The sequence below is a fragment of the Euprymna scolopes genome, chromosome 13 (assembly GCF_053919585.1).
Source record: "Euprymna scolopes isolate OS-2025 chromosome 13, ASM5391958v1, whole genome shotgun sequence".
In the NCBI taxonomy this organism is placed as follows: Eukaryota; Metazoa; Mollusca; class Cephalopoda; order Sepiida; family Sepiolidae; genus Euprymna; species Euprymna scolopes.
The window spans coordinates 50657691-50801869 of record NC_136494.1 but is presented as its reverse complement, the minus strand read 5'-3'; the positions used below and the strand labels follow the sequence as shown (position 1 = coordinate 50801869).

General features: G+C 29.7%; 1 protein-coding gene across 1 annotated transcript; it reads left to right on the top strand.

Moving 5' to 3' along the window:
- Nucleotides 1–49477: 49477 nt before the first annotated feature.
- Nucleotides 49478–143866, top strand: LOC145292253 (uncharacterized). Its single transcript, XM_080138574.1, has 4 exons — nt 49478–49544; nt 49959–50167; nt 127555–127770; nt 143561–143866. Exons 1-4 carry the CDS (start codon nt 49478–49480, stop codon nt 143864–143866), a joined length of 798 nt encoding a protein of 265 aa, XP_079994700.1.
- The last annotated feature ends 313 nt before the right edge of the window (nt 143867–144179 follow it).

Below are 144179 nucleotides of genomic sequence, written 5' to 3'. Positions count from 1 at the left end.
GATAATTGCTCAAAACTTAAAAGTATAATAAAATATTGATAGAAATCCACTTAATAAATGTCACTGTGACATTTATTTTGTTATCGTTCTAACTTAAGCGCTGGCCTTTACTTGTGTTTCAAACTAAATAAACGCTTTTAAATAAGTTAAAATACCAAAAACTTATCCGAGTAGGCAGAATAGTAACTTATCTTGCCTTTAATAACATCTATTTGTTTCTTGATCGACTTTCCGGTTTGTTGTCTATACTAATAAATGCCCGACTTATTTTCAGAACTAACCATTAAGATAAAATCATTTTCATTAATTCTAACGGTTCGCTTACTTCTTCTATAAAGAAATTTTAATTTGACTTTTCAGGAGACGGCAGTGACTGCCAGCACCAAATTGGGAGACATACTTTCTGAGCTTTCCCAGAAGAAACCAGTGGCCTTAGGATTACAAAAAACAATTAATAGTAAGGTTTCACAAGTATTTTATTTTTATTTCATTAGTAAAACTTATCATTTCATTCGTAACATTTCAGTTTATTATTTGATTGGCAACATTTATGTCAATATAATGAAAGACTCGTTGTCTCACGATCAAGTCTCCAAAGCGCATGCATAATTTAAAATAACATGTTAATTAGTGCCTTCTCCTTGATATAGTATTTTAAAAATTAAAATTTAATTAAATGTTTTCCATTGAAAATTCGGAGGGGAAGTAAAACATCTCGTCCATACCTCATGTTTTCAATTGACTTGAGGTCGTTTATGATAAAATGGAACTGTTTTCAAAATCGTGCAGAAAGTATCAATCTTGTTTGCGTTTAATTGCTTGTCCTGAATTATTTCAGAATGCACACAAGTTTATAATGACTTTAAACAAGATATCTGGAGTCATGTCGAGTTGGGAAACAAATGAAAATAATTATTTGAGAGAGGAGTGACGTATCTGTTGGTATTTTTTATCCACATTTAACGATTTAAGAGTAAATTAATAAATTATCGGTTATAAAAAAAAAAACTATTAAAATAAATCTCGAGACGTCTTTTGACCAATACATTATCAAGAGAAAACATCGGCGAATACGATTAAAAACAGATTTTTTTTTTCTTTTTTAGTAAACGTGGGGGTGGGGAAATGGAAAAAATGGACACAAAAAAATGTCGCCAATATTAGGGTATTAAAAATAAAAATGCATAATATGCACATAATGTAGGTAGATAATTCATATATATATATATATATATATATATATATATATATATATATATATATATATATATATATATATATATATATATATATATATATATAAATTGTCGGACAATTATCCTCTTTCAGATAAATTCAACGCGAAACTACAGCCCAAAGAAAAAGAAATAAAAGGATGAAATAAAATGGAGGGGGTGTAAAGAATAAAATAGAAAGGTTTGTTTTAAAATGAAGAAGAGATTTTATTTGCAATAAGGTTGCAAATTTTTCTCTTTGCATGCATTAAAATACAAAAACAAAGAACGCCAGGTAACAAAATATAATAATAAAAAAAACAAACAAACAAAAAACGTTGGTTCTTATAATGAAAAAGGTCAACGAACGAATACAGTACTGAAAAATTCAAATAGGAGTATTTCCTCATCGCTCTCTCAAATACTATAAATTTTAAGGAAAGTACTCACAAAATTGATGGCAAACAGCACATGTGCCTTTGTTCTAAATTTAAAGTCTTTGAAAATTATTCCCTTCAAAATACGTGCATACCAGAGCCGCATAAATAAAGTTTGCAGAAGTTCGCCTCTTTGCATCCGGGTATTCTTTTGCCGGATTATACTCCTTTGAAGAAGAGGCTCGGGAAATTTCTCATCTCCGCTGGGCAATGAATCCACGTCCAATCTCCTCATCGCGGGAATCCAAAAGAGGCCGATTTTCGCGCTGAGACCAGTGACGTCATTATCAGGGAGCTAGCATCGGCCTTTTATCCAAATTAAAGGGAGTTTCGTATAAACCCAAAATATACGAAACTAAGTTCAATAAAGGGTACAAAATACAGAAAATCAATTATAAGAACCAGACTAAAAATATAATAAATTATTAACGAGTTTACATTTTTTAAAAATATTTAAGGAACGCGTGAATAAAAAAACATGGTACTTTAAGAAAGTGTTTACAATACTATTCAGCAACTCCCGTCAGAAAATAAAAGTATTTAAAGCAATATAAGCGAAATTATGGCAGAAGATAGGAATATCTGTTAATTTCAGTGTGTCAAATTATTAACGAGGTGAAGAAAAAAACACAATATACCGATAACTTGTTTATTAAAATAATTTTCAAACATTAAATGAACTAGGAAAAATCCTTAGGGCACAATAACTACATAGCAATTTCTACGTTGACATAATTAGTAGGGGATATGCGATCTTTTTTATGAATGACTTAAGTTAGTCCACAGAATTAGTCAAATTTGTGTTTTCGTCAACAGTTATTCCTTGCGATACCTCTTGGAGAGCATCGTACAACTCGCGGTACCTCTTGAAGAGCATCCCACAACTCATCTTTGCTGTTAAATTGTCGTCCATTTGCATAGAGACGTCGCTTAATGATACTCCAAAGGTTCTCAATTGGGTTCAAATCTGGTGCTCGCAAGCCACTCTATCTTCAGAGAACCCCAGTTGTCGGTTGCGTGACACTGCTGTCCCAACTTTCACTTTCTGGTTACCACTTGACGCGTCTTCTCTCCACTCCAAAACGAACTTCTGCAACTTTAGCTTTTCTCTCCCCGAATCCGACTTTTCTCTTCTACAAATACAACTTCTCTGCTCGCAATCTAACTTCAGAATGACCTCCTTCCCCAAATCACTCCTCTTTTATCTCCAATCAGGAGCATCTCATTTGCATACCTCATGGTCACCCTGTAGGCATATAAAGAAACAGGGCAACCATTTTTGTTTCTTTCTTCTTCATTATGAACACGAGGTAAGCCACACAAAAACGCGGTTGGTCGTTCTTGTTTCTTTTTTCTTCACTTACACCACACGCCCCCCTGATCTTCGAGATCAATAGGATACTTCGTAATCCTCCATCCAAGCAGGCCGCCTCCTCTCACGTCGAGGCCTCTGGGGGACAACTTCTCGGGGATAACGTTTTCAGGTTCACTACAACGCGGGCCTAAGTCAGGTCGAGCAGCATCATTTGCTACTCGGTGGCCCTCGATTTCCCCTTCTTCACTGCCCTCACTGCATACCGGCAATGTCACACGACGCAGGTCTAAGATATGCCGGGGAACGCCATTCACCATCACATTGTTCTTCGACTGCAATCCTGTTACGACCCCTCTTTTCCAACGAGTGGTACACTGTGCATTGGGGGGTTTCACCCACACCTCTTCACCTACTTTGATAGTGGCTTCTTCACTCTCAATTCCTGCTGTTTTGTTGCACGGATGCTGCCACTTATATGTGAAAACGGCCCTATGAGGCACAGTTGTCTCATCTTGTTTGGTCTTCGGCGAGATGTTATACCAAAACACCGCCTCTATGGGTGATACGTTGCTTTTTTCCGCAGCGGCTTTAATGGTGCGATGATTCCTCTCCACTATTCCGTTGCCACTCGGCCGATACGCTGCTCTGAAAAATTGCCTTACTCCCCACTTATCGCACACCCCTTTAAAGGCTTCTGATCGGAAAGCGGGGCTATTGTCCATTAAGAGTTCCTCAACCGGCCCTCTCTCCAAAAATAATTCCTCGATGACCCCTCCGATCGCCTATGCAGCTTCTGCCCTGATCTCTCTCCAGATGGCAAACCTTCCCGGTCCACAGTCGACCATCGACAGATACAATTTGTGGCGATAGTGTGTCACATCAATGGCCAATCGCTTCCAGTCCTCCGCAACGTGTAGCTCTCCTGCTTCGTGTCTGGACGGTCCAGGGTCAATTGATTGGCACTCTCGACAGTTGTCCACCACCTCCCTAACCTCCTCCTCGGTGGTCTCCGGGTAAACCTCTCTGGCTAGGAATAACGTTCGTTCTCGACCAAAGTGGTGAATTTCGTGTGACTCTTTGACTTCTTCTCCTGCACAGCATACCGAGGAGACCTCCTTTCCCTCCTGCAGCCAGGCCTTCTTCACACGTGTCATCGAATCCGCCTTTTTTTTTTCTGACGGGACCAACACAACAGATACTCTCAACTGGAATTCCGCTATCAGGTCGGTGAGCGCTCCGAGTCTGCGCTTGATCAGCATTTCCGCAGCACCCCTGGTCTTAACTCTCTTATCGCCAGTTACTGCCAACCGAATCCACGACGCTACCGTTGCCGAATCGGTTTTGACTTCAATTATTTTCAATCCCCATTTCAAGGCCAGATTGATTCCTTTTATAGCGGCATCTAGTTCTGCTACGTTGATATGGGAGAAGTCGTTGTTTTTTCTTAGCCACGCCGCATCCTCCACAGTTACACCTCCTATCTCTAGTACGACGCCCAACGCCAGGTTACTGGCATCGCACCAAACCACACCCGCGTCTTCGCCGCTGACATACCATTTCCCTTTCACTGGGTCCTCATTCCTCACTCTTGCAATGACTTCTTGCAGCATGTTCGTGACCTCCTTCGCCACACGGCCTTCCCAGTCATCAGTGCCTGTTTGTCGTTTAAGAAAGCTGCATGCTATCCTTAGCCAGCCAGCGATAGGATAGTGCCCGACCAGCCTCCCGCAGACTGAGAAGAGTTCTCGCCTCGTCAGCTCAGATCCGACTTTGGGTATTGCATTCCCTCGTTCGAAGACAAGGCTTTCTTTTCCATCTCGCCTTAGTTTCAACCCCAGCACCGCTCCTCCATCTAGGGCCTCCGCCGGTTTTGCAGTTAACCCATACTTCTCGACATGGCTTCTTACTTTCTCTGCTGTCATCTCTGCCTCCTCCACCAGGATGTCGTCAATGTACGAACTAGTGACCTCCTCCACTGTACAGTCTTTGCTCAGCACTGTCTTCAGCACGGCAGTCATAATTTTGGGGGCTGAACTCAGCCCAAAGCCTAACCTCGTCAGACAATACACCCGCCCCTTGTACCGGACCAGTTGGTACTGCCAGAGTTTTTCATCTACATGGATCTGCAGATATGCCGATTTCAGATCGACAATCTTAGTGGTCCGCCCCATTCTTCTCCATTTCCTCATGACTTCCTCACATACGTCGATCCCCGTTCCAGTGTGGCAGGCTACGTGTCTGTTCAATTCCCTAAAATCCAGCACGGGCCTAATCTTGTTTTTGGTAGGCTGAACAACCGCCAGTAGTGGCAACACTCCTTTTTCTTCCCCTGTCCACGGTTTCAGAATTCCTTCTTTTATCCACCTCTCCACTTCTTCCTCGAATCCTTTTCTTATTTCTCCTCGCAGGGTGTTTTCGTAGCAGCCCACCTTATTCTGTAGTTCTGGGGGCCCGGAGATCCATTTCCATTCCACCGTCCACCTCACGCCATCAAACTTCGCCAGGAAATCTTTGTCCTCAATGCAGCAAACCTCCGGTTTTGGGGTTCTGACGGTTCTATCACCTTCCACTCCTGCCATCCCCACTGCGCCGAGACGTCCAAACGTCACTTGGCCCCCTCTTAACGTAGCGCCCCCCAGTCGGTTAATTGCACTCATACCTATAATCACGTCGACACCACCGACCAGATGATTCAACACTAGGGCTTGCAGTCCAATGGGCACCCCTTGCACCATTACTTCCGCTGTCGTCTCTCCTAGGCATTTCACATCCCTGCCATCCACGGTCCTAATAATCCTGGTTCCGCTCCATGACCTCGTGACATTCCTCGCTAACAACGTTGTAGTGCAGCCTGTGTCGACAAGGGCTATGGCTCTCTTCCCATTGACTACCACCGGTAACCGAGGCAATGTTTCATCATGCGCCATTTCCACACAGAAGGGGTAACCACTGCCGCAATAGCTCCCCTTCACTCGTTTCCCTGGTCCCGTGCAGCAACACAATAGCGGCTAATATGCCCCACTTGTCCACATCGGTAGCACGTGATCCCCGATCTCGGCTCTTTGCAGTCCTTGATCAGATGAGGACCCTGGCACCGGAAACACTTGATGGCAGGTCTCCCCTCCTGTCGCCTCGCCGGCTGCCTCTCATTCAAGTGAGGCCTCATGCACATATTTCCACTCACAGCTGCAGCCACGATTGGGCTTTTAATATTTTTCACTAGGACTCTGGCGTGGACCAAGAGATCGTCCACTTCCATAGAATGGATCCCCGTGATTCTCTGCATGTTCGCAGAGATTTCCTCTGGGAAGCCGTTCACTAGGTACAGCTTTACCGTCATCTTCAGGCTCCTCCCCATGTAACCAGCCAACCCTGCCAGTCTCCTGATCTCTGCCGCAAAGACGTCAACGGACTCGCCGGTCCACCTCAAACTTGACAGCTTGCCAAGTGCTTCAAATGGGCCCTCAGCGAAGGCCAATTTCAGCCTTTGCTCCACTAAGGCAAGGTCTTCCTTTTCATCTCGCATCTGCTGGTAAATCGTGAGGGCTTCCCCCTCTAAGTATAGTGGCAGCAGGGTGACCACATCTTCTATCTTTTGCAGCTTCGCCACATTTTTAATTTCTCCAGCCACTTAATCAGGTCACCCTCTCCAGTAAAGGGTCTCAACATCTGAGTGCTCAGTCCCCACTCAGCCATGTTAATTTGCTTGATGCGCCGAAATAGCTTGTCGGTTGCGTGACACTGCTGTCCCAACTTTCACTTTCTGGTTACCACTTGACGCGTCTTCTCTCCACTCCAAAACGAACTTCTGCAACTTTAGCTTTTCTCTCCCCGAATCCGACTTTTCTCTTCTACAAATACAACTTCTCTGCTCGCAATCTAACTTCAGAATGACCTCCTTCCCCAAATCACTCCTCTTTTATCTCCAATCAGGAGCATCTCATTTGCATACCTCGTGGTCACCCTGTAAGCATATAAAGAAACAGGGCAACCATTTTTGTTTCTTTCTTCTTCATTATGAACACGAGGTAAGCCACACAAAAACGCGGTCGGTCGTTCTTGTTTCTTTTTTCTTCATTTACACCACACCAGTTGTTGCAAATACTCTTTGCTTTTTTATTTTTTTGCTGCATGCGAGAGAGTATTATCCTGCATAAAAATAATGGTTCTTCTGAACGTCAACCTTTGCTTCTTCAACCATGGTTCAAAGTGCCCCTTTCAGAAAAGCTATGTAAGAATATGACGTCATTTTACGTCTTCTGGGACTCTTCATGGGCCAACTAAAGTACCTTCGATAATCCTAGACCAAATCATTATCTCACCACCACCTTATTGGCGCCTTAAACGCTGATGACGATGTCGTCCATCTAGGACCCATCCCTTGCTCCAGCCATCTGGGCTATCAAGAGTGACATTCACTTCATCCATGAACAAAACTTTGGAAAAATCCGTTTTCATATTGTCCTCTGCCCATTTCAATCTGTTTTGTATGTGATGTCGCTTTTATGGAGGCTTTGTCACAGGCTTAACAGACTGTACCACTTCTTTCAGAAGACGACATTGAGTACTTTTTGAGACATTCTTCAATCCGGCTTGGTCAAAGACTTCTCAACTTGTCTGCCCAGGGTTCTTAACAGCTTCACGTTTAATTTGGAGTAAGGAACGGCGTGAAACAACTCTAGATTTACCTTTATCAGCTATCTTACGTACCTTTGTAGGGTCCTTGACAAAGTTTTTCACAGTTTGATGGTATCTTCCTATCAATTTCGATATTACGAGGATAGTTTTACCTTTTGCTAGCTGTTCTGTAATAGTACTCTTTTCAAAATTAATCAAACCACCTTTACGACGCATTTTATTGACGAAACAAACTGCCTTGTTAATAATTTGACACACGTCAAATACCATGGATTCAACAATTACGATGGCAAGTTGTTTACATTGCGCGGAACTACAAAAATTTCACAGTATGCGCAGCTCAGCATTGCCAATGTTTCTGAAGCTTTTGATACGAAACTACTGGTAAGTTTCTGACACGGGTAAAAAAATGTTATCTCCTTAATAATTTGACATGCAGTGTATATATATATATATATATATATATATATATATATATATATATATATATATATATATACAAGCGAGATAAGACACTGATAGAATTAAGATGAAAAATCCTGATAGATATTACTTAAAGTAATACTTTCAAGGAGATCTTAGCCAAAAAGGAAAAGCTCAATATTTAAGAATAGAGCAATATATAAGTTTCGTGGTTTAATTTTAAATTCTGAAAAAACAACATATAGAGACATATATTCGATTTAAGAATTTATTGTTTGACAAAGGAATATATAGAAAGGGTTATTTTAATTTCCTTAATTCATGGATTTTCAGCAATGGCTCATATCATCAGAGGAAATGAAATGCAGTTAGCAAAATGTTCAGCTGCGAATGGACGCTATGTTGCTTTTTAGCACAATTATTGAAAATAGTTTTTTGAGTGGTTGTGGATTATTATATGGAGAAAATTATACGAAAAGAGAAGTTGATACAACCTGGATAGACCATTAGCAGAAGGAGTCCAATGTCATTCGGGGTTAATAATCCGGGTGGACAGAAAATAGGCACATGGGAGAAAGTGATATTCCCATATAGCGAAAGCGTACTGCTCCTTCTTGATATTTCAAAAAGTATACCGGGCAGCCTTATTCGTTGTTGCGTTGATTGTGTGTTATTTGCTGCGGTCCAAATGCTTTCTCAGTGTTGACAAAGTATATTCGAAATTGGGTGGATATACCATTCCATTGTAATTATCACCATGAGTAATAAAATTTGAGCATTGAATTAAATGTGCAATGGACCTCGGAATCAATAGTGTAGTTATCAAAATACCAAAGATGGTAAAATAATCCTGGTGATGAAATTCGGAAGAGTACGTTGGAACTGCTTGCTTGAAGTATGAGTCTATTAGAAAGATAGTTCTTATCTTGTTTATATTGGATGAAGGAAGCTTTTTAGATGAGCGAAAGAGGAAGTAGGGTGAAGTAGAGAGGGTAAAGAGAGAGGGGGAGGGTTAAAGTTGGGCGAGCATACAGGTTCTTAATGGAGTATTTTCGGCGGGGGAAGGGGTAATTACGTTTTAGTATTCTTTAAAAGGGTGGACCTTTTGATTTTAAGTTCAAGTGGGAAATGGATATTCTTGTGATTTTCAATGTAGGGTGTGCGTAATAGGGGATGGGTGTGCTGTTTTTGCTATGGTGATGGCTGAGCTGATGAGGTGGAGATAGAGACGCTTCATGGTCTGAAAATATGGAATGTTTGGAGGGTTACTTAAATAAGTGAGTTTAAGGTTGGCTTATTTTAATTTTGAGTGTATATTTTAAAGGTGACTTGGTAAGTTGAGATAAGTCAGTTAAAGACGTTTGTTGTCGTAGTTTGATCTAGTTTAAATGTTTGTTTAAATTTTATTTAAAATACATATATATCTGTTTGGAGGCAATCTATGGATGAGTTTGTTTAGTTGTTCGTTGAGTTGGAATTGATGTTTGAGTGAGTGCTTTATATACTGTGGTTAATTATATATTTTTCATTAGATATTTTTTATAAAGGGGAGAATTGATTTAAATGTGGGGCTGGGTATGTGGTCGCCCAGGAGTGTTTAATTTTGACTATTTATATATTGATTACTTATATATCCACCTATCAAACCTAAACATAAGTGCAAATATAAGCACAAATATACCCACAGATATTCATACATACGTACACATACACATACAGACATACACACATACATACAGATAGCATACACTTACGTACAAACACTGATGCATACCATGCTTACATAAATACATACCTATATATATATATATATATATATATATATATATATATATATATATACACATCGCTATACTAATGTATATGTGCACTCAATTACATATGTATATATATCATAATGCAAACTCGCATATTAGAGAAGGGAATTACTTATACAGCCGGGTGAATATGAATCCACATGTACTCAGTGTACAACTGCGCTCATAAGCACGGCCGAACATCATATAATCAAGTACAAGGATGCAATTCATACTCCTAACAGCAAATATACAACTACATAAGTCTTATGTCTAGGAAGGGATAAAGGTGCGCACACTGATACATAACATACGAATACAGAGAGCGTGCACGTAAGTTTAAAGATATATATACATCCACAAATGATCTGGTTTATCCAGTGATTCTATTTTAGAGAAGTGTGTACTCACCAATTGCCAACGACATTTTATGGTCTAGGGAGATATAGATAGTTAGAGTGTACCAATATATGGCTAAAGTGTGTAACTCTGTTAAATATCCATGCTCACACGCACATACATATATATATATATATATATATATATATATATACATATACACACACACACATATATATATATACATACATATACATATATATATGTACACACACACACATAAACAATCATACATACGCGCATATATGCATACAACACTCACGCGTGCATATATACATATATACACACTACAGCACATAATTCTATGTATATAGACTCAAAATAAAACGAACGTCTACAAGCTCACACATATATGTACATACTCATATATAAGGAAATGAAGTTAATGGAGACAAGAACAAGCGCATATATATACATACATGCACATATACACTTATATATACATATACACACATACCCACATATATACACATATATATACAGCCAAGTATTTATAGACACGTACAAACATACACTTACTCAAACATGCATATGCATAAGAAACACATAGATATACGTAAATATTAACATTGCTACAGCGCATACAACATCGACCCTCTCATGCGTGCATACATATACACTCATACAAGCGTTAATCCATGCTTATACATATAGGGGCAACATGCCAAAACTAGTTCAGGTATGGTGACTTAAGTGGTTTTGAAGTGGTTATACTTGAATTTTTTCCTGTGCTTGCATAACGAAATAAGTTCATTTTTGGTGTTTATCGTGGCTTTAGGATATGTTATTATTGCAACTGCTTCTGAAGTGCAAAGGTTGCAGAATTTGGATTTAGCGGTGTATGAATTGGATTTTTTCAATAAATCCCATTTTAGCGAGTACGGAATATTCCTATGTTGGAGGTCTTTAATCAGAGTTGTTAGGGAGGTGCCTCTATTGCTATTTAGATTTTCATAATTAAAGGAGCTTATATGGTTGGAAATTCTTAGTTTAATTAGATTTGTCGTTGCGCCAATATACATGTAGGATTTTACATTAGCATTAATGGTGTTTAAGCTGTCGGAGTGTCTACTATTTTCAGTGATTTTGCTGAAAAGCAACATAGCGTCCATTCGCAGCTGAACTCTTTGTTAACTGCATTTCATTTCCTCTGATGATATGTGCCATTGTTGAAAACCCATGGATTAAGGAAATTAAAATAACCCCTTCTATATATTCCTTTTTCAAACAATAAATTCTTAAATCTATATATGTCTCTATATGTTGTTTTTTCAGAATTTAAAATTGAACCACGAAACTTATATATTGCTCTATTCTTAAATATTGAGCTTTTCCTTTTTGGCTAGGATCTCCTTGAAAGTATTAATTTAAGTAATATCTATCAGGATTTTTCATCTGAATTCTATCAGTATCTTATCTCGCTTATCAAGAAGCTCCCTTTCCCTGGTTGAGCTTTTCTATCATTACCAAAAATGTTTGACAAGGAATATATACCTCTCTCCGATAAAAATATCCCCATTCCCTCTAATTCATCTTTCATCCACAAGCCTACACAGGCTATCAATAAATTCCTCATTAATATTAGATGAAAGGATTACCATTTTGATATGCGCTCCAACAAACAGTATAAAATCAAAACACAAATCTCACACCCAGAATACTGTAGAAATGACCTCCCAATTAATTCTAATAGAGAACTAAAACAAATTGAAAGAACCGGCGCCAATTTCTATGGACTAAAAACAAACTTTAACCCCCACTTAGAAGAGTTCGAAAAACTTATGCTGAACTTAGTTAAGAAGATTAAATTTAAAAAGCAGAAGCACCCAATTAATGCCACCACAAGTAAAATAAACAAATTCACACAGAAAGTTAAGAAAAACCCAAACTTATTTGTACCCACAGATAAAACAAAAAACCACTATAAGATGGATTACCCCACATATAAGAAGCTTATGTACAAAGAATTGAATAAATCATATAAAACTGTTCATAAAAATGAATTAGGCATGATAAATATAGATGCCCTGAACATACTCAAACAAATGAACCTCCACAACTTCACCGAAATCGTTACCCCAGGAACCCCAAGATTTACAATGAAGGACCATAAAGAAAATTTCCAGGACAACCCCTCGTTAAGATTAATCTGCCCCTCTAGCTCTGATTTAGGATTAGTTAGTAAGAAAATCTTAGACAGAATTATACTGCTGATAAAAGAGAAAATAAAACTCCCCCTCTGACAATGAGAAAAAAAGACTTAACTTTATAACTTTCGATATGTGTAATTATTACCAATCTATATCCCTAATACTTCTTAATAAAACCCTAATTTTCGCTAAGAACACAATTCCAATATAACAGATCTAGAAAGGAAACTTACATCCTGGCTAGACGTTCTCTGATTGAATTTGACGAAAATTACTGGACCAGGAAAGATACCCCATCTAATTTTGACATTTTAATGGGTCGACCGACTCCACACAAGTTACTGATTAAGTCGGTCACTACCTGTTAAGGGAGCTCAGCTTAGAATTCAAAAACTTGCAGGGAGGCCTATATAGAGATGATGCCCTTTTCATCATAAAAGACAGGCCCAGACAATACAATAATACCGTTAAGAAATTGCATGAATTCTTTAGAAACTATGGTCTTTCTATTGAAGTAGATCCCAATAAGAAAACATCTAATTTCTAACCCTAAATCTAACTTCGGAAATCTACTCCCCTTACCAAAAGCCTAATATGAACCTTTTCTATGTGCATAAACAATCGAATCATCCCAGATCTATTATCAACTCTATTGTACCATCCATCTCAAAAAGAATATCAAGCCTATCAGCCGATAAGAAAACATACACAATTCAGGATATACGGATAAGATAGAATACATAGGTAACAAATTAGAAAACAACAAAAATAAATCAATAATTACGCATAACATGACCCAAAAGAAAAATAATAACCTGAAACAAAAATGTAGTAGGCAAAAAAAATAAATGTTCTGTCAGCAACAATACAACTTCAAAATAGTCAATATCGCCCACCTCCAGAAGAGAGGGAATTCCTGTCCGTGATAACCGTAGTAAAAGAAGACACACTCCAATTGCCAGAAACACCCACACACACAATTTGCAGGACACTGCCGACTCGTCTCTAGCCTCCTGCTTTTATAGTGGCCGGGAATTATCCATTTGCATAATCACATGAGAAAGAAATGTGATTTTCCGAGAGTTGCATGGGGTAAACGCTAATAAAAACCCCCGGACGCCATCTTGGAATTCTCTTTTCCCCCCAACCGGTGACACAACAGACGTACCCGAGGTAAGCTCTTTTTCCCCTCATTTTAGTTATTGCTACTTCTGCTACACTCCCCCCTGATCTCATGATCACAAACGGGGCAGGGGGGCAGTCGTCTCTGTCTGGTACTTCTCCGAAGAACCGGAGGCAGCACTTCCTCCCTGCCATCCTCCTCATCGCCATTATTGCCACCAGTCTGCTCCATAGGCAGTGTTTCACAATCAGGGCAGGGGGGCAGTATTTGTCTCTGTCGGGTACTCCTTCGTAAAGGCAAGACGGGTGGTCCTTCCTCCGCTTCTTCAGTATGTACATTATATGGCTCAAAATCCTCTTCGTCGTCCTGCATCATACTCTCTGTCTTTTCAGAAGACATCATACTGTCTGAGTCTCCCTCTTCCTCCGATGTAACAACATAATGGCGAGGGCGCAAATCCTTCACGTGACGAGGCACACCGTCCACCAAAATCGACTGAGGGCTGATCACCTTGGTCACCTCACCCTTGCCGAACCTCGTGGTACATCGATTTTGCGGTCTTTTGACCCATACGCGATCTCCAACCTGGTAAAAGCTGTTCTTGTGACCTGGGGACGCAGTTGCGAGATTGGTCTCCTTTACTCGAACTTCGTATTGATAAATCCTGTTGGCAGGCGCAGTGGAGGGAGATGTGTCGTCTCTTGGTGTGATGTTATACCAGTAGACATCCTCCTGTATGGGACAACACATTCTAGCCGCTATTCGTTTCACTGTACGGTGACATCGCTCCGCTATGCCATTCCCGGCTGGAGCGTATGCACAACGGAATCGCAAGTGAACTCCCCATTTACATGCAAATGCTTGGAACATATTGCTGCAGAAAGCTGTGTCATTGTCTAAAAGGAGTTCATGCGGCGCGCCACGCTCGAGGAACACTGCCTCCAACTGATGAATCACGCTTGCCGAGTCCTGCCTTGCCAATTTCCTCCAAATGGAGAAACGCGATGGACCACAGTCTGTTAAAGTTAAAAAATGGAAGGTGCCATAATGCGTGATATCCATTCCAATTCTCTGCCAATTCTCGTTAACTTCCAGCTTTCCCTTTTCCCACCTGACTGGCGCTGGGTCAATGGACTGACATTCCTCGCATTTCTGTATGACCGTTCTGACAGTTGCTTTTGTCGTGGTTGGACATCTTCTCCTGACAAAGTAGGTAGTGCGTCGCACCCCCGGATGTCCACTATCTTTGTGAATAGCCATGATTTGACTCTCATCCAGCTCGTCTGTGTGGACCGCGCCTATCACTGGGTCAAGACCGTTTTTCTTTTTCATTGCCTCAAACCACCGCTGTGGCACTCGTGTCAGTCGGTCAGCAATGTTTCGTGCTGATGGAACCAGCGTCACATCCACTGTCAGCCCGTACTCTTTCACGAGCTCCTTAAGACTGATTAATCGCCTCCTAATAAGCATCTTGCTTGCTGCTTTGGTGCGTACTCGCGCCTTTTCAGTTAGCGTGTCCGAGACCCAATGGTATACGCAAACAGAATCTGTCTTTATGTGTAGCACCTTGCTCTGCCACTGGAGAGCCAAATTGATGCCTTTCAATACGGCATCCAGTTCAGCCAATTTGATATGTTGAGAGTCATCTTCAGGTCGCAGCCAACATGCATCTTCCAACACAGTTTCACACATCTCCAAGGCTGCTCCAACTGCTAGGGAGCTAGCATCGACCCATACATTCAGCTCTTTGCCGTCCACACACCAATTTCCCTGTGCCGGATCGTTCTGCTGCGCAGATTTTAAGGTTTCGAACATCATACGATGTAGTACGGCGTCCCTTGCTTCATCATCCCAGCCCTTCGTTACCGAACTTACTCTCCTTCTGAGTATTCCGCAAGCCACACGAAGCCAACCGCACACCGGAAAGTGCCCGACAAGTCGACCACACAGGGAAAAGATTGTTCGTCGCGTAACAATACTGGGAGCCTCCGGAATTGCATTTCCTCGCTTCCACCGCAGTTCATTGCGTTCCATCCTGACTGCCAATCCCAGCACCCGTGCACCGTCCTTCAACTGCTCCGGGTTCTTGCACTCCAACCCGAACTGCGCGAGGTGTTCTCTCACACGGGTCATGGGCACCACGTCTTCATTGACAAAAATGTCATCAATGTAAGCAGATGCTGCGCGGCTTATAACTTCTTCCTGAGATAGTACTTCGCTGACAATTGCTCTCATTATCAAGGGAGCCACATTCAAACCAAACCCCAGATGGGTCAGACAGTATTTTTTCCCATCGATTTCCACAGTCTGATATGGCCATAGTGTCTCATAGACCCGGACTTGTAGGTATGCTCTTCTGAGGTTCAGAGACACGTTAGCACCTTTTTGTCTCCACTCACGCAGCTTAGCCGCACAAACATCTGCGTTGGCCGTAAATGCGTCTATGTAATGATTTAGCTCCCGGTAGTCCATCACCGGGCGCACTTTGGCTTTGTTTTGCTGTATCACAGCCATCAGGGGAATTAGACCTTTGGGGGGTCCCAATTTATCCTCTGGGTATAGCACAAGCCAACCATTATCTATCCAGGTGTGGAGCTCCTGTGTGTATGCTTCACGAATTTCTGCTGGCACTGGGTACTCTGACACTCGATTATGCAGCCTTTCAGGGGGGTGGTCCAAAGACCATTTCCACGATGCGGTCCACGTTCGGTTTTGATGGTCAAAGGTAGCAGTGAAATCTGGTTCATCGATAGAAATGGCTGCGCATTTAATACTTTTCCTGGTGCCCAGCCGCACTGATCCTGTAGGCTTGACAACAACACCTCCTAGAGCTTTTATGGCGTCGATCCCTAGAAGCAAGTAAAATCCCAGTGGCTTGCCATGCACCACCAACACATCGACTCTGGCAGACACACCTTCATCAGTGGATATAGAGACTGTTCCAACACCGCAGCACGCATGGGACATTCCACCAATTGTGTTGACATTTACGTTTGTTTTTCTCCAAGACCGGCACCAGTCTGCATGTAAAATTGTCCTGGAGCATCCTATATCAATAAGCGCCAAACATCTCGTCCCGTCAACATGGATGCTTATCACCGGGAGCGTCGTGTTCACATCTTGGTTGGGAAGGAGACTGGCGCTTATGCGTCCTCCCCTTGCTCATTTCCCGAGCAGTTCCGAGCCCAGTGTCCACTCTCACCGCAACGGTAACACCATGTTCCACGTTTTCGACAATCCCTTGCAAGGTGGCCTTTAACATTGCATTTGAAACAGGTCACGTTAACAGGATTATTCTGGGCCCTGTTGTTGGGTGAGCGTGTGGCCCCAACCACATCCTGATTTTGTTCGCCAGTCGTCGTCAAAATTCTCGCTCTCAACATTAGCTCCCCCATGGTCAGGGCTTTGATGTTCGGCACCTGTTGAAGAGCAATTGAGACGGTGTCAGGGAATCCAGTGACAAAAATTAATTTTGTGAGTCTCTCTAAGCTTTCTCCTGTGAATCCGGCCAATCCAACCAACTGCCTGATTTTGTTGGCGTACACATCCACACGTTCACCAGCCCATCTAACCATAGTTATTTTTCTATATGCTGCAAACGTGTCATCAGTAAATGCCTCCTTTAATCGAGCCTCAATCTGGTCTATTTTCTTTTGATCGTCCTCCTCCATTTCCATGTAGAGGGCCAGCGCATCGCCTTCCAGGTATAAAGGTAGCAGACTCGCTACGTCATCCACCTGCTGAAGTTGTGCGACAAGTCTCACTTTTTTCAGCCACGCTACAACGTCTCCCTCGCCAGAGAACGGCTTGATAATATCACTGCTTATCCGCACCTTCGCCATATTCGGGCCGAAATAGCTTGAAACAAAAATGTAGTAGGCAAAAAAAATAAATGTTCTGTCAGCAACAATACAACTTCAAAATAGTCAATATCGCCCACCTCCAGAAGAGAGGGAATTCCTGTCCGTGATAACCGTGGTAAAAGAAGACACACTCCAATCGCCAGAAACACCCACACACACAATTTGCAGGACACTGCCGACTCGTCTCTAGCCTCCTGCTTTTATAGTGGCCGGGAATTATCCATTTGCATAATCACATGAGAAAGAAACGTGATTTTCCGAGAGTTGCATGGGGTAAACGCTAATAAAAACCCCCGGACGCCATCTTGGAATTCTCTTTTCCCCCCAACCGGTGACACAACAGACGTACCCGAGGTAAGCTCTTTTTCCCCTCATTTTCATTATTGCTACTTCTGCTACATAACCCCATCCGTAACTCCTCGAACAAGCATAATCCTAATCCAGAGCACACAATGTCTAAGACTAAATCCAATAACAAACAAAACAAAAAGAATAACAATAAATTAAGGGGAAAAAATTCAACGTAAAAACTAATATATCTAAGGAATTTTTTAAAATAATTGAACAATTTTTTCAACCCCATAGATCCAGCACTATATTAAATAAAAATTCCATAAAAAATCTCTTACTCCACTATGCTTAACATAGCACAAACGATAATAACATCAAACAACTCTAAAATAAGAAAAGCCCAGGCACTAACTCCAACTATGCCAATCCCATAAATAAGACATATGATAACATCCAAGTCACTCAGGAACCCCATTCTGAAAACGATTCCGACCTAATCATCCCGTCCCCCTCTATAAGTTCATCCCACACCCATAATAGAAACTCCGACAGCTTAAACACCATTAATGCTAATGTAAAATCCTACATGTATATTGGCGCAACGGCAAATCTAATTAAACTAAGAATTTCCAACCATATAAGCTCCTTTAATAATGAAACCCCAAATAGTAATAGAGGCACCTCCCTAACAACTCTGATTAAAGACCTCCAAAATCACTTACCTAAAGAAAATGCTATGAAATGGGTAGTTCCATTCTTCATTGTTAAGAATTTATCCATATTTATATTTTAAATTCCATGCATTTTTTAAATAAAAGGATTTTTTAAAGCGAGGGTCCTAGAAAATCGCATTTTTGTAACGTGTTTTGTGCGAAGCGTTAAATAGCTGCTGCTAAAATGAAATTTATGAAGTATGGTTTCATCCAAGGGCATAAATGATGTCTGTTTTTTTATTGCGTGTGTTAACCAAAATTAGTATTTTTCATCCTCCATAGTTAAAAAAGAAACGCACATTCACTTATAAGTTTTTCCTCTAGAACAAAAAATCCGCTTCATCGATTTTTTAAAAAATTCTTTTAATGAAATACACGAGTTTCTGATTGATATATTTTAATACTTCTTCATCGACTAATTTTTTTTTTAAATATCTAAAAAAAGAAAACATTCAATGAAATAGAAAAATTTGCCGTCAGCGTCTGGTATTTATTTGACGATGTAAGCATAACATGAGCTTTCATTTAAAAGAAAATCAACGTGATTTTTTTTAAGTGTTTACACTTTGGACTTTACAAGCAAATTTCCAAAAAAAACTATTCTTTTTTTGTTTTAAATTAGAATGTTTTCATATTGATCTTTTATCTTCAATTTGTGATATATAAAACTTTGACACATAAATTAATTATTAAAATTTTAATAAACATTTCAAAATGGGGGTGTGAATTAGAAAAAAAAACGTTTGTCTAAAATATTATATTTGATTAATTGGAAAGAGCATAAAATTTCACATTGACCCTGAAAATATCGTAAAAATTGAACCAATAGAAAAATTTTGATAGATTTTTAAATTTAAAAAATTTAAAAATATTTAACTCGTAAAATTCTATTGATTTTATTACGTAAAAAAAATGGCTGCATGAAGGCACGCCGGCATTTTGTAAACATTTTGTAAACACTGCTTTTAAAAAATAAAAATAATATTTCTATTATCTTTTAAACACCCTTAATAGTTTATTTTGGAAGTATATTCCATATAGAAAATAAACAACTCGCTTTAAAAAAAGAAATTACGAGGTTTTTTTTATATTTTATTCGCAGTGTTCTGTTAGGGGTGTCAAAAATTCCTCCAAATTTCTGATACACCTAGAGGTTCTATTCTTTTTTCTTCTTCTTTTTTTAATATTTTAAGCAGATTTGTCACTCAGCTACCAGATTTGGTGCTTCTGCACTTTATTACCGAAATTGGAGACGCCATTTTTTTCACGCACTTGCTATCCAAATCTAGGGGAGACATCATTATATGGCCGAACGATTGCTTCCGGAAAGGGAAAGAATAAATTTACTTAAGTTAACATTTATTACTCCCGGAAACGTTAAATTAAATGTTTTTGTTATATTTTAATTTTAAACATGTTTTTTTTTTTTTTGCAAACATATTTAAGTTTTTTTTTCAACCATATTTACGTTTTTTTTTGTTTTTGCAAACATATTTAAGCTTTATTTTTCCAAACATTTACGTTTTGTTGCTTGTTTATTTTCAAACATTTACGTTTTTTTTTTTGTTTATAGGGTTTTTTTTTTGCAAGCATAAACTAAATGTTTTTGCTATATTTTTCTTTTAAATATATTTATGGGTACAACTGTTTTTCCGCGAGTATTTTTTACGCTCTTATGATAACAAAAATTCAACGTATATTCTTTTATCTTTTTTTATGGACCCCCCTTTTTTTTTCTTAATTTTTCTGCACTTATTTTACCTTTTCTGCGAGTATATATATATATATATATATATATATATATATATATATATATATATATATATATATATATATGCGCGTGTTCAAAGAAAGAGCCCACACAAAATAAAACCGTAAATATGTTTGAAAAAATAAAACTTAAATATGTTTGAAAAAATAAAACTTAAATGTGTTTGCAAAAACAAAAAAACAAAAACGTAAATATGTTTGAAAAAAAAATACTTAAATATGTTTGCAAAAAAAAAAAACGTTTAAAATTAAAATATAGCAAAAACATTTATTTTTATTTCAAGGGTGGCATTATATACATTTTCTGCTTCCATAACTGGGTGGACAGACAGTAAAGCCACCTATAGTCAAACAGAGGAAATAGGATCTCTCTTTCTTCCAGATTACCGGGCTTTTAGCGATTTCAAACTAACAAATTTAACCAAAATACAAAAAATTCAACAATTAAATAATTTTGCTCAGCTTCTAATACAAATCCTAGTAAATCAATCCTTCTTATTAGAACACTCAAGAGAAGGACAAAACCAAATTATTACCAGTATGTTAGGAAGAGGTTCTATTTTTTTTTTTTTTTTTTTTTTTACAATATTTTAAGCAGATTTGACACTCAGTTACCAGATTTTTATGGGTTGCTCGTTAACTTACGATAAAACTTGCGAAGTATGCGCTGGTTTACGATTGTTGTAAAAATGTAATGGAAATTTAAATTTCGCTCCGTTTTAACCTTTTCTTTTTACTTGTGCTTCTCCCAAGCAAATATAATCAAAAGAATAACATTCAACAATTGTACTTTATATATATAAAACACGAAATATTAAAAAAAAAAAATTAACGAAAAAAGTCAGTTTGGTATATAAAAGTTCCGTTTAGTGATGTCACGTGATGGCGCGCGGTGTTAAATAATTGTCCCCAAATAAAAAAGTGGGCCATCCGTACAAAGAAAACCACCTATTTATTTATAGAAAAATTAAGTATAATGTTATAATTAAAATGAGATGTATAAAAACACGCATGGGTACAGTAAACATATACTAAAATGCCGAAGCAATCATTCCAGTGGTTATTTAGACTACTAATTATTAGGGCTGTGACAAGCATATTCTTTTACAAAAGAATATTCTTTGCATATATTTCGTTAGAGAATATTCTTTTAACAAAAAGCATATTCTTTTTTTTAAAGAATATTCCTTTAACAAAAAGCCTATTCTCTTAAAAAAAAGAATATGCAAAATATTTATGGAATAAGTTGTGCCGAAAATATGTTGAAATAAATATTTGCATACGAGTCTTAATTTTACGAAGTTTTCGTTTTTATATAAATTAAATTAAACATGGTAAAACCTTCGTAATTGTGAATTTACAATAACCTTTGGTTCCTAATGAGAGCTATTCTATTAGAGGATTATATTAGGGACGAAATATCCGCGTATCCTTTTTGCCCTAGGTCTCCAGGGCCGATATATCGGCCCCATAGTGTCCAAAGGATTGTAACTACAATTTGTATCGAAAAAATAGCCAGGTTTAAATATGGTCCAGTAATCTCCTACGATTGGAACGAGTTTTTTTTTTTTTTCATTATAAGGCTATTTTAGCGGACAACCAAAGAAACTTTAATTTTGATAATTTAAAGACTAATTTAATTATAAAATGCAATAAATAAAATATTTAAGTTCCATAGAGTGTTCAATAGTTCACAGTATATAAACAGTATATACATTAATGAGTAGGGCAATGTCAAGAATATTCTTTAATAAAAAACAATTCTTTACATATATTGGGTTAGAGAATAATCTTTTGATAAAAAGCATATTCCTTAAAAAAAAAGAATATGCTTTTTAAAAAAGAATATGCAAAATATTTATGGAATAAGTTTTGTTTTGCCAAAAATATACTGAAAGAAAATATTTGGATAAGAGTTTTTAATTTATTCATTTTTTTTAGATGAATTAAACGTGGTATAACCCTAACAGATGTGAATTTACATAAAAAAGGGTCTAAAATTTGGTCTGTTGAAAAAGAGTGATATTATAGGCATATATATAAATATGTACAGACATCTCGTCCTTGTAGATACTCAAAACGTGTTAGTACCCAGGACGAATTTACAAGATCTAAAAAAACTAAACAAAAAATGCCGAAAATAATTAGCACTCCTGCTGAACGGATGGCAAGATATGCCGATGAATTTGAAGATTACCAGTTAACTGGCAATTGCTTAACCTGCAAATACTGCAATATCCAGGTAGGAACAAACTTTAATACATAAAATTTGCAATATAGTTGACTAATAGATTGGCGTTGTTATAGTATTTTTGTTTTTGAAATTCTATAACGGTAAATCTAGCTGTATTAAACTTTGATTGAACGTTGAAATTTACAATTTATTTTATCTACTTTTTACGTTAATTAATAAATGTTAATCGGCTTCAAATAACTTTTTCCACCCTTCCTTTAAATGTATATATTACCATTAAATAATTGATTTTTATTTTTACAGATCAAAAGTTGTAAAAAATCTCTAATAAAGCAGCATTTAAAAACGAACGCATGTCTGGCAAAAAGACCTACACGGCAACGTTAGGCGAAGTTCCTACTGCAGCAACTGATTTAGTAACCAGTACGAATAATTTGTTCAACGCTGACTTATGCAAAGCGTTGATTGCAGCGGATATTCCGTTTCATAAACTGAGCAATAATGTGTTCAAAGACTTTCTTCATAGGTACACACATAGAAATATTCCAAATCAGACTACAATAAGAAAATATTACGTTAGTGAAGTGTACGAAGCAAAGGTAAAGTCACTCAGAGAAAAAGCTGCTGGAATGAAACTGTGGGTCTCGATTGATGAAACCACTGATGTAGAGCAGCCAGCGTTTTATTGCTTGCTTTGTGTTTGGCATTCTTGGGGTAGAAGAGGAACGCAGCAAGTGCTATTTGGGAAATATTGCATGTCTGCCAAAAGTTAATCATTCTACAATTGCTGCTTTTTTTAACGATTCGTTGAAGTTTTTGTGGCCGCGGCAAGTCCTTTATAATAATGTGCTCCTTGTAACCACTGATGCAGCTGCATATATGTCCAAAGCTATGAATGCTCTTCAGGTTTTATACCCGAAAATGGTGCACGTTACTTGTTTGGCCCATGGCTTGCACAGGGTTGCGGAATTAGTCAGGCAGGCGCACCCAAAAGTAAACAAACTGATTTCAACTGTAAAAAGTATATTTTTAAAAGCACCCAATCGGATCGAAAAGTTCAAGGAACTAGCCCCAGGAGTGCCCCTTCCACCGAGTCCCATTGTAACAAGATGGGGTACGTGGTTAGATGCAGCGCATTATTACGCCAAACATTTGCCCGAAATTACTCCTGTCATAATGTCTCTAGATTCAACAGAGGCCCAAAGTATATTGGAGTCCAAAAAACTGCTGGATGAGGAATCACTGCCATTTGATCTCGGCTTTATCGCCAACAGTTTTTCCATTTTAACAAAAAATATTGCAAAGTTGGAGACTAAAGGGCTGAGTCTTTCAAAATCTATTGAATTAATTAGAGAGGTCGAAATGACACTTGAGATGGATTACTCCCAATTTCGTAAAAAGCTGAAGAATGTCATTTCAAAGAACAAAGGTTTTGCTACTTTAAAACGTCTCGATGCACTTATTAGTGGGAAGGCTTTTGAAAATGAAGGAAATTTGGATGACATAGATCATTTAAAAGTTTTAAGTGCCGAAGAAATGGCCAGCTTGAAATATGCTCCAGTAGTCTCATGCGACGTGGAACGAGTTTTTTCCCAGTATAAGACCGTTTTAGCAGACAACCGCAGAAGTTTCAATTTTGAGAACTTAAAAACGCATTTAATTGTAAAATGCAATGAATAAAATATTTGTTTAAGCTTGATAGTGTTTAATTGTTAGAAGTATTTATAGCATAAAAATAAACGTTTTTTCTATATATTTTCTTGCGTTTTCGGCATTAACTGAAGCTTTTACAAAATCATCAATAGAATTTATAAAAAAAACAAATAATTAACCCTTTCGACCCTAACATTGCAAAATTACCTACTACTCAAATATACCCGTTCTATTAAAATACTATAGTAAGGCCGAAATATCTGTAGGTCTTCTTTTACCTTAAATCCCCATGGCCGATATATCGGCCCATTGGAATCGAAAGGGTTAATATTGTTGCAAACGTAAATCTAAGGTACCTAGCATAAATATATTCGCTTGAAGTACAGTGAAAATATGCGATTTATAAAAATAAATATACGGTAGCCAAAGAGAATATTTCGTCTCAAAGCAGCATATTCTTTTTTAAAAGAATATTCCTATGCAAAAAAAGCATATTCTTTTTAAAAAAGAATATTCCCGTGTAAAAAAAGCATATTCTTTTTAAAACAGAATATTCCCGTGTAAAAAAAGCATATTCTCGAGCATATTCTTAAAGAATATTCCCGGCATATAAAAAGAATATAGAGCATATTTGAAAGAGAATATTGTCACAGCCCTACTAATTATGAACGAACCAAGAGTTACATTATATATATATATATATATATATATATATATATATATATATATATATATATATATATATATATATATATATATATCCAAACAGTCGTGCGAGATGGATGAGCGGTAAGGCGTTTAGGCTCGTTACTGTGGGGGGGGGGTCCGATTTCGAATTTCGCTAGATTCAGCCACTCTGATTCGTCGTAAACGACGAAGCATGTGTCAGTGGTATATTTAAAAAAAAAAAACAATAATATATATGCTGCTCCCCATGTGGGGGTACCAAATTGGTTAAAGGGAAAATTATTCCCAACTCGAATTTAGGTAAAAATGCACTGACGTAAATAATTGAATTCATTCAAAACGTATCGCAAAAACAAAAACAAACAATCTCTCTCTCTCTCTCTCTCTCTCTCTCTCTCTATATATATATATATATATATATATATATATATATATATATATATATATTGTTATGATTTAATTTGTTGTTAAGAGTTATCCCCCTTGGGATTGACATTCATAATAAAAGCGCCCTCTGTTTCATTTTCCCGCTCGATCCTTTCAAGAGCGTACGTGTATTTTACAGTTAATAAAACCTTTCTAAAAGGCAATTCTTTACTTACTGATACTATTCACTTCAATTTTATTAACTGTAAAAAAAAAAAAAAAAATAATAATAATAATGGATCGAATCTTACGTCCCGACAGATTCGAGGTGGAACCTACATGCCCTAATTCCGAAAAATCCTATAGGCATTGGAAATTAACCCTCCAGAATTATATCCGCTCACATAATAACGGATTAATCGAAAACACTTCAGATAATTTCTTTGCCTTGATCAATTGTATTTCAGCCTCTGTTTTCGATTTAATAAGCGATAAAACCGACTACGATAGTGCATTAAGAACATTGGACGCCGCTTATTTAAAACCTGAAAATATTGTTTATAATAGATATCGATTGATGACGACGAAGCAACAAACAACACAAAATATAGATGCTTTCATACTACAATTGGAAATGCTTGCCAAAACATGTAACTTCGAAGCGGTTTCTGCTGAAGAAAACAAAAATCAATACATTCGGGAAGCTTTCATCGGCGGAATTTCTTCTTCGTCCATCCGACAACGACTGTTAGAAAAACCCATCCCGACTTTACAAGACACATATGCCACGGCCAGATCTCTTGAACAAGCAGAAAAGCATTCGATAAGCTACGCAAATAACTTTACTGTAGCAGCTACAAATAATCCTTCGGGCTACAATCGTATAGCTGTGACTAAAGAAAATATGCATCCAAAAGGGGTTTGTTTTTTCTGTGGAAAATCACGTCATCCTCGATATTTATGTCCTGCACGAAACGCCGAATGTAAAAAATGCAAAAAAAATGGTCATTGGGCTAAAGTGTGTAAATCTTCTATTTCTAACACTCATACTGCTGTTCTTTATGACGACTCTGACTACCCCTCACCTTCTCTATCCTGACTAGGAACTAACTCCAAAGATGTCACATTCACTCAATGCCAAATTAACGGGCACTTCGTGAACGCTATGGTGGACTCCGGCAGTGTAAAAACATTCATTAATGAAAATACTGCTAAAAAACTTAAACTCTTCACAATACCTAAAAACAAAACTATAGCTCTGGCTGCTTCCGATCAACATGCTAAAATAACTGGCGAAGCTGTCGTGGATTTAATACTGAAAGATAAAACCCATTCTGGAATAACAATTGAAATCATTGAAAACCTTTTCATTGATTTAATAATCGGAAAAGATATTTTAAAAAAATATAAAAAAAGTAACACTTAAATTCGACGGTCCTAGAGACAAACTTATAATTGGAGCTATAAACACGAATAATTTTTTTCCTACCATAAACGTTCCACCCCCTCCTCTCTTTTCCAATCTTTCTCCTCATACTACTCCTATTGCGACAAAATCCCGACGTTACACTTTTGCCGCCAACAAATTCATAAAAGAAGAGACTGCTAGAATGTTGAAAGAAGGCATAATTGAACCTTCGATATCTCCGTGGCGAGCGCAGGTTCTTGTAACTTCGAATGAGAATCATAAGAAAAGAATGGTAGTCGACTACAGCGATACCATCAATAGATTCACGGAACTAGACGCTTACCCAATGCCTAATATCAATAAGATGGTAGACGACATCGCTCAATATAACATCTTCTCTACTCTCGACCTAAAATCTGCTTATCACCAAATACCTATAAATCATGCTGATCGTAAATTCACTGCGTTTGAAGTAAGTGGCAAACTTTTTCAATTTACTCGTCTTCCTTTTGGCGTCACCAATGGAGTAAGTGCTTTCCAGAGGAGCATAGACTATATTATAGAAAAAGAAAATCTAACCGATACCTTTGTGTATGTTGATAACGTAACTATATGTGGGAAAAATCAAGAAGAACACGATTACAATCTTCAAAAATTCTACAAAATTGCTAAACAATATAACATCACTTTAAATGAAAATAAAAGCATAATTTCTTCTAGTTCTATTACTCTACTCGGCTACACCATAGAAAATAATCAAATAGCTCCCGATTATCAAAGACTAAAACCATTACTCGAAATGCCACCTCCGCTGAATCTTAAATCTCAAAAAAGAATAGTTGGAATGTTTTCCTATTACTGCAAATTCATTAAAAAGTTTTCTGATAAAATTTTATTACTAAATCAAAACAAAGAATTTCCACTACCTCCATCTGTATTAAAATCTTTTCAAGCATTGAAAAATGATCTAAAAGACGCCACTTTAATAACGGTAGATCCAAATAAAGAATTTGAAGTAGAAACGGACGCTAGTAACTATTGCATTGCTGCAACACTAAATCAAGAAGGTCGTCCTATTGCATTTTTTTTCAAGAACTCTCAATACTAACGAAATTAAGCACCATGCAGTAGAAAAAGAGGCAGCCGCTATTGTAGAAGCTCTCCGTAAGTGGCGACACTTTCTACTCGGCAGGCACTTTAAAGTCATCACAGATCAGAAGAGCATCAGCTTCATATTCGACAATAAAAGAAAATCTAAAATTAAGAATGACAAAATATGTTTGGCGTATAGAATTATCCCAATACAATTTCACTATAGTTTATCGACCTGGACCTGAAAATATTGCTGCTGACACATTCTCTCGCATCTCTGCTCTTACTAACAATCTACAAGATCTTCGTGATTTACATAAACAATTATGTCATCCTGGTGTTTCAAGATTAAGCCATTTTATAAGAACGAGGAACCTCCCTTTTACTTTGGATCAAATTAAGAATATTACTGACTCTTGCTCATCCTGTCAATTACTGAAACCCAAATTCGCCAATACCAATGGAGGGACTCTCATTCAAGCCATATTACCTTTTCAACGATTAAATCTTGATTTTAAAGGCCCTCTACCTACTTCTATACATGGCAACAAATATCTACTTACTCTAATTGATGAGTATTCCCGTTTTCCTTTCGCTTTTCCTTGCAGAGATATGACAAGCAAAACCATTATCCACTGTCTAAACAAACTCTTTTCAATTTTTGGTTTGCCTGACATGATACATACTGACCGTGCTTCTGATTTCTTAGCAAGAGAAATAAAGGATTTTTTACACAAAAAAGGAATTGCTACTTCTAAAACAAGTAGGTATCATCCTGAAGGTAATGGACAGATTGAAAAACTCAACGGTACCTTATGGAAGGCCATTCAAACAACATTACATTCTAATCAAATGAAACTACCTTATTGGGAAGACATACTACCGGACGCACTTCATTCAATTAGATCATTACTTTGTACTGCCACTAATATGACTCCCCATGATAGACTATTCAAATATAGTCGTAAATCTGCTTCCGGAATTTCAATTCCCTCTTGGGTTAAACCAGGCCCAATATATATTAGAAACCACACTAAAACAAGTAAACATGACCCTCCTGTAACGCCTGCCACCCTAATAGATGTCAACCCCCACTACGCTTATGTTCAACTACCTTCTGGTACTGAAACCACTGTCAACGTTCGAGACTTAGCTCCAAACTCATCAAATGAAGAAAACTCTAATAATAATCCTACTACTTCAGAGACTTTATTTGAACCTTCTACTAATGAAAACATTGGTCATGAGGAAGACAAAAATCAATCGTCTGATCTTGAAGAAAATCAGATTTCACTAAAAAATAATACTGAAAATCAGCATTCCTGCCAATCTGTGCGGAGGTCGTCCCGAGTTCGACAATTCCCTAGTAAATATAAGGATTTTGTGACTAAATACTGAAAAAACTGCAGTTTGGGTTCATATGTTATTTGTAAATAAAATGATTCTTATGTGATTGTAAAAAAAAAAAAAAAAAAAAAAAAAAAAAAATTTGTCTATAATTAATTACCCCTTACTTGAATACTTTAGGACGGGGAAAATGTTATGATTTAATTTGTTGTTAAGAGTTATCCCCCTTGGGATTGACATTCATAATAAAAGCGCCCTCTGTTTCATTTTCCCGCTCGATCCTTTCAAGAGCGTACGTGTATTTTACAGTTAATAAAACCTTTCTAAAAGGCAATTCTTTACTTACTGATACTATTCACTTCATATATATATTCCATAACGTAAGAATTAGATGCATTAAGTCTAATTATATCAATAATTTCCAGATTTAGAAATCTAGATTCGAGATCTTGACACTAAAACTATCAAAATAGGCTGTAAAGTATAATCTTGTGTATTTTTATTTAAAATTAGCAGGACCTGGTAACCAGCGTTGCACAGTTAAAGCCCCCCCCTCGCACAAAAGTAAACTACGATTGTTGTTAGTGGCCACTGCCGTCCCCGAACAATTGCGGATACTTGCGGTCGTGGCCAAAGTGTAATAATCTGGCTTCCAAGGAAAGAATTTCAAGAAAAGAAAATCAGTTAAGGTAATGCATAAATTAGTATGAATTAATAAAATTATGGAAAATCGTCCATTCGAATAACAATGGAAAGTAAAAACAGAAGTTTTAGATTCTCACTGCATATGAACTGTTTAGTGTGATCGAAATGAGTGGTAGCAGTCCTAGCTATTTCCGTTTGTTTTTCAAGTCTTCCTCTTCTTTTAAACTCTTCCGCCAATCGTATCAAATTAAATTAAATTATGTCGTCTTATTTTAACGTGTAAGAAAAACAATTACGACTTTGTTCACTATCCTTATTTTTTAACATGACAATTCATGTTAATAACGACATTTGGAACAGACATCCCAAATTCCACATGTTAAGAACGGCCTTCGGAATAGACACCACCAACCTCCCCATCTTAAGAATGACGTTTGGTATAGATACCCCCAACATCCCCACATGGAGAACGGCTGCTGGAGTAGACAATTGCCTTTTTTAGGAGAGGAGGAATAATTCTCCAAAATTTAACAATGATAATCGTTGTCAGCCATACCCACCCTCAAATGCTATGAAAAAAAAATGGGGGTTGCAGTGTTGATAAGAGAGAAGTAGAATTGTTTATCGCGGGTGCATACAAACCTGACAACCAGTGATCTCTAAAAGTACTTGTCTCCGCAAAGTTATAATCGGATTTTCTTAATCAGCATAGTCGCAACCCCATAATAGTCGTCATTCTAAAGAAAATTCTGGAGGTGGACCCAATCTAAAAATTAACCCCTCCCCTTAAAAAAAAGGGTTGTTTTTTTTCACAATCCAGTGTACCACCTGTGGGAGAACTGTATTTTCCCCACATGCTAAAGGGACCTAGTGTCTATCTCTGTCATCTGCCATTAAATAACTCTCCTCCTTCTTCTTCTTCTTCTTCTTCTTCTTCTTCTTCTTATTATTATTATTATTATTGATGTTTGGCAATATTTAACTATGAAAATTATGCGAAATCGATTTTCATTTTGGCAAAACCTCCAAAATATACTTTCGAAAAATAATTACCACACACACACACACACACACACACACACACACACACACACACACACACACACACACACTGTTATATTTTAAAACAAAAATCTTCTAAAAAAACTTGTTTATTTTGGATGAAGGCATTTAACAGATTCTACTTGTTACAAAACTATTCTAGTGTTACGTTGTTAATGAGATACAACATTCAAATTCAAAACTAAAAGGTCACTTGTACAATTTAAACTGAGAAAAAAACCTCTCGGCTGATGAGGCAAAAAACAAAAGTAGAAAAATGTTATAGAATAATAAAAAAAATGAGTGCATCCAAAAAAGTAACCGTTTTGGCAAGTGTCAAAGGCTAGATAAGTTTCTACTACCTACGTGGATTAGTTTTGCATTGCAGTTTATTTAACTGTTTTTATGTGGTTGAAAAAAAAACAATAACTGTTATTTTGTTTCTAATGGAAACATGGAACCCTTCTCTAAGGAAATATAAAGAATTATTTAATTTCGGATAATAAATGAAGTTAAATAGTTGACTTATTTTGATTGTTGCATTCTCAGTTTTTGGTGTTGTTTTTAAAAGTAAATTATTCTGTCATAATTTTCATTTTTCACTGCTTTTTTCATTCCTAACAGAAGAAACTTTTTTTTTTTTGCTAATAAGTAGTAATGCCAGTAAACTAAGTTTGTTTATCTGACGGAGAGCTCTTCATCGTAGTGGTGTACTAGGTGTGTCAGAATTTGGGGGGAATTTTTAATATCCCTCTAGGGTTATAATCAGGATTCGGTTCTGGGGTTCGGGAAGGAGTGAGTCACTCTCTCAACAACAGCACGTTTCTGCCCTTCTTTTCCAATCGACCACACCTGGCCTCTCGCCACCAATGTCACACTGCACAATCCGAACGTCAGCAATACAAAATTCTTTTCAAGAGAAGATGTTCACGGCTCTCTTCTCTCTACTGCCCCAGAGAATTTTTCCCTGCTTTTATATCCTCCTATCTAGGAAAAAAAAAAGGAAGAGATAGAAAAAAAAATAGCTTCTCCCATCATGCTCTGCCTTCTCAAGATGCCCTTCGCGTATACAAATGCATTAGCCATCCTTTCCTTCTTCTTTCCCAAAGAGCGATGCAGATTTTTATTTTCTTTTCCCCGGACCATCCAGACATGAAGCAGAAGAGTTACACATTGCAGAGGACTGGAAGCGATTGGCGATTGATGTGACCCATCATCGCCATAAACTGTATCTGTTGATAGTCGACTGTGGACCGGGGAAGTTTGCCATATAGAGAGAGATCAGGGCAGAAGCTGCATAGGCGATCGGAGGGGTCATCGAAGAAATATTTTTGGAGAGAGGGCCGGTTGAGGAACTGTTAATGGACAATGGCCCTGCTTTCCGATCAGAAGCCTTTAAAGAGGTGTATGATAAGTGGGGAGTAAGGCAATTTTTCAGGGCAGTGTATCGGCCGAGTGGCAATGGGATAGTGGAGAGGAATCATTGCACCATCAAGGCTGCATCGAGAAAAAGGAGTGCTACCATTACTGGCGGTTGTTCAACCCAAAAGAATAAAGTTAGACCGGTACTGGATTTCAGAGAATTAAACAGATACGTAGCGTGCCCCACTGGAAAGGGGATTGATGTATGCAAAGAGGTGATGAGGAAATGGAGGAGGATGAAGCAGGCCACTAAGATTGTCGACCTAATGTCGGCTTATCTCCAGATCCATGTAGATGAAAAACTCTGGAAACATCAATTGGTCCGGTACAAGGGGAAGTTGTATTGCCTGACGAGATTAGGCTTTGGGCTGAGCTCAGCCCAAAAAATTATGACTGCCGTGCTGAAGACGGTGCTGAGTAAAGACTGTACAGTGGACAAGGCCACTAGTTCGTACATTGACGACATTCTCATGGAGGATGCAGAGGTGACAGTGGAGAAAGTGAGAGGCCATGTCGCAAGGTATGGGTTGACTGCAAAACCGGCGGAGTCCCTGGATGAAGGAGCGATGTTGGGGTTGAAACTATGCCGAAATAGCTTCTATAATCAGGATTCGGGTCTGGAGTTCGGGAAGGAGTGAGTCACTCTCTCGACAACAGCACGTTTCTGCCCTCTTCTTTTCCAAAGAGCGATGCAGATACACCTGGTACGTTTCTTTTTTTTTTTCTTCTTTTCTAACCATATACCCTACGTCCTTTTATTAGTTTTAGTGGCCCCCGTACTGGGTGGCCAAAAACTAGCTCAAATGGGCTGAACTCTAGCGATTCTTGTACTGCTTCACGTGCCGCAAACAACACGAAGGGAATACCTTTGTCCCACTCGTCATCATGTTCTACACAATATGCTTTTAGCATAGTTTTGAGTGTGGCGTGAAAGCGTTCCAGCGCTCCCTGGGACTGCGGGTGATATGCGCTGGATCTGACGTGCGTGACTCCCAGTTGTGCCGCCGTCTGCCTGAAGATCTTTGATATGAAATTAGACCCTTGGTCGGTCTGGATTGTTTTTGGTAATCCCACCTTTGTAAAGAAAGTTATCAGGGTGTTTACTATATTTTTCGCCGATATATTCCGCAATGGGATCGCTTCAGGGAATCTAGTGGACGCACATATTATAGTCATTATATATTTATGGCCGGCTTTAGTTTTAGGCAATGGTCCCACACAGTCGAAAATCACTCGACCAAAAGGTTCCTCCACTGCTGGTATTGGTTGGAGTGGCGCCAGAGGAATCTTCTGGTTGGGTTTTCCTGTCACTTGGCAAATCTTGCATGTTCAACAGAACATTTTCACATCCCCCATGATTCCTGGCAAATAGAAGTGTCTCGTGAGCTTTTCGTGCATCTTAGTGACACGCAGGTGACCCGCCAATGGTATCTCGTGTGCAACTTTTAGCACTCCCTCCTGGTACGCTTTCAGCACCAGCACTTGCTTGTGCACGCTCCGGTCTATCCCCCCCCCATCACACTTGGAGGATTCCACCTTCTCATTGATACACCGGTATTGAGGAAGTATTGTCCTGCCCTGCCGTCGGATTCTTCATTTCCGATCCGCCCAAACAGGGGTTTCAAATCAACATCGTTTCATTGTTCCTTAATTAGTTCCTGTCGCAGTATTAATAGATTGGATCGCAGCCCTATCTCTTCTTTTGTTTGGCCCTTCCTTTCTGGTGACCTAGTAGTAGACTTCTCCCTCTCTTTCTTCTTCCCCCTCGTCGTTACAATTGCTGATGCCTTATCTTCTGATGCCTTGAGTTCCCCCATGGATTCAGGCTTCATTTGGTTCGAGGGTTTGATTTGGCTTTTGGCAATGTCGTTACCTACTATCATCGCCACGCCGATCATAGGTAAGCTACTAATGACTCCCACGATGATCTCGCCTGATATCCAATCTGATTCTAGGTAAATTTTAACTAGAGGAATTTTCATAGGCTTATCTTCTATGCCTCTAATAGTGACTGTCCTATTGGAGGTTGTTTTTATTCATATATACATGGTTTCTTAGCACTAAGAATTGGGATGTGCCCGTGTCTCTTAAGATATTGATGGGCCTTCTCTGGCTCTTTTCGTTTCGGGAAATGTATCCTCTCGATGTGAAGGGTTTATACGCCGCTTCTACATTTGCGTGTACCATCAACTGTGGTTTAGCTGTGGGATTTCGAATTTGTTCCAGGCCTCGCCTCGCCCAACAGTTTGCAGCTATGTGACCCAGCTTCTTACAGTTGAAGCATGTGATAGGTCTGGCCTCCTGTTTGAATGGCGGTTGTTTGGCTGAGAATGCCGGACTCCCCCTAAGCGCTTGTGGACCGCTTCGTTTTTCATGGAGTGGATAGGCCTCTCTACTATGTGGATGTATAGGCTTATGTCATTACCCTTGTGGGTGATGACATACTCGTCCACTAATTTAGACATGTCGAGTACTGTCACTACCTCTTTCTCGGCCAGATGTAGCCTCATGTCTTCGGGGACGCAGTTTAGAAATTCTTCTATTAATAGGAGCTGTTTCAATTTTTCAAAATCTCCCTCCACACATTTAGAGCTACACCAACGGTTGATGAGTGCTTCTTTTCGATTTGAAAACTCTATATAGGCCTGGCCTTCACTCACCCTTAACCCACTGAATTTTTGCTGGTATGCTCTTGGGACTAGTTCATATGCCTTTAAAATCGCCGCCTTGACGGTTTCATAATCTGCGCAGTCCTCTGCTGGGAGCGCTGCGTATGACCTTTGTGCTTTCCCATAGAGCGTTGTTTGTAGTAGTATGGTCCAGCATTCCTTTGGCCATCCCATATTAAGAGCTGTCCTTTCAAAGTGGGCGAAGTACTCATCCACTTCAGTTTCTACGAATTTAGGGATCAGCCTTACGTGTTTCGTCACGTCGAAGCTATTCAGTCTATTCTTGTTTGTTTGGTGCCTTATGGTTAGCTCACTCATCCGCGTTTCTTGTTCAATCCTGGATTTCTCTATCTCCATCCTAGCTAATATTTTTGCCTTCTCTAATTCTACTTCGGCTGGAGTCATAGTTGCCATTTCTGCTGGCAATTCCTCCAGCGTTTCCTGCTGAAACACCCCACTATGCTCCGTGATAATTCTAACTAGTGTAGTTTTTCTCATCGCCCCCTTTACTTCTAAATCTAACCTTTTCCCTACTTTTAACTCGTCTTTCTTGAGTTTACTAAGGCTATCCGAGGATGGCTCTTTTAGAAAACTTTCTATGCCCGCCATCTTGCCTTGTGAATCGTTCAGGGATTTTTTTTTTTTATGAGCCAATGAAAAATCCAACGGCGAGCCCCTGATTTATGTTACGGACCGGTATGAAGCTGAGTCGGGGTGGATGTCCCCTGGTAAGAATCTTATGACTCTAGGTCAGGGCCGGCTTCACCCTACGTTGTCCGTAACACAATATAAAAATAAAAATAAAATAATGACAAGTAAAGTGTCGTCCACGATTTGTGACCTATTTGACACGTTGTCTGAGGTTCTCATTAGCACATTTTGTTCCGAACGATTCAAGCTCAAAGCAAGAATGACACAACGCTAAAATCTTAAAACACGAATTTTATTCAACATCCTTAAATTTAATATCACACCGCAATAGGTTGGGGTGAGGTTGAATGATAAAAAAGAACATCATAAAAGAAGGAAAAGAAAACAAGGTGACAAACAAAAAAAAAAATAATATAAGAGAAAATGTATATACTATTTCCATTATGGTATGACAGTTCGGCCAAGGACAAGGAGCGGGGATATCGGGATGGGGAAATCATAACTTTATCCAATTGGACTTTCGTGTTTCATAATGTCTCCGCAAAGTTCATCATTCGCGAGATTTTTCCTGTTTGGTTCTTTCTTGGATGGGGACGCCCGTCGACATGACAATATTTTTGCTCGTTGCAACCCTCTTTTTATTTATCTTTAATGTCTTCGCCGTAAACTTTCCATGATGTCCATTCTCGTTCGAAAGAATAAAACTCCTGTTTATTTTAGGGAAATCTGTTTACGTTTATTCCTAAGTATCACCGGCTCATAGCAGATTTTGTTATTTTTTTTTTTGATTCATTATTCGCTCAAACGTAAATAAAAAAACAACCGATCCATTTGACAACGTTCACTGCTCTCCACAGTCTCTTTTTCTTTTCTATTATTTTTTTCTTGTGTCTCAATATTTTTATACGAACGCTATCCTTTATCATCGTTAAAAAGAACGCTCAGTTCAAAACTGCTTTCTCTACTCGTCCGCGTCGACTTTCACTTTTTCTTTTTCTCCCTTTCCTCAGCTTCGCTGATAGTGGGCTCTCTCGCGCATTGCATTTTCAGAGGGAGCGAGGGGTGTGTGTGTACGCCTCGAACGCTAGTGCGTTATTTGTTTGTTATTATTATTTATTTATTTTTTTTATTGAATTTAAATTCACGCTCGCCGAAGGCAAGGGGGGTGCATGCTTTCATATTTATTTGAATTTAAATTCACCGTTCGCCGTAGGCGTTCCCTAAGAGATAAAAAAATATTTCTTATTCCGTTATGATTATTTCCCAATATATCAACCGATATCAACTAGCCTCTCTACCAGTATAACACCATTGAATAGTATTTTCATAGGTAAGTGACATTTTGGAATTTATATATACATATATTTTATCGAAGTAAGTTAAAATGTGTTGATTTTCTTTAAATCTTTTTTAAAGAAACCCGATTTATAAAACAAATATTGCATAATTTGCTATTAGACCTGTTTTTTTTTTTTTTTTAATTTGGTATTTTCTCCTTTAAGTGAAAAAAAAATTAGGGTTTGAATTACAGTTTTCAAGTAGTTGTAAGTTTTGAAAGATGGGAGGTCGAATTATTCAATTTTTTTATCACGCATTTTTAATGGCATTTTCTGCCACTGTTAGTACTGTACACATGTGTAAGTAAACATACCTACTGTAAGCCAACAATCAAAGAAAAGTCGGACACTCGAAAACAAAATGAAACGAACTTTATTTTTCTTATTATCAGAAAAAGATGTATTTCAAAGCCATGAATTAACTATTAACAAACGAATAAAATTGCTTTGTTCACAAAAAATAAACAAAAAGCCTTTAAACTGTCGAATATAAAGTTAAATTCTCATTTAATAAACAGATTGAAAGTTTTGGGAGCTTTTTATTCCTTAGCTTGCGGGTTAAGATCATATAATTTTTGTTACCAATATTGTCGTGTTATTTATTTCTTTAATTTTCATTGAATTTTATTAAAGTAAGCATGTAAAAAAAGAATTAATAAATGTATTTCATTTGAGTAAGAAAGATAGCGAATTAGTAATATGTTCCTACTAAAATAATAACAGGGGAAATACATCTTTTCTGGTAATAAAAAAAGATCGTTTTATTTTGTTTTAGAGTTTAAGTTTGATAGACGCGGACAAGTTTTAGTTGTGATATGGCCAGGGTATTCCGATATCGACATTTATCCTCCCCCCCAAAGTGTAACAAACATTACTATAATAAACGAAGTAATATATTTAGGAAGAAAAAATAAATATTGATTTATTTTAGGCTAAAACGATTGCAGGTTTTTTTTTTTTTTTTTACACAGTGGTCACTTATCAAGGCCCGGAAGCCACCCAGGGATAAGGGTTATTGCAAGAACGTACATTACGTTAGTGTGGAGATTTGATGAAGTGTTTACTTAAGGGGGCGGTTCATTAGGAATTTGTTAACGTTGGACTTGAAGACATCCAAGTTGTAGTCAGGTGGGAAGCAGGCAGACGGAACAGAGTTCCACAGGCGTGCAGTTCTAAGAAAGAAGCTTTGTTCATGGAATCCGCATTTTGATTTAGGCACAGATAAAGAGTGGGAGAAATTTTTCACAGTGGATTCAGCTAGACGGGTGTTTTTCGTGAAAGATTGGCGAGGGGGGACCAGAGATTGAAGTTCAGACGAGCACCTGCCATGGAAATAACGATAAAACAAGGATAGGCTCGCAACGTCTCTTCTGTGGGGGAGAGGTTGCAGGGTAGAGAAAAGGGCATCCCCCACTAAGCCACAAAGTCTATTTTGTACTCTGTCAAGGCAGGATAGGCTGTTTTTAGCAGCTCCTGCCCAGATATGGCAGCAGTATTCCATCCTTGGACGTTTGACAAATTGTAGAGACAATGGCCATGTTTGGTAAGGTCTAGCGTGTTCGTTTATCTAATTGTGAATAAGCGAATTTACAACTCGCAGCCAGTGAGAATTACGGGAATTGAATGAGGGAGAAATTATTATTTGTTGTTAACGGGGAAAGGAAAAGTAATATTTTGTATATGAGTTTATGAGCCAGTTACAAAGGTAGACAGGGCGGTATATGTATCATCATAATCATCATCATCATCATGACGGGCTCCTTGCCCGGACCTATGTGACTCTTCCTCACCAAAGTTTCCTGTCTTCGATCAGTTGCCTCATATCTTCAGGTTCACAATTGGCGTCGTGTGCTATTTGTTGGACGTACGTGGATCTAGGTCGTCCTCTGCTTGCGCGTCCATGTCGTGGAGTCCATAGCAATACATCACTCACCAATTCATGCTTGCTTCTCAGACAATGACCAGCAAATCGTAGGCGTCTTTCTCTGATGGTATTTGATATGGCAGGTAGATTGTCATAAAGTTGCCGCTTCGTGGGATGATTTTGTCAAGATATATTTAATATTGTTCTTAACATACGGATGTATGTGCCACCTAGTTTTCTTTCCAATCTTTTGGTGAGTGTCCAGGTTGTAGCACCGTAAACAAGGACAGACTCTACCACTGCCCTGAAGAACTACCTTTTCAGTTTGTCAGCCAGTCTCGAAGTCCATACTGAATGTAGCCCATCCAATGCGGTCTATGCTTTTGAGATGTGAATTCCGATATCTCTCTCTGTGGAAACTATGTTGCTGCCCAGATACGTAAATTCAACGACTTCTTTCAGTGTTGATCCATCCAAATCCCTGATCTCTCCCTTCACATTGAAAGTCATAAACTTTGTCTTATCCGCATTTATGTGAAGACCAATGTCATTTGCAGACTTTTCTAGCTTACGTAACGATGTTTGTGCATCAGCAGTGTTGTTCACGAACAAAGCAATATCGTCTGTGTAATCTGCATCAGTTATGTGTGCTGATTGATGACGTCTGTTTCTGGATTCATTTAGGGTGAAGCCTAGCATGTTGTGTATATCAACAAAGGTACAAAGTACAAAGTCAAGACAGACAATGAAAAGAAAAGGGGCAAGAATATCTCCTTGTAGAACCCCAGTGCGGATGTCGAAAAATTCAGTGTCCCCATCTGGGGACCTGACCATTGCTCGAGTGTGCTCATATAGAATCCTGATAGCATTAATGACTTCATTTGGAATGCCATATGCCTTTACTATGCTGGCCATTTTTCCTCTATGTACAGAATCGAATGCTTTGGATAAATCTACAAAGATCATGACTGCCTCAATGTTTTTTGCTTTGACTCCTTCAATCAGTCTCCTAGCAGTAAGTATTTGACTAGTAGTAGAGCGATTCTTTCTAAATCCATTTTGGTTCTTCCTGAGCACTTTTTCGATCTTTGGTTGGATACGGTTAAGAAGCATGGCATTGTAGATTTTTGCTGCAATTGGAGTGAGTGTTATTCCTCTATAGTTGCTTGGTATGCTTAGGTCACCCTTCTTGGGGAAGGGAAGTATGCATCCTTCCCTCCATATATTAATTTTTTGATTATATACAGAATTGCATGAATTAAGAAGTATGTCATTAAAACCACCTGTCTTCCATACTTCAGGAGGTATGTTATCTAAGCCTGCAGCTTTACGATTCTTGGTCTTTTTTAGTACATTTAGAAGTTCCTCCATTGTAAAATCACCCTTCTCAATATCGAGTTCCTGTACAACAATCGGCTGAATTGGTTGATCTGTTACTTCTGGTTTGTTTCCGAGTAGCTTTTCAAAATGTGCTTTCCATTTCGAACATGAATTTTTCGGAGTGTTTGCCTTTAACATAGCTTTGGCAGGTCGTTTGCGCCCAGATATCTCATTTACTACTTGCCAAGCCAGATAGGATTGTCTGTTATCTGCTGCATTCTGGATTCGATCTATTTGTTCCTGAACATACTTCTGTTGTTCTGATAGGTACATCATACTAAGCTCTTGAAGCGCCTGCTTCCTTAATTTTGTATTCTGTAGAATGGGGTATTTATGTTGCTTTTTGATTATGTTTTTTAACTTTTCTCGTTTTAATATTATTTTATCATTTTCCCACAGTACTTTTCGCTTTATCTTGGGCTTGAGGTATACACTTCTTTGCTGCTTCTTGGTGCGATCTAACGAAGTTTTCATAGGTGGTATTAGTAGTTGGTTCCTGCTCTTGTGCTTGTAAAGCATCAAATCTGTTTCGCAGTTCGAAGATGAATCTCTGTTTGATCTGATTGTCATGTGACAACGTTGACCAGTTCTAGGGCTGTCTAGACGATTTTTTAGTTTTGTTCGCTCGTAGGCTTAACTTCAACTTAGAGGTTACAATCCTATGATCAGTAGACACCCCATAGAAACTGCTATAAGCTTCACAGTTATGACAGCTATTGATCCACTTCTTATTCATAAAGTTCCAGTTGTGCCTTGTCTCTATTTGGGGATTGTTGGGTCCAGAGCTTACCGGGTCTTTACTGAAAACAGGTATTCATGCATTGTAGGTTGTTTTCAAGGAGAAAAGTTAATTGATACTCTCCATTTCGGTTTGTTCCATCATGGAAAGAGAACTTATGCTTGTTGTCTTCCCGTCCTATATGTGCATTCATGTCACCTCCGATAACCAATAACTTATGTTTGGGGATTAAGCGCACTATTGCTGACAGTTCATCGTAGAAATTCTTGTCACTGACGTTGTTAGGGCTGTAGCAACAAACAACAGTAGTAGCAAGATTACAACTGAAGGTAGCAAGAATTATCCTTGGTGTTATCTTCTCAGCACTTTTCAATGATTTCAATGCTCGAGGGCTAAGCAGAAGTCCTACTCCCCAAATGGTACTATTTGTCGAATTTTTCCATGCTGACGCTGATACTGTTACCAATTTCATGGTACTTTATGTCCATGTTGTTGTGGAAGAGACGGTGCTCTTGAATACACACAATATGTATAATGTGTATAATAGTTAGTGGAGACTGGTGGCGGTATGACAACTTTAGATTCAGAGGGAAAAGTAGTAACTACCTCCTCTATAGATGTTGGCGATCCTGGTGATGTTTCTCTTAGGATGTAATCTAGGCTTTTATTATAACGAATAAATGTGTATAAAACGGCGTTCTAAAGTTACATAAAATATTGGATAATAGTTTACACATAATCAAGATGGTTGATAATAGTTTAGACATAATAAATTTGTATGTGGCTTTTGGTATTGCAGCCTTACTGTAATTTGGTCCAAAGGGGAATTTCTGCAATCGTTTTATTATATATAAGTAGAAGTAGATAACTAAAAACAAAAACAAATTACATTTGGAGATGATAGGATTAATATCATATGAAATACATTGTTGCTGTATTTTTTTTTGTTTTTATTTTAATCAAAAATATTTTCATTTCATATATTTTCTAGTTATGCATTTTATAACTAGTGAATTAAAAGAAAAGTCTAATATGATTACGACATGCACACTGAAACACATAAATAAATTAATAATAAAGCTATGTCTTTCTTCCTTTTGCTGTTTTTCACATTTACAAAGTAAAGTTCTTTCGTATATCTTTTATGATTTCATAACCAAACGTTTTCAATTTCAGATATAAAGGATAAGGAGGCAGTTAATGTCATGGTTGAATTTCCAACCATGCTGCATTATCTTGCTTCTCGAAACCTGACATCGTCTGACTTGTTTGAGTTTTGAGTTTTTTATAAGGCACGCCCACTCTTAGTGTGAGTCGGGTTAGGGTTAGGGTTATAAGGCACGCCCACTCTTAGTGTGAGTCAATTAGAGATGTCCTCTTTTTCGCACATCATATATTTTGGTTGAAATTATTGTTTTGGGAACATCCTGCATTATATGGCTTTTAACAATAAATAGATTGTAGATGATTGCAGATCATTGATTCTTAGTAAAATAAACTTATCAACTCTTGTTAAAGTGTCGAGGATGAAGATGTTCACTTTCATTTGTTTGATGTCTTTTTTTTATTGTTTTATTCATTTGTTTGATGTCTTTTTATATTTTTAATTTATTTTTTATTCATTTGTTTGATGTCTTTTTTATATTTTTTTTATTTATTTCTTTATTCATTTGTTTGATGTCTTTTTTATATTTTTTATTTATTTTTTTATTCATTTGTTTGATGTCTTTTTTATATTTTTTTTATTTATTTCTTTATTCATTTGTTTGATGTCTTTTTTATATTTTTTATTTATTTCTTTATTCATTTGTTTGATGTCTTTTTTATATTTTTTATTTATTTTTTATTCATTTGTTTCATGTCTTTTTTATATTTTTTATTTATTTTTTATTCATGTGTTTGATGTCTTTTTTATATTTTTTATTTTTTTTATTCATTTGTTTGATGTCTTTTTTATATTTTTTTATTTCTTTATTCATTTGTTTGATGTCTTTTTTATATTTTTTATTTATTTTTTATTCATTTGTTTGATGTCTTTTTTATATTTTTTATTTATTTCTTTATTCATTTGTTTGATGTCTTTTTTATATTTTTTTATTTATTTCTTTATTCATTTGTTTGATGTCTTTTTTATATTTTTTATTTATTTTTTTATTCATTTGTTTGATGTCTTTTTTATATTTTTTATTTATTTCTTTATTCATTTGTTTGATGTCTTTTTTATATTTTTTATTTATTTCTTTATTCATTTGATTGATGTCTTTTTTATATTTTTTATTTATTTTTTTATTCATTTGTTTGATGTCTTTTTTATATTTTTATTTATTTCTTTATTCATTTGTTTGATGTCTTTTTTATATTTTTTATTTATTTTTTTATTCATTTGTTTGATGTCTTTTTTATATTTTTTATTTATTTCTTTATTCATTTGTTTGATGTCTTTTTTATATTTTTTATTTATTTCTTTATTCATTTGTTTGATGTCTTTTTTATATTTTTTATTTATTTCTTTATTCATTTGTTTGATGTCTTTTTATATTTTTTATTTATTTCTTTATTCATTTGTTTGATGTTTTTTTTATATTTTTTATTTATTTCTTTATTCATTTGTTTGATGTCTTTTTATATTTTTTATTTATTTCTTTATTCATTTGATTGATGTTTTTTTATATTTTTTTATTTATTTTTTATTCATTTGTTTGATGTCTTTTTATATTTTTTATTTCTTTTTCTATTCATTTGTTTGATGTCTTTTTATATTTTTTATTTATTTTTTTATTCATTTGTTTGATGTCTTTTTATATTTTTTATTTATTTTTTTATTCATTTGTTTGATGTCTTTTTTATATTTTTTATTTATTTCTTTATTCATTTGTTTGATGTTTTTTTTATATTTTTTTATTTATTTTTTATTCATTTGTTTGATGTCTTTTTTATATTTTTTATTTATTTCTTTATTCATTTGATTGATGTCTTTTTATATTTTTTTATTTATTTTTTATTCATTTGTTTGATGTCTTTTTTATATTTTTTATTTATTTCTTTATTCATTTGTTTGATGTTTTTTTTATATTTTTTATTTATTTCTTTATTCATTTGTTTGATGTCTTTTTTATATTTTTTTATTTATTTTTTATTCATTTGTTTGATGTCTTTTTTATATTTTTTATTTATTTCTTTATTCATTTGTTTGATGTCTTTTTTATATTTTTTATTTATTTCTTTATTCATTTGTTTGATGTCTTTTTTATATTTTTTTATTTATTTTTTATTCATTTGTTTGATGTCTTTTTATATTTTTTATTTATTTCTTTATTCATTTGATTGATGTCTTTTTATATTTTTTTATTTATTTTTTATTCATTTGTTTGATGTCTTTTTTATATTTTTTATTTATTTCTTTATTCATTTGTTTGATGTCTTTTTTATATTTTTTATTTATTTCTTTATTCATTTGTTTGATGTTTTTTTTATATTTTTTTATTTATTTTTTATTCATTTGTTTGATGTCTTTTTTATATTTTTTATTTATTTCTTTATTCATTTGATTGATGTCTTTTTATATTTTTTTATTTATTTTTTCTTCATTTGTTTGATGTCTTTTTTATATTTTTTATTTATTTCTTTATTCATTTGTTTGATGTCTTTTTTATATTTTTTATTTATTTCTTTATTCATTTGTTTGATGTTTTTTTATATTTTTTTATTTATTTTTTATTCATTTGTTTGATGTCTTTTTTATATTTTTTATTTATTTTTTATTCATTTGATTGATGTCTTTTTATATTTTTTATTTATTTCTTTATTCATTTGTTTGATGTCTTTTTATATTTTTTATTTATTTCTTTATTCATTTGTTTGATGTTTTTTTTATATTTTTTATTTATTGTTTATTCATTTGTTTGATGTCTTTTTATATTTTTTATTTATTTCTTTATTCATTTGTTTGATGTTTTTTATATTTTTTTATTTATTTTTTATTCATTTGTTTGATGTCTTTTTTATATTTTTTATTTATTTCTTTATTCATTTGATTGATGTCTTTTTATATTTTTTATTTCTTTTTCTATTCATTTGTTTGATGTCTTTTTATATTTTTTATTTATTTTTTTATTCATTTGTTTGATGTCTTTTTATATTTTTTATTTATTTTTTTATTCATTTGTTTGGTGTCTTTTTTATATTTTTTATTTATTTCTTTATTCATTTGATTGATGTTTTTTTTATATTTTTTATTTATTTTTTATTCATTTGATTGATGTCTTTTTATATTTTTTATTTATTTCTTTATTCATTTGTTTGATGTTTTTTTTATATTTTTTTATTTATTTTTTATTCATTTGATTGATGTCTTTTTTATATTTTTTATTTATTTTTCTATTCATTTGTTTGATGTCTTTTTATATTTTTTATTTATTTTTTTATTCATTTGTTTGATGTCTTTTTATATTTTTTATTTATTTGTTTATCCATTTGTTTGATGTCTTTTTTATATTTTTCATTTATTTTTTTATTCATTTGTTTGATGTCTTTTTTATTACGTTCACTATTTCTTTAAACCTTACATCATATACTTCAGTAAAATTTGTTAGCAATTAATTTACTTTCAAAATGTTCATCACCCAATTAAGTCAACTTTTCGTACGGGACACTAGTTTACTTATTGTTGGAGACGCCCCTCCCTGGGATTAATGGACTATTTCATGACGTCATTTTTTCTGGTGACGTCACTTCCGGTAACGAATACCGGTGCCCGTGAGTCAGAGATTAGTACGCAGCCAAGGAGGTTGTGTGCAACCCGACTTGCCTGTAATATATATGTTTGTTTCTAAAAGTCCTGTGTTCCTTTCGTTTTATTACCATTTAACACCATAACAACTAGCGACGTACGGATTCGACTTTCACACGGGTTAACTCCACAAAAAAGGAAAAAAAGGAAATCAATTTGACTTAAAAAGAACTTCGGCTGGCAATTACTTTCTAAAAACAAAATTCTAAAAATAACAACAGCTATTGTTAAAAATGTTCGATAGAACGGAACACAAGAACGACAGCTTTGCCTTTTCCCAAACTGCAATATGGAACGCTATAGAAACGTTCAGCTACCAACTGGAGTTGGATGGGACGTTTGACGCTTTCTAGCGGAGATATGGGGATCTATTCACCGTGGACTGTCAAGAGTGGAGCAACGCTAAAAAAGTTCGCCTACTTTTGGGGAAATTAAAGACCACAGAACATAGCAAGTTTGTGGATTATATTCTCCCCAGGAAGACGAGTGAATTGGAATGCTCCGAAGTGGTCAAACTTTTATCCGAACTGTTCAGCCTGAATACTATGCTCTTTCATAAAAGATGGAAGTGCTTTAACATTCAAAAAAGTGACGGCGACGATTACTTGACCTTCGCGTTCGTGATAAATAAACACTGTTATGATTTCCATCCGTCTGACTTATCGGTAGATGACTTCAAGTGTTTAATTTTTGCGCAGGGTCTAGTCTCATCAAAAACGCTGAGATTAGATGATGTGTTCTCTCTAGACTTGAGAGCGAACAGGACCTCACCCTCCAGAATTGGCTGAGGATTGTCAACAGGTAGTCTGCATAAGGAACAACTCGAGATATGTCGAGGAGTCAGGCACGACATTCATTAGAAGGATGACCTTCAGACCAGAAAATACTCGCCCCGAAAAAGCAAAGATGGAAGTAAGAAAACTTAGGCTATACCTAATAAGTACCACCCGGTCACAAGATCCGGATCCCCTACAAGCCCGTGCTATAGCTGTGGTGGGAAACATTGGTCGAGTTAATGTTTTCACAAAGATAAGTACTGCAACAAATGTGACAGGAAGGGCTACAAAGCGATCCAGTGCAGGAAGAACAAGGACAAGAACAGCGTCTGACAGACTAGATCCGACTTGGATTCAGGTAAGAACCGGCGCAAATATGTCACAATTAACATCGCAAATAAAACTGGGCATCTATAATTGGATTTCGGATCAGACCTGTCTATCATTAACCTAAAGACGTGGAAAAGGCTAAGGAAGCCAACCATGCAGAAGACGAACAAATCAGCTCGAGCTATGACAGGCAATAAAGTGGAATTTTAGGAAGAAAATCTGAAATCTGAAAACCTCTTTGGTACTGACTGGATGGAGTGATTCGAATTGTGGGACCAACCTATGAATAAATTCTATCATAGGGTAGAAGACTCGTCTACAGAGGCGCAACAACTGAAGGACGAGTTAAAAAAGGAATTTCCAGAAGTATTCTCACCAGGACTAGGAAAATGTACAAAGGCTATAGCAAGATTCGAACTAAAAGAAAACACTCTGCCTGTTTTTAAGAAGAAGCGAAAGTATGCAGCAATGATTGGGCAGCCCCTACCATATATGTGACCAAGAAAACAAACCAGATTCGTGTATATGCAGATTTCTCCACAGGTCTGAACGCAGCCCTCTTTGAGGGCTGCTTACCACTATCCACTCCCCACACCAGAGGAGATATTCAACAAATTAAACGGTGGTAAAGTATTTTCTAAGGTGGATTTGAGCAACGCATATTTGCAGATCCCTATTGAGGCAGAATGTTCAAAACTCCTCTGTATAAATACACACAGGGGACTCTACAAGTTTGAATGGTTAGCTTTCGGAGTCAAGGTCGCACCTGCGATTTTCCAGCAGATCATGGACACCATGCTGGGTGGCCTTGATTTCGCTTACGCCTACTTGGATGATATTGTCATAGCCAGTAAATCCACAGATGAGCACCGAAAACACATATATGAAGTTTTTGAAAGAATTCAAAGTTTCGGTTTGAAAACAAAAGAAGCAAAATGTGACTTCCTGATGAAGGAAATACATTACTTAGGTCACATTATTGATGAAGATGGTAGACACCCGATCCTGAGAGGGCAGAAGTCATAAATAACATGCCTGCTCCCAATAACGTGCAAGCACTACAAAGCTTTCTGGGCCTGGCTAATTTCTACCAAGTCTTCATCAAGAATATGCATGATTTGCGTGCCCCACTAAATGAACTGCTTAAGAAAGAGAAAGCCTGGAACTGGACACTAGAATGCCAGAAGGCGTTTGAGAAGATCAAAGAGATGTTAACTTCAGATTATTTTTTTTTTTGACACACTATGATCCAAGGTTGAGAATAATAGTAGTGTGTGACACAAGCTCATTTAGTGTGGGAGCTTGCATGCTTCATATAATGCCTGTCAGTACCAGGAAATCGATCGATTGCACATGCATCAAGAACGCTACTAACGGCCAAGACAGTACTCTCAAATTGAAAAAGAAGCCTTGAGTATTATATTCGCTGTGACAAAATTTCCTAGGTATTTACACGGCAGAAAATTTACATTGCAGACGGATCATAAGCCGTTGCTCATGATTTTTAGTTCCAAAAAAGACTTACTGACATATACGGCTAATAGACTGTTGAGAGGGGGTACATTATTACTGAATTATGATTTTACCCTGGAGTACTTGTCTTCAAAATAAATTAACCATGCAGATAGTTTATTTAGGCTGATACCATTGAAAAGGGATCCGTTTGAATATTCCATCATTGCCACTCTTTGGACGGGTGGGGAAATAAAAACGATAATGGTTAACACAATCAGAGAACTCCCAGTGTCTTTACCAGAGATTAAAAGGGAAGCCGACAAGGATGACTTCATCTGTGACATAAAAAATAAGATCGCCATAAAGAAGTATTTTCGTTTTGCGATGAGGTTTTACTGTATGGCAGAAGAGTAGTAATTCCCAAATGTCTCCAAAAACGAATTCTATGGGATTTTCACACAGAACATCCTGAGAAAAATCGTATGAAGAGTTTGATGAGGAGTTATGTCTACTGGCCAAAAATTGAGAAGTCAATGAGAGGATAGATTCGTGCACAGACTGTGCCCTTGTCGCTAAATCACCACCTACTACGGTTAAACCTTGGCCGAAGACTGACCAGCCATGGTCTAGGGTGCACATCGATTTTTCGGGTCCGCTCGAGGACACTTATTACTTAATCGTAGTCGATAGTTACACCAAGTGGCTTGAGGTGCAGAAGATCAATAACTGGAACAACTGTAAATTTCTTACATGAACTGTTCGCCCGTTTCAGTGTAGTCGATTGCATCATAAGTGATAATGGAACCCAGTTTACGTCTGCTGAGTTCAAAAGTTTTGTGATACATTCCAAATTAATCATATTAACACTCCCCAATACCATATAGGTCGAATGGGCAAGCAGAACGCTATGTGGACACTCTTAAAAGAGCACTGAAGAAGGCTCAAAGGACCCCAACAGATGAAGCACTTCAACTATTTCTACACGTGTATAGGATTACACCCAACCCGAACACACCAACAGCAGGCTCACATGCAGAAACGATGTTTGCATGGAAAGTGAGACCCGTTTTTGACAAGCTCTTACCCAAGCAGTTAAGGCCACTAGTGACCACTTGTGTACCCAGTAAACATTTCATGTCAGGTGAAAGAATGTTTTTCAAAAGTTATAAAAACAACACATCATTCTGGGAGGTGGGTACAATTACTAAGAGAGTCAGTGACATGGTATATATCTTCCAAGGACCCACATACATCACCAGAACCAACTAAAAAGGTGTCGGTCAGTTGAAACCAGCGACAGTCCACCATTGGAAGATGAGCTGATAGAAACTTTTGATCTTGAACCTCCTCAACCAACACCTGAACTATGGTGGTCATTCCGTAAAAGAAATTTTATCGTGCCATTGATGGTAAACCCTAAAAGGAAGAGGTACTGACAGCTTTTACGAACAAAAAGCTTGGTGTTGGAGACGCCCCTCTATAAGATTAATGGACTATCTCATGACGTCACTTCCTCTAGTGACTTCACTTCTGGTAACGAGTACCAGTGCCCGGGAGTCAGAGATTGGTATGCGGTCAAGGAGGTCGTGCGCAAACGCCCAACAATTGAGGAATGGTATTGCTCAACCCGCCTTGCCTGTAATATATGTGAATACCTGTTTGTTTCTAAAAGTCCTGTGTTCCTTTTGTTTTATTACCATCTAACACCATAACACTTATTATCTTGGATAAACAATCGCACATGGAGACCTCTCTATACGTCCCTTTAAAAGTCACTTCATTGCCAACACATAGTACCCTTTGCATCTACAACAACAATTGATTTGGCTAGTGGATATTTTTTTATCATAGTTCCATTGAATTGAAGTAAGCAATGAAAACTCGTTTGAAAAGAATGTACATATTTTTATCGTATTCTTATTGAATAACAGACTTTTGAAACTGTTAATGTTGTCTTCCTTTTTAAACGTTTTCTCTGAAGGTGTGACACAACTGGTTGGTACATTATTCGATCAACTTACACCTGATGAACCCCCACCGGCTGAACCCATGACTTTGGACGGAATGCGGAAGAAGCTAGAACAGGAATATCCTGATCCTGATTCACCGATAAGTATTGAAGAGAGGGCTTTTCTTGCACTAAAGAATTATCAACGTGAACAAATAAAGGCAAAGAAACAACTGCAGATTGTAAGTTTCAAACATTAAATACTTGCCATGCGTTTCACATGAGTTCAGCAAAATATAAACTTTGTTAATTTAAAAAATTATTATGCAAAATTTTTTTAATGTAGAATAGGAAGACAAAGTCTCATTGGAAAATGTTAAAAACAACTTTATTGATTATCTTCATTATGTAAGAACGGAAACTGGAATAGTGTTAATAATACAAGTCCATGAGTATGGACAGAGACAAAAGGATGGATTCTCCTTGACGAAGTCGAATCCAGGTCCAAAGGCCTGAAGGAGTTCTGTTGCGCCTAAAGAGAGAAATTTGGGGATTAGTCTGAACCCTTTCAAATGTTGTTAGTACCGTGTACTGTGCCTTTAACTTTTTTATTAACTCTGTCACGTGGTCAACTCACCTCAGGCATGGACTGATTGGACAAGCCTGAAGGGAAGTTGAATGCTTGCACTAATCAGCACTGAGCTTATAAACCAAAGGCTTGAATCTAGTAAACCGACAACTGCTGCCCGTAACCGCAGCTACTACAGCCCTTAATTTGTCAGTATTTAATTTGTTGGATGTTATTATGCTGCATTTGACATATGATAAAATAGAAATATTTGTGTAGCAAATTTGCAATTAATTTTAGGCAATCAATTTCACAAAGTCAAAATGCAAATGTATCAATTTTCAGCTAAATACAAATCAATCACTGACAAAAAAAAATTAAATTGGTAACATTTTTACTATCTCATTCGGAGGACTTTGCCGCCTAAAAAATTCAAATTCTACTATTTTGGGGTGATTACATTCAAACAGCCTTTAACATATCTGCAAAGAAGAAATAAGAAAAATAATAAATATTTAAGATTTTGAGAAGAGGATCGTAAATTGAACGTAAAGTGAGCACCCACTTCTTGCCCACTTAGTAGGAAACGAGACATGTAATCGATTGGAGTTTCCAATTTAGGTGGGAAGGTCTTTTTAAAATTTATTTATTTTATTTTAATTTTTTTTCTTTTTTATATAAAATTGGTGAAGTTGTCTTTTTTATTACAAATTGTAGATTGTAGGATATGCATTTTTACTTTTTTCTTTGAAAAATTTAAAAATTTTAAACACTGTTTAGTTATTCTGTAATTTACAAGTTAACTAAAATAATGATGTTATAATTTACAAGCTACTTCTTAACACGTGCACCGAGGGGATTTGGTAACTATTCTAACAATTTCATAATACCATAAAAATAAAATTTAATTTTTGTTCACAACTTTTGGAAGGAAATTTGCTCTATCTGCACAATGCACATACTTCTTATAGTTTTTTCGTTTTTTTCAGCGGATTATTATCAATTGGACATTGATTACTTATAATCAAATAGGATTATTATCAATTGGACATTAATTACTTATTATCAAATAGGATTATTACCAATTGGACATTAATTACTTATTATCAAATAGGATTATTATCAATTGGACATTAATTACGTATTATCAAATAGGATTATTATCAATTGGACATTAATTACTTATTATCAAATAAGATTATTATCAATTGGATATTAATTACTTATTATCAAATAGGATTATTATCAATTGGACATTGATTACTTATTATCAAATAGAATTATTATCAATTGGATATTAATTACTTATTATCAAATAGGATTATTATCAATTGGATATTACTTACTTATTATCATACTGGAAATCAATTACTTATTATCAAATAGGATTATTATCAATTGGACATTGATTAGTTATAATCAAATAGAATTATTATCAATTGGATATTAATTACTTATTATCAAATAGGATTATTATCAATTGGATATTGCTTACTTATTATCAAATAGGATTATTATCAATTGGATATTACTTACTTATTATCATATTGGAAATCAATTACTTATTATCAAATAGGATTATTATCAATTGGACATTGATTAGTTATTATCAAATAGAATTATTATCAATTGGATATTAATTACTTATTATCAAAAAGGATTATTATCAATTGGACATTAATTACTTATTATCAAATAGGATTATTATCAATTGGACATTAATTACTTATTATCAAATAAGATTATTATCAATTGGATGTTAATTACTTATTATCAAATAGGATTATTATCAATTGGACATTGATTACTTATTATCAAATAGGATTATTATCAATTGGATATTGATTACTTATTATCAAATAGGATTATTATCAATTGGACATTGATTACTTATTATCAAATAGGATTATTATAAATTGGACATTGATTACTTATTATAAAATAGGATTATTATCAATTGGATATTGATTACTTATTATCAAATAGGATGATTATCAATTGGATATTAATTACTTATTATCAAACAGGATTGTAATCAATTGGACATTGATTACTTATTATCAAATAGAATTATTATCAATTGGACATTGATTACTTATTATCTAATAGAATTATTATCAATTGGACATTGATTACTTATTATCAAATAGAATTATTATCAATTGGACATTGATTACTTATTATCTAATAGAATTATTATCAATTGGATATTAATTTCTTATTATCAAATAGGATTATTATCAATTGGACATTGATTACTTATTATCAAATAGAATTATTATCAATTGGACATTAATTACTTATTATCAAATAGGATTATTATCAATTGGACATTAATTACTTATTATCAAATAAGATTATTATCAATTGGATGTTAATTACTTATTATCAAATAGGATTATTATCAATTGGACATTGATTACTTATTATCAAATAGGATTATTATCAATTGGATATTGATTACTTATTATCAAATAGGATTATTATCGATTGGACATTAATTACTTATTATCAAATAGGATTATTATCAATTTGACATTAATTACTTATTATCAAATAGGATTATTATAAATTAGATATTGATTACTTATTATCAAATAGGATTATTATCAATTGGACATTAATTATATATTATCAAATAGGATTATTATCAATTGGATATTGATTACTTATTATCAAATATAAATTATTATCAATTGGACATTAATTAATATTATCAAATAGGATTATTATCAATTGGATATTAATTACTTATTATCAAATAGGATTATTATCAATTGGACATTAATTACTTATTATCAAATAGGATTATTATCAATTGGACATTAATTACTTATTATCAAATAGGATTATTATCAATTAGACATTAATTACGTATTATCAAATAGGATTATTATCAATTGGACATTAATTACTTATTATCAAATAAGATTATTATCAATTGGATATTAATTACTTATTATCAAATAGGATTATTATCAATTGGACATTGATTACTTATTATCAAATAGAATTATTATCAATTGGATATAAATTACTTATTATCTAATAGGATTATTATCAATTGGATATTACTTACTTATTATCATATTGGAAATCAATTACTTATTATCAAATAGGATTATTATCAATTGGACATTGATTAGTTATTATCAAATAGAATTATTATCAATTGGATATTAATTACTTATTATCAAATAAGATTATTATCAATTGGACATTAATTACTTATTATCAAATAGGATTATTATCAATTGGACATTAATTACTTATTATCAAATAGGATTATTATCAATTGGACATTAATTACTTATCAAATAGGATTATTATCAATTGGACATTAATTACTTATTATCAAATAAGATTATTATCAATTGGACATTGATTAGTTATTATCAAATAGGATTATTATCGATTGGACATTAATTACTTATTATCAAATAGGATTATTATCAATTGGACATTGATTACTTATTATCAAATAGGATTATTATCAATTGGATATTGATTACTTATTATCAAATAGGATTATTATCGATTGGACATTAATTACTTATTATCAAATAGGATTATTATCAATTGGACATTAATTACTAATTATCAAATAGGATTATTATCAATTGGATATTGATTACTTATTATCAAATAGGATTATTATCAATTGGATATTAATTTCTTATTATCAAATAGGATTATTATCAATTGGACATTGATTACTTATTATCAAATAGAATTATTATCAATTGGACATTAATTACTTATTATCAAATAGGATTATTATCAATTGGACATTAATTACTTATTATCAAATAAGATTATTATCAATTGGATGTTAATTACTTATTATCAAATAGGATTATTATCAATTGGAAATTGATTACTTATTATCAAATAGGATTATTATCAATTGGATATTGATTACTTATTATCAAATAGGATTATTATCGATTGGACATTAATTACTTATTATCAAATAGGATTATTATCGATTGGACATTAATTACTTATTATCAAATAGGATTATTATCAATTGGATATTGATTACTTATTATCAAATAGGATTATTATCAATTGGACATTAATTACTTATTATCAAATAGGATTATTATCAATTGGATATTGATTACTTATTATCAAATAGGATTATTATCGATTGGACATTAATTACTTATTATCAAATAGGATTATTATCGATTGGACATTAATTACTTATTATCAAATAGGATTATTATCAATTTGACATTAATTACTTATTATCAAATAGGATTATTATCAATTGGATATTGATTACTTATTATCAAATAGGATTATTATCAATTGGACATTAATTACTTATTATCAAATAGGATTATTATCAATTGGATATTGATTACTTATTATCAAATATAAATTATTATCAATTGGACATTAATTACTTATTATCAAATAATATTATTATCAATTGGATATTAATTACTTATTATCAAATAGGATTATTATCAATTGGACATTAATTACTTATTATCAAATAGGATTATTATCAATTGGACATTAATTACTTATTATCAAATAGGATTATTATCAATTGGACATTAATTACGTATTATCAAATAGGATTATTATCAATTGGACATTAATTACTTATTATCAAATAAGATTATTATCAATTGGACATTAATTACGTATTATCAAATAGGATTATTATCAATTGGACATTGATTACTTATTATCAAATAGAATTATTATCAATTGGATATTAATTACTTATTATCAAATAGAATTATTATCAATTGTATATTAATTACTTATTATCAAATAGGATTATTATCAATTGGATATTACTTACTTATTATCATATTGGAAATCAATTACTTATTATCAAATAGGATTATTATCAATTGGACATTGATTAGTTATTATCAAATAGAATTATTATCAATTGGACATTAATTACTTATTATCAAATAGGATTATTATCAATTGGATATAAATTACTTATTATCAAATAAGATTATTATCAATTGGATATTGATTACTTATTATCAAATAGGATTATTATCAATTGGATATTAATTACTTATTATCAAATAGGATTATTATCAATTGGACATTAATTACTTATTATCAAATAGGATTATTATCAATTGGACATTAATTACTTATTATCAAATAGGATTATTATCAATTGGACATTAATTACTTATCAAATAGGATTATTATCAATTGGACATTAATTACTTATTATCAAATAGGATTATTATCAATTGGACATTGATTAGTTATTATCAAATAGGATTAGTATCGATTGGACATTAATTACTTATTATCAAATAGGATTATTATCAATTGGACATTGATTACTTATTATCAAATAGGATTATTATCAATTGGATATTGATTATTATTATCAAATAGGATTATTATCGATTGGACATTAATTACTTATTATCAAATAGGATTATTATCAATTGGACATTGATTACTTATTATCAAATAGGATTATTATCATTTGGATATTGATTACTTATTATCAAATAGGATTATTATCGATTGGACATTAATTACTTATTATAAAATAGGATTATTATCAATTGGACATTGATTACTTATTATCAAATAGGATTATTATCAATTGGATATTGATTACTCATTATCAAATAGGATTATTATCGATTGGACATTAATTACTTATTATCAAATAGGATTATTATCAATTGACATTAATCACCTAATATCAAATAGGATTATTATCAATTGGACATTAATTACTTATCAAATAGGATTATTATCAATTGGACATTAATTACTTATTATCAAATAGGATTATTATCAATTGGACATTAATTACGTATTATCAAATAGGATTATTATCAATTGGACATTAATTACTTATTATCAAACAAGATTATTATCAATTGGATATTAATTACTTATTATCAAATAGGATTATTATCAATTGGACATTGATTACTTATTATCAAATAGAATTATTATCAATTGGATATTAATTACTTATTATCAAATAGGATTATTATCAATTGGATATTACTTACTTATTATCATATTGGAAATCAATTACTTATTATAAAATAGGATTATTATCAATTGGACATTGATTAGTTATTATCAAATAGAATTATTATCAATTGGATATTAATTACTTATTATCAAATAGGATTATTATCAATTGGACATTAATTACTTATTATCAAATAAGATTATTATCAATTGGACATTAATTACTTATTATCAAATAGGATTATTATCAATTGGACATTAATTACTTATCAAATAGGATTATTATCAATTGGACATTAATTACTTATTATCAAATAGGATTATTATCAATTGGACATTGATTACTTATTATCAAATAGGATTATTATCGATTGGACATTAATTACTTATTATCAAATAGGATTATTATCAATTGGACATTGATTACTTATTATCAAATAGGATTATTATCAATTGGATATTGATTACTTATTATCAAATAGGATTATTATCGATTGGACATTAATTACTTATTATCAAATAGGATTATTATCAATTGGACATTGATTACTTATTATCAAATAGGATTATTATCAATTGGATATTGATTACTTATTATCAAATAGGATTATTATCGATTGGACATTAATTACTTATTATCAAATAGGATTATTATCAATAGGACATTGATTACTTATTATCAAATAGGATTATTATCAATTGGATATTGATTACTTATTATCAAATAGGATTATTATCGATTGGACATTAATTACTTATTATCAAATAGGATTACTATCAATTGGACATTGATTACTTATTATACAATAGGATTATTATCAATTGGATATTGATTACTTATTATCAAATAGGATTATTATCGATTGGACATTAATTACTTATTATCAAATAGGATTATTATCAATTGAACATTGATAACTTATTATCAAATAGGATTATTATAAATTGGATATTGATTACTTATTATCAAATAGGATTATTATCAATTGGACATTAATTACTTATTATCAAATAGGATTATTATCAATTGGACATTAATCACCTATTATCAAATAGGATTATTATCAATTGGACATTAATTACTTATAAAATAGGATTATTATCAATTGGACATTAATTACTTATTATCAAATAGGATTATTATCAATTGGACATTGATTACTTATTATCAAATAGGATTATTATCGATTGGACATTAATTACTTATTATCAAATAGGATTATTATCAATTGGACATTGATTACTTATTATCAAATAGAATTATTATCAATTGGATATTGATTACTTATTATCAAATAGGATTATTATCGATTGGACATTAATTACTTATTATCAAATAGGATTATTATCAATTGGACATTAATTACTTATTATCAAATAGGATTATTATCAATTGGACATTAATTACTTATCAAATAGGATTATTATCAATTGGACATTAATTACTTATTATCAAATAGGATTATTATCAATTGGACATTAATTACTTATTATCAAATAGGATTATTATCAATTGGACATTAATTACTTATCAAATAGGATTATTATCAATTGGACATTAATTACTTATTATCAAATAGGATTATTATCAATTGGACATTGATTAGTTATTATCAAATAGGATTATTATCGATTGGACATTAATTACTTATTATCAAATAGAATTATTATCAATTAGATATAAATTACTTATTATCAAATAGGATTATTATCAATTGGATATTACTTACTTATTATCATATTAGAAATCAATTACTTATTATCAAATAGGATTATTATCAATTGGACATTGATTAGTTATTATCAAATAGAATTATTATAAATTGGATATTAATTACTTATTATCAAATAAGATTATTATCAATTGGACATTAATTACTTATTATCAAATAGGATTATTATCAATTGGACATTAATTACTTATTATCAAATAGGATTATTATCAATTGGACATTAATTACTTATCAAATAGGATTATTATCAATTGGACATTAATTACTTATTATCAAATAGGATTATTATCAATTGGACATTAATTACTTATAAAATAGGATTATTATCAATTGGACATTGATTAGTTATTATCAAATAGGATTATTATCGATTGGACATTAATTACTTATTATCAAATAGGATTATTATCAATTGGACATTGATTACTTATTATCAAATAGGATTATTATCAATTGGATATTGATTACTTATTATCAAATAGGATTATTATCGATTGGACATTAATTACTTATTATCAAATAGGATTATTATCAATTGGACATTAATTACTAATTATCAAATAGGATTATTATCAATTGGATATTGATTACTTATTATCAAATAGGATTATTATCAATTGGATATTAATTTCTTATTATCAAATAGGATTATTATCAATTGGACATTGATTACTTATTATCAAATAGAATTATTATCAATTGGACATTAATTACTTATTATCAAATAGGATTATTATCAATTGGACATTAATTACTTATTATCAAATAAGATTATTATCAATTGGATGTTAATTACTTATTATCAAATAGGATTATTATCAATTGGACATTGATTACTTATTATCGAATAGGATTATTATCAATTGGATATTGATTACTTATTATCAAATAGGATTATTATCGATTGGACATTAATTACTTTTTATCAAATAGGATTATTATCGATTGGACATTAATTACTTATTATCAAATAGGATTATTATCAATTGGATATTGATTACTTATTATCAAATAGGATTATTATCAATTGGACATTAATTACTTATTATCAAATAGGATTATTATCAATTGGATATTGATTACTTATTATCAAATAGGATTATTATCGATTGGACATTAATTACTTATTATCAAATAGGATTATTATCGATTGGACATTAATTACTTATTATCAAATAGGATTATTATCATTTTGACATTAATTACTTATTATCAAATAGGATTATTATCAATTGGATATTGATTACTTATTATCAAATAGGATTATTATCAATTGGATATTACTTACTTATTATCATATTGGAAATCAATTACTTATTATCAAACAGGATTATTATCAATTGGACATTGATTAGTTATTATCAAATAGAATTATTATCAATTGGATATTAATTACTTATTATCAAATAGGATTATTATCAATTGGACATTAATTACTTATTATCAAATAGGATTATTATCAATTGGACATTAATTACTTATTATCAAATAGGATTATTATCAATTGGACATTAATTACTTATAAAATAGGATTATTATAAATTGGACATTAATTACTTATTATCAAATAGGATTATTATCAATTGGACATTGATTAGTTATTATCAAATAGGATTATTATCGATTGGACATTAATTACTTATTATCAAATAGGATTATTATCAATTGGACATTGATTACTTATTATCAAATAGGATTATTATCAATTGGATATTGATTATTATTATCAAATAGGATTATTATCGATTGGACATTAATTACTTATTATCAAATAGGATTATTATCAATTGGACATTGATTACTTATTATCAAATAGGATTATTATCAATTGGATATTGATTACTTATTATCAAATAGGATTATTATCGATTGGACATTAATTACTTATTATAAAATAGGATTATTATCAATTGGACATTGATTACTTATTATCAAATAGGATTATTATCAATTGGATATTGATTACTCATTATCAAATAGGATTATTATCGATTGGACATTAATTACTTATTATCAAATAGGATTATTATCAATTGAACATTGATAACTTATTATCAAATAGGATTATTATCAATTGGATATTGATTACTTATTATCAAATAGGATTATTATCGATTGGACATTAATTACTTATTATCAAATAGGATTATTATCAATTGGACATTGATTACTTATTATCAAATAGGATTATTATAAATTGGATATTCATTACTTATTATCAAATAGGATTATTATCAATTGGACATTAATTACTTATTATCAAATAGGATTATTATCAATTGACATTAATCACCTAATATCAAATAGGGTTATTATCAATTGGACATTAATTACTTATCAAATAGGATTATTATCAATTGGACATTAATTACTTATTATCAAATAGGATTATTATCAATTGGACATTAATTACGTATTATCAAATAGGATTATTATCAATTGGACATTAATTACTTATTATCAAACAAGATTATTATCAATTGGATATTAATTACTTATTATCAAATAGGATTATTATCAATTGGACATTGATTACTTATTATCAAATAGAATTATTATCAATTGGATATTAATTACTTATTATCAAATAGGATTATTATCAATTGGATAATTCTTACTTATTATCATATTGGAAATCAATTACTTATTATAAAATAGGATTATTATCAATTGGACATTGATTAGTTATTATCAAATAGAATTATTATCAATTGGATATTAATTACTTATTATCAAATAGGATTATTATCAATTGGACATTAATTACTTATTATCAAATAGGATTATTATCAATTGGACATTAATTACTTATTATCAAATAGGATTATTATCAATTGGACATTAATTACTTATCAAATAGGATTATTATCAATTGGACATTAATTACTTATTATCAAATAGGATTATTATCAATTGGACATTGATTACTTATTATCAAATAGGATTATTATCGATTGGACATTAATTACTTATTATCAAATAGGATTATTATCAATTGGACATTGATTACTTATTATCAAATAGGATTATTATCAATTGGATATTGATTACTTATTATCAAATAGGATTATTATCGATTGGACATTAATTACTTATTATCAAATAGGATTATTATCAATTGGACATTGATTACTTATTATCAAATAGGATTATTATCAATTGGATATTGATTACTTATTATCAAATAGGATTATTATTGATTGGACATTAATTACTTATTATCAAATAGGATTATTATCAATAGGACATTGATTACTTATTATCAAATAGGATTATTATCAATTGGATATTGATTACTTATTATCAAATAGGATTATTATCGATTGGACATTAATTACTTATTATCAAATAGGATTATTATCAATTGGACATTGATTACTTATTATCAAATAGGATTATTATCAATTGGATATTGATTACTTATTATCAAATAGGATTATTATCGATTGGACATTAATTACTTATTATCAAATAGGATTATTATCAATTGAACATTGATAACTTATTATCAAATAGGATTATTATAAATTGGATATTGATTACTTATTATCAAATAGGATTATTATCAATTGGACATTAATTACTTATTATCAAATAGGATTATTATCAATTGGACATTAATCACCTATTATCAAATAGGATTATTATCAATTGGACATTAATTACTTATAAAATAGGATTATTATCAATTGGACATTAATTACTTATTATCAAATAGGATTATTATCAATTGGACATTGATTACTTATTATCAAATAGGATTATTATCGATTGGACATTAATTACTTATTATCAAATAGGATTATTATCAATTGGACATTGATTACTTATTATCAAATAGAATTATTATCAATTGGATATTGATTACTTATTATCAAATAGGATTATTATCGATTGGACATTAATTACTTATTATCAAATAGGATTATTATCAATTGGACATTGATTACTTATTATCTAATAGAATTATTATCAATTGGATATTAATCACTTATTATCAAATAGGATTATTATCAATTGGACATTGATTACTTATTATCAAATAGGATTATTATCAATTGGATATTAATTACTTATTATCAAATAGGATTATTATCAATTGGACATTGATTACTTATTATCAAATAGGATTATTATCAATTGGACATTAATTACTTATTATCAAATAGGATTGTAATCAATTGGACATTGATTACTTATTATCAAATAGAATTATTATCAATTGGATATTGATTACTTATTATCAAATAGAATTATTATCAATTGGACATTGATTACTTATTATCAAATAGGATTATTATCAATTGGACATTGATTACTTATAATCTAATAGAATTATTATCAATTGGATATTAATTACTTATTATCAAATAGGATTATTATCAATTGTAATTTGATTACTTATTATCAAATAGGATTATTATCAATTGGATATTAATTACTTATTATCAAATAGGATTATAATCAATTGGACATTGATTACTTATTATCAAATAGAATTATTATCGATTGGACATTAATTACTTATTATCAAATAGGATTATTATCAATTGGACATTGATTACTTATTATCAAATAGAATTATTATCAATTGGACATTAATTACTTATTATCAAATAAGATTATTATCAATTGGATGTTAATTACTTATTATCAAATAGGATTATTATAAATTTGACATTGATTACTTATTATCAAATAGGATTATTATCAATTGGATATTGATTACTTATTATCAAATAGGATGATTATCAATTGGATATTAATTACTTATTATCAAATAGGATTGTAATCAATTGGACATTGATTACTTATTATCAAATAGAATTATTATCAATTGGACATTGATTACTTATTATCTAATAGAATTATTATCAATTGGACATTGATTACTTATTATCAAATAGAATTATTATCAATTGGACATTGATTACTTATTATCTAATAGAATTATTATCAATTGGATATTAATTTCTTATTATCAAATAGGATTATTATCAATTGGACATTGATTACTTATTATCAAATAGAATTATTATCAATTGGACATTAATTACTTATTATCAAATAGGATTATTATCAATTGGACATTAATTACTTATTATCAAATAAGATTTATATCAATTGGATGTTAATTACTTATTATGAAATAAGATTATTATCAATTGGACATTGATTACTTATTATCAAATAGGATTATTATCAATTGGATATTGATTACTTATTATCAAATAGGATTATTATCGATTGGACATTAATTACTTATTATCAAATAGGATTATTATCGATAGGACATTAATTACTTATTATCAAATAGGATTATTATCAATTTGATATTGATTACTTATTATCAAATAGGATTATTATCAATTGGACATTAATTACTTATTATCAAATAGGATTATTATCAATTGGATATTGATTACTTATTATCAAATAGGATTATTTTCAATTGGACATTAATTACTTATTATCAAATAGGATTATTATCAATTGGATATTGATTACTTATTATCAAATAGGATTATTATCGATTGGACATTAATTACTTATTATCAAATAGGATTATTATCGATTGGACATTAATTACTTATTATCAAATAGGATTATTATCAATTGGACATTAATTACTAATTATCAAATAGGATTATTATCAATTGGATATTGATTACTTATTATCAAATAGGATTATTATCAATTGGACATTAATAACTTATTATCAAATAGGATTATTATCAATTGGATATTGATTACTTATTATCAAATATGATTATTATCAATTGGACATTGATTACTTATTATCAAATAGGATTATTATCAATTGGATATTAATTGCTTATTATCAAATAGGATTATTATCAATTGGACATTGATTACTTATTATCAAATAGGATTATTGTCAATTAGACATTAATTACTTATTATCAAATAGGATTGTAATCAATTGAACATTGATTACTTATTATCAAATAGAATTATTATCAATTGGATATTGATTACTTATTATCAAATAGAATTATTATCAATTGGACATTGATTACTTATTATAAAGTAGGATTATTATCAATTGGACATTGATTTCTTATTATCTAATAGAATTATTATCAATTGGATATTAATTACTTATTATCAAATAGGATTATTATCAATTGGACATTGATTACTTATTATCAAATAGGATTATTATCAATTGGATATTAATTACTTATTATCAAATAGGATTATAATCAATTGGACATTTATTACTTATTATCAAATAGGATTATTATAAATTGGATATTCATTACTTATTATCAAATAGGATTATTATCAATTGGACATTAATTACTTATTATCAAATAGGATTGTAATCAATTGAACATTGATTACTTATTATCAAATAGAATTATTATCAATTGGACATTGATTACTTATTATCTAATAGAATTATTATCAATTGGACATTGATTACTTATTATCAAATAGAATTATTATCAATTGGACATTGATTACTTATTATCTAATAGAATTATTATCAATTGGATATTAATTACTTATTATCAAATAAGATTATTATCAATTGGACATTGATTACTTATTATCAAATAGAATTATTATCAATTGGACATTAATTACTTATTATCAAATAAGATTATTATCAATTGGATGTTAATTACTTATTATCAAATAGGATTATTATCAATTGGACATTGATTACTTATTATCAAATAGGATTATTATCAATTGGATATTGATTACTTATTATCAAATAGGATTATTATAAATTGGACATTGATGACCTATTATCAAATAGGATTATTATAAATTGGACATTGATTACTTATTATCAAATAGGATTATTATCAATTGGATATTGATTACTTATTATCAAATAGGATTATTATCAATTGGATATTAATTACTTATTATCAAATAGGATTGTAATCAATTGGACATTGATTACTTATTATCAAATAGAATTATTATCAATTGGACATTGATTACTTATTATCTAATAGAATTATTATCAATTGGACATTGATTACTTATTATCAAATAGAATTATTATCAATTGGACATTGATTACTTATTATCTAATAGAATTATTATCAATTGGATATTAATTACTTATTATCAAATAGGATTATTATCAATTGGACATTGATTACTTATTATCAAATAGGATTATTATCAATTGGACATTAATTACTTATTATCAAATAAGATTATTATCAATTGGATGTTAATTACTTATTATCAAATAGGATTATTATCAATTGGACATTGATTACTTATTATCAAATAGGATTATTATCAATTGGATATTGATTACTTATTATCAAATAGGATTATTATCGATTGGACATTAATTACTTATTATCAAATAGGATTATTATCGATTGGACATTAATTACTTATTATCAAATAGGATTATTATCAATTGGATATTGATTACTTATTATCAAATAGGATTATTATCAATTGGACATTAATTACTTATTATCAAATAGGATTATTATCAATTGGATATTGATTACTTATTATCAAATAGGATTATTATCAATTGGACATTAATTACTTATTATCAAATAGGATTATTATCAATTGGATATTGATTACTTATTATCAAATAGGATTATTATCGATTGGACATTAATTACTTATTATCAAATAGGATTATTATCTATTGGACATTAATTACTTATTATCAAATAGGATTATTATCAATTGGACATTAATTACTTATTATCAAATAGGATTATTATCAATTGGATATTGATTACTTATTATCAAATAGGATTATTATCAATTGGACATTAATAACTTATTATAAAATAGGATTATTATCAATTGGATATTGATTACTTATTATCAAATATGATTATTATCAATTTGACATTGATTACTTATTATCAAATAGGATTATTATCAATTGGATATTAATTACTTATTATCAAATAGGATTATTATCAATTGGACATTGATTACTTATTATCAAAGAGAATTATTATCAATTGGACATTAATTACTTATTATCAATTAGGATTATTATCAATTGGACATTAATTACTTATTATCAAATAAGATTATTATCAATTGGATGTTAATTACTTATTATCAAATAGGATTATTATCAATTGGACATTGATTACTTATTATCAAATAGGATTATTATCAATTGGATATTGATTACTTATTATCAAATAGGATTATTATCGATTGGACATTAATTACTTATTATCAAATAGGATTATTATCGATTGGACATTAATTACTTATTATCAAATAGGATTATTATCAATTGGATATTGATTACTTTTTATCAAATAGGATTATTATCAATTGGACATTAATTACTTATTATCAAATAGGATTATTATCAATTGGATATTGATTACTTATTATCAAATAGGATTATTATCAATTGGACATTAATTACTTATTATCAAATAGGATTATTATCAATTGGATATTGATTACTTATTATCAAATAGGATTATTATCGATTGGACATTAATTACGTATTATCAAATAGGATTATTATCAATTGGACATTAATTACTTATTATCAAATAAGATTATTATCAATTGGATATTAATTACTTATTATCAAATAGGATTATGATCAATTGGACATTGATTACTTATTATCAAATAGAATTATTATCAATTGGATATTAATTACTTATTATCAAATAGGATTATTATCAATTGGATATTACTTACTTATTATCATATTGGAAATTGATTACTTATTATCAAATAGGATTATTATCAATTGGACATTGATTAGTTATTATCAAATAGAATTATTATCAATTGGATATTAATTACTTATTATCAAATAGGATTATTATCAATTGGACATTAATTACTTATTATCAAATAGGATTATTATCAATTGGACATTAATTACTTATTATCAAATAGGATTATTTTCAATTGGACATTAATTACTTATCAAATAGGATTATTATCAATTGGACATTAATTACTTATTATCAAATAGGAGAATTATCAATTGGATATTGATTACTTATTATCAAATAGGATTATTATCGATTGGACATTAATTACTTATTATCAAATAGGATTGTAATCAATTGGACATTGATTACTTATTATCAAATAGAATTATTATCAATTGGACATTGATTACTTATTATCAAATAGAATTATTATCAATTGGACATTGATTACTTATTATCAAATAGAATTATTATCAATTGGACATTGATTACTTATTATCTAATAGAATTATTATCAATTGGATATTAATTACTTATTATCAAATAAGATTATTATCAATTGGACATTGATTACTTATTATCAAATAGAATTATTATCAATTGGACATTAATTACTTATTATCAAATAAGATTATTATCAATTGGATGTTAATTACTTATTATCAAATAGGATTATTATCAATTGGACATTGATTACTTATTATCAAATAGGATTATTATCAATTGGATATTGATTACTTATTATCAAATAGGATTATTATGAATTGGACATTGATTACTTATTATCAAATAGGATTATTATAAATTGGACATTGATTACTTATTATCAAATAGGATTATTATCAATTGGATATTAATTACTTATTATCAAATAGGATTATTATCAATTGGACATTGATTACTTATTATCAAATAGAATTATTATCAATTGGACATTAATTACTTATTATCAAATAGGATTATTATCAATTGGACATTAATTACTTATTATCAAATAAGATTATTATCAATTGGATGTAAATTACTTATTATCAAATAGGATTATTATCAATTGGACATTGATTACTTATTATCAAATAGGATTATTATCAATTGGATATTGATTACTTATTATCAAATAGGATTATTATCGATTGGACATTAATTACTTTTTATCAAATAGGATTATTATCGATTGGACATTAATTACTTATTATCAAATAGGATTATTATCAATTGGATATTGATTACTTATTATCAAATAAGATTATTATCAATTGGACATTAATTACTTATCAAATAGGATTATTATCAATTGGATATTGATTACTTATTATCAAATAGGATTATTATCAATTGGACATTAATTACTTATTATCAAATAGGATTATTATCAATTGGATATTGATTACTTATTATCAAATAAGATTATTATCGATTGGACATTAATTACTTATTATCAAATAGGATTATTATCTATTGGACATTAATTACTTATTATCAACTAGGATTATTATCAATTGGACATTAATTACTTATTATCAAATAGGATAATTATCAATTGGATATTGATTACTTATTATCAAATAGGATTATTATCAATTGGACATTAATAACTTATAATCAAATAGGATTATTATCAATTGGATATTGATTACTTATTATCAAATATGATTATTATCAATTGGACATTGATTACTTATTATCAAATAGGATTATTATCAATTGGATATTAATTACTTATTATCAAATAGGATTATTATCAATTGGACATTGATTACTTATTATCAAAGAGAATTATTATCAATTGGACATTAATTACTTATTATCAAATAGGATTATTATCAATTGGACATTAATTACTTATTATCAAATAAGATTATTATCAATTGGATGTTAATTACTTATTATCAAATAGGATTATTATCAATTGGACATTGATTACTTATTATCAAATAGGATTATTATCAATTGGATATTGATTACTTATTATCAAATAGGATTATTATCGATTGGACATTAATTACTTATTATCAAATAGGATTATTATCGATTGGACATTAATTACTTATTATCAAATAGGATTATTATCAATTGGATATTGATTACTTTTTATAAAATAGGATTATTATCAATTGGACATTAATTACTTATTATCAAATAGGATTATTATCAATTGGATATTGATTACTTATTATCAAATAGGATTATTATCAATTGGACATTAATTACTTATTATCAAATAGGATTATTATCAATTGGATATTGATTACTTATTATCAAATAGGATTATTATCGATTGGACATTAATTACGTATTATCAAATAGGATTATTATCAATTGGACATTAATTACTTATTATCAAATAAGATTATTATCAATTGGATATTAATTACTTATTATCAAATAGGATTATGATCAATTGGACATTGATTACTTATTATCAAATAGAATTATTATCAATTGGATATTAATTACTTATTATCAAATAGGATTATTATCAATTGGATATTACTTACTTATTATCATATTGGAAATTGATTACTTATTATCAAATAGGATTATTATCAATTGGACATTGATTAGTTATTATCAAATAGAATTATTATCAATTGGATATTAATTACTTATTATCAAATAGGATTATTATCAATTGGACATTAATTACTTATTATCAAATAGGATTATTATCAATTGGACATTAATTACTTATTATAAAATAGGATTATTTTCAATTGGACATTAATTACTTATCAAATAGGATTATTATCAATTGGACATTAATTACTTATTATCAAATAGGAGAATTATCAATTGGATATTGATTACTTATTATCAAATAGGATTATTATCGATTGGACATTAATTACTTATTATCAAATAGGATTGTAATCAATTGGACATTGATTACTTATTATCAAATAGAATTATTATCAATTGGACATTGATTACTTATTATCAAATAGAATTATTATCAATTGGACATTGATTACTTATTATCAAATAGAATTATTATCAATTGGACATTGATTACTTATTATCTAATAGAATTATTATCAATTGGATATTAATTACTTATTATCAAATAAGATTATTATCAATTGGACATTGATTACTTATTATCAAATAGAATTATTATCAATTGGACATTAATTACTTATTATCAAATAAGATTATTATCAATTGGATGTTAATTACTTATTATCAAATAGGATTATTATCAATTGGACATTGATTACTTATTATCAAATAGGATTATTATAAATTGGACATTGATTACTTATTATCAAATAAGATTATTATCAATTGGATATTGATTACTTATTATCAAATAGGATGAGTATCAATTGGATATTTATTACTTATTATCAAATAGGATTGTAATCAATTGGACATTGATTACTTATTATCAAATAGAATTATTATCAATTGGACATTGATTACTTATTATCTAATAGAATTATTATCAATTGGACATTGATTACTTATTATCAAATAGAATTATTATCAATTGGACATTGATTACTTATTATCTAATAGAATTATTATCAATTGGATATTAATTACTTATTATCAAATAGGATTATTATCAATTGGGCATTGATTACTTATTATCAAATAGAATTATTATCAATTGGACATTAATTACTTATTATCAAATAGGATTATTATCAATTGGACATTAATTACTTATTATCAAATAAGATTATTATCAATTGGATGTTAATTACTTATTATCAAATAGGATTATTATCAATTGGACATTGATTACTTATTATCAAATAGGATTATTATCAATTGGATATTGATTACTTATTATCAAATAGGATTATTATCGATTGGACATTAATTACTTATTATCAAATAGGATTATTATCGATTGGACATTAATTACTTATTATCAAATAGGATTATTATCAATTGGATATTGATTACTTATTATCAAATAGGATTTTTATCAATTGGACATTAATTACTTATTATCAAATAGGATTATTATCAATTGGATATTGATTACTTATTATCAAATAGGATTATTATCAATTGGACATTGATTACTTATTATCAAATAGGATTATTATCAATTGGATATTGATTACTTATTATCAAATAGGATTATTATCGATTGGACATTAATTACTTATTATCAAATAGGATTATAATTTATTGGACATTAATTACTTATTATCAAATAGGATTATTATCAATTGGATATTGATTACTTATTATCAAATAGGATTATTATCAATTGGACATTAATAACTTATTATCAAATAGGATTATTATCAATTGGATATTGATTACTTATTATCAAATATGATTATTATCAATTGGACATTGATTACTTATTATCAAATAGGATTATTATCAATTGGATATTAATTACTTATTATCAAATAGGATTATTATCAATTGGACATTGATTACTTATTATCAAATAGAATTATTATCAATTGGACATTAATTACTTATTATCAAATAGGATTATTATCAATTGGACATTAATTACTTATTATCAAATAAGATTATTATCAATTGGATGTTAATTACTTATTATCAAATAGGATTATTATCAATTGGACATTGATTACTTATTATCAATTAGGATTATTATCAATTGGATATTGATTACTTATTATCAAATAGGATTATTATCGATTGGACATTAATTACTTATTATCAAATAGGATTATTATCGATTGGACATTAATTACTTATTATCAAATAGGATTATTATCAATTGGATATTGATTACTTATTATCAAATAGGATTATTATCAATTGGACATTAATTACTTATTATCAAATAGGATTATTATTAATTGGATATTGATTACTTATTATCAAATAGGATTATTATCAATTGGACATTAATTACTTATTATCAAATAGGATTATTATCAATTGGATATTGATTACTTATTATCAAATAGGATTATTATCGATTGGACATTAATTACTTATTATCAAATAGGATTATTATCGATTGGACATTAATTACTTATTATCAAATAGGATTATTATCAATTGGACATTAATTACTTATTATCAAATAGGATTATTATCAATTGGATATTGATTACTTATTATCAAATAGGATTATTATCAATTGGACATTAATTACTTATTATCAATTAGGATTATTATCAATTGGATATTGATTACTTATTATCAAATATGATTATTATCAATTGGACATTGATTACTTATTATCAAATAGGATTATTATCAATTGGACATTAATTACTTATTATCAAATAGGATTATTATCAATTGGACATTGATTACTTATTATCAAATAGAATTATTATCAATTGGACATTTATTACTTATTATCAAATAGGATTATTATCAATTGGATATTAATTACTTATTATCAAATAGAATTATTATCAATTGGATATTAATTACTTATTATCAAATAGGATTATTATCAATTGGACATTGATTAGTTATTATCAAATAGAATTATTATCAATTGGATATTAATTACTTATTATCAAATAGGATTATTATCAATTGGACATTAATTACTTATTATCAAATAGGATTATTATCAATTGGACATTAATTACTTATTATCAAATAGGATTATTATCAATTGGACATTAATTACTTATCAAATAGGATTATTATCAATTGGACATTAATTACTTATTATCAAATAGGAGAATTATCAATTGGATATTGATTACTTATTATCAAATAGGATTATTATCGATTGGACATTAATTACTTATTATCAAATAGGATTATTATCAATTGGACATTGATTACTTATTATCAAATAGGATTTTTATCAATTGGATATTGATTACTTATTATCAAATAGGATTATTATCAATTGGACATTGATTACTTATTATCAAATAGGATTATTATCAATTGGACATTAATCACCTATTATCAAATAGGATTATTATCAATTGGACATTAATTACTTATCAAATAGGATTATTATCAATGGGACATTGATTACTTATTATCAAATAGGATTATTATCAATTGGACATTGATTACTTATTGTCAAATAGGATTATTATCGATTGGACATTAATTACTTATTATCAAATAGGATTATTATCAATTGGACATTGATTACTTATTATCAAATAGGATTATTATCAATTGGATATTGATTACTTATTATCAAATAGGATTATTATCGATTGGACATTAATTACTTATTATCAAATAGGATTATTATCAATTGGACATTGATTACTTATTATCAAATAGGATTATTATCGATTGGACATTGATTACTTATTATCAAATAGGATTATTATCGATTGGACATTAATTACTTATTATCAAATAGGATTATTATCAATTGGACATTGATTACTTATTATCAAATAGGATTATTATCGATTTGACATTCATTACTTATTATCAAATAGGATTATTATCAATTGGACATTGATTACTTATTATCAAATAGGATTATTATCAATTGGATATTAATTACTTATTATCAAATAGGATTGTAATCAATTTGACAGTGATTACTTTTTATCAAATAGAATTATTATCAATTGGACATTGATTACTTATTATCAAATAGAATTATTATCAATTGGACATTGATTACTTATTATCAAATAGGATTATTATCAATTGGACATTGATTACTTATTATCTAATAGAATTATTATCAATTGGATATTAATTACTTATTATCAAATAGGATTATTATCAATTGGACATTGATTACTTATTATCAAATAGAATTATTATCAATTGGACATTGATTACTTATTATCTAACAGAATTATTATGAATTGGACATTGATTACTTATTATCAAATAGGATTATTATCAATTGGATATTAATTACTTATTATCAAATAGGATTGTAATCAATTGGACATTGATTTCTTATTATCAAATAGAATTATTATCAATTGGACATTGATTACTTATTATCTAATAGAATTATTATCAATTGGACATTAATTACTTATTATCAAATAGGATTATTATCAACTGGATATAAATTACTTATTATCAAATAGGATTGTAATCAATTGGACATTGATTACTTATTATCAAATAGAATTATTATCAATTGGACATTGATTACTTATTATCTAATAGAATTATTATCAATTGGACATTGATTACTTATTATCAAATAGAATTATTATCAATTGGACATTGATTACTTATTATCTAATAGAATTATTATCAATTGGATATTAATTACTTATTATCAAATAGGATTATTATCAATTGGACATTGATTACTTATTATCAAATAGAATTATTATCAATTGGACATTAATTACTTATTAGCAAATAGGATTATTATCAATTGGACATTAATTACTTATTATCAAATAAGATTATTATCAATTGGATGTTAATTACTTATTATCAAATAGGATTATTATCAATTGGACATTGATTACTTATTATCAAATAGGATTATTATCAATTGGACATTGATTACTTATTATCAAATAGGATTATTATCGATTGGACATTAATTACTTATTATCAAATAGAATTATTATCAATTGGACATTGATTACTTATTATCAAATAGGATTATTATCAATTGGATATTAATTACTTATTATCAAATAGGATTGTAATCAATTGGACAGTGATTACTTATTATCAAATAGAATTATTATCAATTGGACATTGATTACTTATTATCAAATAGAATTATTATCAATTGGACATGGATTACTTATTATCAAAAAGGATTATTATCAATTGGACATTGATTACTTATTATCTAATAGAATTATTATCAATTGGATATTAATTACTTATTATCAAATAGGATTATTATCAATTGGACATAGATTACTTATTATCAAATAGAATTATTATCAATTGGACATTGATTACTTATTATCTAATAGAATTATTATGAATTGGACATTGATTACTTATTATCTAATAGAATTATTATCAATTGGATATTAATTACTTATTATCAAATAGGATTGTAATCAATTGGACATTGATTACTTATTATCAAATAGAATTATTATCAATTGGACATTGATTACTTAATATCTAATAGAATTATTATCAATTGGACATTAATTACTTATTATCAAATAGGATTATTATCAATTGGATATTAATTACTTATTATCAAATAGGATTGTAATCAATTGGACATTGATTACTTATTATCAAATAGAATTATTATCAATTGGACATTGATTACTTATTATCTAATAGAATTATTATCAATTGGACATTGATTACTTATTATCAAATAGAATTGTTATCAATTGGACATTGATTACTTATTATCTAATAGAATTATTATCAATTGGATATTAATTACTTATTATCAAATAGGATTATTATCAATTGGACATGGATTACTTATTATCAAATAAGATTATTATCAATTGGATGTTAATTACTTATTATCAAATAGGATTATTATCAATTGGACATTGATTACTTATTATCAAATAGGATTATTATCAATTGGATATTGATTACTTATTATCAAATATGATTATTATCGATTGGACATTAATTACTTATTATCAAATAGGATTATTATCAATTGGACATTGATTACTTATTATAAAATAGGATTATTATCAATTGGACATTGATTACTTATTATCAAATAGGATTATTATCGATTGGACATTAATTACTTATTTTCAAATAGGATTATTATCAATTGGACATTGATTACTTAATATCAAATAGGATTATTATCAATTGGATATAAATTACTTATTATCAAATAGGATTGTAATCAATTGGACAGTGATTACTTATTATCAAATAGAATTATTATCAATTGGACATTGATTACTTATTATCAAATAGAATTATTATCAATTGGACATTGATTACTTATTATCAAATAGGATTATTATCAATTGTACATTGATTACTTATTATCTAATAGAATTATTATCAATTGGATATTAATTACTTATTATCAAATAGGATTGTAATCAATTGGACATTGATTACTTATTATAAAATAGAATTATTATCAATTGGACATTGATTACTTATTATCTAATAGAATTATTATAAATTGGACATTAATTACTTATTACCAAATAGGATTATTATCAACTGGATATTAATTACTTATTATCAAATAGGATTGTAATCAATTGGACATTGATTACTTATTATCAAATAGAATTATTATCAATTGGACATTGATTACTTATTATCTAATAGAATTATTATCAATTGGACATTGATTACTTATTATCAAATAGGATTATTATCAATTGGACATTGATTACTTATTATCAAATAGGATTATTATCAATTGGACATTGATTACTTATTATCAAATAGGATTATTATCGATTGGACATTAATTACTTATTATCAAATAGGATTATTATCAATTGGACATTGATTACTTATTATAAAATAAGATTATTATCGATTGGACATTAATTACTTATTATCAAAAAGGATTATTATCAATTGGACATTGATTACTTATTATCAAATAGGATTATTATCAATTGGATATTAATTACTTATTATCAAATAGGATTATTATCAATTGGACATTGATTACTTATTATCAAATAGAATTATTACCAATTAGACATTAATTACTTACTAGCAAATAGGATTATTATCAATTGGACATTAATTACTTATTATCAAATAAGATTATTATCAATTGGATGTTAATTACTTATTATCAAATAGGATTATTATCAATTGGACATTGATTACTTATTATCAAATAGGATTATTATCAATTGGATATTGATTACTTATTATCAAATAGGATTATTATCGATTGGACATTAATTACTTATTATCAAATAGGATTATTATCAATTGGACATTGATTACTTATTATCAAATACGATTATTATCAATTGGACATTGATTACTTATTATCAAATAGGATTATTATCGATTGGACATTAATTACTTTTTATCAAATAGGATTCTTATCAATTGGACATTGATTACTTATTATCAAATAGGATTATTATCAATTGGATATTAATTACTTATTATCAAATAGGATTGTAATCAATTGGACAGTGATTACTTATTATCAAATAGAATTATTATCAATTGGACATTGATTACTTATTATCAAATAGAATTATTATCAATTGGACATTGATTACTTATTATCAAATAGGATTATTATCAATTGGACATTGATTACTTATTATCCAATAGAATTATTATCAATTGGATTTTAATTACTTATTATCAAATAGGATTATTATCAATTGGACATTGATTACTTATTATCAAATAGAATTATTATCAATTGGACATTGATTACTTATTATCTAATAGAATTATTATCAATTGGACATTGATTACTTATTATCTAATAGAATTATTATCAATTGGATATTAATTACTTATTATCAAATATGATTGTAATCAATTGGACATTGATTACTTATTATCAAATAGAATTATTATCAATTGGACATTGATTACTTATTATCTAATAGAATTATTATCAATTGGACATTAATTACTTATTATCAAATAGGATTATTATCAACTGGATATTAATTACTTATTATCAAAAAGGATTGTAATCAATTGGACATTGATTACTTATTATCAAATAGAATTATTATCAATTGGACATTGATTACTTATTATCTAATAGAATTATTATCAATTGGACATTGATTACTTATTATCAAATAGAATTATTATCAATTGGACATTGATTACTTATTATCTAATAGAATTATTATAAATTGGATATTAATTACTTATTTTAAAATAGGATTATTATCAATTGGACATTGATTACTTATTATCAAATAGAATTATTATCAATTGGACATTGATTACTTATTATCAAATAGAATTATTATCAATTGGACATTGATTACTTATTAGCAAATAGGATTATTATCAATTGGACATTGATTACTTATTATCTAATAGAATTATTATCAATTGGATATTAATTACTTATTATCAAATAGGATTATTATCAATTGGACATTGATTACTTATTATCAAATAGAATTATTATCAATTGGACATTGATTACTTATTATCTAATAGAATTATTATGAATTGGACATTGATTACTTATTATCTAATAGAATTATTATCAATTGGATATACATTACTTATTATCAAATAGGATTGTAATCAATTGGACATTGATTACTTATTATCAAATAGAATTATTATCAATTGGACATTGATTACTTAATATCTAATAGAATTATTATCAATTGGACATTAATTACTTATTATCAAATAGGATTATTATCAATTGGATATTAATTACTTATTATCAAATAGGATTGTAATCAATTGGACATTGATTACTTATTATCAAATAGAATTATTATCAATTGGACATTGATTACTTATTATCTAATAGAATTATTATCAATTGGACATTGATTACTTATTATCAAATAGAATTGTTATCAATTGGACATTGATTACTTATTATCTAATAGAATTATTATCAATTGGATATTAATTACTTATTATCAAATAGGATTATTATCAATTGGACATGGATTACTTATTATCAAATAGAATTATTATCAATTGGACATTAATTACTTATTAGCAAATAGGATTATTATCAATTGGACATTAATTACTTATTATCAAATAGGATTATTATCGATTGGACATTAATTACTTATTATCAAATAGGATTATTATCAATTGGACATTGATTACGTATTATCAAATAGGATTATTATCAATTGGATATTAATTACTAATTATCAAATAGGATTGTAATCAATTGACAGTGATTACTTATTATCAAATAGAATTATTATCAATTGGACATTGATTACTTATTATCAAATAGAATTATTATCAATTGGACATTGATTACTTATTATCAAATAGGATTATTATCAATTGGACATTGATTACTTATTATCTAATAGAATTATTATCAATTGGATATTAATTACTTATTATCAAATAGGATTATTATCCATTGGACATTGATTACTTATTATCAAATAGAATTATTATCAATTGGACATTGATTACTTATTATCTAATAGAATTATTATGAATTGGACATTGATTACTTATTATCTAATAGAATTATTATCAATTGGATATTAATTACTTATTATCAAATAGGATTGTAATCAATTGGACATTGATTACTTATTATCAAATAGAATTATTATCAATTGGACATTGATTACTTATTATCTAATAGAATTATTATCAATTGGACATTAATTACTTATTATCAAATAGGATTATTATCAACTGGATATTAATTACTTATTATCAAACAGGATTGTAATCAATTGGACATTGATTACTTATTATCATATAGAATTATTATCAATTGGACATTGATTACTTATTATCTAATAGAATTATTATCAATTGGACATTGATAACTTATTATCAAATAGAATTATTATCAATTGGACATTGATTACTTATTATCTAATAGAATTATTATCAATTGGATATTAATTACTTATTATCAAATAGGATTATTATCAATTGGACATTGATTACTTATTATCAAATAGAATTATTATCAATTGGACATTAATTACTTATTAGCAAATAGGATTATTATCAATTGGACATTAATTACTTATTATCAAATCAGATTATTATCAATTGGATGTTAATTACTTATTATCAAATAGGATTATTATCAATTGGACATTGATTACTTATTATCAAATAGGATTATTATCAATTGGATATTGATTACTTATTATCAAATAGGATTATTATCGATTGGACATTAATTACTTATTATCAAATAGGATTATTATCAATTGGACATTGATTACTTATTATCAAATAGGATATTATCAATTGGACATTGATTACTTATTATCAAATAGGATTATTATCGATTAGACATTAATTACTTATTATCAAATAGGATTATTATCAATTGGACATTGATTACTTATTATCAAATAGGATTATTATCAATTGAATATTAATTACTTATTATCAAATAGAATTATTATCAATTAGACATTAATTACTTATTAGCAAATAGGATTATTATCAATTGGACATTAATTACTTATTATCAAATAAGATTATTATCAATTGGATGTTAATTACTTATTATCAAATAGGATTATTATCAATTGGACATTGATTACTTATTATCAAATAGGATTATTATCAATTGGATATTGATTACTTATTATCAAATAGAATTATTATCGATTGGACATTAATTACTTATTATCAAATAGGATTATTATCAATTGGACATTGATTACTTATTATCAAATACGATTATTATCAATTGGACATTGATTACTTATTATCAAATAGGATTATTATCGATTGGACATTAATTACTTATTATCAAATAGGATTATTATCAATTGGACATTGATTACTTATTATCAAATAGGATTATTATCAATTGGATATTAATTACTTATTATCAAATAGGATTATTATCAATTGGACATTGATTACTTATTATAAAATAGAATTATTATCAATTGGACATTGATTACTTATTATCAAATAGAATTATTATCAATTGGACATTGATTACTTATTATCAAATAGGATTATTATCAATTGGACATTGATTACTTATTATCTAATAGAATTATTATCAATTGGATATTAATTACTTATTATCAAATAGGATTGTAATCAATTGGACATTGATTACTTATTATAAAATAGAATTATTATCAATTGGACATTGATTACTTATTATCTAATAGAATTATTATAAATTGGACATTAATTACTTATTATCAAATAGGATTATTATCAACTGGATATTAATTACTTATTATCAAATAGGATTGTAATCAATTGGACATTGATTACTTATTATCAAATAGAATTATTATCAATTGGACATTGATTACTTATTATCTAATAGAATTATTATCAATTGGACATTGATTACTTATTATCAAATAGGATTATTATCAATTGGACATTGATTACTTATTATCAAATAGGATTATTATCAATTGGACATTGATTACTTATTATCAAATAGGATTATTATCGATTGGACATTAATTACTTATTATCAAATAGGATTATTATCAATTGGATATTGATTACTTATTATCAAATAAGATTATTATCGATTGGACATTAATTACTTATTATCAAAAAGGATTATTATCAATTGGACATTGATTACTTATTATCAAATAGGATTATTATCAATTGGATATTAATTACTTATTATCAAATAGGATTATTATCAATTGGACATTGATTACTTATTATCAAATAGAATTATTATCAATTAGACATTAATTACTTACTAGCAAATAGGATTATTATCAATTGGACATTAATTACTTATTATCAAATAAGATTATTATCAATTGGATGTTAATTACTTATTATCAAATAGGATTATTATCAATTGGACATTGATTACTTATTATCAAATAGGATTATTATCAATTGGATATTGATTACTTATTATCAAATAGGATTATTATCGATTGGACATTAATTACTTATTATCAAATAGGATTATTATCAATTGGACATTGATTACTTATTATCAAATACGATTATTATCAATTGGACATTGATTACTTATTATCAAATAGGAATTTTATCGATTGGACATTAATTACTTATTATCAAATAGGATTATTATCAATTGGACATTGATTACTTATTATCAAATAGGATTATTATCAATTGGATATTAATTACTTATTATCAAATAGGATTGTAATCAATTGGACAGTGATTACTTATTATCAAATAGAATTATTATCAATTGGACATTGATTACTTATTATCAAATAGAATTATTATCAATTGGACATTGATTACTTATTATCAAATAGGATTATTATCAATTGGACATTGATTACTTATTATCCAATAGAATTATTATCAATTGGATATTAATTACTTATTATCAAATAGGATTATTATCAATTGGACATTGATTACTTATTATCAAATAGAATTATTATCAATTGGACATTGATTATTTATTATCTAATAGAATTATTATCAATTGGACATTGATTACTTATTATCTAATAGAATTATTATCAATTGGATATTAATTACTTATTATCAAATATGATTGTAATCAATTGGACATTGATTACTTATTATCAAATAGAATTATTATCAATTGGACATTGATTACTTATTATCTAATAGAATTATTATCAATTGGACATTAATTACTTATTATCAAATAGGATTATTATCGATTGGACATTAATTACTTATTATCAAATAGGATTATTATCGATTGGACATTAATTACTTATTATCAAATAGGATTATTATCAATTGGATATACATTACTTATTATCAAATAGGATTGTAATCAATTGGACATTGATTACTTATTATCAAATAGGATTATTATCAATTGGACATTGATTACTTTTTATCAAATAGGATTATTATCGATTGGACATTAATTACTTATTATCAAATAGGATTATTATCAATTGGACATTGATTACTTATTATCAAATAGGATTATTATCGATTGGACATTAATTACTTATTATCAAATAGGATTATTATCAATTGGACATTGATTACGTATTATCAAATAGGATTATTATCAATTGGATATTAATTACTAATTATCAAATAGGATTGTAATCAATTGACAGTGATTACTTATTATCAAATAGAATTATTATCAATTGGACATTGATTACTTATTATCAAATAGAATTATTATCAATTGGACATTGATTACTTATTATCAAATAGGATTATTATCAATTGGACATTGATTACTTATTATCTAATAGAATTATTATCAATTGGATATTAATTACTTATTATCAAATAGGATTATTATCAATTGGACATTGATTACTTATTATCAAATAGAATTATTATCAATTGGACATTGATTACTTATTATCTAATAGAATTATCATGAATTGGACATTGATTACTTATTATCTAATAGAATTATTATCAATTGGATATTAATTACTTATTATTAAATAGGATTGTAATCAATTGGACATTGATTACTTATTATCAAATAGAATTATTATCAATTGGACATTGATTACTTATTATCTAATAGAATTATTATCAATTGGACATTAATTACTTATTATCAAATAGGATTATTATCAACTGGATATTAATTACTTATTATCAAACAGGATTGTAATCAATTGGACATTGATTACTTATTATCAAATAGAATTATTATCAATTGGACATTGATTACTTATCATCTAATAGAATTATTATCAATTGGACATTGATAACTTATTATCAAATAGAATTATTATCAATTGGACATTGATTACTTATTATCTAATAGAATTATTATCAATTGGATATTAATTACTTATTATCAAATAGGATTATTATCAATTGGACATTGATTACTTATTATCAAATAGGATATTATCAATTGGACATTGATTACTTATTATCAAATAGGATTATTATCGTTTAGACATTAATTACTTATTATCAAATAGGATTATTATCAATTGGACATTGATTACTTATTATCAAATAGGATTATTATCAATTGAATATTAATTACTTATTATCAAATAGAATTATTATCAATTAGACATTAATTACTTATTAGCAAATAGGATTATTATCAATTGGACATTAATTACTTATTATCAAATAAGATTATTATCAATTGGATGTTAATTACTTATTATCAAATAGGATTATTATCAATTGGACATTGATTACTTATTATCAAATAGGATTATTATCAATTGGATATTGATTACTTATTATCAAATAGAATTATTATCGATTGGACATTAATTACTTATTATCAAATAGGATTATTATCAATTGGACATTGATTACTTATTATCAAATACGATTATTATCAATTGGACATTGATTACTTATTATCAAATAGGATTATTATCGATTGGACATTAATTACTTATTATCAAATAGGATTATTATCAAATGGACATTGATTACTTATTATCAAATAGGATTATTATCAATTGGATATTAATTACTTATTATCAAATAGGATTATTATCAATTGGACATTGATTACTTATTATAAAATAGAATTATTATCAATTGGACATTGATTACTTATTATCAAATAGAATTATTATCAATTGGACATTGATTACTTATTATCAAATAGGATAATTATCAATTGGACATTGATTACTTATTATCTAATAGAATTTTTATCAATTGGATATTAATTACTTATTATCAAATAGGATTGTAATCAATTGGACATTGATTACTTATTATAAAATAGAATTATTATCAATTGGACATTGATTACTTATTATCTAATAGAATTATTATAAATTGGACATTAATTACTTATTATCAAATAGGATTATTATCAACTGGATATTAATTACTTATTATCAAATAGGATTGTAATCAATTGGACATTGATTACTTATTATCAAATAGAATTATTATCAATTGGACATTGATTACTTATTATCTAATAGAATTATTATTAATTGGACATTGATAACTTATTATCAAATAGGATTATTATCAATTGGACATTGATTACTTATTATCAAATAGGATTATTATCAATTGGACATTGATTACTTATTATCAAATAGGATTATTATCGATTGGACATTAATTACTTATTATCAAATAGGATTATTATCAATTGGACATTGATTACTTATTATCAAATAAGATTATTATCGATTGGACATTAATTACTTATTATCAAAAAGGATTATTATCAATTGGACATTGATTACTTATTATCAAATAGGATTATTATCAATTGGATATTAATTACTTATTATCAAATAGGATTATTATCAATTGGACATTGATTACTTATTATCAAATAGAATTATTATCAATTAGACATTAATTACTTACTAGCAAATAGGATTATTATCAATTGGACATTAATTACTTATTATCAAATAGGATTATTATCAATTGGACATTGATTACTTATTATCAAATAGGATTATTATCAATTGGATATTAATTACTTATTATCAAATAGGATTGTAATCAATTGGACAGTGATTACTTATTATCAAATAGAATTATTATCAATTGGACATTGATTACTTATTATCAAATAGAATTATTATCAATTGGACATTGATTACTTATTATCAAATAGGATTATTATCAATTGGACATTGATTACTTATTATCCAATAGAATTATTATCAATTGGATATTAATTACTTATTATCAAATAGGATTATTATCAATTGGACATTGATTACTTATTATCAAATAGAATTATTATCAATTGGACATTGATTACTTATTATCTAATAGAATTATTATCAATTGGACATTGATTACTTATTATCTAATAGAATTATTATCAATTGGATATTAATTACTTATTATCAAATATGATTGTAATCAATTGGACATTGATTACTTATTATCAAATAGAATTATTATCAATTGGACATTGATTACTTATTATCTAATAGAATTATTATCAATTGGACATTAATTACTTATTATCAAATAGGATTATTATCAACTGCATATTAATTACTTATTATCAAATAGGATTGTAATCAAGTGGACATTGATTACTTATTATCAAATAGAATTATTATCAATTGGACATTGATTACTTATTATCTAATAGAATTATTATCAATTGGACATTGATTACTTATTATCAAATAGAATTATTATCAATTGGACATTGATTACTTATTATCTAATAGAATTATTATCAATTGGATATTAATTACTTATTAGCAAATAGGATTATTATCAATTGGACATTGATTACTTATTATCTAATAGAATTATTATCAATTGGATATTAATTACTTATTATCAAATAGGATTATTATCAATTGGACATTGATTACTTATTATCAATTGGACATTGATTACTTATTATCTAATAGAAGTATTATGAATTGGACATTGATTACTTATTATCTAATAGAATTATTATCAATTGGATATACATTACTTATTATCAAATAGGATTGTAATCAATTGGACATTGATTACTTATTATCAAATAGGATTATTATCAATTGGACATTGATTACTTTTTATCAAATAGGATTATTATCGATTGGACATTAATTACTTATTATCAAATAGGATTATTATCAATTGGACATTGATTACTTATTATCAAATAGGATTATTATCGATTGGACATTAATTACTTATTATCAAATAGGATTATTATCAATTGGACATTGATTACGTATTATCAAATAGGATTATTATCAATTGGATATTAATTACTAATTATCAAATAGGATTGTAATCAATTGACAGTGATTACTTATTATCAAATAGAATTATTATCAATTGGACATTGATTACTTATTATCAAATAGAATTATTATCAATTGGACATTGATTACTTATTATCAAATAGGATTATTATCAATTGGACATTGATTACTTATTATCTAATAGAATTATTATCAATTGGATATTAATTACTTATTATCAAATAGGATTATTATCAATTGGACATTGATTACTTATTATCAAATAGAATTATTATCAATTGGACATTGATTACTTATTATCTAATAGAATTATTATGAATTGGACATTGATTACTTATTATCTAATAGAATTATTATCAATTGGATATTAATTACTTATTATCAAATAGGATTGTAATCAATTGGACATTGATTACTTATTATCAAATAGAATTATTATCAATTGGACATTGATTACTTATTATCTAATAGAATTATTATCAATTGGACATTAATTACTTATTATCAAATAGGATTATTATCAACTGGATATTAATTACTTATTATCAAACAGGACTGTAATCAATTGGACATTGATTACTTATTATCAAATAGAATTATTATCAATTGGACATTGATTACTTATTATCTAATAGAATTATTATCAATTGGACATTGATAACTTATTATCAAATAGAATTATTATCAATTGGACATTGATTACTTATTATCTAATAGAATTATTATCAATTGGATATTAATTACTTATTATCAAATAGGATTATTATCAATTGGACATTGATTACTTATTATCAAATAGAATTATTATCAATTGGACATTAATTACTTATTAGCAAATAGGATTATTATCAATTGGACATTAATTACTTATTATCAAATCAGATTATTATCAATTGGATGTTAATTACTTATTATCAAATAGGATTATTATAAATTGGACATTGATTACTTATTATCAAATAGGATTATTATCAATTGGATATTGATTACTTATTATCAAATAGGATTATTATCGATTGGACATTAATTACTTATTATCAAATAGGATTATTATCAATTGGACATTGATTACTTATTATCAAATAGGATTATTATCGATTAGACATTAATTACTTATTATCAAATAGGATTATTATCAATTGGACATTGATTACTTATTATCAAATAGGATTATTATCAATTGAATATTAATTACTTATTATCAAATAGAATTATTATCAATTAGACATTAATTACTTATTACAAAAATAGGATTATTATCAATTGGACATTAATTACTTATTATCAAATAAGATTATTATCAATTGGATGTTAATTACTTATTATCAAATAGGATTATTATCAATTGGACATTGATTACTTATTATCAAATAGGATTATTATCAATTGGATATTGATTACTTATTATCAAATAGAATTATTATCGATTGGACATTAATTACTTATTATCAAATAGGATTATTATCAATTGGACATTGATTACTTATTATCAAATACGATTATTATCAATTGGACATTGATTACTTATTATCAAATAGGATTATTATCGATTGGACATTAATTACTTATTATCAAATAGGATTATTATCAATTGGACATTGATTACTTATTATCAAATAGGATTATTATCAATTGGATATTAATTACTTATTATCAAATAGGATTGTAATCAATTGGACAGTGATTACTTATTATCAAATAGAATTATTATCAATTGGACATTGATTACTTATTATCAAATAGAATTATTATCAATTGGACATTGATTACTTATTATCAAATAGGATTATTATCAATTGGACATTGATTACTTATTATCTAATAGAATTATTATCAATTGGATATTAATTACTTATTATCAAATAGGATTATTATCAATTGGACATTGATTACTTATTATCAAATAGAATTATTATCAATTGGACATTGATTACTTATTATCTAATAGAATTATTATCAATTGGACATTGATTACTTATTATCTAATAGAATTATTATCAATTGGATATTAATTACTTATTATCAAATATGATTGTAATCAATTGGACATTGATTACTTATTATCAAATAGAATTATTATCAATTGGACATTGATTACTTATTATCTAATAGAATTATTATCAATTGGACATTAATTACTTATTATCAAATAGGATTATTATCAACTGGATATTAATTACTTATTATCAAATAGGATTGTAATCAATTGGACATTGATTACTTATTATCAAATAGAATTATTATCAATTGGACATTGATTACTTATTATCTAATAGAATTATTATCAATTGGACATTGATTACTTATTATCAAATAGAATTATTATCAGTTGGACATTGATTACTTATTATCTAATAGAATTATTATCAATTGGATATTAATTACTTATTTTCAAATAGGATTATTATCAATTGGACATTGATTACTTATTATCAAATAGAATTATTATCAATTGGACATTGATTACTTATTATCAAATAGAATTATTATCAATTGGACATTGATTACTTATTATCAAATAGGATTATTATCAATTGGACATTGATTACTTATTATCTAATAGAATTATTATCAATTGGATATTAATTACTTATTATCAAATAGGATTATTATCAATTGGACATTGATTACTTATTATCAAATAGAATTATTATCAATTGGACATTGATTACTTATTATCTAATAGAATTATTATGAATTGGACATTGATTACTTATTATCTAATAGAATTATTATCAATTGGATATTAATTACTTATTATCAAATAGGATTGTAATCAATTAGACATTGATTACTTATTATCAAATAGGATTATTATCAATTGGACATTGATTACTTATTATCAAATAGGATTATTATCGATTGGACATTAATTACTTATTATCAAATAGGATTATTATCAATTGGACATTGATTACTTATTATCAAATAGGATTATTATCGATTGGACATTGATTACTTATTATCAAATAGGATTATTATCAATTGGACATTGATTACTTATTATCAAATAGGATTATTATCAATTGGATATTAATTACTAATTATCAAATAGGATTGTAATCAATTGGACAGTGATTACTTATTATCAAATAGAATTATTATCAATTGGACATTGATTACTTATTATCAAATAGAATTATTATCAATTGGACATTGATTACTTATTATCAAATAGGATTATTATCAATTGGACATTGATTACTTATTATCTAATAGAATTATTATCAATTGGATATTAATTACTTATTATCAAATAGGATTATTATCAATTGGACATTGATTACTTATTATCAAATAGAATTATTATCAATTGGACATTGATTACTTATTATCTAATAGAATTATTATGAATTGGACATTGATTACTTATTATCTAATAGAATTATTATCAATTGGATATTAATTACTTATTATCAAATAGGATTGTAATCAATTGGACATTGATTACTTATTATCAAATAGAATTATTATCAATTGGACATTGATTACTTATTATCTAATAGAATTATTATCAATTGGACATCAATTACTTATTATCAAATAGGATTATTATCAACTGGATATTAATTACTTATTATCAAATAGGATTGTAATCAATTGGACATTGATTACTTATTATCTAATAGAATTATTATCAATTGGATATTAATTACTTATTATCAAATAGGATTATTATCAATTGGACATTGATTACTTATTATCAAATAGAATTATTATCAATTGGACATTAATTACTTATTATCAAATAGGATTGTAATCAATTGGACAGTGATTACTTATTATCAAATAGAATTATTATCAATTGGACATTGATTACTTATTATCAAATAGAATTATTATCAATTGGACATTGATTACTTATTATCAAATAGGATTATTATCAATTGGACATTGATTACTTATTATCTAATAGAATTATTATCAATTGGATATTAATTACTTATTATCAAATAGGATTATTATCAATTGGACATTGATTACTTATTATCAAATAGAATTATTATCAATTGGACATTGATTACTTATTATCTAATAGAATTATTATCAATTGGACATTGATTACTTATTATCTAATAGAATTATTATCAATTGGATATTAATTACTTATTATCAAATATGATTGTAATCAATTGGACATTGATTACTTATTATCAAATAGAATTATTATCAATTGGACATTGATTACTTATTATCTAATAGAATTATTATCAATTGGACATTAATTACTTATTATCAAATAGGATTATTATCAACTGGATATTAATTACTTATTATCAAATAGGATTGTAATCAATTGGACATTGATTACTTATTATCAAATAGAATTATTATCAATTGGACATTGATTACTTATTATCTAATAGAATTATTATCAATTGGACATTGATTACTTATTATCAAATAGAATTATTATCAGTTGGACATTGATTACTTATTATCTAATAGAATTATTATCAATTGGATATTAATTACTTATTTTCAAATAGGATTATTATCAATTGGACATTGATTACTTATTATCAAATAGAATTATTATCAATTGGACATTGATTACTTATTATCAAATAGAATTATTATCAATTGGACATTGATTACTTATTATCAAATAGGATTATTATCAATTGGACATTGATTACTTATTATCTAATAGAATTATTATCAATTGGATATTAATTACTTATTATCAAATAGGATTATTATCAATTGGACATTGATTACTTATTATCAAATAGAATTATTATCAATTGGACATTGATTACTTATTATCTAATAGAATTATTATGAATTGGACATTGATTACTTATTATCTAATAGAATTATTATCAATTGGATATTAATTACTTATTATCAAATAGGATTGTAATCAATTAGACATTGATTACTTATTATCAAATAGGATTATTATCAATTGGACATTGATTACTTATTATCAAATAGGATTATTATCGATTGGACATTAATTACTTATTATCAAATAGGATTATTATCAATTGGACATTGATTACTTATTATCAAATAGGATTATTATCGATTGGACATTGATTACTTATTATCAAATAGGATTATTATCAATTGGACATTGATTACTTATTATCAAATAGGATTATTATCAATTGGATATTAATTACTAATTATCAAATAGGATTGTAATCAATTGGACAGTGATTACTTATTATCAAATAGAATTATTATCAATTGGACATTGATTACTTATTATCAAATAGAATTATTATCAATTGGACATTGATTACTTATTATCAAATAGGATTATTATCAATTGGACATTGATTACTTATTATCTAATAGAATTATTATCAATTGGATATTAATTACTTATTATCAAATAGGATTATTATCAATTGGACATTGATTACTTATTATCAAATAGAATTATTATCAATTGGACATTGATTACTTATTATCTAATAGAATTATTATGAATTGGACATTGATTACTTATTATCTAATAGAATTATTATCAATTGGATATTAATTACTTATTATCAAATAGGATTGTAATCAATTGGACATTGATTACTTATTATCAAATAGAATTATTATCAATTGGACATTGATTACTTATTATCTAATAGAATTATTATCAATTGGACATCAATTACTTATTATCAAATAGGATTATTATCAACTGGATATTAATTACTTATTATCAAATAGGATTGTAATCAATTGGACATTGATTACTTATTATCTAATAGAATTATTATCAATTGGATATTAATTACTTATTATCAAATAGGATTATTATCAATTGGACATTGATTACTTATTATCAAATAGAATTATTATCAATTGGACATTGATTACTTATTATCTAATAGAATTATTATGAATTGGACATTGATTACTTATTATCTAATAGAATTATTATCAATTGGATATTAATTACTTATTATCAAATAGGATTGTAATCAATTGGACATTGATTACTTATTATCAAATAGGATTATTATCAATTGGACATTGATTACTTATTATCAAATAGGATTATTATCGATTGGACATTAATTACTTATTATCAAATAGGATTATTATCAATTGGACATTGATTACTTATTATCAAATAGGATTATTATCGATTGGACATTAATTACTTATTATCAAATAGGATTATTATCAATTGGACATTGATTACTTATCATCAAATAGGATTATTATCAATTGGATATTAATTACTTATTATCAAATAGGATTGTAATCAATTGGACAGTGATTACTTATTATCAAATAGAATTATTATCAATTGGACATTGATTACTTATTATCAAATAGAATTATTATCAATTGGACATTGATTACTTATTATCAAATAGGATTATTATCAATTGGACATTGATTACTTATTATCTAATAGAATTATTATCAATTGGATATTAATTACTTATTATCAAATAGGATTATTATCCATTGGACATTGATTACTTATTATCAAATAGAATTATTATCAATTGGACATTGATTACTTATTATCTAATAGAATTATTATGAATTGGACATTGATTACTTATTATCTAATAGAATTATTATCAATTGGATATTAATTACTTATTATCAAATAGGATTGTAATCAATTGGACATTGATTACTTATTATCAAATAGAATTATTATCAATTGGACATTGATTACTTATTATCTAATAGAATTATTATCAATTGGACATTAATTACTTATTATCAAATAGGATTATTATCAACTGGATATTAATTACTTATTATCAAATAGGATTGTAATCAATTGGACATTGATTACTTATTATCAAATAGAATTATTATCAATTGGACATTGATTACTTATTATCTAATAGAATTATTATCAATTGGACATTGATAACTTATTATCAAATAGAATTATTATCAATTGGATATTGATTACTTATTATCTAATAGAATTATTATCAATTGGATATTAATTACTTATTTTCAAATAGGATTATTATCAATTGGACATTGATTACTAATTATCAAATAGAATTATTATCAATTGGACATTAATTACTTATAAGCAAATAGGATTATTATCAATTGGACATTAATTACTTATTATCAAATAAGATTATTATCAATTGGATGTTAATTACTTATTATCAAATAGGATTATTATCAATTGGACATTGATTACTTATTATCAAATAGGATTATTATCAATTGGATATTGATTACTTATTATCAAATAGGATTATTATCGATTGGACATTAATTACTTATTATCAAATAGGATTATTATCAATTGGACATTGATTACTTATTATCAAATAGGATTATTATCAATTGGACATTGATTACTTATTATCAAATAGGATTATTATCGATTGGACATTAATTACTTATTATCAAATAGGATTATTATCAATTGGACATTGATTACTTATTATCAAATAGGATTATTATCAATTGGATATTAATTACTTATTATCAAATAGGATTGTAATCAATTGGACAGTGATTACTTATTATCAAATAGAATTATTATCAATTGGACATTGATTACTTATTATCAAATAGAATTATGCTAAATTGGACATTGATTACTTATTATCAAATAGGATTATTATCAATTGAACATTGATTACTGATTATCTAATAGAATTATTATCAATTGGATATTAATTACTTATTATCAAATAGGATTATTATCAATTGGACATTGATTACTTATTATCAAATAGAATTATTATCAATTGGACATTGATTACTTATTATCTAATAGAATTATTATCAATTGGACATTGATTACTTATTATCAAAAAGGATTATTATCAACTGGATATTAATTACTTATTATCAAATAGGATTGTAATCAATTGGACATTGATTACTTATTATCAAATAGAATTATTATCAATTGGACATTGATTACTTATTATCTAATAGAATTATTATCAATTGGACATTGATTACTTATTATCAAATAGAATTATTATCAATTGGACATTGATTACTTATTATCTAATAGAATTATTATCAATTGGATATTAATTACTTATTATCAAATAGGATTATTATCAATTGGACATTGATTACTTATTATCAAATAGAATTATTATCAATTGGACATTGATTACTTATTATCAAATAGAATTATTATCAATTGGACATTGATTACTTATTAGCAAATAGGATTATTATCAATTGGACATTGATTACTTATTATCTAATAGAATTATTATCAATTGGATATTAATTACTTATTATCAAATAGGATTATTATCAATTGGACATTGATTACTTATTATCAAATAGAATTATTATCAATTGGACATTGATTACTTATTATCTAATAGAATTATTATGAATTGGACATTGATTACTTATTATCTAATAGAATTATTATCAATTGGATATACATTACTTATTATCAAATAGGATTGTAATCAATTGGACATTGATTACTTATTATCAAATAGGATTATTATCAATTGGACATTGATTACTTTTTATCAAATAGGATTATTATCGATTGGACATTAATTACTTATTATCAAATAGGATTATTATCAATTGGACATTGATTACTTATTATCAAATAGGATTATTATCGATTGGACATTAATTACTTATTATCAAATAGGATTATTATCAATTGGACATTGATTACGTATTATCAAATAGGATTATTATCAATTGGATATTAATTACTAATTATCAAATAGGATTGTAATCAATTGGACAGTGATTACTTATTATCAAATAGAATTATTATCAATTGGACATTGATTACTTATTATCAAATAGAATTATTATCAATTGGACATTGATTACTTATTATCAAATAGGATTATTATCAATTGGACATTGATTACTTATTATCTAATAGAATTATTATCAATTGGATATTAATTACTTATTATCAAATAGGATTATTATCAATTGGACATTGATTACTTATTATCAAATAGAATTATTATCAATTGGACATTGATTACTTATTATCTAATAGAATTATTATGAATTGGACATTGATTACTTATTATCTAATAGAATTATTATCAATTGGATATTAATTACTTATTATCAAATAGGATTGTAATCAATTGGACATTGATTACTTATTATCAAATAGAATTATTATCAATTGGACATTGATTACTTATTATCTAATAGAATTATTATCAATTGGACATTAATTACTTATTATCAAATAGGATTATTATCAACTGGATATTAATTACTTATTATCAAACAGGATTGTAATCAATTGGACATTGATTACTTATTATCAAATAGAATTATTATCAATTGGACATTGATTACTTATTATCTAATAGAATTATTATCAATTGGACATTGATAACTTATTATCAAATAGAATTATTATCAATTGGACATTGATTACTTATTATCTAATAGAATTATTATCAATTGGATATTAATTACTTATTATCAAATAGGATTATTATCAATTGGACATTGATTACTTATTATCAAATAGAATTATTATCAATTGGACATTAATTACTTATTAGCAAATAGGATTATTATCAATTGGACATTAATTACTTATTATCAAATCAGATTATTATCAATTGGATGTTAATTACTTATTATCAAATAGGATTATTATCAATTGGACATTGATTACTTATTATCAAATAGGATTATTATCAATTGGATATTGATTACTTATTATCAAATAGGATTATTATCGATTGGACATTAATTACTTATTATCAAATAGGATTATTATCAATTGGACATTGATTACTTAATATCAAATAGGATATTATCAATTGGACATTGATTACTTATTATCAAATAGGATTATTATCGATTGGACATTAATTACTTATTATCAAATAGGATTATTATCAATTGGACATTGATTACTTATTATCAAATAGGATTATTATCAATTGAATATTAATTACTTATTATCAAATAGAATTATTATCAATTAGACATTAATTACTTATTAGCAAATAGGATTATTATCAATTGGACATTAATTACTTATTATCAAAAAAGATTATTATCAATTGGATGTTAATTACTTATTATCAAACAGGATTATTATCAATTGGACATTGATTACTTATTATCAAATAGGATTATTATCAATTGGATATTGATTACTTATTATCAAATAGAATTATTATCGATTGGACATTAATTACTTATTATCAAATAGGATTATTATCAATTGGACATTGATTACTTATTATCAAATACGATTATTATCAATTGGACATTGATTACTTATTATCAAATAGGATTATTATCGATTGGACATTAATTACTTATTATCAAATAGGATTATTATCAATTGGACATTGATTACTTATTATCAAATAGGATTATTATCAATTGAATATTAATTACTTATTATCAAATAGAATTATTATCAATTAGACATTAATTACTTATTAGCAAATAGGATTATTATCAATTGGACATTAAATACTTATTATCAAATAAGATTATTATCAATTGGATGTTAATTACTTATTATCAAATAGGATTCTTATCAATTGGACATTGATTACTTATTATCAAATAGAATTATTATCAATTGGACATTAATTACTTATTAGCAAATAGGATTATTATCAATTGGACATTAATTACTTATTATCAAATAAGATTATTATCAATTGGATGTTAATTACTTATTATCAAATAGGATTATTATCAATTGGACATCGATTACTTATTATCAAATAGGATTATTATTAATTGGATATTGATTACTTATTATCAAATAGGATTATTATCGATTGGACATCAATTACTTATTATCAAATAGGATTATTATCAATTGGACATTGATTACTTATTATCAAATAGGATTATTATCAATTGGATATTGATTACTTATTATCAAATAGGATTATTATCGATTGGACATTAATTACTTATTATCAAATAGGATTATTATCAATTGGACATTGATTACTTATTATCAAATAGGATTATTATCAATTGGATATTGATTACTTATTATCAAATAGGATTATTATCGATTGGACATTAATTACTTATTATCAAATAGGATTATTATCAATTGGACATTGATTACTTATTATCAAATAGGATTATTATCAATTGGACATTGATTACTTATTATCAAATAGGATTATTATCGATTGGACATTAATTACTTATTATCAAATAGGATTATTATCAATTGGACATTAATTACTTATTATCAAATAGGATTATTATCAATTGGATATTGATTACTTATTATCAAATAGGATTATTTTCGATTGGACAATTATTACTTATTATCAAATAGGATTATTATCAATTGGACATTGATTACTTATTATCAAATAGGATTATTATCAATTGAACATTGATTACTGATTATCTAATAGAATTATTATCAATTGGATATTAATTACTTATTATCAAATAGGATTATTATCAATTGGACATTGATTACTTATTATCAAATAGAATTATTATCAATTGGACATTGATTACTTATTATCTAATAGAATTATTATCAATTGGACATTGATTACTTATTATCTAATAGAATTATTATCAATTGGATATTAATTACTTATTATCAAATAGGATTGTAATCAATTGGACATTGATTACTTATTATCAAATAGAATTATTATCAATTGGACATTGATTACTTATTATCTAATAGAATTTTTATCAATTGGACATTAATTACTTATTATCAAATAGGATTATTATCAACTGGATATTAATTACTTATTATCAAATAGGATTGTAATCAATTGGACATTGATTACTTATTATCAAATAGAATTATTATCAATTGGACATTGATTACTTATTATCTAATAGAATTATTATCAATTGGACATTGATTACTTATTATCAAATAGAATTATTATCAATTGGACATTTATTACTTATTATCTAATAGAATTATTATCAATTGGATATTAATTACTTATTTTCAAATAGGATTATTATCAATTGGACATTGATTACTTATTATCAAATAGAATTATTATCAATTGGACATTAATTACTTATTAGCAAATAGGATTATTATCAATTGGACATTAATTACTTATTATCAAATAAGATTATTATCAATTGGATGTTAATTACTTTTTATCAAATAGGATTATTATCAATTGGACATTGATTACTTATTATCAAATAGGATTATTATCAATTGGATATTGATTACTTATTATCAAATAGGATTATTATCGATTGGACATCAATTACTTATTATCAAATAGGATTATTATCAATTGGACATTGATTACTTATTATCAAATAGGATTATTATCAATTGGATATTGATTACTTATTATCAAATAGGATTATTATCGATTGGACATTAATTACTTATTATCAAATAGGATTATTATCAATTGGACATTGATTACTTATTATCAAATAGGATTATTATCAATTGGATATTGATTACTTATTATCAAATAGGATTATTATCGATTGGACATTAATTACTTATTATCAAATAGGATTATTATCAATTGGACATTGATTACTTATTATCAAATAGAATTATTATCAATTGGACATTGATTACTTATTATCAAATAGGATTATTATCGATTGGACATTAATTACTTATTATCAAATAGGATTATTATCAATTGGACATTAATTACTTATTATCAAATAGGATTATTATCAATTGAATATTGATTACTTATTATCAAATAGGATTATTATCGATTGGACAATTATTACTTATTATCAAATAGGATTATTATCAATTGGACATTAATTACTTATTATCAAATAAGATTATAATCAATTGGATGTTAATTACTTATTATCAAATAGGATTATTATCGATTGGACATTAATTACTTATTATCAAATAGGATTATTATCAATTGGACATTAATTACATATTATCAAATAGGATTATTATCGATTGGACATTAATTACTTATTATCAAATAGGATTGTAATCAATTGGACATTGATTACTTATTATCAAATAGAATTATTATCAATTGGACATTGATTACTTATTATCAAATAGAATTATTATCAATTGGACATTGATTACTTATTATCTAATAGAATTATTATCAATTGGACATTGATTACTTATTATCAAATAGAATTATTATCAATTGGACATTGATTACTTATTATCTAATAGAATTATTATCAATTGGATATTAATTACTTATTATCAAATAGGATTATTATCAATTGGACATTGATTACTTATTATCAAATAGGATTATTATCAATTGGACATTAATTACTTATTATCAAATAGGATTATTATCAATTGGACATTAATTACTTATTATCAAATAAGATTATTATCAATTGGATGTTAATTACTTATTATCAAATATTATTATTATCAATTAGACATTGATTACTTATTATCAAATAGGATTATTATCAGTTGGACATTAATTACTTATTATCAAACAGGATTATTATCAATTGGACATTAATTACTTATTATCAAATAGGATTCTTATCAATTGGACATTGATTACTTAGGGTTATGATCAATTGGACATTGATTACTTGTTATCAAATAGGATTATTATGAATTGGATATTAGTTACTTATTATCAAAAAGGATTATTATCAATTGGACATTGATTACTTATTATCAAATAGGATTATTATCAATTGGATATTAATTACTTATTATCTAATAGAATTATTATCAATTGGACATCGCTTACTTAGGGTTATTATCAATTGGACATTGATTACTTGTTATCAAATAGGATTATTATAAATTGGATATTAATCACTTATTATAAAATATGATTATTATCAATTGGACATTAATTACTTATTATCAAATAGGATTATTATCAATTGGACATTAACTACTTATTATACAATAGGATTATTATCAATTGGACATTGATTACTTATTAGCAAATAGGATTATTATCAATTGGACATTGATTGCTTATTTTCAAATATGATTATTATCAATTGGACATTGATTACTTATTATCTAATAGAATTATTATCAATTGGACATTAATTACTTATTATCAAATAGGATTATTATCAACTGGATATTAATTACTTATTATCAAATAGGATTGTAATCAATTGGACATTGATTACTTATTATCAAATAGGATTATTATCAATTGGACATTGATTACTTATTATCAAATAGGATTATTATCGATTGGACATTAATTACTTATTATCAAATAGGATTATTATCAATTGGACATTGATTACTTATTATAAAATAGGATTATTATCAATTGGATATTAATTACTTATTATCAAATAGGATTGTAATCAATTGGACAGTGATTACTTATTATCAAATAGAATTATTATCAATTGGACATTGATTACTTATTATCAAATAGAATTATTATCAATTGGACATTGATTACTTATTATCAAATAGAATTATTATCAATTGGACATTGATTACTTATTATCTAATAGAATTATTATCAATTGGATATTAATTACTTATTATCAAATAGAATTATTATCAATTGGACATTGATTACTTATTATCAAATAGAATTATTATCAATTGGACATTGATTACTTATTATCTAATAGAATTATTATCAATTGGACATTGATTACTTATTATCAAATAGAATTATTATCAATTGGACATTGATTACTTATTATCTAATAGAATTATTATCAATTGGATATTAATTACTTATTATCAAATAGGATTATTATCAATTGGACATTGATTACTTATTATCAAATAGGATTATTATCAATTGGACATTGATTACTTATTATCAAATAGGATTATTATCGATTGGACATTAATTACTTATTATCAAATAGGATTATTATCAATTGGACATTGATTACTTATTATCAAATAGGATTATTATCAATTGGATATTAATTACTTATTATCAAATAGGATTTTAATCAATTGGACAGTGATTACTTATTATCAAATAGAATTATTATCAATTGGACATTGATTACTTATTATCAAATAGGATTATTATCGATTGGACATTAATTACTTATTATGAAATAGGATTATTATCAATTGGACATTGATTACTTATTATCAAATAGGATTATTATCAGTTGGATATTAATTACTTATTATCAAATAGGATTGTAATCAATTGGACAGTGATTACTTATTATCAAATAGAATTATTATCAATTGGACATTGATTACTTATTATCAAATAGAATTATTATCAATTGGACATTGATTACTTATTATCAAATAGGATTATTATCAATTGAACATTGATTACTTATTATCTAATAGAATTATTATCAATTGGATATTAATTACTTATTATCAAATAGGATTATTATCAATTGGACATTGATTACTTATTATCAAATAGAATTATTATCAATTGGACATTGATTACTTATTATCTAATAGAATTATTATCAATTGGACATTGATTACTTATTATCTAATAGAATTATTATCAATTGGATATTAATTACTTATTATCAAATAGGATTGTAATCAATTGGACATTGATTACTTATTATCAAATAGAATTATTATCAATTGGACATTGATTACTTATTATCTAATAGAATTATTATCAATTGGACATTAATTACTTATTATCAAATAGGATTATTATCAACTGGATATTAATTACTTATTATCAAATAGGATTGTAATCAATTGGACATTGATTACTTATTATCAAATAGAATTATTATCAATTGGACATTGATTACTTATTATCTAATAGAATTATTATCAATTGGACATTGATTACTTATTATCAAATAGAATTATTATCAATTGGACATTGATTACTTTTTATCTAATAGAATTATTATCAATTGGATATTAATTACTAATTTTCAAATAGGATTATTATCAATTGGACATTGATTACTTATTATCAAATAGAATTATTATCAATTGGACATTAATTACTTATTAGCAAATAGGATTATTATCAATTGGACATTAATTACTTATTATCAAATAAGATTATTATCAATTGGATGTTAATTACTTATTATCAAATAGGATTATTATCAATTGGACATTGATTACTTATTATCAAATAGGATTATTATCAATTGGATATTGATTACTTATTATCAAATAGGATTATTATCGATTGGACATTAATTACTTATTATCAAATAGGATTATTATCAATTGGACATTGATTACTTATTATCAAATAGGATTATTATCAATTGGATATTGATTACTTATTATCAAATAGGATTATTATCGATTGGACATTAATTACTTATTATCAAATAGGATTATTATCAATTGGACATTGATTACTTATTATCAAATAGGATTATTATCAATTGGATATTGATTACTTATTATCAAATAGGATTATTATCGATTGGACATTAATTACTTATTATCAAATAGGATTATTATCAATTGGACATTGATTACTTATTATCAAATAGGATTATTATCAATTGGACATTGATTACTTATTATCAAATAGGATTATTATCGATTGGACATTAATTACTTATTATCAAATAGGATTATTATCAATTGGACATTAATTACTTATTATCAAATAGGATTATTATCAATTGGATATTGATTACTTATTATCAAATAGGATTATTATCGATTGGACATTAATTACTTATTATCAAATAGGATTATTATCGATTGGACATTAATTACTTATTATCAAATAGGATTGTAATCAATTGGACATTGATTACTTATTATCAAATAGAATTATTATCAATTGGACATTGATTACTTATTATCAAATAGAATTATTATCAATTGGACATTGATTACTTATTATCTAATAGAATTATTATCAATTGGACATTGATTACTTATTATCAAATAGAATTATTATCAATTGGACATTGATTACTTATTATCTAATAGAATTATTATCAATTGGATATTAATTACTTATTATCAAATAGGATTATTATCAATTGGACATTGATTACTTATTATCAAATAGAATTATTATCAATTGGACATTAATTACTTATTATCAAATAGGATTATTATCAATTGGACATTAATTACTTGTAATCAAATAGGATTATTATCAATTGGATGTTAATTACTTATTATCAAATATTATTATTATCAATTGGACATTGATTACTTATTATCAAATAGGATTATTATCAGTTGGACATTAATTACTTATTATCAAACAGGATTATTATCAATTGGACATTAATTACTTATTATCAAATAGGATTCTTATCAATTGGACATTGATTACTTAGGGTTATTATCAATTGGAAATTGATTACTTGTTATCAAATAGGATTATTATGAATTGGATATTAGTTACTTATTATCAAAAAGGATTATTATCAATTGGACATTGATTACTTATTATCAAATAGGATTATTATCAATTGGATATTAATTACTTATTATCTAATAGAATTATTATCAATTGGACATCGCTTACTTAGGGTTATTTTCAATTGGACATTGATTACTTGTTATCAAATAGGATTATTATAAATTGGATATTAATCACTTATTATCAAATATGATTATTATCAATTGGACATTAATTACTTATTATCAAATAGGATTATTATCAATTGGACATTAACTACTTATTATCAAATAGGATTATTATCAATTGGACATTGATTGCTTATTATCAAATATGATTATTATCAATTTTACATTAATTACTTATTAGCAAATAGGATTATTATCAATTGGACATTGATTGCTTATTATCAAATATGATTATTATCAATTGGACATTGATTACTTATTATCTAATAGAATTATTATCAATTGGACATTAATTACTTATTATCAAATAGGATTATTATCAACTGGATATTAATTACTTATTATCAAATAGGATTGTAATCAATTGGACATTGATTACTTATTATCAAATAGGATTATTATCAATTGGACATTGATTACTTATTATCAAATAGGGTTATTATCGATTGGACATTAATTACTTATTATCAAATAGGATTATTATCAATTGGACATTGATTACTTATTATCGAATAGGATTATTATCAATTGGATATTAATTACTTATTATCAAATAGGATTGTAATCAATTGGACAGTGATTACTTATTATCAAATAGAATTATTATCAATTGGACATTGATTACTTATTATCAAATAGAATTATTATCAATTGGACATTGATTACTTATTATCAAATAGAATTATTATCAATTGGACATTGATTACTTATTATCTAATAGAATTATTATCAATTGGATATTAATTACTTATTATCAAATAGGATTATTATCAATTGGACATTGATTACTTATTATCAAATAGAATTATTATCAATTGGACATTAATTACTTATTAGCAAATAGGATTATTATCAATTGGACATTAATTACTTATTATCAAATAAGATTATTATCAATTGGATGTTAATTACTTATTATCAAATAGGATTATTAACAATTGGACATTGATTACTTATTATCAAATAGGATTATTATCAATTGGATATTGATTACTTATTATCAAATAGGATTATTATCGATTGGACATTAATTACTTATTATCAAATAGGATTATTATCAATTGGACATTGATTACTTATTATCAAATAGGATTATTATCAATTGGACATTGATTACTTATTATCAAATAGGATTATTATCGATTGGACATTAATTACTTATTATCAAATAGGATTATTATCAATTGGACATTGATTACTTATTATCAAATAGGATTATTATCAATTGGATATTAATTACTTATTATCAAATAGGATTGTAATCAATTGGACAGTGATTACTTATTATCAAATAGAATTATTATCAATTGGACATTGATTACTTATTATCAAATAGAATTATTATCAATTGGACATTGATTACTTATTATCAAATAGGATTATTATCAATTGGACATTGATTACTTATTATCTAATAGAATTATTATCAATTGGATATTAATTACTTATTATCAAATAGGATTATTATCAATTGGACATTGATTACTTATTATCAAATAGAATTATTATCAATTTGACATTGATTACTTATTATCTAATAGAATTATTATCAATTGGACATTGATTACTTATTATCTAATAGAATTATTATCAATTGGATATTAATTACTTATTATCAAATAGGATTGTAATCAATTGGACATTGATTACTTATTATCAAATAGAATTATTATCAATTGGACATTGATTACTTTTTATCCAATAGAATTATTATCAATTGGACATTAATTACTTATTATCAAATAGGATTATTATCAACTGGATATTTATTACTTATTATCAAATAGGATTGTAATCAATTGGACATTGATTACTTATTATCAAATAGAATTATTATCAATTGGACATTGATTACTTATTATCTAATAGAATTATTATCAATTGGACATTGATTACTTATTATCAAATAGAATTATTATCAATTGGACATTGATTACTTATTATCTAATAGAATTATTATCAATTGGATATTAATTACTTATTATCAAATAGGATTATTATCAATTGGACATTGATTACTTATTATCAAATAGAATTATTATCAATTGGACATTAATTACTTATTAGCAAATAGGATTATTATCAATTGGACATTAATTACTTATTATCTAATAAGATTATTATCAATTGGATGTTAATTACTTATTATCAAATAGGATTATTATCGATTGGACATTAATTACTTATTATCAAATAGGATTATTATCAATTGGACATTGATTACTTATTATCAAATAGGATTATTATCAATTGGATATTGATTACTTATTATCAAATAGGATTATTATCGATTGGACATTAATTACTTATTATCAAATAGGATTATTATCAATTGGACATTGTTTACTTATTATCAAATAGGATTATTATCAATTGGACATTGATTACTTATTATCAAATAGGATTATTATCGATTGGACATTAATTACTTATTATCAAATAGGATTATTATCAATTGGACATTAATTACTTATTATCAAATAGGATTATTATCAATTGGATATTGATTACTTATTATCAAATAGGATTATTATCGATTGGACATTAATTACTTATTATCAAATAGGATTATTATCAATTGGACATTAATTACTTATTATCAAATAAGATTATTATCAATTGGATGTTAATTACTTATTATCAAATAGGATTATTATCGATTGGACATTAATTACTTATTATCAAATAGGATTATTATCAATTGGACATTAATTACTTATTATCAAATAGGATTATTATCGATTGGACATTAATTACTTATTATCAAATAGGATTGTAATCAATTGGACATTGATTACTTATTATCAAATAGAATTATTATCAATTGGACATTGATATCTTATTATCAAATAGAATTATTATCAATTGGACATTGATTACTTATTATCTAATAGAATTATTATCAATTGGACATTGATTACTTATTATCAAATAGAATTATTATCAATTGGACATTGATTACTTATTATCTAATAGAAGTATTATCAATTGGATATTAAATACTTATTATCAAATAGGATTATTATCAATTGGACATTGATTACTTATTATCAAATAGAATTATTATCAATTGGACATTAATTACTTATTATCAAATAGGATTATTATCAATTGGACATTAATTACTTATTATCAAATAAAATTATTATCAATTGGATGTTAATTACTTATTATCAAATATGATTATTATCAATTGGACATTGATTACTTATTATCAAATAGGATTATTATCAGTTGGACATTAATTACTTATTATCAAACAGGATTATTATCAATTGGACATTAATTACTTATTATCAAATAGGATTCTTATCAATTGGACATTGATTACTTAGGGTTATTATCAATTGGACATTGATTACTTGTTATCAAATAGGATTATTATGAATTGGATATTAGTTACTTATTATCAAAAAGGATTATTATCAATTGGACATTGATTACTTATTATCAAATAGGATTATTATCAATTGGATATTAATTACTTATTATCTAATAGAATTATTATCAATTGGACATCGCTTACTTAGGGTTATTATCAATTGGACATTGATTACTTGTTATCAAATAGGATTATAATGAATTGGATATTAATCACTTATTATCAAATATTATTATTATCAATTGGACATTAATTACTTATTATCAAATAGGATTATTATCAATTGGACATCAACTACTTATTATCAAATAGGATTATTATCAATTGGACATTGATTGCTTATTATCAAATATTATTATTATCAATTGGACATTAATTACTTATTAGCAAATAGGATTATTATCAATTGGACATTGATTGCTTATTATCAAATATGATTATTATCAATTGGACATTAATTACTTATTATCAAATAGGATTATTATCAATTGGATATTAATTACTTATTATCAAATAGGATTGTAATCAATTGGACATTGATTACTTATTATCAAATAGGATTATTATCAATTGGACATTGATTACTTGTTATCAAAAAGGATTATTATCAATTGGATATTAATTACTTATTATCAAATAGGATTATTATCAATTGGACATTGATTACTTATTGTCAAATAGGATTATTATCAATTGGACATTGATTACTGATTATCAAATATGATTATTATCAATTGGACATTGATTACTTATTATCAAATATGATTATTATCAATTGGACATTAATTACTTATTATCAAATAGAATTATTATCAATTGGACATTAATTACTTATTATCAAATAGGATTATTATCAACTGGATATTTATTACTTATTATCAAATAGGATTGTAATCAATTGGACATTGATTACTTATTATCAAATAGAATTATTATCAATTGGACATTGATTACTTATTATCTAATAGAATTATTATCAATTGGACATTGATTACTTATTATCAAATAGAATTATTATCAATTGGACATTGATTACTTATTATCTAATAGAATTATTATCAATTGGATATTAATTACTTATTATCAAATAGGATTATTATCAATTGGACATTGATTACTTATTATCAAATAGAATTATTATCAATTGGACATTAATTACTTATTAGCAAATAGGATTATTATCAATTGGACATTAATTACTTATTATCTAATAAGATTATTATCAATTGGATGTTAATTACTTATTATCAAATAGGATTATTATCGATTGGACATTAATTACTTATTATCAAATAGGATTATTATCAATTGGACATTGATTACTTATTATCAAATAGGATTATTATCAATTGGATATTGATTACTTATTATCAAATAGGATTATTATCGATTGGACATTAATTACTTATTATCAAATAGGATTATTATCAATTGGACATTGTTTACTTATTATCAAATAGGATTATTATCAATTGGACATTGATTACTTATTATCAAATAGGATTATTATCGATTGGACATTAATTACTTATTATCAAATAGGATTATTATCAATTGGACATTAATTACTTATTATCAAATAGGATTATTATCAATTGGATATTGATTACTTATTATCAAATAAGATTATTATCGATTGGACATTAATTACTTATTATCAAATAGGATTATTATCAATTGGACATTAATTACTTATTATCAAATAAGATTATTATCAATTGGATGTTAATTACTTATTATCAAATAGGATTATTATCGATTGGACATTAATTACTTATTATCAAATAGGATTATTATCAATTGGACATTAATTACTTATTATCAAATAGGATTATTATCGATTGGACATTAATTACTTATTATCAAATAGGATTGTAATCAATTGGACATTGATTACTTATTATCAAATAGAATTATTATCAATTGGACATTGATATCTTATTATCAAATAGAATTATTATCAATTGGACATTGATTACTTATTATCTAATAGAATTATTATCAATTGGACATTGATTACTTATTATCAAATAGAATTATTATCAATTGGACATTGATTACTTATTATCAAATAGAATAAATATCAATTGGACATTGATTACTTATTATCTAATAGAAGTATTATCAATTGGATATTAATTACTTATTATCAAATAGGATTATTATCAATTGGACATTGATTACTTATTATCAAATAGAATTATTATCAATTGGACATTAATTACTTATTATCAAATAGGATTATTATCAATTGGACATTAATTACTTATTATCAAATAAAATTATTATCAATTGGATGTTAATTACTTATTATCAAATATGATTATTATCAATTGGACATTGATTACTTATTATCAAATAGGATTATTATCAGTTGGACATTAATTACTTATTATCAAATAGGATTATTATCAATTGGACATTAATTACTTATTATCAAATAGGATTCTTATCAATTGGACATTGATTACTTAGGGTTATTATCAATTGGACATTGATTACTTGTTATCAAATAGGATTATTATGAATTGGATATTAGTTACTTATTATCAAAAAGGATTATTATCAATTGGACATTGATTACTTATTATCTAATAGAATTATTATCAATTGGACATTAATTACTTATTATCAAATAGGATTATTATCAATTGGATATTGATTACTTATTATCAAATAGGATTATTATCGATTGGACATTAATTACTTATTATCAAATAGGATTATTATCAATTGGACATTAATTACTTATTATCAAATAAGATTATTATCAATTGGATGTTAATTACTTATTATCAAATAGGATTATTATCGATTGGACATTAATTACTTATTATCAAATAGGATTATTATCAATTGGACATTAATTACTTATTATCAAATAGGATTATTATCGATTGGACATTAATTACTTATTATCAAATAGGATTGTAATCAATTGGACATTGATTACTTATTATCAAATAGAATTATTATCAATTGGACATTGATATCTTATTATCAAATAGAATTATTATCAATTGGACATTGATTACTTATTATCTAATAGAATTATTATCAATTGGACATTGATTACTTATTATCAAATAGAATTATTATCAATTGGACATTGATTACTTATTATCTAATAGAAGTATTATCAATTGGATATTAATTACTTATTATCAAATAGGATTATTATCAATTGGACATTGATTACTTATTATCAAATAGAATTATTATCAATTGGACATTAATTACTTATTATCAAATAGGATTATTATCAATTGGACATTAATTACTTATTATCAAATAAAATTATTATCAATTGGATGTTAATTACTTATTATCAAATATGATTATTATCAATTGGACATTGATTACTTATTATCAAATAGGATTATTATCAGTTGGACATTAATTACTTATTATCAAACAGGATTATTATCAATTGGACATTAATTACTTATTATCAAATAGGATTCTTATCAATTGGACATTGATTACTTAGGGTTATTATCAATTGGACATTGATTACTTGTTATAAAATAGGATTATTATGAATTGGATATTAGTTACTTATTATCAAAAAGGATTATTATCAATTGGACATTGATTACTTATTATCAAATAGGATTATTATCAATTGGATATTAATTACTTATTATCTAATAGAATTATTATCAATTGGACATCGCTTACTTAGGGTTATTATCAATTGGACATTGATTACTTGTTATCAAATAGGATTATAATGAATTGGATATTAATCACTTATTATCAAATATTATTATTATCAATTGGACATTAATTACTTATTATCAAATAGGATTATTATCAATTGGACATTAACTACTTATTATCAAATAGGATTATTATCAATTGGACATTGATTGCTTATTATCAAATATTATTATTATCAATTGGACATTAATTACTTATTAGCAAATAGGATTATTATCAATTGGACATTGATTGCTTATTATCAAATATGATTATTATCAATTGGACATTAATTACTTATTATCAAATAGGATTATTATCAATTGGATATTAATTACTTATTATCAAATAGGATTGTAATCAATTGGACATTGATTACTTATTATCAAATAGGATTATTATCAATTGGACATTGATTACTTGTTATCAAAAAGGATTATTATCAATTGGATATTAATTACTTATTATCAAATAGGATTATTATCAATTGGACATTGATTACTTATTGTCAAATAGGATTATTATCAATTGGACATTGATTACTGATTATCAAATATGATTATTATCAATTGGACATTGATTACTTATTATCAAATATGATTATTATCAATTGGACATTAATTACTTATTATCAAATAGAATTATTATCAATTGGACATTAATTACTTATTATCAAATAGGATTATTATCAACTGGATATTTATTACTTATTATCAAATAGGATTGTAATCAATTGGACATTGATTACTTATTATCAAATAGAATTATTATCAATTGGACATTGATTACTTATTATCTAATAGAATTATTATCAATTGGACATTGATTACTTATTATCAAATAGAATTATTATCAATTGGACATTGATTACTTATTATCTAATAGAATTATTATCAATTGGATATTAATTACTTATTATCAAATAGGATTATTATCAATTGGACATTGATTACTTATTATCAAATAGAATTATTATCAATTGGACATTAATTACTTATTAGCAAATAGGATTATTATCAATTGGACATTAATTACTTATTATCTAATAAGATTATTATCAATTGGATGTTAATTACTTATTATCAAATAGGATTATTATCGATTGGACATTAATTACTTATTATCAAATAGGATTATTATCAATTGGACATTGATTACTTATTATCAAATAGGATTATTATCAATTGGATATTGATTACTTATTATCAAATAGGATTATTATCGATTGGACATTAATTACTTATTATCAAATAGGATTATTATCAATTGGACATTGTTTACTTATTATCAAATAGGATTATTATCAATTGGACATTGATTACTTATTATCAAATAGGATTATTATCGATTGGACATTAATTACTTATTATCAAATAGGATTATTATCAATTGGACATTAATTACTTATTATCAAATAGGATTATTATCAATTGGATATTGATTACTTTTTATCAAATAGGATTATTATCGATTGGACATTAATTACTTATTATCAAATAGGATTATTATCAATTGGACATTAATTACTTATTATCAAATAAGATTATTATCAATTGGATGTTAATTACTTATTATCAAATAGGATTATTATCGATTGGACATTAATTACTTATTATCAAATAGGATTATTATCAATTGGACATTAATTACTTATTATCAAATAGGATTATTATCGATTGGACATTAATTACTTATTATCAAATAGGATTGTAATCAATTGGACATTGATTACTTATTATCAAATAGAATTATTATCAATTGGACATTGATATCTTATTATCAAATAGAATTATTATCAATTGGACATTGATTACTTATTATCTAATAGAATTATTATCAATTGGACATTGATTACTTATTATCAAATAGAATTATTATCAATTGGACATTGATTACTTATTATCTAATAGAATTATTATCAATTGGATATTAATTACTTATTATCAAATAGGATTATTATCAATTGGACATTGATTACTTATTATCAAATAGAATTATTATCAATTGGACATTAATTACTTATTATCAAATAGGATTATTATCAATTGGACATTAATTACTTATTATCAAATAAAATTATTATCAATTGGATGTTAATTACTTATTATCAAATATGATTATTATCAATTGGACATTGATTACTTATTATCAAATAGGATTATTATCAGTTGGACATTAATTACTTATTATCAAACAGGATTATTATCAATTGGACATTAATTACTTATTATCAAATAGGATTCTTATCAATTGGACATTGATTACTTAGGGTTATTATCAATTGGACATTGATTACTTGTTATCAAATAGGATTATTATGAATTGGATATTAGTTACTTATTATCAAAAAGGATTATTATCAATTGGACATTGATTACTTATTATCAAATAGGATTATTATCAATTGGATATTAATTACTTATTATCTAATAGAATTATTATCAATTGGACATCGCTTACTTAGGGTTATTATCAATTGGACATTGATTACTTGTTATCAAATAGGATTATAATGAATTGGATATTAATCACTTATTATCAAATATTATTATTATCAATTGGACATTAATTACTTATTATCAAATAGGATTATTATCAATTGGACATTAACTACTTATTATCAAATAGGATTATTATCAATTGGACATTGATTGCTTATTATCAAATATTATTATTATCAATTGGACATTAATTACTTATTAGCAAATAGGATTATTATCAATTGGACATTGATTGCTTATTATCAAATATGATTATTATCAATTGGACATTAATTACTTATTATCAAATAGGATTATTATCAATTGGATATTAATTACTTATTATCAAATAGGATTGTAATCAATTGGACATTGATTACTTATTATCAAATAGGATTATTATCAATTGGACATTGATTACTTGTTATCAAAAAGGATTATTATCAATTGGATATTAATTACTTATTATCAAATAGGATTATTATCAATTGGACATTGATTACTTGTTGTCAAATAGGATTATTATCAATTGGACATTGATTACTGATTATCAAATATGATTATTATCAATTGGACATTGATTACTTATTATCAAATATGATTATTATCAATTGGACATTAATTACTTATTATCAAATAGAATTATTATCAATTGGACATTAATTACTTATTATCAAATAGGATTATTATCAATTGGACATTAATTACTTATTATCAAAGAAAAACAGTTTTATATCTTTTTTTCAATCTGGGAGGAGTATTTGTGCAGTCACACACACACTCACACACACACACACACACACACTCACACACACACATGTTCGCACACACACACTCACACTCACACACACACACACACACGCACACATGCGCGCATGCAAATAAACGAACCTTTGTTTATTTCAATTTCCCGCACATTTTCACAAAAATAAGTTCTAGCAACGGCATGATTTCAAATACGCCTTTTTGTCTTTTTAACGCTTTTCCAAAAAACCAAAATATCAGCAGTAGCAATCTTGTTTTGAAGCCAGTCCAAAATGTATAAAAACGCATCAAACCTTTCTTCCCTTCTTTTTCCCTTCTTCTCGCTTCGACGTCACACAAGAATATGCCTCTCGTTTTCATAACATCGTCGCTGTCAAAGCCGTCAAAACCATAATTACACACGTCACGTGGGCACTCGGAAATCACACTTATGCACACACGTACCCATTCCGTACATTTTCTAATTAATAACAACGAATTACTTTCCTCACAAATTACTTTCCCCGTGGGACTTTTGAATAAGGCGAACTTTGCCAGTTAAAACACCAACCTTAAAATAAGGACATTATTTCACCACACAAGACTTTTACCTTCTAATCTCATTAATTCCACGAAGGACTTTTATCTAACATTCTAATCATAATGACTTCACAAGAACTTTCACCGATCGGACCTTTGTTTATTCATCTTGTTTTTGTTGAAAAATAAATGTGGTGCATTTTAAACCAGAAGGAGGTCTCATTGGGTTTAATTCCTTTTTTATTATTTTGTTTTATTCCTTTTTTATTATTTTGTTTTATTCCTTTCTTATTATTTTGTTTGGGGCAAAGAGATTTAATTTCACTTAAACTTCTTTTCCCCTACAGGCCTAACCTCGGGGATTTTTTTTATACATCTTCGAGGTTAAAATAGTTCGAGGATAAGTTTAGTTAATCTACATTCGATTGTGAGTTGTTTTATCAGCCTGTATGGTGTTCATGCTTATCATTATTACCTAGCTGGGGCTTGTTGATGAGTTGCTCTGTTGTCTCCAATGAGATTGTGAAAGCATGAACACTTATAGGCTACGGTTTGTTTTCCTCAGCTATAATCGGTCTTGTCTAACTTTGGGTTCTAGATCACTTCTAGATGGTCTTAGGAATTGTCTATTCCTTCGGTGAATGCTACCATCTAAAGCTAGTCTGTCTGATCTTGTTTCAGTAGTAAAATGTCAGATTGTTCCATGTTCTCATAGCTTTTTTTTTTTGTTCATGCTGTGTATAGACTTTTTGATTAGCATGTAAGAGTAAATGCTGTCAATCTTTATATTTATTATAAGCATTCCCTTGATTTGTTCTTATACTTCTGTATTGTCAGCCTTCCTTCTCTATAATCAAGTTTCTGTTTTGATACGAGTGGTATCTATATCTGTCCTCCATTGTGCATTCCTGCTGGAGATTTATGGCAAGCTGACAATGGTATCACTTTATACGACATCATTACCAAGTGACAGTCATCTCTCATGCTTTTAACAGTATTCATTTGAACACTCCTACCATCCTCTCAACATATTTTGTGCAGAAAAATATAATCTATAGAGAAGTTTGCAAATTCTCTACTTGCAAATTGTGAACCATTGTTCGTGGAGCTCTAGTACTCCTATTTCCTTGAATATTGTCTTAATAAATTTTATAACAGCTGCTGATCAGGTGAAATGAAGGCGTTAGATGAATGGTCATTTCCTGTAATTATAAAACGATCATTGCTGACAAATTGCCATGGGTAGGTACGAGTTTCATGTTGGATTCTATTGGGTTAATTGCTTGATACTTTTGGCAAGTAGTGGATAAAATGTTAAGATACTAGCGTATTTTTATATTACTTTTCTTTATAGAAAATAATATTATAATGCATGCTATTATCTGCATTGAAACCCACCTAATGAACAAGCTAAAAGAGAGTCTTCCACTGAATCGGTGTTACTTATATAGTAGTCCTTCATGAAAGACGTTCCTGCTAGAACCTACTACATCCTTTTCTTCAGAAGAATGTTCGTCATTCTAGTTTCAGTAGCTGAAATAATTTTTTCTTTCAACATGTGATCGAGTTAATAGAGTTGAGATCTCTTGTAGTTCTGTCATGTTTAGTTTTCTGCGATTCCTGTCTTTCATTCAACTGACTGATGATATTGTCTCGACTTTGTGCCCTGTACATTGCTTTAGGCAATGTGCTCTTACTTCTGTTGAAAAGTAGTCCAGCAAGACTAGACAGTTTCTGGTCAATTTGTGTTATTCTGAGTGCTAGAAAAGCCAGTTCAATATCCTCATTAGCTCTTTTTGCTTTCTTGGATGCGTTTTTAATTTCTTGGATTTGTTTCTCAACAAATTTGTTGGATCTGGGATACGGTGGTGATAATGTTATGTGCCTAAAACACCAATCTTATGCAAATTTCCGATATTCGGTGCTGCTGTAGTGAGGACCATTGTGGATCGTTTGTCATATTTCACAACTATTTGTTTAATTGCAGCCACAATTTTTTTAGAATTCTAGAAGCTTCCATACCCCTATGTATTTACTATAGTTATTGGAAATGATCAGGTATCATCTATGAGAATCGATCTACTACTAGATAGTCGCATGGTTTGGTTGGCACTTCATGCTATAGTAGACTTTCATGCTGCTGACTTTTTGGAACTCATGACATATGCTGCATTGTTTGCACATGTCAGTTATGTCTTTGTTGAGTTTGTGTCAAATATGTTATAATACGTACATGCTGTTATCTGCATTCAGTGACTGTCTGACTCACAGGATTGTTTTGTCACACTCAAGACGCCCCATGTGTAAGGATTTTCTTATGAAAGGATCTTGGGATGATGACACATTCTTTCAACAGTACACCATTTTCTACTGATAGCTCGTCTCTTAAATTCCAGTATTTATGTAGATCTATCGGTATTTTGTGCAGGCATCACTTGAGTACTTTATTCAGATTTGTAGGTCTAAATATATTCGCAAACTGCCATCTGCTTTTGTTGAATTTGTTGGACTTTTTTTTTTATTATTACATTTTCACCCCAAACAAGGCACATTGCCACTTTGGTGTAGGGGGCTACTATCAGGGGTAGCAACTGCTGGGGCACTATGTTGGGATTTGGGCAGCAAGATGTCGGTTCACGTTACACTTGAACTTCTGCATGTCAGTGCAGTTAGGGAAGCAGGGACCTGGAATGGAATTCCAAAGTCTAGCGGTTCTGGGAAAGAAACTACTGGAGTAGAAAGATCTTTTACATCTAGGGATCTCTACTGTGTGGGGTTTGGATTTAGCTACCTGTCGGATTTGTCGAGGGTGTCTGCAGTTCGTCAGAGCATTCACCATTAGAACAGGCAGAGGGATGCAACGTTTCGTCGATGGGACAGAGGCTGAAGCTTCGATGGCAGTTCAGGGCCTATCAGATTGGTGACTCTCTTTTGAACCTTGTCTAGGAGCGAGAGACTAGCAGCAGATGCACCAGCCCAAATGTGACCGCAATACTCCATACATGGGCGAATGGTGGCCTTATAGAGGTACAGGATACTTTCAGGTGTCAGTAGTTTTCTAGCACGGTAGAGAGAGCCTACCTTTTTCGCAGCGGCCCTGGCAATGTTTTCAATATAATTGTTCCAACTCATGTTTCCTGTGAACGTTAGGCCAAGCAGTTTGAAAGATGTACTCTCAGACAGGGAGTCACTAGCCATTGGTATTGGTGGTAGAGAAGGTTTCTTGTAATTATTGAAGGAAACCAGTTTAGTCTTGGCAGCATTGAATGTGACCATCCATTTATGTCCCATTCCACTACAGATTGGAGGTCATCCTCTAGTGTTTTTGCCATTTCTTTAGTTATTTGTTCATTTGTTTTCCTGTCATGCCTGTTATAGAGTGTGGTGTCATCAGCATATATACCCATCTCAGAGGCAGTTTTGTCGGAGAGGTCATTAATAAATATTAGGAAGAATAGAGGCCCAAGGATAGACCCCTGAGGCACTCCCGCATTTATATCACACTGTTTAGATGTACGACTATCGAGGACAACCTGGATTTCTCTCTTATCTAAGAAGGATTTAATTATGTTAAGTATTCTACCAGTGATACCGTATGATCTAATTTTCCTGAGGAGACCCTCATGCCATACCCTGTCAAAAGCCTTAGATATATCTAGAGCTACCGCTCTGCACTCCCCCACTTTGTCCAGTGAATGGTATATACGTTCAGAGATTACAGTGAGGATGTCTGCTGTGGAACGGGCTTGTCTAAATCCATATTGTTTGTCAATCAGAAGTTTAGCATCTGTAAGGTGCCGGACTAGAGCATGGTTAATTATGGTCTCAAATATTTTGGTGAAAAGTGGGAGGAGGCTAATGGGGCGATAATTTGATGGGTCAGTTCTTTCGCCAGAATTCTTGAATACTGGTACCACAGAAGCAGTTTTCCAACAGTCCGGAAAGCATGATTCATTAAGACATTTGTTGTAGAGTTTGAAGAGAACTGGAGGTACTTTGGCTGAGCACTTTTTTAATAGCACAGCTGGGATAAGATCAGGTCCACATGCTTTTGAAGTGTCAAGGTTTTTTATGATAGCGTGTACCTGAGCAGGGGTGATTTTTAGATCGTCTAGCATGGCGTCTGTCCGCAAAGGAAAGTCAGGCAGGGGGTGGTTGGAAGGGTTCAGTGTGGAGTTCGAGGCAAACCGGCTGGCAAGCATATTAGCCTTGTCAGTTGCTGAGCAAACAACCTTGTGATTGTTGGTTATTGAATCTGTGTGTCTCTATCACTTTCTTTATTACACCACTATTTTCCATCCTGTTCCTATCGGGTTAGGGTTAATTAAGTTCCTGTTGTCTTGTTTGTTAATGAGAAACTTTCATGATGAGCCGATGTATGCTATCGCATCCTTTTTTAGATGAAGTTTCAGAAAGTTGCCAATTCTGTCAAATTGTCCTAAACACAGCTTGGTCAAATAATCAACACTGTTGATTGTTGTTGTGTCCAGTGTTGGTTTAGGTTGCTGTGCTTCATTCATCTGTGTTGTAGCACAATGCATTGTCATAGTACCTACATCTTGACATTGTATCTGTATTTGACTGACCCAAAGCACTTTATGGGTGTTTCATCATAAGCAATATACTTTGTATGTCTCTCTGATTTGATCTTGTTCAAATCTATAAATGCCTTTGAATCTAAACTGAAAACATTTCATGAAATATGCGAACTGGTCAATCTTTATTTTTAATTTGCATTTGGCCCTTCGGTTCACACACACTTCATCTCTCTATCGTCCGTTTTCATCTTTAGGGTAAAGACAAAACTACAGTCGATTCAAATGATATTGTCATGCTCACTCTTGCTTCTTTGAGATTCCTGTAGTACTTACCAACAAAACAAACGCCCACGTGTTTGTGCCTTGTGTAGGCATGCGCGACAACAAAACTTGGATTTTTATAAGCGGGAGTCTCGAGGTTGTAAGGAATCTTTTTTTTTTTTTTACATAGGCATCACCACTTATCAAGGCCAAGAGGCCACTCAAGGATAAGGGTTAAAGAGTGTACAGTAGAAATTGGAAACATAATAATCATTAGTAATGAAAATTTGCTAAATTTGATAACTTATATGGAACGGCTCATCAAGAACTTATTTACGTTAGACTTGAACACAACCATATTGTAGTCAGCCGGAAAACGGAAGACAATTCCACAGGCGTGCAGTTCTAAGAAAGAAGCTTTGTTCATGGAATCTACGCTTAGGTTTAGGCACAGATAAAGAGTGGGGGGAATTATTGATAGTGTGTACAGCTAGACGAGTGTTTCTTGTGAAAGTTTGGCGAGGGGGGGACCATAGATTGAAGCTTAGTCGAACACTTTCCATGAAAATAACGATGCATCAGAGACAAACTCGCAACATCTCTTCTGTGAGATAGAGGTTGCAAGGAAGAGAAAAGGACATCTCCTACGAGGCTACGAAGTCTATTTTGAATTCTATCAAGGCAGGACAAGTCCTTTCTAGCAGCTCCTGCCCAGATGTGGCAACAGTATTCCATCCTTGAATGTACCTGGCTCTTATATAGATAGAGAATAGCATCAGCAGTGAGATATTTACCGGATCGATAGAAAGATCCCACCATTTTTCCAGCAGCCTTGGCAACAGATTTGATGTACATGTTCCATTTAAGATCAGGAGTAATGGTTAAGCCCAGAAGCTTGTCAAAACTTGAGGCCTCCTGAAGACGAGAGCCATTCATTTCAATTGATGCCAGATGTGGATCAGAATGTTGATGATGTAAAGAGAGAAGCTTGGTTTTAGATGCATTAAAACTAACCAGCCACTCCTTTCCCCATTGTACTATGTGCTCAAGATAAGAGGAGAGAGAATTGGAGAGAACTTGGTCGTTTACTGTCTTAGATGTGCTACCATAAATGGTAGTGTCGTCAGCATAAATGTCTACAAATGATGTAAGGATGTGATTTGGAAGATCATTAATGTAGATCAGGAAAAGAGTTGGGCCCAGGATGGACCCCTGAGGGACACCGGCATTAATACTGTGAGCTTCTGATTTTTGCCCCTCAACTACTACTCTTATGAACCTATCAGAAAGAAATGATTTAATAATTGAGAAGACATTTCCAGCTATACCATAGCTGGAGATCTTGTGAAGTAAACCTTTATGCCATACCCTATCAAAGGCCTTAGATATGTCAAGAGCAATTGCCCTAGAAAGGTTGCCTCCGTCGAGAGATTTGCTAATCCTATGAGATATAACTGTAAGCACATCTGCTGTAGATCTAGCAGAACGGAAACCATATTGAGTGTCACTAAGAAGGTTATTTTTGCTGAGATGGTTGATTACTTCTGTATTTAACACAGATTCCAGCAACTTACTCATGACGCACAGGAGACTTATTGGCCTGTACTGAGAGGGGGATGAGCGATCACCTGAATTCTTAAATACAGGGCATACTGATGAGATTTTCCAGGGAGATGGGAAACTATTCTCCTTAAGACAACGTTTAAACAGTTTTGTAAGTATGGGCGCTAGTTCAGGTTGAAGTTTTATGAGTACTATAATTGGAATACCGTCAGGGCCAGTTGCTTTACTGGAATCAAGGTTTTTGATTAGCTTGGCAACATCACGTACAGATATACGTATATCACATAGCGTGTTTTCTGATACAGGAGGAAATATTGGAGGTTGGCGGCCTTGGTCGCAAAGGGTAGAATTAGCTGCAAAGTTCTTGACAAAGAGTTTGGCTTTATCTGATGCTGACGAGATTACCTCAGGTCCATTGATAATAGTTTGGATGGAGCGCACGCTTCTGTTCAGGATTCTGTTTGCTATTTGCCAAAACTGGTGGGAACCAAGCCGCTGCTCAGCTACTTTGGACTTAACAGATTGAGCATACAACTCTCTTGCATTCTTTATTACTTTCTTACAATGGTTGCTGGCAGTCCTGAAAGCGGGTTTAGTTTCCATACATCTATTACGTTGGAAGCAGTGGAAAAAGTGATTTCTGTGTGCAATGGCAGCAACACATTCTGGAGAGAACCATGGCTGGCTGTTAGGTTTTTGCTGAAACTTTTTCGAGGGTATGAAACGGTCAATACCTACAATTAACCATTCCGTCAGGTCTAATACTATAGAGGCCACATCCTTTTTAAACATGGAATGCAGAGGTAGATCAGATATAAATGTACGGAAGCTATCCCAGTCAGCCTTAGTGTATCGATATACTGTACGATGGAGAGGTACGTCTGGGGACATATTACATTTCATTTTTATCTTAATTGATACAATAGAGTGGTCAGAAGATCCAAGAGGCGACAGAACAGAAACTGAACATAGTTCAGGACAAGTTGTGAGAAAAAGGTCTAGTAGGCTCGCATACTGGCCGTCATTGTTGGGCACACGGGTGGGTTCCTGAACAATCTGAGTGAGGTCATAGGCAATGGAGAAATCATGACAGAACCTCCCCTCATCATCGGTCTTATTTGAGTGGGTCAACCATTCGACATTGTGAACATTATAGTCTCCACCTACGTGAATGTTAGCTGAAGGATAAGCAGATAGGACTTGGTCAATTTTCTCAGATATGCTTTTAAAGATAGTAACTCCGCTGTTGTGGGGGCGATAGAGAGTAAATATAAATGCAGTAATGTGAGCTAAAGCAACCCGGAAGCACATATAGGGTAAGTTAGGATCTTCCCTGGAGATGTACCACATGGAAAGCTATCTTTAATATAGGCACATATTCCATGCCCATGGCGATCTTGGGGGTCAGATTTAGAAGTTAAGTTAAAGTATCCTTTAATTGCGAACTCTTCTAGGGAAATAGCCTGTCCAATGCCAGTTTCACTTAAAAATAAAAGGTCTGGTTTAGTCTCCTGTGGGTTTCAACCTCTGGAAGGTTAGAATGTAGACCCCTGATGTTGGAGAAGGAGACATGGTAGTAGGGGTCTACGTTGGAAGTTGGAGAACCGGGTTTAATCGTGTATTTTTTCTTGAAACTTGTCATGATGAAATTTTGGAATTTATGGACTAGGTCGTCAGCTTTATTAAGAGCAGGACAGAGAGGGGAAACTAAGAGAAAAAAAGAAACAAAGAATTTTTTTTTTTTTTATTTGTAGCTAATGATAAGGTAAAGCCGTAACAATTACCCACTAGTATGGCATTGAGAGGCCCCACCAGAAGCTACTGCATGGTCCAGAATCCATTCACCAAATTGCAATACAGTAGCCCCAGTACTTTGCACCTGCTGATAGGACAGCCTCCTTAGTGGTTAATCCAAGGTTCGGGCGCATGCGCAAGAGGAGGGATTGAGAGAGTGGTATAAAAGGCAGGTCGAGTGAGAAGGTTGTTGCTGTTGTTGTTGTCATTGGACGTTACAGTGACACGTGCGTTAGCAGTTGATTAAGAAGCTGTTTTTTTTTGTGTTAAGTCGCGCACCTCGGTGAAGGTCATATAAGTCGTGCACCTCAGTCATAAGCTATTTCGGCTATTTCGTTTTGTCTCTTTTCCTGGACAACTATGGCTGGGGCAAAGTTGATTTAAAACTGATACACGAATTCGATGGATCCACTTCTGTTGTCGACTGGGTTGAAAGAGTTGAGCTGACCTGCAATCTCTGTGAAGTAAAGGGGGTGCATACCGTGATTCCCCTGAGATTGGCTGGAGGCGCCCTGAGTGTATATTAGCAACTTAGTGCCGTGGAGAAGGCTGATGTTACCTGTATAAAAAATGCTTTATACAAGGCATTTGCCATGGATCCCTGCACGACCTACGAAACATTTGCCTCTAGGAAGCTCATGCCAGGAGAAACCGTGGATGTCTTCTTCGCGGAGCTGAAGAAACTTGCTGTTTCCAATGTGGCAGTTAAGGACATTTATCCCAAAATTGTGCGGGAAATGCATCAGGAGGCAGGACGTCAGCGCCGCCCTGTTCCCCGGACAAGATTTAATTGAGGCGCAACCGACAATAAATGTGTACGTGGACCAAGTGCCTTGTTCAGCTCGTCTCAATCCTGGTGCTCACACACCATCATGAGTGCCAAACGTAATTGAAGACGCGTGCTGGCTGCGACCTGTGAATGATGCTCAACACATCAACCTGGCGGAACTGGATGCTGTTGTGAAGGGTTTAAATCTAGCACTGCAACGGCAGTCAAAGAAGTTGCACTTGTACACGGATTCTCTCTGCGTCTACCACTGGGTGTCTGACACTCTTTCGGGATGAACGAGAGTCCGCACTAAGGCAGCCAGTGAGATGTTAATCCGGCGGAGGCTAAACACCCTAAAGAGTCTGGTATCAGAGTATGACCTGTCGGTGAGTGTAACGCTCGTAGCATCACACTGTAATCGTGCAGACCAACTAACCCATGTGCCTCACAAATGGTATGAAGCTGTGAAGACAGGCATGGAGTTCGCTGCTCGATCTTGCGCAGTTGGCGCGATTAGCTCATGCCAAATACAAAGAATTCATGTGCAGAGTGGACATCCAGGTATCAAAAGAACTCTATATTTTGCAAGGCGTGTGGACCCGGCAGTGACAAGGGCGGATGTCAGGCAGATCATCAAGCACTGTGAGGCATGCCAGTCTATTGATCCTGCACCTGAGCAATGGCAGAAGGGGCGATTGGAAGTTGAGCATGTGTGGCAACAAGTAGCGATGGATATTACCCATTACAGTGGTAAGCCCTTTCTAATCCTTATCGACTGTGGACCCACTCGTTTTGCGGTGTGGTGGCAAATGACAAGGCAAGACTCAGCGAATGTTGTCCGCCAACTGTCATCTATCTTTTCTGAGCGAGGTGCGCTGGAAAAAGAGATATTGACGGACAACGATGCTGCTTTTTGTAGCCACCAAGTTCGGCAGTTGTTGAATGAGTGGGGTGTCCAACTACGACTGCGATGTGCTCATGTGCCATCAGGGAATGGCATTGCTGAGAGGAGCCATTGCAGCATCAAGAGAATTGCTGCCAGAAAGCAATGCACCATTACGGAGGCCACGTATTGGTATAACATCACACCAAAGGATGGGAATGCACTAACAACAGCACCGGCCAATGCCATACACACATACCGTGTTAGGATAAAGGGCATTGACACTGTCCAGCCAATCGATGAGGAGAGTCATGACAAATACAAGGTAAGGGATTAGACCCCCTGGAAACCAGTGCACCACCAAGTTCAAGCGAGGACGAATATCTGGAGTGGTCAGCCAGCAGTCAGTCCTTGTTGATGGAACCCCACGCCATGTGCGCGATCTTCGCCCAGCTAGTGAAGTACATCCCACAACTACAGAGAGCGATGAATCATCAGATGATGAGCTGCTGATGAGTGAGGTCACTGAGCAAGAGAGTGGTAGTTGTAGTTTGTCTGATCAGGCATGTTCAGAACCAGAACCAGAACCAGAACCAGAACCTGAATCCGAGATTGTAAATACCACCCTTCGCAGAAGCCAACAAACTAAGAGGCCACCCCCGGAGTGCACTCTATATGATCATCAGATCAGGGGAGAATGTAGTACTTACCAACAAAACAAATGCCCACGTGTTTGTGCCTTGTGTAGGCATGCGCGACAACAAAACTTGGGTTTTTATAAGTGGAAGTCTCGAGGTTGTCAGGAATCTCCGAGCGCATACGCAAGAGGAGGGATTAAGAGAGTGGTATAAAAGGCAGGTCGAGTGAGAAGGTTGTTGTTGTTGTCATTGGACGTTACAGTGACGCGTGCGTTAACAGTTGATTAAGAAGCTGTTTTTTTTTTGTTTTGTTTCAAGTACCGCACCTCGGTGAAGGTCATATAAGTCGTGCACCTCAGTGAAGGTCAAGGTCATAATTCCATCGGCGACTTTGCTTTGTGGTAAATGGTCTTGGGAGTCAGGCTGGTCTATAAGTTTGTTTTCTTTGAATCCTCTGAAGTGATTCACACATTCTTCCAATGTCCCTATTTTCCACATGCATAGTATTTAGACCCACTCGCGAGATACTTGTCTTTCATTAAGGTATGACTCTATGTTGTGTACTTTGAATATGTTGGAAAAATTCCTAATTATTTGGTTCCTTGTCAGTAGATCTCTTTTCAAACTCGATCTTCATACTGGAATTGGTTTGTTGCTGTGAAGAGGTCTCGATCTTGGAGTAGAGTTCTTCTGTATTATAGGGTAATTTGTGACTGGCGTATCAGGCTCTATTGATAAACATTAAATAATGTTTGCAGTTCTAGCAATATTGGTCCCTCAGAATTTACATGGAATGTTGTGCCAACAAATCTGCCAACATTACTCCTAGCTGATATATCCTTTTCTATTTAATTGTTGCTCCTTCAAAAGCGAATAGTCACACAGCGGTTTTGTGTAATTTAGATTTTAAATGTATAGAAGTTAGTACATAGCTCCCGTTTGTTACCAATTTTTAATCAAGCATATGCCTCTGCGGCAATAAAAGGTGCAACTTAATTTGAAAAAAGATAAATTGATAACAATCACACAAGGTTTTAAATGTTCCTTTTGCAACAAAACACTCGACTCTCACTTCTCCGCAATTCATTCTTCTTGACTCAATTCATTCATGCAGGTGCAAATAATTGCATTGATAATTTTAAACCACAGAACATAAATTGTTGCTTCTATTTTGCGTTACCGTGTGTATAGTCTTGTTTTTTTTGTGCTATTTTGTCTTCGTCATTCTTTTTTCCCCCCTTTTTATTCCATATAATACACGTTTTTCCCTTTGTCAGACACTTTCTTCAATAATTATTTAGTTGTGGCTTCCACCATCTTTGCTATACCAAACGCTGTTGTGACAGTCATATCTCTCCCTTCCTCACTTAAGGATTTCTATATTGATATATATTAATACCAAATATAAAAAGATTGGTTATCATCATCTCTTCAACACTCGTATTCATATCGTTTAATAATTTGATGAAGTTGCTTGAGGAATGCGTGGTCCGTTCATTTGATTCTTAACATTGTAGCAGTACATGTCTGGTTACCCGAAAATTCAACCCTGAAGATTACATATTGTTTAAAATATTTAATGTAAGTATTGACTCTCCTCGTTGCATCATGTCAAAAAGGGAATATGTCACTCATATGTCGACGAGAACTCAATAAAAAAGCATTAACAGTAGATGATCTGGTAGTACAAAAAGATTGTATTTTGTCGGAATTAGCATACCGACGAGTAGGGGGGAGGGGAAGAAAAGACGGTTTAAGTCTTGCAACGAAATGTCGACGTTGCTTACAAGCAGTCTTTCCTTGTAAAAGTAACAAATGGGTAACGATGGTCGAAGTGTAATTTGTCTAAAAGACAGCAACAACTACTACAACAACAGTAGAGCGGCCACCCCTTTTTATCTACTCCAACTCTCAGTCAACGAGATTCACGCGTGACTGAAATGTCTATTTAACTTGTAAGGAATAGGCACTCAGGTTCTTTGATTAACGGACCACCGGCCGTGTTGGTCACAGCTACCAGCACTCCTTACTTCCCCACCGACCTACCCTCGGCAAATCAACCAATTCAACCTCTGCTGGTAGCCTCTTACACAAAAATCCGTGCCAGATCACTCGGCATCATTCACCATGATAGCGACCAACTAGACTTTCACAACTATCGTCCACAATGACAACAACAAACGGATGACACTTGTTTCTCATCTGCCTACTACAATAATAATCATGATTGTTTACACATACTTCTGCTATCATCCCCACAGTATCGGCAGCAATATTCATTACTCTATGGCTGTTTTCTGTCAGCCATCAGAGACAGCAGTAGCATAAAAATAAATAACTTTCGATGAAAGACTAGAGGACATTCCAGCCATCAACACCACCATCACCTGATAACGGCCCATCCTTTCTTAATGTTTCATTTAATCATTAATTATTTCTTAAAAGATGTATATATCTTTCTTTGAAATTAAAAACTTTATATTTTATTGCAGATACAGGTTCATTTTTTTTTCTCATAATTTGTAACGTTCATCACATTCATTTTTTGTTGTTATGGAACAAGTTTCACACATTGAACAATTTCCCATTTATGCCGCCGCCCTTTCCGCTACAGAAATGTATTAAATGCAATAATTTTATACTACCTATACATGATAGTTTTCCTCTAATAGATGATATATCTCTTTTTCTCACTCTCTATTAATTTCTAGTCCAAATCGGCTGTCTCTGCGATGCTCAAAACAATCGATAAAGTAAGCAAAGCAATGTCTTCATTGGTTGTGCTGGATGGAGATCCAGTGGTTCAAGAGACAGAGAATCTCAACATTGGAGTGTGGAAAATATCCGAGAAGTCAGCATCCAAACCATTCCAATTGCAGAGTGGACAAACTGTACAAATGAGTGATGCTGAGGGCCCAAATATAAATGTAAGTTGTAATTAATTGAAAATATTAATTCAATTGTGGAATTCTGAGGAGTTTATGTTGGTGGTTGAAGATTACTCTTCAAGGCATTTTACCAATACGTGATAACAATGTGTGTTAGCAATACGTGTAAGAAATATGTGTTAAAATGGGTGTTAGAAATAGGTATTAACAGGGCGTTTTACCAATATGTGTGACCAATGTGTGTTACAAATACGTGTTAACAATGCGTGTTAGAAATATGTGTTAACAATGTATGTTAGAAATACATGTTAACAATGCGACTTAAACATATGTGGAAACAATGCGTGTTAAAAATATGTGTTAACAATGTGTGTTAGAAATATGTGTTAACAATGTGTGTTAGAAATATGTGTTAACAATGTATGTTAGATAGGTGTTAACAATGTTTGTTAAAATACATGTTAACAATGTGTGTTAGAAATGCATGTTAACAATGTGTGTTAGAAATGCATGTTAACAATGTGTGTTAGAAATGCATGTTAACAATGTGTGTTAGAAATGCATGTTAACAATGCGTGTTCGAAATACATGTTAACGTGTGTTAGAAATACGTTTTACCATTGTGTGTTAGGAATATGTGTTAACAATGCATGTTAGAAATCCATGTTAACAATGCGTGTTAGAAATACGTGTTTACAATGCGTATTAAAAATATGTGTTAACTATTTGTGTTACAAATACGTGTTACCAATGCATGCAATGTGAGTTTGAAAAAGCGTGAAAACAATGTGTGTTAGAAATACATGTTTACAATGCATGTTATACATACATGTTAAAAATGTGTGTCAGAAATATATAAAAAATGAGTGTTAGAAATACATGTCAACAATGCATGTTAGAAATACGTGTAAACCATGAGTGTTAGAAATATGTGTTAACAATATGTGTTAGAAATGCATGTTTACAACGTGTGTTAGAAATGCGTGTTAACAATGTGTGTTACAAATGCGCATTAAAAATTTGTGTAAACAATGCGTGTTAGAAACGCATGTAAACAATGTATGTTAGGAATACATGTTAACAATGTTACTTAGAAATACGTGTATAGAATGTGTGTTAGAAATACATGTTAACAATTTGTGTTAGACATACGTGTTAACAATGCTTGTTAGAAATACAGTTTAACAATGCATGTTTGAAAAAACATGTAAACAATGTGTGTTAGAAATACGGTGTAACAATATGTGTTAAGAAATATATGTAAACAATGTGTATTAGAAATATGTGTAAACAATGTGTGTTAGAAATAGATATTACCAATGAGGGTTACAAATACTTGTTAACAATACGTGTTAGAAATACATGTAAACAATATATGTTAGAGATACGTGTTAACAATGTGTGTTAGAGATGCATGTTAACAATGTGTGTTACAAATACGTGGTAACAAGGTGTGTTAGTAATACATGTTAACAATGCGTGTAAGAAATATGTGTTAACAATTTGTGTAAGAAATACGTGTTAACAATGCGTGTTAGAAATACATTTTACCATTGTGTGTTAGAAATATTTGTAAACAATGTGTGTTACGAATACGTGTTAACAATGCGCCTGAGAAATATATGTTAATAATGCGCGTTAGGAATACGTGTTTACAATGCACATTACAAATAAATGTTAATAATGCGTGTTAGAAATACGTGTTAACAATGTGTGTTAGAAATACATGTAAACCATGCGTGTTAGAAATATGTATTAACAATGCATGTTAGAACTACATGCAAACATGTGTGTTATAATTATGTGTTAACAATGGGTGTTACAAATACGTGTTAACAATGCATGTTAGAAACATGTGTTAACAATGCGTGTTAGAAATACATGATATTACATTACGGGTGTGTTACAAATACATGTTAACAATGTGTGTTAGAAATACGTTTTAACAATGTGTGTTAGCAATACATGTTAATAATGCGTATTAGAAATACGTGTTAACAATTCGTGTTAGAAATAGGTTTTAACAAATACATGTAAACAATGCCTGTTAAAAATACATGTTAACAATGCGTGGGTTAAATACTTGTTAAAAATGTGTTAGAAATATGTATTATAAATATATATTACAAATACGTGTAAACAATACGTGTTAGAAATGCATGTAAATAATGCATGTTAGAAATATGTGTTAACAATGTGCGTTAGAATACGTGTTAACAATGCATGTTACAAATACGAGTTTACAATGCATGTTACAAATACGAGTTTACAATGCATGTCACAAATACGATTTAACAATATATGTTACAAATATGTGTTAAAATGCGTGAGTTAGAAATATATGTTAATCTTCCGTGTAAGAAATACATGTTAACAATGCGAGTTGAAAATACATGTTAACAGTATGTGTTTGAAATGCATGTTAACAATGTGTGTTAGAAATCCGTGTTAGCAATATGTGTTAACAAGGTGTGTTAGAAATGTGTGTTAACAATGCATGTTACAAATACGTGTTTACAATGCATGTTACAAAAAAATGAGTGCTAGAAATACCTGTTAACAATGCGTGTTAGAAATACCTGTTAACAATGCGCGTTAGAAATACATGTTAACAATGTGTGTTTGAAATAAATGTAAACTATATGTGTTATAGATACGTGTTACAAATGTGCTTCAAAATATGTGTTAACAATGCATGTGAGAAATACCTGTTAACAATGTGTGTTAGAAATACATGTTAAAATATGTGTTAGAAAAACGTGTTAACAATGTGTGTAAGAAATACATGTCATTAATGCGTATTAGAAATATATGTTTACACTGCGTGTTTGAAATACATTTACAATTGCGTGTTAGGAATACGTGTTTACAATGTGTGTTAGAAATACGTGTTAAGCATGTGTGTTAGAAATATGTGTTAACAATGCGGGTTACAAATACGTGTTTACAATGTGTGTTACAAATACTTGTTATCAAGGTGTCTTAGAAATACATGTAAACACAACGCATGGTAGGAATACATGTTAATAATGTGTATTAGCAATCCCTGTTAACAATTCATGTTACAAATACGTGTTAAAATGCATGTTAGAAATACGTGTTAAAAATGTGTGTTAGAAATACGTGTAAAATGCGTGTTAGAAATACATGTTTACAATGTGTATTAGAAATACGTGTTTAAATTGCGTGTTAGAAATACAGGAGTGTTAGAATTACGTGTTAACAATGCATGTAAGAAATATGTGTTAACAATGTGTGTTACAAATGCATGTGCATCTGCGTTAGTAATACGCGTCAACAATGTGTGTTACTAATATGTGTTAATAATATGTGTTCGAAATAAATGTAAACAATACGTGTTAACAATGCGTGTTAGAAATACATTTTAACAATATGTGTAACAGATACGTGTAAACAATGCGTGTAACAAATATGTGTTAAGAATGCATGTTAGAAATACGTGTTAAGAATGCATGTTAGAAATACGTGCTAACAATGCATGTTAGAAATACGTGCTAACAATGCATGTTAGAAAGACGTGTGACAATGAGTGTTAGAAATATATGTTTACAATGTGTGTTACAAATACGTGTTAACATTGTGTGTTAGAAATATTTCGGTACTAGTGCATGAGCTGGCCTGGGCGTGGCTTATCACTCGCTCGGATTTCTCCGTAAAATGACGTCACATGCTGCCATCTGACGGAGAAAATGGACGAGGGGTGGGGGTGGGGGGCTTACAGAGAGAGAAAACGCGGAAAAATAAATGGCCGACAGGGGGGGGGGGCTAGCAGCGCCAAATACAAGTTTCCAGAATATTTCAACACGAAACTGTTTGAAAAAATTAATTATAGCATTTTCTTTAATTACTATAAAATTAATATAGTGGTAAAATTATTTAAAAAAAAACAAACAAAGAAAACAGAAGCCAAACCATTTCAAAAAAGGTCAAATTCACGAAATTAGCCATTAAAAGAATAATAAATGGTAACATTATCAATAAAAGTTACTTTCCAACTTATCTGCATCATTCGTTGGTATTTTTATTAGTTTTAAGTGCTTTTTATTTCATATCGAATGTTAGAGCGGTTTTCGGCTAACCTTGCGAAGTTCTGAAATGCCATAAAACATACCCCGTTTTTTTTGTTTTTTTTTTTTAAATAATTACTACTTTTTTAAATAGAAAAATGAATGATGCAGATAAGTTGCAAAGTAATTTTTATTGTCAAATAATAACAGGAAAACTTACCGTAATTATTTTTCACATGCATGGGAGTCAAATAGAAGAAAATTTGTCGTAATGTTTTCAAGGGAAAAAGCTAAACAAAAAAAAAATGGACGACTCGGGGGGGGGGGCGCTAGCAGCAGCAGCGCCAAATACAAGTTTCCAGAATATTTCCTGCTTGAAAAATTAATTATCAGATAACACCGACCACTCTAATTTGTTTTTTTTTTATAGGTAATTGAGATCGCTGACAACGAATCTGATAGTCAAACTTGGGGCAAATTTACCGTTTGCATGGTATTTACCCCTGAACCCACGAACTACTTTTGACCATTTTGCAGCTTCCGTTTATGCTACGCTGTAGCATAAACGCGCGCGCCCCAACATGACATCCCCCCCTGCCGTCGTTTATGCTACAGCGTAGCATAAACGGAAGCTGCAAAATGGTCAAAAGTAGTTCGTGGGTTCAGGGGTAAATACCATGCAAACGGTAAATTTGCCCCAAGTTTGACTATCAGATTCGTTGTCAGCGACCTCAATTACCTATAAAAAAAAACAAATTAGAGTGGTCGGTGTTATCTGATAATTAATTTTTCAAGCAGGAAATATTCTGGAAACTTGTATTTGGCGCTGCTGCTGCTAGCGCCCCCCCCCCCAGTCGTCCATTTTTTTTTTTTTTTTTAGCTTTTTCCCTTGAAAACATTACGACAAGTTTTCTTCTATTTGACTCCCATGCATGTGAAAAATAATTACGGTACGTTTTTCTGTTATTATTTGGCAATAAAAATTACTTTGCAACTTACCTGCATCATTCATTTTTCTATTTAAAAAAGTAGTAATTATTTTAAAAAAAACAAAAAAAAAACGGGGTATGTTTTATGGCATTTCAGAACTTCGCAAGGTTAGCCGAAAACCGCTCTAACATTCGATATGAAATAAAAAGCACTTAAAACTACTTAAAAATACCAACGAATGATGCAGATAAGTTGGAAAGTAACTTTTATTAATAATGTTACCATTTATTATTCTTTTAATGGCTAATTTCGTGAATTTGACCTGTTTTTTTTTTTAAATAATTTTACCACTATATTAATTTTATAGTAATTAAAGAAAATGCTATAATTAATTTTTTCAAACAGTTTCGTGTTGAAATATTCTGGAAACTTGTATTTGGCGCTGCTAGTCCCCCCCCCCCTGTCGGCCATTTATTTTTTCGCGTTTTCTCTCTCTGTAAGCCCCCCACCCCCACCCCTCGTCCATTTTCTCCGTCAGATGGCAGCATGTGACGTCATTTTACGGAGAAATCCGAGCGAGTGATAAGCCACTCCCAGGCCAGCTCATGCACTAGTACCGAAATATGTGTTAACAATGCGTGTTAGAAATATGTGTTAAAAATGTGTGTTATAAATACTTATTTACAATGTGTGTTAGGAATACATGTTAACAATATGTGTAAGAAATACATGTTAACAATGTGTGTTAGAAATATGTGTTAACAATGCATGTTAGAAATACATGTTTACAATGTGTGTTCGAAGTACATGTAAACAATGTGCTCGAAATAGGTGTTAACAATACGTGTTTGAAATGTATGTTAACAATGCATGTCAGAAATTAAAATGCGTGTTAGAAATACATGTTTACAATGCATGTTACATATAACTGTTTACAATGCGTGTTAGGAATACTTGTGAACAATGTCTGTACGTTTTAACAATGTGTGTTAGAAACACCTGTTAACAATGTGTGTTAGAAATACGTGTTAACCATGCGTGTAAGAAATATGTGTTAAGAAATACGTATTAACAATGTCTGTTAGGACAACGTTTTAACAATGTGTGTTAAAAATACGTGTTAACAATGTGTGTTAGAAGTACGTTTTAACAATATGTGCAAGATATATATGTTAACAATGTGTGTAAGAAATACATGTTAACAATGCCTGTTAGAAATACCTGTTAACAATGCATGTTAGAAATACCTGTTAACAATGCATGTTACAAATACCTGTTAACAATGCATGTTAGAAATACCTGTTAACAATGCATGTTACAAATACGTTAACAATGCATGCTAAATATACATGTGAGAAAGTCATTTTAAAATACGTGTTAAACAATACGTGCTGCAAATACATGTTCACAATGCCTGTTAGAAATACATGCAAACAATGCGTGTAAGAAATACGTGTTAACAATCTGTGTTACAAATACATGTTGTCGTAATTTTATCTTGTTTCCAGATAAATTCGACGCGTGAACAAAAAAAAAAAAGAGGATAAAATTAAGAAAGAAATGGGGGTAAAGAAGTTAACACAGGTCTTGTTTGAAATGAAAAATTGGTTTTATTTACAGAAAACAGTTGCAAATTGTTTCCCTTTGCCGGCATTAACAAGAAACGCCAAAATAACGTAGACAAAACACACTCAAAATATTACAGAAACACAAAACAAAAAATGCTGGTTCTTCTATATAAAACAATGTTTTAAAGGAAGGGTCGTTTGATAACCCGACTACCACAGAAAATATTAAAAGTAGAAGTACTTCCGAAATAAAGCCTTAAATAAAGGAACGTACTCACAAAAATAACGTTCAAAGTTCAAGCAGCTTTTAAATTCGTTAAATTAAAGGCTCGATACTTGCTCCAAGTCTTTGGAAAGGGTCTGTGAAGCTTGTATCACTTCAGGTGACATTCTTTGAATTTGAGTTTCTTTTCCTGAAGACATTCTCTCCGTAGCAGTGCCCAATAGAAGTTGAAAGGAGAACCGCCTCGTCACGTCTACTGCGTTGTACAGTTCTTCTCCTTGGAGGGAAAGGCTTTAGGATTCACGCTCAGCTGATGGGATGCACGTCCTCCTGCCTAGCTGGTGAATTCGAAAAGGAAGGCCTCTTCTCTTGGATCTCAGCACAACAGAGCTAGCAGGGTTTTATTCAAAATCGTGGTAGTTTCGTACAAAAAAAAAGACACGAAACCCAATCCAATAAAACAATATATATAAATATAAATCATGAACCAGCATAAAAAATATAAGTATATACACGGGGGGGGGGGGGTATACAATTGTTGGTGTAAAAACAGAAAAAATTCCAACATTCTCCCCTAACAGGAAATGGCAGTCAACCTACAGTTGGATGACACCTGTAAAATTTACAATACGAAAATTTTCACAATACCACGCGATGTACAGTTGAGACATGTTCAGCGTGTTAGAAATACAAGTTAACAATGTGTGTAACAAATACGTGGTCACAATGTGTGTAAGAAATACATGTTAACAATACATGTTAAAAACACATGTTAACAATGCGTGTTAGAAATACATGTTAACAATGCATGTTAAAAACACATGTTAACAATGCATATTACAAATACATGTCAACAATGCATGTTCCAAATACATATTAACAATGCATGTTCGAAAGACATATTAACAATGAGTGTAAGAAATACATGTTAACAATGTGTGTTAGAAATACGTGTTAAAAATGTGTATTAGTAATATGAGTTAACAATGCGTGTTAGATATACGTATTAACAATGCATGTTAGAAATACATGTTAACATTGTGTGTAAGAAATACGCGTTAATAATGTGGATTACAAATATGTATTAACAATGTGTGTTCGAAATACATGTAAGCAATGTCTGTGTGAAATATGTATTAACAATGCTTGTAAAAAATATGCGTTAACCATGCGTGTTAGAAATATGTGTTAAGGATGCGTGTTAGAAATACGTGTAAAAATGCATGTTAAAAATACGTGTTTACAATGCATGTTAAAATTATATGTAAACAATGTGTGTTAGAAATACATGGACGCAATGTGTGTTAGAAATACGTGTTAACAATGTGTATTCGAAATACATGTTAACCATGCATGTTAGAAATATGTGTTAACAATATGTGTTCGACATACATGTTAACCATGCATGTTAGAAATACGTGTTAACAATCTGTGTTATAAATAAATGTTTACAATGCGTGTTAGAAATATAGGTTAACAATGTGTGTTAGAAATACGTGTTAACAATGCGTGTTAGAAATAAATGTTAGCAACCCGTGTTTGGAATACATGTGAACAATGTGTGGTAAGAATTACGTGTCAACAATACGCATTAGAAATACGTGTTAACAATGCATGTTAGAAATACGTGTTAACAATGAGCATTAGAAATACGTGTTAACAATGCGCATTAGAAATACGTGTGACAATGCGTGTTACCAATACGTGTTTTCAATGTGTGTTAGAAATACGTGTTAACAATACATGTTAGAAATGGGTGTTATAAATAAATGTTAACAATGCATGTTTGATATGTGTTAACCATGCGTGTTAGAAATACATGTTAACAATGCGTGTTGCAAATACATGTTAATAATGCGTGTTAGAAATATGTGTTAACAACGCCGGTTTGAAATACATGTTTACAATTTGTGTTTGAAATACGTGTTTACAATGTGTGTTAGAAATACATGTTTACAATGTGTGTTTGAAATACATGTTTAAAATGTGTGTTTGAAATACGTGTTAACAATGTGTGTCAGAAATATGTGTTAACAATATGTGTTTAGAAATATGTGTTAACAAGGTCTGTTAGAAATATGTGTTAACAATGTGTGTTAGAAATATATGTTAACAATGCATGTGAGAAAAATATGTTAACAATGCGTGTTAAAAATACATGTTAACAATGCGTGTTAGAAATACGTGTTAACAATGCGTGTTAGAAATATATGTTAACAATGCATGTTAGGAATATGTGTTTACAATGCGCATTAGAAATACCTGTTAACAATGCGTTTTAGAATTATGTGTTAACAATGCATGTTATAAATATGTGTTAACAATGCGTATTCGTAATACGTGTTAACAACATGTCATTAAAGATCTTAATCAACTTTATTTCCCACAATTCAATGAATGGTGTTTATATTTACCAGTTTATATTATACTAGCATTGAGGTCCGACGTCGGCCGGTATGAAAAGATGATCAACGAATGTTTTACCTTCCTATATTTTATTGTCATTGAATTCAGTGAAATCGCCCATTTTGCAATCAAATCGACTAATTGCCTGCCCTAGTTGGGGACCCACGGCAGTGCACCGGGAGGGAGCTTCACACTCTTTTCTACACTGACTTAGTTCACAAAGCATTGTAGTTTACATTACACTGTAGATGCCATATTGTTGATTTGATTTGATTTTTATATAATGGTTTGAATTGAAGGTTAAAATGCTAAAGTCAAGTTCAGTTGTGTTCTAAACAGAAATATTAATTTCTAATGCACCCCTGTCATATCAAAGAACCGACTGTTTATTTTATATGCATGGCCTTTCTGCTTGTGCGGTAATAAAACATCTTAAATTCACTTTTGATGTTAGACTGTATAAAGTGTTAACTTTAGTCAAAATGACTTTTCTCTCTCACCTTTTTTTAATGACTTGGTATTTCAACATCTTTTCTCAGCTTTTTTTAATGACTTGGTATTTCAACATCTTTTCTCACCTTTTTTTAATGACTTGGTATTTCAACATCTTTTCTCACCTTTTTTTAATGACTTGGTATTTCAACATCTTTTCTCAGCTTTTTTTAATGACTTGGTATTTCAACATCTTTTCTCACCTTTTTTTAATGACTTGGTATTTCAACATCTTTTCTCAGCTTTTTTTAATGACTTGGTATTTCAACATCTTTTCTCACCTTTTTTAATGACTTGGTATTTCAACATCTTTTCTCAGCTTTTTTTAATGACTTGGTATTTCAACATCTTTTCTCAGCCTTTTTTTAATGACTTGGTATTTCAACATCTTTTCTCACCTTTTTTTAATGACTTGGTATTTCAACATCTTTTCTCACCTTTTTTTAATGACTTGGTATTTCAACATCTTTTCTCACCTTTTTTAATGACTTGGTATTTCAACATCTTTTCTCAGCTTTTTTTAATGACTTGGTATTTCAACATCTTTTCTCAACTTTTTTTAATGACTTGGTATTTCAACATCTTTTCTCAGCCTTTTTTTAATGACTTGGTATTTTAACATCTTTTCTCATCTTTTTTTAATGACTTGGTATTTCAACATCTTTTCTCAACTTTTTTTAATGACTTGGTATTTCAACATCTTTTCTCAGCTTTTTTTAATGACTTGGTATTTCAACATCTTTTCTCACCTTTTTTTAATGACTTGGTATTTCAACATCTTTTCTCAGCTTTTTTTAATGACTTGGTATTTCAACATCTTTTCTCACCTTTTTTAATGACTTGGTATTTCAACATCTTTTCTCACCTTTTTTAATGACTTGGTATTTCAACATCTTTTCTCACCTTTTTTAATGACTTGGTATTTCAACATCTTTTCTCAGCTTTTTTTAATGACTTGGTATTTCAACATCTTTTCTCAGCTTTTTTTAATGACTTGGTATTTCAACATCTTTTCTCACCTTTTTTTAATGACTTGGTATTTCAACATCTTTTCTCACCTTTTTTTAATGACTTGGTATTTCAACATCTTTTCTCAGCTTTTTTTAATGACTTGGTATTTCAACATCTTTTCTCACCTTTTTTTAATGACTTGGTATTTCAACATCTTTTCTCAGCTTTTTTTAATGACTTGGTATTTCAACATCTTTTCTCACCTTTTTTTAATGACTTGGTATTTCAACATCTTTTCTCAGCTTTTTTTAATGACTTGGTATTTCAACATCTTTTCTCAGCTTTTTTTAATGACTTGGTATTTCAACATCTTTTCTCACCTTTTTTTAATGACTTGGTATTTCAACATCTTTTCGCAGCTTTTTGTTAGCTTTTTTTAATATTTTGTCTTTGGTGATATCTTTAAACTTCGGTGATGTTTCACATATACAGTGTTTCTGTCAGTTATCTTTGCTAGGACACTGTTGCTCTTTTTCAACCATTCTCACGAGGGTTGGAGTTAAACTCTGTTGCAAGTTTGCCAAGGGCTTTTTTGCAGCACTATATCACCAGGATGTATGTCACTGACCAATATTTACCAGAGAGAAAGAAGAAGAGAGAAATGCAACAATAGCATATCATGCTTTCTCACTCTTTCTTAATGTCACCAGGGAGAAAGAAGAGCGGGAAGAGGCTATGCATTTTTTTCCAACAATTTCTCGTCATCACACATACTTTGTAGTATCATAGTTCCAATGTTGAATGAGAGACAAGCTGGCATCCCTTACATGATCAAACATCCCCACCTCTTTTTCCAGGCCTGACCACTTCATCCTGAGCCTGAGTTTTGTTCCACTCATTCTTATTTGTCTTTCATGGACAATTGCGATCTTATCATGTCTTTTATAATTACTATTTTTGTATTCTTCATTATTATAAAACCGTATGGACGATATGGTTGCAGCCAGAGTATTCATCTCTCTATTCTAGTACATGTTTCAATGTTGGTAAGTATATAAACTCCAATCTGCAATTTCTCATATGCCCAAACAAGTGGCAATACTTTCCTCTCTACCTGTGAGTACCAACATTCAATTTAACTAGGGGTTTGGCTTGCATACAGAATCACTTTCGGTTCTTAATATGCCAAGGTGTTTTTCTGACTGGTAAGAAAAAAAGCTGATTCCAATTCCAGTCGATGGACTGTTACCCACAGGCACATGGGTATTTTCATCACTGAGTTACTCAACCCAAAGGTCAAGAGGAAAGTAGCATCAAGATTTTTCCTAACTCTCTAATAAGTTCAAACGGGCACTAGGTCAGCATGACATGGAAAGCTTAGATCCTCTGAAATGGAGATAATGAACAGATATCAAAACAGCCATAAGATTGTCAGCATTCCCTATCTAAATATCAGTCTAGAGTGTTGCCAAATTTATCAGGTAAACTTACGAAGTCAGACATCTTTAAGTTCCCCTACCATGAATGTTGATTACAGACCTGTTTGCTTAATCATGGCATTTCTTTCATCCAAATAAATAAAAGAAGTCGCTTGAAGCTCACAATCAGAAAAAGTACAAATCGTTATTATGAAAGACAGGCACACATGATACAAGCCTTAGTTCTACACAGAGGAGATTTTCCTTCAAAGCCAATATATTTGAATTAACATGAAAATTGTATCCATAGGGTAAATAATTATTCAGTTTGATCAAATATGACTTTGTAATGTGATAATGTTCTTTTACCAAAAAAGCAAAATGTTCTTTTGCTGAAAAGAGAAAAATTTTCTTTTAAAATTTACACATCTCATAAAAGGGGTAAATCATTTTTCGGAAAATGTAAATGTTCAGATGAACAGATGTTCAAAGTACAATTTTATTGGCCAATAGGCATGTCTACCACAATGTGTGGTGCGAATAGCGTTTTCTGGAGTTTTCTTATTATTTTGTTCAGGAAAAATTATTATGGGTGAAACGGGGGATTCCTGAGTTTAATTATCTAAAAATGTTTGTTTTAGTCTGTCAACTTATACATCTACAGTGAAAATGTTTGATTTCGCATGATCACGTGATATGAGTAAGGATTCCTTATAAAAGCATGAATCCATGATGCAATGTCTGGTTTGGGACAACTGATTCATTATTAAAATGAATGTTCATAGGCAGAAAACTGTTGAAGTAGCATTTAAGTCTTCCAAATTAATGACAGATGAATCTAAACGAGTGAACATATAACCAGGTAATGCAAGTCTAGTGCTGTATAGCAGTTCAGCTGGAGAATATCTCAAATCTTTTTTAATAGCAGAATGACAGCCAAGGACCACATCCATACATATTTATGGTTGCACTAATGATGCTCTTAATTGTCATTGGAAACACACAACCATTTCATTGGAGATCACTCTAGTAATCCTATTTCGTTTTGAACCTATAGTATGAAATCTAACCCAATCTAAAGCATGCACTACACTTTCAGCAAATTTATGTCGCTGGAGAATTAGAGAATGAAATAAAAAAATTCCTATTTTCTCAAGAGAATATTTGTTATCCCTACATTGACCAATAACTGATTGCTACAAGAGCAATGGTCTTATACGTGGGGTTATGAGGTTATTATGGTCTTTGAGATTCATGCCCAACCCCCAGGGCGAAACTGCCGGTATTTATTTGCTTCCCCACTGAGCAAATAAGGATCAAGGCCGTTTTTAATATGGAGAGCGAAGGGTAAAAGGGGACCAGCTCCCTTGGGAGTAGGGGAGCTGGATAGTTACAATTGGTATGAAGGGTTTTCCCTACATTGACCAATAACTGATTGCTACAAGAGCAACGATCTTATATGTGGGGTCACCCCCACATATGGTCTTTGAGATTCATGCCCAGCCCCCACAGGGCATGGTCGAAACTGCCTGGATTTATTTGCTTCCCCACTGAGCAAATTAGGCACAAGGCCGTTTTTTAATATGGAGAGTGAAGGAGAAATGGGGACCAGCTCCCCGAGGAGTAGGAGAGCTAGATAGTGACAGTTGGTATGAAGGGTTCCCCTACATTGACCAATAACTTATTTTTTCAAGAGCGATGGTCCTACATGTGAGGTTGCCCCCAGATATGGTCTTTGCTTGAACTCTGGTGCCCAGGGGGGGGGAACTGCCAGTATTTATTTGCTTCCCCACTGAGCAAATTAGGCACAAGGCCGTTTTTTAACATGGAGAGTGAAGAGGAAATGGGGACCAGCTCCCCGGGGAATAGGGGAGCTGGATAGTGACAATTGGTATGAAGGGTTTCCCCTACATTGACCAATAACTGATTGCTACAAGAGCAATGGATTTGCCCCCACATATGGTGTTTGAGATTCATGCCCGGTCCTCGCCAGTTCTGGCATTATCTACTGCCAGGACCTCATTTGGGGTCCTAAGGAGCTTAGCCACAGGGCCGGTAGGGGAAAATGGGGTAAGCGGGGGGTCTTTGCTCTTTGTTCTAAGCTAGACTTGCATGAAAACAAGTGCTTTATTAAATTGTCCCTACACTAGAGTCACTATCATGCTAAAACGCCTTCATTCTTACCATGGATATATTTAAAATCATTATAATTCCTCAGCTTACGGGATGGCAGGCGACATTCATTCTGTAAAGAAAAAATATTTACAAAAACAAAAAAAAAACTTTATATTTACAAACAAAACCTTTTTTTTTTTAATAATGGTGGTGAGATGAAGGGAAAGGGGGCAAACTAAGAAACACCCAAAAAGAAAGAAAAATAAAACAACTAAACAAAATGCCTATGGGGGCAGGTTAGTAAGGGGACCCTCCCAACCTACTCACTAATAATCAAATGGAGCACCCACTGTCTTCCCCCCCCCCAAAAAAAGAGGGGTGAAAGCAAGCAGGTCGTTCCCTAGTGAGCAGTGGGGGACTTAAGAGACAGCATTGTCACAGAAAATAATGTAGGGTTGGGGTCATCAGGGATGAACGGCGTCTTCCAAGATATAATACGTAAGGAGTAAGATAGACCGGGGACAAAACAAGCAGGTAGACTGGGCATCTTTGGAAGCTACCCTAGTGCCGATGAAAAAATAAAAGAGTCGAGAACAGGATCAACACTCATACTTACCCTAGTCTAGACCTAATAAAAACTTGTTTTCCACTCTAGGTGGTTATACTGCCTAACTACACTCTACCCCGAAACAAAGAAGACTTTGTTTGTCAAGGGCTGGGATCCGAAAAAAAAGTGACTCCAGCACCATCCAATGAATGACTACTAGGGCGGGAACACAAACTCGAATCTAGCTTCTCGTCGTCAGATGCACAAACTAGTGTTATGCACCTATCTCCTATCAAAGTTTATGCAATCTTTTCCAATCACATCTGATCTTCATTTTAAGTTGATGCTTAAAATAAACAACCAGATTGTGATCCGAAACAGATTGCCTCTCATAGACAATGCTCAGACGTGAAACCCACGTCACTAACCTAGCTATAGCTAGGATCACTAGAAAAACCAACCATTTCTTCCTACTAAACGGCGGGTCCACATTGTCAACAACGTATGCTAAATCAAGTGGTACCAATTGCTCGGGGTCGATGCGAGCCATTAACTCACCGACATACTCCCAGAGACTCTGAACTCTGCTGCACTGAAAGAACGCATTTTCTCTCGTCTCCTCCTCATCTTCATCATTGCAGCGGGGCAGGGGGGATAATAATATTCTCTATCCTTGCAGTCCCTGGCTAGTCTGCCAAAGAATGGCAGTGTGTCCCAGACTAGCCTCCATGTTATGAAAAACTCTTAGTATGGCTACTGGATGGTGCCCAACTCCACAGTGAGAGAACTTCCCCCCTCGACAGATGCAGCCGCTTCACCAGCGAGTCATTTGCGATCTCACCACTAAATCCTCATATAGCCTTCTCCCAGACCGAGCAAGGTCACTGGACCCCGGCAATGCCGTAAGTGCAGCTTGGTATTTGGTGAGGAAACACAATTCCCCTGCCCGTCTTCTGTGACCTTCAGCGGCAGGGGTGGATATGAGCAGTGGGAAAGCTTGCTCCCAATGCGTTTCCTCTAACAGTGTCTGACTCAGGAACACCAATCTTTCGGCATGCTTGTGATTTTTCAGGTCAAGTATTCCTAAGCCTCCCTCACCAAGTTTCTACATACAGACCTGTCTATGGACATATGGCTTTCCTCCCATCCAGAAATGTTTGAACAGGAGGCGCTCTAAAGCCTTACAGCAGTCCACAGGCAGGGAAGAACAGACAAGCAGTAAAGAATTAGAGGAAACCAATATGTTGCACATGCCTCAGCACGACCCTTCAAGGACAATTTCCTCCAAATCCAAGTCCTTACTAACGACTCGACCTTCGTTTGTACCTCCAACCAATTCTTTTCACCTGGAGTCCAGGCCCGAACAACTCTCCGAAGATCTTAACTTGGCCACCCGTCCAGCTGAACACACCTGGAGTTTACCCCAGTCCAGGCGCCCAACCGTAGGCTGTGATTGATTACGGCCGCCGTGACAACTTCATACTCTTCTTTTCCTCTGCCAGTTTCGTTCTCAGGCGCCTTCTTCTGGGGTCAGAATTTTGCCACATACCCCAGTCTATGGCAATGCCAGCAGTGCGGCCTTCTCCCCTCGATTATTACAAGCATCTGCCAGCCCTCGCAGGTTAGTTAGGAAGGGATTCAATGAAATTCCTTCCTGTCTACCTCATCTGGATTTTGTAGTCGCTAGTTCTGACACTCTGGGGGGGGGGGCATCATCGGCTGTACCCCCTCCACCTCACTGAACTGCGACATCGTGCCTCCCTGCTGGTC

Bases quoted from the DNA above. Each gene is read 5' to 3' on its own strand.
- LOC145292253 (XM_080138574.1), top strand. From the start codon at position 49,478: ATGACGTCACTTCCTCTAGTGACTTCACTTCTGGTAACGAGTACCAGT. The intron at 49,545-49,958 runs GTATGCGGTCAA...TTTTCTCTGAAG, and splicing joins TGCCCGGGAGTCAGAGATTG to GTGTGACACAACTGGTTGGT. The intron at 127,771-143,560 runs GTAAGTTGTAAT...CCTCCCATCCAG, and splicing joins CTGAGGGCCCAAATATAAAT to AAATGTTTGAACAGGAGGCG.